This window comes from Pituophis catenifer, unplaced genomic scaffold (genome assembly GCF_029215685.1).
Source record: "Pituophis catenifer annectens isolate HBS135680 unplaced genomic scaffold, rPitCat1.0.hap2 SCAF_6, whole genome shotgun sequence".
NCBI lineage: Eukaryota > Metazoa > Chordata > Lepidosauria > Squamata > Colubridae > Pituophis > Pituophis catenifer.
The window spans coordinates 39,318,933-39,444,336 of NW_027256886.1; the positions used below are offsets into that span (position 1 = coordinate 39,318,933).

At 36.2% G+C, this 125,404-nt stretch overlaps 3 protein-coding genes and 1 long non-coding RNA gene across 12 annotated transcripts; 1 reads left to right on the top strand and 3 right to left on the bottom strand.

The window, feature by feature from the left end:
• Nucleotides 1-1,366: 1,366 nt before the first annotated feature.
• On the bottom strand, nucleotides 1,367-26,973 carry PPP2R3A (protein phosphatase 2 regulatory subunit B''alpha). 2 transcript variants are annotated; one of them, XM_070945742.1, is made up of 13 exons: nucleotides 24,970-26,973; nucleotides 20,373-20,633; nucleotides 19,048-19,151; nucleotides 14,610-14,712; nucleotides 14,162-14,236; nucleotides 11,653-11,739; nucleotides 11,176-11,332; nucleotides 9,303-9,351; nucleotides 8,897-8,986; nucleotides 8,116-8,291; nucleotides 6,019-6,137; nucleotides 3,230-3,336; nucleotides 1,367-1,735 (listed from the first exon to the last, which is right to left on the bottom strand). In XM_070945742.1, the coding sequence occupies exons 1-13, from the start codon at nucleotides 26,905-26,907 to the stop codon at nucleotides 1,639-1,641; spliced, it is 3,363 nt and encodes a 1,120-aa protein (XP_070801843.1). In that variant the 5' UTR covers nucleotides 26,908-26,973; the 3' UTR covers nucleotides 1,367-1,638. The 2 variants fall into 2 exon arrangements, with proteins under 2 accessions (XP_070801843.1, XP_070801844.1); XM_070945743.1 differs by lacking the exon at nucleotides 24,970-26,973 and adding an exon at nucleotides 22,186-22,542.
• Nucleotides 26,974-27,228: 255 nt separating this feature from the next.
• On the bottom strand, nucleotides 27,229-31,915 carry LOC139318799 (uncharacterized). Its single transcript, XR_011600531.1, has 3 exons — nucleotides 31,820-31,915; nucleotides 28,570-28,649; nucleotides 27,229-27,358 (listed from the first exon to the last, which is right to left on the bottom strand). It is a non-coding gene; the product is annotated as an uncharacterized lncRNA (long non-coding RNA).
• Nucleotides 31,916-36,635: 4,720 nt separating this feature from the next.
• ARMC8 (armadillo repeat containing 8) lies at nucleotides 36,636-92,953 on the top strand. 8 transcript variants are annotated; one of them, XM_070945193.1, is made up of 24 exons: nucleotides 36,636-36,968; nucleotides 39,425-39,501; nucleotides 43,657-43,725; nucleotides 52,184-52,255; nucleotides 66,643-66,785; nucleotides 66,869-66,966; nucleotides 69,984-70,076; nucleotides 71,858-71,917; nucleotides 75,265-75,345; nucleotides 76,256-76,331; nucleotides 76,417-76,507; nucleotides 77,355-77,415; nucleotides 77,939-78,139; nucleotides 79,875-79,970; nucleotides 80,419-80,501; nucleotides 80,751-80,832; nucleotides 81,876-81,962; nucleotides 83,186-83,278; nucleotides 83,532-83,681; nucleotides 84,124-84,219; nucleotides 86,251-86,346; nucleotides 86,914-86,986; nucleotides 90,281-90,374; nucleotides 91,544-92,953. In XM_070945193.1, exons 1-24 carry the CDS (start codon nucleotides 36,924-36,926, stop codon nucleotides 91,575-91,577), a joined length of 2,151 nt encoding a protein of 716 aa, XP_070801294.1. In that variant the 5' UTR covers nucleotides 36,636-36,923; the 3' UTR covers nucleotides 91,578-92,953. The 8 variants fall into 8 exon arrangements, with proteins under 8 accessions (XP_070801294.1, XP_070801301.1, XP_070801295.1 ...); XM_070945200.1 differs by lacking the exon at nucleotides 77,939-78,139; XM_070945194.1 differs by lacking the exon at nucleotides 71,858-71,917.
• A 4,136-nt stretch (nucleotides 92,954-97,089) lies between these two features.
• On the bottom strand, nucleotides 97,090-110,830 carry AGXT (alanine--glyoxylate aminotransferase). The gene is made up of 11 exons (XM_070945856.1): nucleotides 110,589-110,830; nucleotides 108,631-108,823; nucleotides 106,005-106,069; nucleotides 105,740-105,840; nucleotides 104,222-104,292; nucleotides 102,910-102,994; nucleotides 101,332-101,427; nucleotides 100,257-100,326; nucleotides 99,038-99,133; nucleotides 98,375-98,503; nucleotides 97,090-97,586 (listed from the first exon to the last, which is right to left on the bottom strand). Exons 1-11 carry the CDS (start codon nucleotides 110,751-110,753, stop codon nucleotides 97,479-97,481), a joined length of 1,179 nt encoding a protein of 392 aa, XP_070801957.1. The 5' UTR covers nucleotides 110,754-110,830; the 3' UTR covers nucleotides 97,090-97,478.
• Between the last annotated feature and the right edge of the window lie 14,574 nt (nucleotides 110,831-125,404).

Here is a 125,404-nt window from a genome sequence, read left to right on the forward strand (position 1 = left end):
GAGCTAGGTCTTTCAATGATGCATTTGAAATAGAATAGTTTGAACCTATTCAGCTGTGCCTCAAGTGAGAACTATGGGTTGAATTGTTTCATAATCCATTTGTTCTTTGTTTTCCTGGCTGTCCATAGTATTCTAACAAGTCTTATCCAACATAAAAGTTCAAAAGCAGCAATGCTCTTTTCTAGCCTGATTTCAAAGTACAATTTTCACTTCCAGAAAGTGTCACAGAAATACGATTGCCTGCACTATTCTGATCTTTGTAAGTATACACACATCTGAGTATCTTTTTCAAGGCCTTCACGGCTACTAAGTGTTAGTCTGTAGTATATTCCTTGATTGCTTGTTTCTTTACTGTTTGCCCTAAAAGACAGGAGCATTCTACCACTTCAATTATCTTCATTGTCACTACTAAGCAGATTGTATCTATTGTCACTATGGCATTTTTTATCACAGAATTATAAAATGAAAGCACCTCTGAATGAAAGTCCAATCTTCTACTCAGTGCTGGACTTCCCAAAACATTTTCAACAGGTGGCCATGCAGTCTTCATTTCAAGACCTTCACTGAAGGAGAACATACTGCCTCACAAGGGAGTCAATTTTATGCCACTAAGAACCATTTAAACAATTTATTGTAAATGCTTCCTTTATAAAATGGGTATTACCTGTTAGCATAGATTTTTTTAAAGAACAAGATTCAAAAGAATGGGTAAGGTAAGGTATTACCTGCATCTTCTAGGATCTATCTTGTAAATGTTATTTTTACCTGTCTTCTGTTTATTCTTGGGAGAGTTTTGATTCATTTTGTCAATTGATTCTCATTTTCTACACATCAATTTAAAACGCATCAATCTGGTGGGGCTTTCCTATCGGCTATGAATTTTAGGTCATTCATTTCTTTTAAGTTTGGAAAACATACCAATTTCTCTTTTATGGAGGGGAATTGTTGCATTTATTAAGGCATTAATGATTTTTTAAGAAGAATTTAATAAAATTACAGAATTATTATGTTTTTCTGTTAAAAGAAAAAATTCCCATGAAGAACAACCATGAAAACGAATGGGCCATCTCTTTTCTCTATTATACTTTAAACCAAAGAAACATGAACTTGACACTAGATTTAAATAAACCCTTGAAAATTCCATATTAAGTTATCATCATTCAGTATTCTATAATGCATATAAATATCTGTAGTGAGCTAGAAATAATCTAGAAAACTGACAGGTACTTCTGATACATCAAAAAACTGAACATTAGTATACAATTATGTTGTAAAACAAGAAAGAAACTGAACATAGCATCTAAATAAGAAGAGGAGGAATAATCCAAAATGGAAAAAAATCCTCAAGTATTTATTGATTGTTTTAAATTCTTTTTTTATATATAAATATGAAGCTTTTCACCTTTATCCAGTCTTTGTTGTTTCCTTACAGGTTCCGTGAATGTCTGCACAAATTCTATGCATACCCCAACAGTTAGGAAAATTATCACATTAGAGAAACAAATAATATATCTTGTATAATTATGATTTTGTTTCAGATGATGGTACTTCGTCAAATAACATTATTGTTTCTTCAAATGTAAGAACTGAAGATTCTTGTGTTTAATAATGGTAGACTTTGAGGACAAATCTCCATTCTTATGCTGAAAGATGCGAAATAACTAAATTATCTGACTTTTCTTCAATTTCAGACATAGATAAGAGTTCATCTGTTTCATAATCATCTTCAAAGGAACTACAAGAAATGAATAAAAAGATTAATACTAAAATGGTTTGACTCAATTTCTAATATTCAAATGACACTAATTTTAGAAAATATGAAGACAAATTAATATAAAATATAGCCCTATGAAACCTAAAGACAAAGCAAGTCTGAATTACTGAATAGGGTAAATACAGTTGAGTGTAAGTAAAGGATTCAGATGAAAATAGTTCAAAATAATTTATGTGATAATTTATCATAACATCCAATTGTAAAAATTGTAAATGTTTTTGTAGCTATTTTCTTCACCACTTGCCATTTTTTTCCTTATATTTTTTGTGCATGCCTTTACTTGCACTTTTATAGTGACACAATATAAATTTTGCAAAATTAAGAAGGAAAATCCTTCCCAAATGACTACTTTGGAAGGGATAGTCTGTTTGTTTGTTTGTTTGTTTGTTTGTTTGTTTATCAATCAAACTTTTTAACTGCCCATTTCCCTCGTAAGTATTGGGTTCAAAAGAGTACAGGAAGAGGCATACCGCTTTCGAAGGTAGTTTCTTTTTGCACCTGAGATAAACTAGCATCTGAGCTGAATGCTGCTTATTCATCTCACTTTTTCCAGATATGTAGGTGATCTTAGAAGTGTATGCAAGTATTATTCCTTATTGGAATAGGATTTGAGAAGGAGAATATGCAGGTTCTCAAAACACAGATTATTATTTGGTCTCTAGAATAAACAAGTGTCTAATAGGAGTGTTGGAGGAGAAAAGTACATTTGGTTAATAACAGACAGGGTGCTTCCAAAATGACTACACTACTCTGAAATACTACCTATCTTCATTCAAGCTTACCAAAATTAGTCTGTAAATAGATGGATTAAGGCTGAGCTTCCTCATGATGAGCCAGTTTCTTTTTCCAGGATGTTTTTTCAACTTTCCAGTCTAGCATTAAATTAATAAGCAGATCAAACCATGTTTAGCATTTTGAAATCAGCCAAGGTAGGCAAGACTCTACCAAACACTCATAGTACCTAGCATTCCAGGTTTAATTAAAAACAGGACAGTCCTTTCTTCTAGTGTGGATTGAGGTCAGGGCCTCTAAAATATCAAAAGTCTTTTGACCTGAGCCTCTCATTTTATCTGTTTCTTTTTTAACTTCATCAGGATTTTGTTCTTATATTTCCATCCAATTGCAAACATCAAGACGAAATTATTTATTTTGGTCATAAGGTTGGTTCAAATTTCCCACTGCATTCAGAATAACTTTCAGGGACTCCTACTGACTCTGGAATGGTAAGGATTGCAGGTGTTTTGCAAGGCCTAAGGAATAGGGTTGTGAGGTTGAGTTTCTCTTTTCATCTTACTGCTTTAGAGACCTTTAATTAGCCATTTGATTTTGATTCTTAGTAACAAAATTTTCTCTGTTTTAACATGCTTTGTCATTTTAACTTTATTTCAAAACGCTACTAGTTTCAGCAATAAGTTTCAGCACTTGGAACAGCAACTTTAAGATTATTTTTCTCACCCTTCTTGTAACTGTACACTGCCAGACTCCTCAGCTACAAGAATTTCATACTCCTCAGCAGCATATCTGTCCCAATCAGAGGGTTCTGGACTTTCATTTTCAATATCCTAAATAAATGGATTAATAAGAAACAGATAAAATCTAACAAGTCTTTTAAAGATTATGACATGCATAATTGTAAGTATCTACAATAAACAGTGTAATAAACTATTATACTATTTAAAGAAGAATCATACTTTTTTGTATGATAATTTTGTAATTATCTGTAAATGAAATATCCTGCAAATATTATGTTAAGTTATACAAAATAATTAAAAATTAACGATTGTGTTTGTATGTATCTGAATTTAGATAAGCCAATCCAGAGTGTCTTAATTCATTTAAGCTAAACAGTCAGTTCCATAGGTACAGGTAGTCCCTGGTAGTCAATTTGTTCAGTGACCAAAATTATGACGGTATTGAACAAGGGAGACCTATGATCTGTCCTTAGATTTCCAGTAGTTGTGGCATCCCCAGAGTTAAGTGATAATGATCACTTAAGCATTTCCTGATCTGTGTGCTTAATGCCAGGGTGGTGATTACATGGCAGTGAGTTGCAGTCATAGGATCACAATTTCCAAGGTTCCTTACTGGCTTTACATAAGGAGTTAACGGGGAAGCCATCACCAAGTTGGAAGTCACAGTCATGAGAAGACCTCAGTTAATAATGGCAACCAGGACTGATGTCACTAAACACATGATGACTGATGTCACATAACATCACACTTTATGACCATCTTGCTTAGTGGCAACAATGCTGGTCACAATGTAAGTTGAAGGCTACCTGTTCAAGAAAATGCAAAGTATTGAAATTATTTATATTTAAAAATATTAAGGAAAAGAGATTTTAGATTCTTCATTATTATATTTTAAAAAATTAGTTTAGTCATGATACAGAAGTTGTTTCAAAGATTTAATCTCTGATTTAAAGAAAAGGTTGCAGAGTATTTCTGACCTTGCTATCCTTTCAAATTGAAACAATTTTGAGAGTTTACATAACACATGAAAACATTATATTAGATATGCATACACCCACACAAACATACTGCTACCTTTTCACCAACATCATATGGCTCCTTAACCATATTAACTTGCCCAAAGCCAAAAGGTTATGGTTTCAGTCAACAGTAACTGAAATCCGAAACATGATTTGAGCATTGGTTTAATATTAACATATATTAACAGAAAATGGTATTGCTTGGTTCTTATTCTACTTTTCACAACAGAAAACCCTCTCATTATGATTAATGATTACATATCATACTAACTGTGTTCATTACAGGAACCTATTCTAAGAAAAAGATATATTTTAATTTTATATTCAATGTTAAAATACACTCCAAAAAAGGGAAAAATACAAGAACAAAGCAAAACTAAACAAGACATTTAAAAAGTGCAGAGAAAAAAAGTGTACACACATAGGTGTGGTTTTTTTCTACGCACTTTCTCTTTTAATGTCTTGTTAAGAGATCTAAATTTATTTATACATGTAATAAATAATTGATGTATATATGTATGCATGCATGGAACTGATATTCTGGCTTATACTTTAGGAGTTCAATGTGGTAGGTACATACTGTAAGACAGAGGAAACAAGATCTACATGTATTTCAGTAAGATATCTTGTAGTGCAGGTAAATACAGACTCTTGAAAATTAAAATGAATTTCCCAGTCTCTTATATAGTTAAGAAATATAATAAGTCAGATTTCTCACCAATTGCACTGTTGCCATTTATGAAATAAGCTACCAATTGACTCATTCAATGTGTTCTATCCCCAATCTCTCATATCTAAAGTCACTAAGAATCTTAACGAGTGTGAGAGTTGAAGATGGAGCTAACAGTTTTTGGTCTATATATGGAAATTTTGTAAATATATGATAGCTACTCAGTTTCAAGACCATCAAGCACTATTCCATGCATTTATACTACTGAGGGTATTTGTACCCTCACCGATGGCCAGCAGTGTTCGGTATGGTTCCATTCTTCATTATTGTTTGCAATAAAATTCTCCTCTAGCTGATTTGTCTGCAAAGTTTAGCCTTGGACAGAAGCTGAGTTGTGAAGCTTTGTAATTTACCACCTAGTCCTAGTAAGAGGAGGCTGACCATGAGGCATGACTAAAAGCAATAAAGATCAGACTCCAAAAGCCATTTCACAAACAATCCAAAAAGCTGCAATTGGAGCAATCAATGGTAGTTTCATCCCAAAGATTACTTTGAGAACAGACCTATCAATCGCTAAATTCACTACTTTCTCTTCCTCCATCCTACCTCTCTTCCACCAAGGAATTTAAGTGTTAAAATGAAATTTAATATCTGCCTTTTTGCAGTATGGTACAGCTCCAACATATATATCAGAGCAAAACACTGCCAAGAATTTTAAATAAAGAGCATATTAGGGGCATCTATCTCACTTCCAGTTAATAAAAACTACCCCAAATTGTCACTAATGGCAATAGGCTCAGGCTTTACCAGTAATGAGATCAAGCAATCAGGTATAATAATTTCAGCTTAGTAAGAGGTGCAGAAATGTATGCTAGGGCACAGTGCAATGGCTAATTTGCCCTGGGTCATAAGAGTATAATGCAATGTGCACTTGCCTTAATGTTCATCTACAGACACTGTCATGGAATTTATACTACTGGCCATACCTGTTCAATTATGTAAAAGTGTTCTTGTTACTTTTCTCTATAATGTTCTAGTTTTTCCTTTAAGTAATCATTACTTTGAAATAGAGCTGCTTTATACCTTTTGCACAGCAAAGGGATCCCGTTGTTCATTATCCAGATACTTTTCAAGGTTAAAGAAAGTATTATAAAATACATGAGCCATTCTACATCTCTTCAAATCTCGTAGAGTAATTCTTCCTGAAAAACCAGCATATTAACTATCAGCATATTAATTATCAGCATACTATCAAACCAACAGTTCTTAGTGGATTGGAATAAAAGAGCCCCTACTTCATGTATCCCATAACAGTGACTAAAGATTTGTCAAGGAGAGCAAGTAGTAAGAGCATATTCCAAAGCTGAATCACAGGTTCCTCAGTAGGCTTACTTCCAAAACAAATTGAGTTTGTGCATTCAGTTTGAATCAGTGGGCACCAGAAGTGGGTTTCAGCAGGTTCTGACTAGTTGTGGAGAACCAGTAGCGGAAATTTTGAGTAGTTCGGAGAACCGGTAAATACCACCTCTGACTGGCCCCGCCCCCATCTATTCTCTGCCTACCGAGTCCCAGCTGATCAGAAGGAAATGGGGATTTTGCAGTATCCACCAAGCCACACCCACCAAGCCACACTCACAGAACCAGTAGTAAAAATTTTTGAAACCCACCACTGGTGGGCATCAATCTGATCATATGAACTTGTCACAAGCCTTTTCCATTAATTTATGTAAAACATTATTATTACAGGTATTTCTTGAGATATAACTGTAATGAGCCTGCCCATTATGATTGCATGTTATGGCAGCCATTAAGTGAAGCATCTCATTAATGATTCCCCCCATCCCTGCTCTCCCCAATGAATTGTTTAAACAAATATGCAGGTTGTTAAGTGGATTAGGTGCAGGGTGGGTTCTACTTACCTTTACTACCGGTTTGCAGTAGGGCCGAGGATGTGTGCTTGCTTTGCTCGTGTGGTGCGCGCAGGCACAGAAGCGTTTTGATGATGTCGGGATAGGTGGGCGGAGCCTCCGCCGGTTTTACTACCGGTTCTGTAGAACCGGTGCGAACCAGGGACAACCCACCACTGATTAGGTGGTGCCTCAGGGGTGGGGGAGGGCCTTGGAGATCTAACATAGAAACTTATATTGGGGCACTGCTAATACCATAGTTTTTTCCAGGTAGATTGAATTGACCAGGATGATTTCAAATAACATGATTACTTGTTAGCACTGAGGACTTTTGTTTTGGATGAAGTTATTTATAGGATTAATTGTTAAGAATGAATTTAGATACGTTAACAAAAAGAACTCAGTGCATTTTGTCATATGCCTTTCAAAAATGCCCATTTGGAGAGATTTACTATTGCTTTCAATGTGATGTGTGTTGTAATTAGCACTGTGTCTCATTTGTGAGTAAATGGATGATCACCTCATATTATAGATGACATATCTGTAGGGAGTTATTATCCCATTAAAAATAACATTCATAAATGCAGCTATTAGACACTTAATCATGACATCTACTTGTAGAGGGAGTTGCAAATGTCTGAATGACTTAACTAAATTCCATATTACATATTATGGTAGATCAGGATAATTTTTGTGATTTTCACATTAATCAGAGAACAAGTTGAAGATGCAAAGCAGGGATGTCAAACTCAAGGCCCGTGGATCTGGCCTGCAGGGTGCTTAGATCTGGCTCGCGGGGATGCCCTGAAAGTAATGAAGGACCGTCCTGTGGTGCTTCTGCCAGTGAAAATGGAGCCGAGAACCACTCGCAGCCCCCCCCAGCTCTGTTTTCGCTGCAGAGTGCTGCAGAAGGCCATCACAATTGAAAATGGAGCTCGGGGAAGCCACGCGCAGCCCCTGCCCCCCGAGCTCCATTTTTGCTGCCAGAAGGCTGGAGGCAGTTGCAGCCAAAAATGGATGTTGAGCTGGCCATGCCCACCCTGGCCATGCCCACTCGGCCCCCCCAGGGTCAAACACAACCCTGATGCGGCCCTCAATGAAATCGAGTTTGACATCCCTGCTGCAAAGACTAGCAAGCTAGTGTGAAAGCTACTTTGGGGCATATTTCTATAAAGACATAAAACACTTTAAAGCATCATAAGATCAAATTTACTAAAAAAACAAAACAGAGCAAAATGACCTGGAAGAAAAATTATCATATAATAGCTCTTACCCTCATATTCTGGTTTTACTAGATCAAGCATTTGGCACAATAGGTCATGGAAGGGCAACGGTTCAATGCCCATAGATTCCATCCTTTCACACTGTTCCTCATAAAAATACTCAAGTTCATACATTGATAGTGTGCCATCCCCATCTAAATCCATGCATCGGAACCAGTACTCAATACTACAAAACAAAGAGATGAATCAACATGCATTTTTATAATATGGCAGCAGGTAACAAAAGTTTGGGTGATGACTTTCATGTACATAGTACACAATAAAGCTTTGTCTGGACTTTCCCATATGACAGGTTGCACTGGAAATGGTATCTTGAAGTTCGGACGATGAGCTAAGATACATAATACTCTCAATTGTTCAGTAGAAAATTCTGTACTCTTTTTCTATCCTATCCTAAATCTGACTTTCAATATCTTTGAAAGAGTTTTTGGATGGAAAAACATTTATTTTTAGCAGCTTGATAAAAGCTTTATATGACAAAAACAACACACAGAGAATGAGAATACATAACTTGGAAGAAGGCTCTAGTAATAAAGATAATTTTTACAATACAAGACTCTGTTATAGGTAAATTATCTCCTATTTAAAGCTCTTCTCATGTTAATTTTGTGGCTGGTAATCAGTGAAGCTGTAGGTGCATTCTGTGTTTCTTTTATCTTTTGGACCAGTTCAAGAGCAAACTCACACAATGTACAATAAACTAATTAAGAAATTAGCCACATACAGAAAATAGTTATCACATACTGTTTATATTTTAGATATTTATTATACCTTGTGAGGCATCTCTTGTCTTCTTCCGAGATCAGAAACCACACAAAGTCTGCATAGCTCATCTGGTTTTCTTTTTGTTCTTGACTTCCTCTAAAATATATAAAAATACGTAGTTAATTTCTTAATTAAAAAATAACCAGAGGCAAATTTTTAAAAATCACAGATCAATCTGAAAAAGAGAAAAGACAAAATTTCTATTCCTAAAATGTATTAAGGTTATCCATTAACTAATTCATGGAAAAGTAATGTTTTATTAAACTGAAGACAGATTTGGATTCTTATCCTAATATTACTAACACGACAACTTTGAAATCAGGATTCTGGGTTGACTTTTAGTGCAATAAATGCAATGAGAGGCGTTTACCACCAACTGTTCCCTAATTGAGGGAACAACTTTACTACTTACCTAAGAACAGCTCCAGTGAATATTCTTTCTATAATTCTGCTTGACAAAGCTGTAGATTAAAAAAACAAAAGCGTGAGGGGTAATTTGTAGGCTGATCGGGAGACAGCTATGTAAAAAATTACCTACCAAAAGCTCATATTTTATTGATAAAAGGACCTGACTGCTTGCTAGACCACAGAAAAACCATTGGAAAGGCATTACAAAAGCACCACCCAAAGGTCTTAGAAAACAAACAGATTCCTATGAAAAATAGTTCTGTTGATTCACTTCAATAAATTTTGTTTAGAAGGCTCTGTTTGAGAAACAGATTACTGTTTGAATTAACTAGAGCCTGACAAATAGTTAGGAATGTTTATCTCATTCATAAAAATAAGATATATGAAGACTAGTACACGCATACAACAACATCCAATTGTAATGCAAAGTTCAACATGAGCATTATCATTATACATTTTCCTAGATACAGGTAGTCCTCAAGCTACATCCAAAATGGAGCCTGTCAATTATCGTTGCAAGTGGTGACAACCATTAAGTGAGACAGTCTAGCTTAACAATTTACTCTCTCTGATGCACAGGTCATTAAGCATGCATGGGGTACCTCAGAGGTGGGGGGGAGACCTTGGGAGGGCCTCCACTCAGCTGGGTCCATAAAGCAGGCAGACAAGCAGCAAAAAGCTTTCCATAGCCAAAACCTATTCAATGGTGGGGAGGGAAGAAGGAGGGGGGAAAGGGCCTAGCTAGATTAAGGTCCAATGCCATGAGCCAATGCTGGAGAGGCTTCCAAACAAGCTTCTGTGCTTGGCTGATGAAGCCAAGTTGTGGGCTGGGCCTCTGCCCCAATCAGCTGGCTATCAAATAACTGCAAACCTCTTCTGGCTCTTTTTAGCTTTTGAGGAAGCCAAGAGAAGTTTGCAATCTCCTGACATCCAGCTGACTGGGGCAGAAAGCTCTGAAAGCAGCTGCCATTTCCACAAGGAAATATTTGAGTGTTGAAAATGATGGCTGCTTCCATGAGGTACAGGGAGCAGATCCAAGTGCTGTGGGGTACTATCATGGCAGGATGTTGTGGGAGAGATGCAGAGAGGCACTGCAGTGTCTCTGAAAGCGAATGACCCAGGGGGCGCTGCAGCCATTTGAAACAGAGTTGTATGTAACTTTTGGGAGAGTCTGTCATAACTTCAAACAGCCGTTAAATGACTTGTTATATCTTGAGAACTACCTGTATACTATATATATTGGTGTGTCTTTACTACACATCAATTTATTATGATTATTTTAGGTTTGAATTCCTTTCAATCATTGTTTCAATCTTTTAATGCAATAATTCTTTTTAATATGTAGAAGAGCCATTAAGATAAATCCATACAGCATGTCACTAATTTGAAATGTTCAGTCAAATATTAAAATTGTGACCATTTGCTTGCTTTCATTAACTGTAGGATAAAAACAAATTTTCCAGGTAAAAATTAGCATTATTACAGGATTTGACAATAATGAAGTTTGGATTTAGTTTCTGTTTATGATTGTTTTTATTTTCACCTATCTTCTTTTGCAACGTTATGACAAACACATAATTTCGTGTAACGATTTGCTTTGAGCTACCCTTTATATACTTCAGCAGTGACAATCCATACACCAATAACAATAAAGATTGTTTTCCTATAAGCCAGTTCTGAATGGCAGTTAATAACTAAAAAAATAGGAAGCTATATAGGAAAAGGAGTAAAAAATGGAGGAAGTTAGTTAAGTTTGATAATGAATTCCCGTAAGGATTGTGTGTCTTTGTCTAAATGTACAAACACACATACACACACATGGACAAAAGCATAGTATATTTATAATAACATGTTCTTTTGCATTTGAATTTCCTTACCTTGATCATTGTATCTAGCCAAATCACTTTGATTGATATAGAGATCATGATCAGTGTCCAATTCCCAGAATTTACAGTAAATAACATAGAAGTGCTCATAAGAAAAATAATCAGTGATTTGATTAATGTCTTCCTCTTCTTCTAAGAGAGCTAGAGTCTGAAAAGATGAGAATGGATTAATTCTACATAAAAAGATGCTACGAAAATACCAGAAACTTGGTATATTTAACAAAAGCCTACATTTTTAGATGATTATGCCGTACTAAATAGAAGAATTCTAATAATCAGTAACAGATTACTAGAATTTTCCTATCTAGTATGTCTAGTTAGATACATACCTCTAGTATTTCCCTCATATTTAAAATAAGCCTATCTTTCCAGAATGCATAACATTTTTACTGCTAATCCAACTGAATTGCAAAATACACTAAATATTTTAATTCACATTGTTCATATGGATGCAAAAAATTAACATACTTGCAGAAAGTTGCTTTTCCTCAGCTCTATTAATGATATTTTTCCAGACCACGATCTATTCACTATGTAAAATATTCTTTGAATAACCTGGAAAAAGATTAAATATACAACTCAAAACCACTGACAAATTAAAGATAAAATGCATCATCATGACAGTTGTATAGATCTATGTTCTTTTTTTGAGTTTTGTTTAATCAGAAAAATACAAAAGACTCAAAGTTGGAAAGGGCCATCAAGTCATAGAATCACAGGGCTGGAAGACACCTTGGAGATCTTCTAGTCCAGTGATGGCTAACCTTTTTGTTGTCGCGTGCCAAAAATGGGGTGAGCGCGGGGGATTTGCGGGCGGCCGTGCCCACACCCATAATCCAATGCATCCCGCACATGCGCGCGTAACCTCACTCCCCCAACTTTTGGCAAATGATGGAACAGTGGGCCCGTTTTTCACCCTCCCCAGGCTCCAGAGGCTTTCTAGGAGCCTGGGGAGGGCAAAAACTGCCTTCCCGACTCCCCTGGAGGCCCTCCGGAGGCTAGAAATAGCCTGTTTCCCGACGTCCGGTGGGCCCGGAAGGGCTGAAAAATCAGGTGGCCGGCGCACACATGCATGTTGGAGCTCAGCTAAGGCAACGCTTGTGTGCCCACAGATACGGCTCCGCGTGCCATCTGTGGCACGCGTGCCATAGGTTCACCATCACGGTTCTAGTCCAACCAGTTGTCCAAGCCAGGAGCCCTTATACCATCCCAGACAAATGGTTGTTCACTCTTTTCTTGAAAACCTCCAACAATGGAGCACCCACAATTCTGGCAGTCAAGCTGTTCCATCAATTAATCATTCTCACTGTCAGGAAATTATTCCTTATTTCCAGGTTGGATCTCCCTCTTATTTATTTATTTATTTATTTATTTAATTAAATTTCTATACCGCCCTTCTCCAAATAGGACTCAGGGCGGTGCACAGCCAAGATAAAAACAAAGCATACAAAATTTAAGAACAGTATTAAAATAATTAAATATTTTGGCCGAAATTAAGATAACCCAATTTAAAATCAATTTAAAATTTAACTCAGGCCAGCCCAGCTTGTTGAAATAAATAGGTTTTCAGGGCCCGACGAAAAATCCGGAGGTCTGTTATTATACGTAACTCTGGGGGAAGGTTGTTCCAGAGGGTGGGCGCCGTCACAGAGAAGGCTCTCCCCCTGGGGGTCGCCAGCCGACATTGTCTGGCGGACGGCACCCTGAGGAGGCCCACTCTGTGCGAGCGTACTGGCCGGTGGGAGGCTATTGGTGGCAGAAGGTGGTCTCGTAAATACCCCGGCCCTAAGCCATGGAGCGCTTTAAAGGTGGTCACCAACACCTTGAAGCGCACCCGGAAGACCACTGGGAGCCAGTGCAGCTCGCGCAGGAGAGGTGTCACATGGGAGCGCCTCGTCGCCCCCATAATCGCCCGCGCAGCCGCGTTCTGGACCAGCTGGAGCCTCCGGGTGCACCCCAGGGGGAGCCCCATGTAGAGAGCGTTGCAGTAGTCCAGGCGGGAAATGACTAGTGCCTGAGTGACTGTGCGTAGAGAGTCCCGATCTAGAAAGGGGCGCAGCTGGCGTATCAGGCGAACCTGATAAAAAGCCCCCCTGGCCACGGCCGTCAAATGATCTTCTAAAGACAGCCGTGCGTCCAGGAGGACGCCCAAGTTGCGAGCCCTCTCCGTGGGGGCGAGTGATTCGCCCCCAATAGCCAGCGATGGCGTCAGCATCTACCCATCACTTCTTGTACTGCCCTCAGGTGCCCTAAAGAATAAATCCACCCCATTTTCCCTGACAGCCCTGTCCAATACTTTGATCAATTTAGGAATCCAAATTAATACAGCTATAACAGGTCTATCCTTCATCTGAATGCACCCAGTGAAGGAAAATCCACAACCTTTCTGAGTTAACTGATTCCATATCAAACCATTAATCAGAATTTATACTACTATGAAGTCCTGCGGGAATAAAACTTTCAAATACAGTCCCATGAAATTCCCTACTAGGCCTGATCCAATCACAGTGACAAAGACAGTCCATCAGTTGTATAGGTTTAGTGATATCAGAACTTTAAAGATAAGAACTGGCTATTTGAGCACTGGCTGGGGAATTCTGGGAGTTGAAGTTCACATATCTTTAAAGTTGCCAAGGCTGAGAAACACTGCTATATTAATTGCATTCAGTTGCACTAAATTCCTTTCATAAGTAGATTGGAAAGGAAAACATGGTAAACTATTTCTATAATGTTGTAAAAAAAAACCTATATGGATATGCAGCCACAAAGAACTATTCATTTTATGAATTGATTATAATTGTGAAGAACTGAGCAAAATGTGTAAAAAAAGAAGCAAACCAGATGTGAAAGATAAGGAAGAATTAAATAGTTGAAACAAATCAATGCCAAATAGCCAACCTGAATTTCTCTTACTTCTGACACTGGTCATGTTTCAATCTCACTATGAATAATGAAACTAATAATGTAGCCAACATACCGTAGTAATGTAGCGGGAATGAAATTCTGGGGCATCCTTTAGAAATGTCAGTCCTGGATGAGTTTCAACTATATCCTGAAATACATCAGAATTATTAAGTACAAAAAAACATCATAACCATAAACTAGCATAGTACCTAAAGGGAGACTAGGGGAAAGTAAAATAAACATTTACCACACGATAAGCTATGCTAACTTCCTCTATGAAGAAACAAGAAAAGGAAGGGAAGTTGGACTTTCTTTACTTTTTTGTCACACCACGGAATCATAAAATCTTCGCACCGGAAGGGCCCAAACAGGCTATCAAACACAATTCCCTGCAGAATCCAAATGTGCAGAATCATGGACACTGTATCCTGCCTTCAGATGAATTCATCCGGTGAAGGGGAGCTATCTCAGTAATTGGTAGGAAGCTCTAGGCTGGAATTTAAAGGACTGGTCAAACATACCTGCAGTATTGGGATGAAATCTTCTTGTTCCAGATAGTTACAGTTATGTTTTGCTAAAAGGCAAATGAATTTTGATGCATCATCATGACAGTTGTGTAGAATCCTACAAAGAAGAAGTAAACTGTATAAGAGCATTCCAGTCAATCCAAAGAAGGAAAAACATTCTATGATTTCAGCTTCATTCAGCATTATTCAATCTTGGCACTTTTGAAATATGGACAGACTTGGGGAATTCTAGAACCTAGTGTCTATAAATCCAGAAGGCTCTCAAACTGAGCAAGGCTGCTATAACCTGGCATCTATAATATAGAGCCATAGCTACATGATACATTCAGCAACCTCTGCCTTTAAGTGCAGGGTTACTGTTGTTATTTCGTATATGGCAATAATAATAAGAAAATTTACATAAATAACTAAGGCCATAATAAAGTATAAATTTAGCTATATCTATATCTTTCTAAGTGCATGTATGCACGTATGTCAGCCCCACTATTTAGACCAAACCAAAAAATCAACTCAACACAAATTTGAAACTACTCTTATTAATATTGGCTATAAAAACATATCTTGGAAGTCTGACTGTACTTTCCCCCATCCTTTCCCCCAAATACTATTGTGAATTAGAAAATCTTCTACCTGAATCTTATGAACATGCCTTCTTATTTTGGACTTAAGCCATGTTTTCCCCGTTGCTTTGGTAACAGATCTGGGCTATATCCATCATCTTCCTAACTCCCTACAAAATGTGAATATGTATATGTATGGGCACAAAACTTTGGAGAATCAATAACCATGGATGTATGGGAGAAAATATGGGTTAGACATGTAAAATTTACTCAAGCCCAAAACCTGAGAGAAAATTTTTATAAAATGTTTTATAGATGGCATTTAGATCCCAAAAAGTTAGCTTGTATGTACCCAAGTTTACAATCTACGTGTTGGAGATGTAAATGTGATGATGCAACGTATTTTCATATAAGGTGGACATGTAAGAAAATTAAGGCATTATTGGATTATACAAAATATTTTTAAAAGGAAGGTAAAATTTACTCCACAACTGTTTTTATTGGGTATAACTGTAGACTGTACAGTTATAGAGACTAATCTGATTTTGAACTTAACAACTGCAGCCAGACTTTTGGTGGCGCAATATTGGAAGAAGGAAGAACTACCTACTATTGAAGAATGGACATTAAAAATAGCTAATTTGGCGGAGATGGCTAAAATCTCTGCATATTTGAAGGATCGTTCGAATGAAAGATATGTACTGGAATGGAGAAGATGGATTGACTATATACAAAACAAATATGGGACTAAAAAGTTGCAAATAGTTTATGAATGAAATATTTAGATGATTTTTTTTTTTACTTTGATATTTTGGTACCTATGGGGGAGTTAAAGAGTAAGGGGGAGTTAAGAGCTTATAGTTAGTTTGTTTATGTTAGATTATGTTTGTTAAATGCAATACCCTGTATTTTGCTCTGGGAAGTCGGGGGGGGGGGAGGAGGGAGGGAGAAGGGAATAGGTGGGGGGAGGAGGGGGGAAATTTGTTTGTAAAACATTTTAAAACTTTTCAATAAAATAAATAAATAAATAAAAGTTAAAAAAAATGTGAATATGTATAGTATGTAGTCTACCCTTTTACATTCCTTTCTTGATTCAGTAAAAAGCTACCACAGGTGGGGAATTGTTAATTGTTTCACAAGTTATGTAATTCAGGACCCACATACACACACACACATTCAATCTCATGGGGAAAAAAATAAAAAGAACTGAGCAACTTCTATTGACATAATGCCAGCTGAGGGCTAGTGCTTTATGTGGAATCTTTTTGAATGGTTTTTAAGTGGTATGTAAACAAAGATGTGTATAAATGGTTTGTAAACATTCAAAAGATGCAGTAAGAAAGAAACAAAGAAACTTTAACATCAGACAATCATGCAGAAAACAATACCTTAATCAAGAACTACCTAAAGAAAAGGTTGACTCAGCCTTCCATCCTTTCTAAGGTAGGTGAAATGAGGACCCAGTTTGTGGGGGCAATAAGCTGACTTTGTATAAAATATACAAAAGAATGAAGGCTATTGCTTAACGCATTGTAAGCCGCCCTGAGTCTCCGGAGAAGGGCGGCATATAAATCAAATTTAAAAAAAAAAAAAAATACCCCCCATGAACAGTGGCAGGGCAAGCTACTATATATAAACAGGGAGCAAACTCCACACTCACTAGCACTGGCATTGTTACATACTTGGATAATGAAATATTCATTATCATTTAATTAATTATCCATTATGAAATGTCTGCAAATAAATAAGGTTGAAGAGCACAAACAACACCACAGTTCAACTCTACAATACATATATTTTTTTCTATTGAAGTACTTTATAATTGTACAAAGATTTATTAGAAAGTACATAAATTAACAAAAGATCATGGGAATCAAAATGTATATTTTTGTCTTAAAAATGTCTAATAATATACATGTCAGCTTTGGAAGCCATATTAGGCTGGAAGCTCCAATGCTGCCACCTTCTCATGTGTGGGAAAATAGGAGGGGGGTTAGTAGACATAATAGCATTCTTCCTGTCAGTCAAGGTCAGGGCGATCCCGCATCTGGAGAAGGAGTGGTCAGGGGGCTGGATCGGGATGGAACGGACATTGATTGGGGCATGTGACCGACTTGGTGGAAAAGGGGATGGTTTTGGGAGCTTTGACTTACTGAAGGAAAACCCGGGCTTTTCAGATTCGGGTTTCCCCAGATGCGCCAGTTTGCCTATTCTAGTAAAGAGGACTTTGGAAAATGCTTGCTTCTGCGTCTTTACTTGAAGTGGGTTTTTTTCTGGAACACTGACAGTATATTTCTTTGATTCAGAAATTAATATGCTGACCTTTAAATTTGGATTTGTCAATGCAATATATAATCAAATAACTTAAAAATGATAAATTATAACACTAACTAAAATCGCTAAAAAATCTTGAAAACACTAGAACAATCATCAAAACAATAAGTTAAAAAAACCATCTAGGAATTTTCTGCTATGGAAGGATAAATCATCTATCAATAATTGTAAATGGTTGCTGTCCAAGGCAGTTGCTAAATGAAGACTACCTATAAACAGTTATGATTTCTGATATGTTAAAATCTGATTCACTTAAAAAAAGTGAAATCAGTTTTCTCTGCCCTACATGCCCTATATAGATCAAGTAATATCTCCAGGGAACAAAAACATAGCTTTCTATGTTTGATAGCTCAGTCCTTTTCTCCCCTCTAATTTCATGCTGCTTTATCTGAACTACAAGAAAACTAATGTCTTCTTTTGCAGCGAACAGCTTTACAGACGTTACATTTTGTTCTCCCACTGGTGGGAACTTTCATCTCACTATTTCAGAACCATCTCTCATTTACTAATATTACAGCTTCCTTTTAGAACAACCACTCAGATTTGCTCTGCATACAGAAAATAGATGTCATAATGTGAATCCAAAACGGAGATAGCAATTGTATTTATTTATTTGCATCCTGCCCTTATAACTCAAGGCAGCAAACATGTCCAACACATCTTCCTCCTTCTTTTTTCCTCACAGAAACAACCCTGTGAGATGAGTTGAGCTGACAGAGAGCGACTGGTCCAAAATCAACCGGCTGGCTTTCATGACTAAGGCAGGGACAATCTCCTGCTTTCTAGGCTAGTACATTAACCACTAGACCAAACTTCTTCCCCTTAATTTGTGAAGTGAGAATAAAGGACATTTTCCCCTTTGAAATGTGCAAAAGTTTGCAGCAAAGTCCTCACTGAATTGTATTTTCTTCTACAGGGATTTAGCATTATGAAATCAATGGATGTAAAATGGGGTATCTGTTGACCTTAAACCACTTTCAAGCAGCATGGAGTTGCCCTTAAAGAAGACAGTGCTGGAAAACACTGCTGCTTTCCCAGGCAGAGAAAACAACAACGAGATTAGAAACCCATGGGAAGTAGATGTTGAAAGCATAGTAAGGTAGGTGGTGGGTGAAAGGAATGTAGGTCTGGGAGAAGGAGTGGCTGGGTTGGAGAAGGTTGTTGAGAGAGTTGGGGAAAACAGTGCTGAAATGCAGAATCCCAGCAGGAGGATTGAAGAGGAAAGACTGAAGATCCCAATAGGGAAAGTGAACGAATCTCAGCATAAAGGCTGGAGGAAGTGAGGGATGTTTAGGAAATCTCTTCAGAGTAATTTAGGAAATCCTGTTAAATGAAAGCCAGATAAAACAGACTAGGAAGTAGAAAGAAAGAATACCATACACTGATAAATACATACAGAAAAGGAGCATTCTAACTGCATATAATTATCATGGCAACTAGCAGTAGTACCCTGGGCATGCCTTCAAAATTATAAATACCTAGCACACAAATAAGTTGGAGATCCCTGTTTTAAGAGAATATTTTTACACTGTGCTCACTTTCTCCACATGGCCACAAATGAATGTACAGATACAAATCCTGTCTGCTCTCCTCCAGATGCACTGAACATGGGAGCTTTCCAGTACAGGGGACAGCCACATATCTGTAAAAAGCATAAAACAAAATATTGTGAATATCCAGGAAAAGACATTATTTTGCTCAAGCCATTTTATTAAAATATGTTGGAAAATAAAACCCAGGCAAATTATATGCAGTGCATTATATGGTTAGTTGAATCTCACAGACTTATTATTTAAAAAATGGTTTTATTATTTGAATTATTATTTAAACTTTTAATGAAAATCTTATTAAAAAATCATTTAGAAATCTTTATCTATGATGAAGATGATAAATCTAGGGATGTTATCCTGTTGTTTCTTGCCCAGAATGTATAGGTCCTTTTACTATGCTACCACCCAAAAGTACCTTCTGGTTTTATCTAGAAGATTTTGCTTCCCTGATCATTCACTAGTTCTAACCTAAATCTATGATGTTCAGATTTTTCTTAGTCTAAAATAGAGGATCTTCTAGTGTTTGCTCAATGACCAACACTTCTTGTTCTGATGTGTTCTGATCAGGGGTGAAATGCTCCCGGTTCGGACAGGATCACCTGATCCGGTAGCGATGGAGACAGGTGGTTCAGAGAACCGGTAGCAAAAATCCCTGCCCCCCGCCATGCCCAGCTGAGCCGCACAATCATCAGAGGCTTTTTTTTTACTTTTAAAAGCATTTTTTCTACAACCTCTTCGGCCAAAAAAATGCTTTTAAAAGTAAAAAAAAAAGCCTCTGATGATCGCACCTCAGCTGGGATCGTCAAAGGCTTTTAAAAGAAAAAAAGCCTCTGCTGATCAGGCAACTCAGCTTGGATCGTCAGAGGCATTTAAAAGTAAAAAAGCCTCTGCTGATCAGGCAACTCAGCTTGGATCGTCAGAGGCATTTAAAAGTAAAAAAGCCTCTGCCGATCAGGCAACTCAGCTGGGATCGTCAGAGCCTTTTGAAAGCATTTTTTTATAACTTCTTCGCCGAAGAGATTGTAGAAAAAATTATTTTAATTTTTTTAAAAAAAAATTGGCCACGCCCACCGTCACATTACCTCACCACCAAGCCACGCCCATAGAACTGGTAGTAACAAATTTTAGATTTCACCACTGGTTCTGATTATTGGATACCAGAATTTGTATTCATTCATGACTTCATGCAAAACACAAAATTAAAATACGCTTCATCCAAACACTTCCTTATTCTTTAATAATTATTTTACCTATATTATAAAAGAGACTCCAGCTTTGAATAATCCATAAATTCAGAAGATAATTATGCTTACTTTTATAATTTTTCCCATTTCATTATAGGGAACTTTCTTATCTTCAAACTCTGAAAAGGCTGCTTCAACTTTGATAATAATTTCATCCTGATTATTGCAGATATTTGGAAGTCCATAGGGAAAATAGAAAGTAGGAATGTTTATGGACAAAGGAGCACCAAGAGTTTCTTTATTTGTAGACAGTAGAGACTGTGGGGTGATAGTTGAATTTGCAGGCATTAGAGATTGTGTCACCGGTTTTTTCTCTTGCTTGTTTTGTACCTAAATGTTAATAAACAAAATTACTATTTTTATGCAATAAAATTTGAACTAAGAATGTACAAAAATAGTCTTTCCAATGAACAAAACAAAGTTATAGTAAAAACAACAACAAGTTGTGTGTGTACAGAACAGTCTTATCTCTCAGAAAAGTACAACAGTTTTAAAACATTTGAAATTCTAGGAATAAACTGACAATTCATCCTATATGATTAAATACTTGAGCTGTATATACTACAACTTCTTGTAAACACTGCATTTATTGTACTACTACTGTACATTACATTTTTAAAAAGTTCTTAAAGAAGCATCTAACCAAAGCTCTCCAGGACAGAAATCAAGCATCTAAGTTCCAATAATATACCGTAACTAAAAAACAGCCACTGAGTCTTACCAATAAATTCATAAATGTATTTTGCTACCGGAAGTATTTCTTCCTTTTTAGAGCTCCCTGCTACTTATGTCTTTATGGTGTGTTTTGTCCATGCCCTTGTTTCCTTTACTTTTCCACATAAGGGGTAGTGCAAGGGGCTAGTTTTCTTTGACATTTATTTTGAAACATTTTATACTGTTTATACTATTAAATCTTTTTAGCTTTTTTAATTGAATATTATTTGGGAACAACTTCAATCTCCTTAGCCACCTTATTTTTAATAGTTAGTGTTTGTTTCCCCATACATTTGAAATGTGGTTCAAAATGTATGTTACTATCAATGTGTGAAATAAGGCATTTTATAGAAATCTATAGAGTGCCAGAAATGGGACGTCAAAGTATGAAATACTTAATATTTGTTAGGCATTTATGCAATGGCAAAAGGCAAACCAGAAAAGTATGAAAGACTCCTGCAAAAAGACAATTCTAGCCTTCCTTGTTGCAACAAGTAGGTCAATGCTGTTTTTTTTTCTCTTATATTTTTCAGTAAGAAAGTCCTGTATTGTATTTTGCATTTTTTCATTTTCATATACATCTTTTCAATAAAGAGTCAGAATTAGGGGACTAACCTTTACCTTAACTCTAACCCTTTTCATGACTCTCTTTTCATACTTTACCTAAATAGTTCTTATCATTCTGCACAATGCTTAGGTATTATATATAATGCCTAGTTAAAGTATATAGCATATTAAAATAATACAGACATTTCATATTTTGCCTAAAAATGTCACACATTTAATGGATTTCTTACACATTCTATATAATGCCAATTTGTCACACATTGCTGGTAACATACATAATACATGGAAATGCTCAGGACCATTTCTTTTTTTAAAAAACGAACAGAAGTCAATTTGTTACCATGTTCTACTAATAATATTTACTTATTTTAATATTTTCACCTTCAAGAAGAAAATACCAAAAGGAAAAATACCTGTTTCCTTTTATTTACCAACAGGTATTTATGTACTAAGCTTGGAAGACCTATTTTTAAACCAATAGGTATTTGGTGCAAATAACCTTCTGAAAATAGAGAAGCCTAAGCGAAGAAACCATTTCAACTACTCATCTAAAACAGAGATAACAAATTTCTTTACAAGAAAAAGTAAAGCACATTCAAACCTGGGCTTGCTGGAATGACTTCAACCTCTTCTTGAACCGGGATGGAAGAACAAAATCACAGCCTTTTGCAAGGAAAGCTAACTCTCCTCGTAAATCAGGGTCCCTCCGCAGAGATCTATCCTTGATCATCATTTTTGTTACTTCCTCAGAAAATTGTTCTTCCCAGCAAAGATGTAAAGTCCTTTTCAGGTATCACTTCAACTATATTCTTGATTTGTTTGTGTGAGAGGGGGCAGGAGTTCAAGAAGTTCTAAGTGAAACATACCTTGTCTTTTTATTCTCAGAAAGAATTGCCTATATCTCATCCCAAGGCCAGTGGACTCCCTTTTTTGATATTCAAAGAATCCCTGAGCACAAATGCCCTTTACCAATTATTTACCAATTATTTATCAAGAAGTATAATCTACACCAGAATCTGTCCCTGCTGGCTACATGACAGTGAGACAAGCTGTCCTTGGCTGGTAACAGAGCAGAGGTATTGTGGGAAGGGAGGCATCTACCACACTACTAGCAGTGGTGCTAAAGTTAGATTTATTGCAGAGGTAGCTAAATATATCACCTTCCAAGATACGTATTTTATGATGTTCCATGGTGAAATTTTAAGTGCAAATTTAGCTATCAATCTCAACTGAAATCAAAACCATAATCTATAGATGCCACCATAAGAGCACAGATATTTCTGATTAGAATATAATATAAAAAGGTTGAAGTCTCTTTTAGTTTTTATTTTTCATGTGGTTAAAAAAATAAAGCTTCTTACTGTCCAAAAGAGATATAATTATTATAGGGTAACTATCATGCTGTTAAATATTTTCCTTACATGTTTGGAGATAAGACAACAACACTTTAAAGTAGACCTCTTTCCTAGGATCAGAGCTTTTAAAAAATGTGCTTTTTAAATTAAATTAAGAATGGAGCTACCAAAATTGGTACAGTACTTGAAACCCAGAGAATGTATTTAATTTCATGTAGGAACAAAAAAGACCTGATTATGCAAATTGTCATCCTTGGTATCCTAAATATAAATAAAATCTTGATTTAACAGACATATCGGAGGGAGAGGTAGACATATTTGGGCTTTGGGGAAAAATATTAAAATTGATTTCAGTTCTCATGAAAAACAGGCATCTTGGAACAATTATCATTTAAAAATGGCAGGAATCCTCCTCCTCTTTTTTTTTTGAAAACTTGGATTGAAAATGGGATAATTAATAAATATTTCAACCAAGTATTATGTAAAAATGGAAAATGAATATAAGCACTTTTATTCTTAAAGTGTCATTCAAATCACTAACAGCAGGTTTACCTGTGCTTTTATTTTATTTTTAAATTTATTTAAAAATTATTTAAAGCACCGACTCAAATGGGATTATAAAATACCGTTGTGGTTGGATCTTGGCCATATCATACGGAATATAAATATAAAGTCACTCGGGGGGGGGGTTATACAAAGAAGTACTTTTTAGTGATGGGGGCAGATGGCAATTGAAGTCATTAAACACACTGTTGGAAGAAGGGATTAATCTAACTTGGTTACAGTATAATCAACTTCAACTGAGATGGAGAGAAGATCAAAAAACTGATCTAATGTTGCATGAAGAAGAATTGGTTAGACAGATAAAAGATAGAGGCCCAATGCATATCAAGAGGGTTTATAATGTTTTGTTAGAAAGAGATTCAGAAAATGAATTGGTTAAAGATTGTATGATAAAATGGGTGCAAAATTTTGGAGAACCAGTTATGATGGAAACGTGGGAAAAAATATGGGTTCAGAATGTTAAATTCACACAGTCGCAGAATTTGAGGGAAAATTTTTATAAAATGTTTTATAGGTGGCATTTGGATCCTAAGAAATTGTCATGCATGTATCCTAATGTTCAACCAAAATGCTGGAGATGTGATTGCTTAGATTCTACATATTATCATATATGGTGGACATGCAAGAAAACTAAGGCTTTCTGGATAAAAATTTAGTGGGTTATGCAAAATGTTTTGAAGAAAAAAATTCAATTTTCTCCTCAATTGTTTTTATTGGGTATAGTTAAGGGCTTTTCAATGGGTGAAACAAAATTGATACTGTACATGGTGACAGCAGCTAGGTTATTGATTGGTCAATATTGGAAAATGGATGATATGCCTACAATTCAAGAATGGACTTTGAAGATGGCCAGTTTTGCAGAAATGGCGAAGATATCAGCATATTTAAAAGACCGGACTCAGGAGACTTATGTATGGGAATGGAAGAAATGGATAGAATATGTGCAGAATAAATATCAAACTAGGAAGTACCAGATAGCTTTTAGCTGAATGTTGTGTAGAAATGTATAGTATATAGGGGGCAATATAGCTTATTGTTATGTAGAAATGTATGGTGCACAGGGGGGAGAATAGAGGGGTGGTAAAGTATGTTATAATACAATGTGGACGGATTTCACCTTGGGGAAGTCATTGGAGGAGGGGAGGGTTAGGGGGGGTTAGGGAGGGATGGGGGGGAAATGGGGAAAATTGGTATTTGTAAAACTTTTTCAATAAAAAAAATATTTAAAATTTATTTAAATGTATTGGCCTCTCAACAATGAATTCTGGGTGATTTCCACACATGACAAGCTATTTTTGTATTGTGCATAAAAAAGTTTGGACTGGTGTCCAAACTATAAATCTACTATAAAGAATGAAAAATTCAATGATATAAATAATTTTCTATGTTACAGTATTTCCACAGAGCAGTATTTTTATATGAATGGGCTCAATTGTTAAGTGAAAGAAGAAATCACGAAATCTTACCTTGATAACCTCTGGCATCTGTTGAATTAATGGTGAGGCAGGTTTTTTCTTCAGTGTATCTATGCAGCTCTGCTTGTCAACTGTGATGGAAGGCGTGGCTAAAGTTTCCTGAAGAATATGCATCACTTCTTTCTCTTTTGATAAGCTTCCTTTGCCCAATTGGAATTCTACTAGTTCTTGGGCAAAGTCTTCAATACTCTCCAAAATACGCAATAAAAGTGTTTTGTCATCTTCATCCATTTTATGACCATTGATTTCTACAAGTTTTGATAAGGAAGAAGGCACACTTTTGTCTTCAGGAAAACAATCTTTGCCTTTGTCTTCACTGGTTAAACCACTGCTTTTCAAATATCTAGAATCACTCTGCTCCACAGTAGTTTCTCTCAGTGTAATTTCCATTTTTTGTGAAAAATTCTCTAAATCCAACAAAAGTTTATCTATCTCTTCTTGATTGTTTTTTCTGAGCTCTTCTTTAGAGACCTGACCATTATAGTTAAAAGCTTGATCAATGGAATCAGCTGAAATGGAGAGGTCACCCTTTGATAGAGGCTGTGCAACAGTATGTGAAGTTTTAGGAAGTTCTAAAGAAGGATTTAGCCATTCAGCTCGCTCTTGGCTGCTCTCTGAATCTCCCCTTATTGTCCTACTCTGAACATTTGATGCAGTTCCCCTTACTTTTTCCCCATCTGATTCTTCTACAATATATAGAGATTCTGTGGGAAAAACACTGTTTGATGGATTTAGAAATTGTAACTGAGGTAGTACATGACAATCATTTCTAGAATCTATATTGTTCTGCAATGCATTTGAGGAAATATCTACACTGGGGATTTGGATAAGATTGGTTGAGGAATTTGTATTATTATTATCCTGAATTCTTTTTAAGTTAGAGGGAAATGCCTGCTTTGCCACAGATGATGCAGAAGTTACAACATCTTCATATCTTGGTGGTTGCTCATTGCCAAATATTGGGGAGAAATGAGATTGCTCTAAAGCAGACAAACTATTAATCAGTTCTACCATGTCACCAGGGTGTCTAAATTCAAAAGGCAACTGTTTAAGGTAAGAAGAAAATCTTGTCATTAAATTCATATAGATTATTTCAGAATTGGCCAAGGACTCACTATTATTTCCGCTATTGACATTTCCTGAAGATTTCTTCTTAATGCATTGCTTTATTATATCTGTACACTTCTTCAAGTCCTCTGAGCATTTTAGCAAGATATCTAAGCACATCTTAATATCTCCACTGGAAGAACCATCCAGTTTGTGCTTTTCCAAAATTTGTGTTATAAAATTGCCATCAGGAAAAGTTTCTATAGGCAAAGGAACTACAGAACTCCCACTTTCTTTAACAGAAGGGCTGTTGACATGCCATTTTTCTTCATGGGAACAATTATTTAGAACACCATTAGGAGGGGACAAAATTTCATCACTGCTGAAATGTCCACTAATCAAGTCAAAATCTAGTGATCTTCTATTGAATTGGTCTGATTTAACTTTTCTTCCTTTTCTATAGTTTGCCTGATTTGAAGAATTTCTCAGTTTTTCAAATGAGAATTCTTTTATTTTTCCACTAGCAAGATTTATGGCTTCTTCAGTGATATCTTTCAGATTTGCACTGCTTTGAACAGAAGATCCTTTTTTGAGTTTTGGATTACTAGGAAGGAGCTGATGATAATCTTCATCCCCAGGCAAAGCAATTGAATTTTCAGGCATTGAAAATCTGTGGGTCAAATCTGAATTTCTAAAATTAGGTGTAGAAACTTTAAGTAGCTTTGGACAAACACTGTGGTGGGCCACTATGCACATAATTCCTTGTTTGAATACTTGACATGTCCCTGTGCAATAATGCACAACATTTTGAAGTTGATTATCTATTATAGCACTGCTGTAACAATTCACTGTTGTTATTACTCTTTTATAGTTTGCTGCCATAATATGAATTTTAAGTTGTTGCACTCTGAAATGGCTTAAGAGAGCAATCACTTTACCCCCCTTTAAATCTCATATTGGTACATCATAAGCACTGAGGTGGTTGTGTTAAAAATGTAGCAAAACCAATGCATTGTCAAGAATCTGTATTAAAAGATTGCAGACAATAATCTATAAAAAATTAAAATGACCAGCATAATGTATAATTGTCTTTTAGATAATAGTAAATATTCCCAGACTAAAAATGTGGTAGTGATGAACAATTGTTCTCTTCTCTCAATAGCAATGTTAGAAGTAAAAATGAAAAATGTTAATCCACTTGTTGAGAAAGTTAGGAAAAAACTTTATCTTGAATATTTTGTGCAAACTTCCTCTGAACTTCAGATTTCATGGAGAAAATAAAAGCATGTAATGTGGTCAAATGATCCACCTTCTTCATTGGTGTGGAAGATGCCTGCAATAACAAATGTTGTTAGTAAACAGATTTCAAGCCTAACTTTAGATACTGCTACTAACTTTAGATAAGCATTGCAGGAGAAGGAGTAACAGAACCTGGGGACAGAGTCAACATAGGAATTAGCCTAGAATCTCTACCTAGGCACAAATATATCAAATCCAACCCCGCTTGAATTCTGTTGACCCTTATCTACTGCCAAGATAATGCTATCAATTTATATCATTAATGGGAGAAATACATGTTTAAGAAATCTTCCATGTACTAAGTATATGGAAAAAATATTCAAAAAAATATATTTTCTTTTTAATACAAATTGAAAACTACTTGCTAATGCTATCTGCTCTCCAATCAGATAACTTATGCAAAGGCAACAGATAATAACCATTAAACCATGTGGGTTACAAATAAAATAAATAGTAGATAAAACAAATTAATCAAATATACTTAAATTAGTTCAATAGCTAATGGCTATTGCTATTAAGCACATAAGAGTTGAATTAATTTTAGTTTGTTCACTAAATGAAGACATGAAAATTACTCTTGTCTAAGATCCAGATTTCATTTCCCAGTCATGACCACTATTACTACCAACATCTACAGACAACCTGCTGCCTCAATGATTCAAGGGGTAGAGAGATTAATGTCTTGCTACTCCTCACCTTTTTAAGATGGAGGCTGAAATGGCCTCTGAGCTCTTCTGAGCAGAGAAGGCAGACTGCTCCACTCACCTTATACCCAAAGGTATAGTCCCTTTCTGCCTAGAAAGCAACAAAAGAAGCTATCATTTCAGCTTCCTTCTGTACATAGAAACTATAACTGCCTTTTGTCTGCAAATAGAGAACAATTGTTCCCCAAGTTTCACTGTAGAAAGATAAAAATAAGGGGTGAGGTTTTGGGGAGAGGGAAGTATCTCATTTGAGGCACCAGACACTTCCCATAGGACTTACACATTTATTTAAGCATATATACAGACAGCCAAGACAGGAAACAGATGTCCTACAACTGCCCAGAATATCTGTAATTCTATAATTCTTTTCTCTCTAGAATATCAGATTACACTTCTAAATGCTATACTGGATTTCATATTTTCATAGATGACATTAGAATAAATCATTTAATTTAGCTTTTTCCCTAGGCTGCACTGACTAATGCAAATATCAACTTTAATCCACAGTATACTGATAAAAAATATTGCCAGAAAAACTTACCCAGCAATTTCATCAAGCTATCGGGCTGTTTTACAGATGGGAATACTAGTAATATTTCAGATCACATCTCAGTTTGAAAACTGCAGAAGGTAATAACATTGTAGTAGCAGTAAATGCTCAAGATTATCAGTGAGGTATATTTATCTGCTGATAATCTCTCACTCAGTGAAGAAGTGTACATACAACACTTTTACTTTAAACCTGCTTTCATAAAAGCCACTATCATAAGGACTTTCGCTGATAACTGCTTAGAGCAGTCTTCGTCAAAGTTTTTACCTTAAAGGATCCCTTGAAATAATTTTCAGATTTCAAGGAACCTGTGAATAAAAAATCACAAAAATTTCACACCATAATTCACTTCTAATTTATACAATCCATATTTTATACAACAACAGCAAACTGACAGGCCAGTAACTGACTTGAAGCATGTAAAAATTCACACCGCTGCAAACACTGGCATTGCATGGCCTGCAAAGTTCAAAAACTGATGTTGATTTGTTTTAATAAAGACCTTTCTCAGAAACCTCTTGCAGAACCTTAGAGTTTTGTGGAGCCCCAGTTGAGAGAGGCTGATAGCCTTTATAAGGCAAGGTATACTGTATTGTGCAATTATGATTTTAAATAAATGAGCCATCATAATACATTATTGAACATATACTTTATTGATCTAAAAATCTTCAGCATCAGAACGACATCTTACCATGCCTATTACTTACTAATTTAAGGTAAAGTTCATACTCCTATTAATTTTATAAGATTCAAGCATTAAGATTATTTATTTGTTTTATTAATATTCTGCCTTTATTATTTTTACAAGTATTTTATAAAGCAAGTCAAGTTCCTCCTTCGAATTTCCACACAACAACCCTGTAAGGTGAGGTGAGGTGAGAGAGAGTGACTGGCCTGAAGTCATACAGCTGGCTTTCATGATAAGTCAGAACTTGAACTCATAGTATTCTGGTTTCTAGCCTGCCAATTAAACACATTATTCTAATAATAGAGGAATGTTAATCTTAAATTTTAATTTATAGATTTTATTCTAATTTATTTCCAAGAATCTGGTTATGTAAACTTTTTTCTTTTTACAGATAAAGAACTTAAAGTTAATAAATAGCTTGGCCAAGAATCTAAATAGCTGTACAACTTGAACTTTCTCTCCAAGATCCAGATCTGATTTACTGTGCCATAAAAGTATGTGCTTACAGTGTTCTAACATATTTTTAGAATTTAGATTACCTTTATCCGATAGACTTCATGCATTAGGTCCTTTTTTATCTCATTTCTCACTATTCATGCATAAGATGTATTCTTACCCATTCGAATAATCTATGTTAAGTAGTAGTTGCACACATTTTTAGAAAAGCAACCTTAATGTCATCATGTTTATTTTGAAAGAAAAGCAGCCGATCAGCAGCTGTTGCTGGTAAGGCGACTTGATTAAACACAAACAATAAATAGTAACATATCCTGTCTCTACAATGCCACCAGATACTGAAAAGCAGCAAAGGGAACACTGAGCTCTGCTGTTTGGGTACAGCAAGCAAATTTGCAGCTGCTATTTTCTCCTTGTACTCATTTTCTGGAGACGGATAGGACGACTGTGCTCACAGATGAATCATCTGCAATTTCATTCATTTTCTCTTTCTCCCTGAACCTTGGATCCCTACCTCTAAAAGTGCTATCATAGCCATGAAACCATTTTCAGGGTTCTGACACTTTCTTCTTTCTGTAAGTGAAAGGACAACGTAGTTGACCTTCTTTTATGTTATAGTTATGAAGGACTAGTTAATATGACCATATAGAATCTCCTTCTGTTCTAAATCTTGCCTTAAAACCTTGACTTTAACTTTTCAGTAAGTTCTCTAGGGCAATGTTTCCTAAAGTCTAGCAAGGATCAGCAGATTGTTTCAACTGCATTGTGATTCATTGGCCTAAAAATGAAGCTGAGATGACTAGAGATTTCCATCCAAAATGAAGGGAAATGGTATATAACAACAACAGCAAAAGCTAGCACAGATTCTCTATGGCTGTGATCAAATATATCTAGCTAAGAGCTGCTTATTACTGAATTGGCTGGTTTATACTACATTATAAACCCCGAGTTACAAACAACATTAGCTGGGTTCTGACATCCTACATTTCTGGGAATTATGTCAAAGGGATCTTGGATAACCATTGGTACCACACTTCCAAACTTCTTGGATAACAGATCCTTTGCCTGCAGCACTGCCCAAACAGAATTGTCAACTAGGGAGATCAAAATGATTCCTTGTATTTTGTCTTTAAGTAACACCTGGATTCAGCAAAGCTATCTAGAAGAATTCTAGCAGAAGCAGCTAACATCTACATGATCCTATAATATTATATTCACTGCATTTGACTGTCCTTGTCTCTGTGATCTCTCCACCCAACACACACACACTTCTGTATTGTATCCTGCACAGCACCTAGCACTTCTCTATGTCACTCAGGTTCCTTACACAAAGTACATAATAGCACCCGAGGCCTGACAACCAAGTAACAGTGAAAAGTAAAAAGGCCTGGAAACCAACTATTCCAGCAAAACAATTCAACTGGTTCTGACCAGAGGATTTGCATCATTTACTGTATTCAAATCACAGGGACAGTTTGTTCAAAATAGCCCAGTAGCAGCAATGTGGGCTTCTGTTCTTTCTTTTTTCTCTCCGGAGGTTGGCACTCCACTTTTGCCTACCTTTCCGAACAGGATTTGCCCATTTCGTAACTTTGGCGACTGCAGCGATTACCTACACAACGCTCTATTGAAATTGCGACTGACGTCGAAAACGATTTCCAGAGCTCAGAAATCGTTCGGGCGTGGGACTAGTCAATTTCTTTTCCCTTACCCCTTCTCTGCAAGTTAAAAGTACTTATCTGTTCTCTTCCTGACCCTCTACTGTCACCCGTTCAGCTGAGGTCGTATGTCTCCAGTTTTCCCAAGAGCTACTCGAAATGCTGGAAATCTCCGAACTGTCTCTATTTTTTCGTCCCCGGCCGCTCCCTCTTTTCCCTTCCAGCTTTCTCCGCGCTCCGGGCCGCCCGTCCGCCCGCCCGCCCGCCAACGCCAATCCGATCCAACGCAAACCCAGCACAGTTCTAGCCAGATTCCGGACAAGAAAGGAGAGTTGGCTTTTTGGGCGCCACTTTCCTCCTGATATTTGAGAGCAACAATTACTACCCAACAGGGGACGCTGGTACTAGAGATAGCCGTGGCAGGAGCTTTCGCACCTACCCGCCGCCGAGGCGATTCCCTCGCCCATTCTAAGGCTCTCTTCAGCTTCGACCCTCCTCCTTCCTCCACCCTCTGGCCGCGAGAGGCTCGGCTTCTTTTCCCGTCCCTTCCGCACTACGAAAGGGGCGCCCACAGAGCGCACTTCAGTGGAAATGGGGAGGGGAGGAGAGGAGGCGGTGGTATTTCTCTGCCAAGAGGGCCGAGACTCATTTGAGCGCCAGCCCCCGCGGCTCCCGCCTGAGATTGTTTTTCTGCGTCCCGTCAACAGAAGCCCAAGTCTGATCTTTGCTTGTCCTGCCTGGGAACAGCCACAGACAATCGCCTCTGAGGGTCCTGGGATTTAGGCAGGGAATTCTTGTGAAGTTCGGTTTGAGGAGGTGGTTTTAAAACAAAAGACCAACGCCCTCGACATTAACAGAAACGTTGATCTCATCTTTGGCCTTGCTATTTTGCAGTGGAAAATATTAAACGTTCTTGAAAGATTAAGAAACCAGAAAGGAAAAAGAAAATAATGTCTTTATTCTCCACTTTTAAACCACATGATTGTGGTGCATTGAGCCAAGATTATGGAACCCTTAGGTCTGGCATTTCTGAAATGCCAGCTGCAGTTTCCTGTCTCTGATTCCAAAGCTCCAGGGCTCTTCCCTTACAAAGTCCTTATGTCTCACTCTCTTTGGCTCATAGTTACTTCTACCGCACCCATGTTGTGCATTCATCAGCTTCATCCCCACAGGCTGAAGTTGGCTCCTAGTTCTTTATTCCATTCAACAAAGCTATACACTAAGTTGAATAAAGAATGTGAATAATAGTATATGCAAAAATAAAATTTGGACTGGTCCATGTAATACATCCAGGCTGTCTTTTGGAGATTCCCTTATAACATGTCCGGCTAGTTTTATCAAAAGCTCTCAAGTAAATTGCTAGGATGAATCCAATTATTCAGAAGGATTTTGAGGTACAGGTATTTAACAGCCCCAAAATTTAAAACCACCATAAGACCATGTCACGGTTTCCTTCGACTGTTAGAAGCAAAGAAACTATGTCGGAGAAAAAAATGTAACTCAGGAACTCTTCCGTTTCATCCACTATTTTCTATTAACTGAGGACCTTTCACTGCTAAATGAAAGTGCTATTCACACATCTTTGAATTTACTATTCTTTGAATCTACAGAATAATAGATTATTCTGCTTCTATTGCCTCTTTCTCACTATTGAATAGTGCTGTCCCGATTCTGCATGTCCAGCAAATGATAGTGATTGGTTGGTTCCTCCTGTTTGCTATCCTTCATCTTTTGTATCCAGCTCTTTAGGGATATGGACAGAATGACAACAGTTGGGCTAATGTGGGATTTCTGTTGTCAACCCGTTTTCCCAAAAAAAATCCAGTACAAATTGTTTTCCAGATACATATATCTGGAGAGGGGTAGCATATAAATTTTAAAAATAAAAAATAAATAAATAAATAAATAAATAAATAAATAAATAAATAAATAAATAAATAAAACAAATACATTCCCCAATAACCATCAATCTTAAGAGAGTCCAGTTCATCACTTGTTGATTCTGTTCTCCAGATCTGTAGAATTAGTATCTCCTTCGCCAATGAGAAGCAGTTTCCAAACTTCAATTCCTTCTCCTTTAAATCAGCCAACAGCAATTTAGATTCCAATCCATCCAGTTGTGAGATTGATTTGGCTACAGTTGCCTGAATATTTAAAACTCTTGTTATTTAATCAATTTTTCAATTTGAACTTGTAGGTTAAAAACCATTTCCCCCCCAAAGGCTTCCCAGATGGCTTTATCTTTAAGTTAGTACACAGTTTCCATTTTTAAGATAATCCTGTAACTGGGCATTCACAACCAGACATAAACAGTTCCTTTCCAGAACAGGGGAGTTACCGACTTCCATATGGAGAAATATAGTATCTCATATACAGTATGTCCTTTTATATATCACTTACTTACCATCTGTAGGAATGAAATTTTCTTTATTGTGTCACATTGTGCCTCTTAGTGTTTAACTGATTGTAGAGATCATGTCTTGAGAAGAGGCAGTAAATCCAAGCATACACACTGCTGTATTTCTATATCTCTTTATCTGGAGCAAAGTATAGGATTAACGTAGCTTGTCAGAATAAGAATCAGAGCCTTGGCAGAACTCATATATTAAGGCTACTGTGTAGCCTTTCAAGGGATATGTGTATAATATTTTCATACCTTGAAGGATACCACTCTGCCCCCTAGAGTTATCTTGTTTCCTTATCAGTTATAAAGCAATTACCCCTATTAATGTTCACATGTTCAAACTGTCTTTGATCAACAGTCTATATAAGAGTTTGGATGGAGGTGATGCAATCATTCTGGTATTCCTTCATTTCTCACTGGCTTTTGATACCATACACCACAATATTCTTCGGTTGGGAGAATATTCTTCGGTTGGGAGTGGAAGCCACTGTGTTGTACTGTTTCACTTCCTTCCTCAGCATTTGATTTCAATTGATGTTGATAGGGGAGGGGAGAAGTTGTGCTTGTGGTCCCTTGTTTGTGGGGTGTGTCAGGAGTTGACACTCCCCTTTCCAGTTTAATATCTATATGAAACTGATGGCTAAGGGTTTTGGTATCATCAGCATATTAATGATATCAGTCTTTATAGCCCATACCCAGGCTGTGATATTAATCAGTGACTGTTCAGGTCTGGATGGGGGAGAACAGACTTCAGCTCAATCCTTTCCAAGCTGAGTGGCTGTGGTGGTTTTCAAAGAGCAAGTGTCAGCTGTGATCAAGAAGGACTTTACATAATAATTTTGTTGCATCCTTTTCTGGACCAGGAAGCCCTTCAGACAGTTTCTCAGATTCTGATCACCTTACGATTGGATCACTGCAATGTGGTCTACATGGGGCTTGAAGGCCATCCAGAAGTTACAGCTGGTACAAAATGCAGTTGCACAATTGGTAACGAGTACCTCTCAGTATACTCATGTGACACCACTGAGCTGTAACTTAGTTGTTAGATAGATTTCAGGTGCAATTCAAGGTGTTGGTCATTACCTATAAGGCTTTTATGGCATAGATACCCGACAGCCTACCTCTTTCCAACTGTTGTCTGTTGGTACATTCCATCAAAGAATATACCTAGAGTGGGTATATTCTAGATTTCTTCTATTAAATATTGTCATCCTATGGGACTTTTGTTGCCATGTATTTGACAGCAATGAATACCAGCAATGGACAATCCTGAATAGGATTTGTACCTCACACAGCATCTGTCTGAACTCACTGTATAAATGGGGCATCCTCCTCTCAGCGTGACTATGGAGTCCGTTAAACTATAGATCACATTGTGACTGACTGTAAGCTGAGGGCATATACTGGTCCAGTAGCTGATTTTTTCTCATATAAATAATGTTGCATGTCAATGTTTAGATATCCTAGATCACGGATGTCAAACTCGTGGTGTCACATTCCTGTCACGTGACATATCATGTTTTTTCCTTTCGCGGAATTGAGGTGGGTGTGGCCGGCACGTGATGCATCCGGCCTGCGGGCCTCCAGTTTGGCACACACATACATACACTGCAAGTACATACTCTAAATAAGTAAGTAAAGTGTGTCTTCTCTATCATGGTCCCTCTGGAACAGCATCCCCAGAGATATGGACATTCCTAGGATTCTAAAAAGTAGTTGAAAACTGGCTTTGCTCTCAGACCTTCAGTTGATATATTTGTATGGCCTTTATTTGGTTTAATTTGTTACTGTTTATTGTTTTAGTCTGAACTGCTTGTGGGCTTGTATGTTTTAAACTGTTTTTATTGTTTTGTATTTGTAAGCTAATCAGATTGTGGGAGTGGGAAGCTATAATAAATTAATACTTTTGTAATTTTGTATTCTTGCTCCCAAGACATTTGGATACAGCACACTAGTATAGCCTCACAGCTTTGGAAAATAAAACAATTGTTTAAACGTGTCCTGCAAACAACACATCAGAGCACCACCATTTATCACAAGCCAGAGATCAGCACATGGGGCAACTATAGGGAGCCACAAATATTATTTTGAAGAATCTATTTATAGACAATTATAACATATACAAAAAATGTTAAGAAACAGGATGTCAAGAGACTTACTCCTTCCTGCCTCTCTAGGTATAAGAGGGAGAAAAGGAAAAATGCAGCCAGACTTGCACAATTCTGTTACAACAGACAAACTCAATAAAATATTGTTCTAGTCATCTTCTGGAGTCTGTTTCCTTGATCTATCAACATTGAAGGGCTAATAACAGCACATTTTATGGTGGTATAGTTTTCTGATTAGGATGAGAGTAGAGCGCTGTAGAAAGCCCTTAATTTGTAAAGGTTTCTAGTGTAGTGTATTGAACAACCACTGCCATTGTGGGGCATTCTCTTACTGCTGTTTTGAGCACATATTTAGAAAATGGGGTTTGATACTTTCAGCCTTCTATTCCTGTGTTCCATCCCACTGCAATGCTAAACTTTGTTTCTAAATACTTTAACATAATTACACATCCGTGATGTGCAATTTTTCCTCATTCGCGTTAGAAGAGTTATGCCTCTAAAACATAATTGTCAATAGATGGCGTAACAACACTAAGCACTCGAATTCCTTATCTGTTTCTCCCGTTCACTTTGCCAAGGACAAATTCTGACAGGTGGTTTTACCGTTACGCATGCGCACGCCGCCCCCCCTTCATTGGCTCAACGCCCAAACATCCGAAAGTCGAGTTGGCGCATCCCGTTTCACGTTTCTTTTCATTCTGATGTTCTATAAACAGGTGGGAGTAAATTACCTACTTCCGGAAATAATCCCTCCCTCCCTTCAACAAGTCCTCGCCACGCATGCGTGTTGCTCGCCGCCGGAGAAACTGTGTTTTTTTTTTTCCTCCTTCCCATTCGCTATTTCAACTGACGGGATGTAGTTCCTTCCTTCCTTCCTTCCTTCCTTCCTTCCTTCCTTGTATCTCCCCCGGCGATGTGGGTGCGCTTGGAAGAGGCTGCAGCAGCAAGAACAGCACTAACAGTCATCGCAGCGGTCCTGGCACCAGCTCTTGCGTGGGGTTGAACGGCTGGTGCCGTTGGCGTGCGTCAAGATGGCGTGTGTACTGGAGACGCCACTCCGCATGAGTATCCTGTCGGTAAGTGCAGGCCCGGACCAGCAACGGCAAAGGCTGGCGCTTCTGCTTCCTGGTGAAGGAAGTCGCATTAGGGCTTCCGTTTGGCGGTCTTTTTTCTCTCTTAACTGAGCTGGGGGAAGCGGGCTTGGTCCTCTTGTGTCCGGCTGGGCGAGTGAAGGACTACTACCTTTCTTAGGTTGTTCATAGCGAGTCCCGCCCTCCTGGAAGCTTGTCTTGTTTTTTTCCTCCTTGCAGCTACGATAGGAGTAGGAGAGCCTTGGCTGCTTCTTTTCGCTTTGAGGTGGGCTTGGGGAGATTTGGGGGATGTCCAACTGCTGGGTTTTTTTTTCCTCTGGAGGAAATAAAATAAAATTAACCCCTGCTGCATTCTTTTCTGCATTAAGATGTCACGGGGATAAGAGCAGTAGCTCTCGTCTTGTATCCATAGATTTGGAGGGAATTTTTCTGTTGCGTTTGTCCTCTATTAGTTTCATGCACTAAAAAAAAAATATGCCATAGAATTTCTCCATAGAAGTTCGGACTATTTTTATTAGAGTAGCAAAAACGCGTATAAGTAATGGATTTAGTTTTACATTAAATTTTTTAAATGCCTGATTTATTTCCTAATGTTGAATCTGAACACAATTAGAGGGCATTCTGGAAAGCAGATTTCTTTTCCTTTAATAGACATTTAGAAAAAAAAGTTAACAGTTGCAAGTTCCACCTGCTGTAGTTTCCTATTTTGCTCAGCTGTCAATTGTACAGTTCTTTTTTTATAGCAGGTTAGTGAAATTGCATTGAGTCAGGTTTTTAATATGGGGAGAGAGAAAGAGACAGTATAGGCACTAAAAAGTATATTCCACTCTGAAACAAGTAGTCACATAAGTTGTCTAGCCAGTCTATTTGCATGTGTTATTGTTGGATTTCCACTTTCTGTAGGCTGTAGGTTGGGTGGGGAGGAGATGATTATGCTGTTATAGCTACTTCGGTATCACTTATAAATATGACTGTATCTGTGTAAAGAACATTTAAGGAATGTGTTCTTTTAAACATGATTTTGTTGGGATTCTGTCTTTGCAAAATCTATTATCTTGTAAGTTGGATATGTTCCAATAGTTTGGAAGGGCTATAGGAGGTATGGAAGTATTGCGTCTGTATATTTTTACATCTAACACCCATTGAAGAAAGAAAAAAAAAGTTTGTACTATGGACAATATTTCTGCAGCAAACCAGTGTTTTGTGTGTATATGTGTGTGTAGAATTGTAGAATTGTTTTTTGTGTTAAAAATTTGTAGGCAAGTTTCTAAATTTGGAATTCTAAGGAGAGCTTCATTTAATGAACTGATATCAGAAATGGGTTTTGTTCTTCTTGATCATCCATGAAACAATAGTATACTATCCATATTGAAATCATTATTTAAATCATATCATTTGCATTTTTATATTTCTACCTATACAAGCAGAATGATTAAAGTTTGATTTATCTTGTAGGATATGGATTTGACAACATCCCTATAAGAAGCTGTCTTAAATCCCTAAATAATAACATTAAGTGCTAAAATGCTAGCTTTATTATTGAAAAATTACTTCTTCTTTTTTCTTGTTTAATTTGATTTATATGCCGCCCTTCTCCGGAGACTCAGGGCGGCTTACAATGTGCTCAGCAATAGCCTTCATCCTTTTGTATATTTATACAAAGTCAGCTTATTGCCCCCACAACTGGGTCCTCAATTTACCTACCTTAGAAAGGATGGAAGGCTGAGTCAACCTTGAGCCTTGGCGAGATTCAAACCTGCAGTAATTGCAGGCAGCTGGTCTTAATAACCAGCTTAATAACAGGGTGCCTTAGACCACTGTACTACCAAGGCTCTTCAAATCTATAACGCCAGCAGTTGAATAATATTGTAATGTAGTGGATGATACACTTGACTGATATAGCATAATATGTTCAACAGCTCCCCATAATCACTTGGTTTTGGGAGTAGGTGCATTTATATATAAAAACATATTTTTATCAGGCAAAGGAAAAAACTGGCAGAAGAATCTGGTCCTGTGTTGGAGAAATAGAATTACTAATTGGAAAATTATAAATTAGCAGACTAAATTCTACCCAAACAGAGTGGCTATTGATTTGGAAGCTGATTGAGTCCAGAGATAGATGTTTGTTCGTTTTTTTATTCTGGATGAGATATATCACCAGGTGATCTACAACTTGGAGTCCTCCTAGACTCAGGAGTCCTGGTTGAATAGCAGGTAGCGGCTGTAGCCAAGATGGCCTTTGCACAATTATATATTGAATACCATATATGTTCTTTCTGGATCAGGAAGCTTTACTTTCAGTCATTCATGACCTTGTCACCTTTAGGTAGTTCACTATAATGCGCTGTTACAAATAAATATTATTGCTTTATAGTCTTGCTTTCTTGAAATTGTAAAAATGTATATCGCTGATAGACCTCAAATGTCTTTGCTTACAGGAAGTTACAGCAAGTAGTCGCCATTATGTTGACAGATTATTTGATCCTGATCCTCAAAAAGTACTTCAGGGTGTCATGTAAGTAGTACAAACTTTTTTGTTATCGTGTCTTTAAATTCTTAACTTTGTTTGAAAAATTACTTGCTTTTTATACTTCAACAAAAACTATGTATTTGAGGCATTACTAATGAAATACGCTCAGTTATTCTTTGTTAATGTATTAACATAGTATAAATCTTTCTTTCCCTGCCTGGCAGTTTCAGTATTTTTGGTTTGATTTCTAAATCATGCCTAAATCTTGTCCGCCATTCTATACATCTGATAGTAATGTATTTTTCCTGCCTGCAGAGTATTCACCTTTGCATCTGATGAGAATTCCCCAGTGTTTTGAAAGATACAAATTAAGATACTATTGCTAGATATTACAAATTTAAACTAAAAGTAATATAAATTGAATCATGAATATACAATTATGCATATATTTTGTCTTAACACTTGAAAAATGAGTATCTGATATATAAATTATTAGAATTCAGGTGTATTAAAACCATAATTCAACATGATTACAATAAAATTCATCTGTGGTTATAAGAATATTGTTGGAAGTTTCTGTTTAACCACAGTACATTATGTGTAGATTCTAATGTCATGATAATCATAACAGTGGTTACATAAATGAATTTCAGAAAGTATGGCTTGATTTTGGTTCAAGCAGTTCCAATATGTCCTACCATCTGACCTCAGCCAGTTCATTTAATCTAATATGTATTTCTGAATTGGTCTGTGTCATTGTTTTGGTAAGGTTGAACAAGCATTAATTCTGAATAGGACAAATAAAGACAGCAAGGGTAAAAAACATGTTCCAGTGTGCTTTTGTATTGTACCTGAGAGAGAAAAAAATTGGAAGATACAGATCGAGATTAATTAACTTAGAATAGAATAGAATAACAGAGTTGGAAGGGACTTCCAACATCTTCTTAAAAATTTCCAGTGTTGGAGCATTCACAACTTCTGCAGGAAAGTTGTTCCACTTATTAATTGTTCTAAATTTCTGTCAGGAAATTTCTCTTTAGTTCTAAATTACTTCTCTCCTTGATTAGTTTCCACCAGGGTGGATTTGATTTAAATTGAGTTGATTTAAATCACTAGTAAAAAGGCTTGATTTAAATCAACTCGATTTAAATCATAATTTTTAAAGAGCAACTGTCATCTCTGCTACTCCTTTGACCCACTGTTGACTCACCGATAGTCCCAGTGTTGCAGAATATATAGCCTCATGCTACATAACTAAGCTCCATTTCATGCTGAATAAACTAAATTATATATGTATCCTAAATAGAAAACTATCTTATGATAGATTTTTACCCTAAAAGTTTTTTATTAAAATAAATTTGATAAAAATCAAAAAAATCCAATTTAAATAAAAAAAATCTGATTTTTTAAAAAAAATCATTGATTTTTATCCACCCTGGTTTCCACCCATTGCTTCTTGTTCTACCCTCAGGTGTTTTGAAGAATAGTTTGACTCCCTCTTCTTTGTGGCAATCCCTGAGATATTGGAACACTGCTATCATGTCTCCCCTAGTCCTTCTCTTCATTAAACTAGATATACCCAGTTCCTGCAACCGTTCTTCATATGTTTTAGCCTCCACTCCCCTACTCATCTTTGTTGCTCTTCTCTGCACTCTTTCTAGAGTCTCAACATCTTTTTTACATCGTGGCGACCAAAACTGAATGCAATATTCCAAGTGTGGCCTTACCAAGGCAATTTAAAGTGGCATTAAGGCAAGATCACTTCATGTGATCTTGATTCTATCCCTCTGTTTATGCAGCCCAGAACAGTGTTGGCTTTTTTGGCAGCTGCTGCACACTGCTGGCTCATAGCTAAATGGTCGTCCACCAAGATTCCAAGATCCCTCTCACAGATACTACTATTGAGTAAGGTACCACATATACGGTACCTGTGCATTTTGTTTTTCTTCCCTAAATGTAGAACCTTGCTTTTTTCACTGCTGAATTTCATTTTGTTAGATAGCGCCCAGTGTTCAAGTCTGTCAAGATCCTTCTGTATCTTGAGCCTATCTTCTGGAGTGTTGGTTAAGCGATAGTTAAAAGTACAATTAAAAGAGAATTTTTACTTTGGCCCCGTTTTGTGATTAATATAGACAGGTAGATAGATTTCTATGTAAATATAAAATATGTAAACATTTATTGGCCATGTGAGAATATCTAGGATTGGTTTCTGCTGCAGTTGATAAATAGGGTATTTTGTTTGTATTTAACACATTTTCTATCAATTTTCCTTTGAAGAGGAAAATATGCTGGTTCTCTTTTTGGATAAAAATGAATATATTTTTTTCTGGAAATGAGATATTGACTTGATGTTCCAGTATTGTATAAAAATACCATTAGTTACTCCTAAAGAATTATTGGCTTCTCGTATGTGAAATAGCTACAAGAAGTCCCTTATTATACCAATGAGTTCAATATACTTTGACAGTAATTGCCTACTACAGACTCATGTTGAAAACCCTATGAATTTCTAACTAAACCATATGATATATGTTCCAATTCCCAAACTTGTATTTCTGACAATAAGAAGATTGTAACCTACCCTAATTTTGTGTTTTACAGTCTGTCTGTATGCATGGATGTGGATATGGATATATGATATAGTGATCTACGATATTAGAATTTCTCATGAGGCTATTACTTTGGAATTTCTATCTCCCAAAGAGAATTCTGGGAAAAAGAATCTCAGTAATACAAAAGTAGAAGAGGTTTTAGTTCTGAACAAGCAATTACTTCAAAGAAGACAACCTATGAGTTTCATTTCATAATACTTATGGCATAGTTGAATTGCAAAAGAACCAGCTATTTCATTTATATTGTTGTTCTGTCTAGTGTTTTTATGGTACAAAAAATGAAGCCATTCTTCTAAGGTAAAAGGAATCATTTTTTTAAAAAAATCCTTTCCTATAAAACTGTTGGAATTAGTATTGGGCTAGTTGTAGTCACGTTTAAGACTACTTTCAACTTTCATAACTTGCACTGACATATTTGCTATAGATCTCTAATTTTTTGAGTTTAACAGGTATGAATATTATATGACACTTCCCAAATTCATTTCAGAATGTATTTGAATATACACACATATACAGTGGGCAACAGGCACTATATTTTCTAACTTGGAAAATATTTTGTTTGAGAGACTGATTATGCCTGATTTATTTAAAATAATAATAACCAAATGAGTTATACATAGATGGGGAGAACTAACATGAGGAAGAGTTAATAATGGAATTATATTGGGAATGATATTTTAGCTTTATCCCAACATTCTTTCAATAAGTTAAAGGCAGTATATGTGGCTCAAAACAAAAACTTGTGAAGATAAAAAAGAAGAGTTTCTTACCTGAGGGAGCCAGCGTTGTCTGAAGACATTTCCATGTTCATGTGGCCAGCATAACTGTATGTTGAGGTGCATGGAACACATTTATTTTCCCACCAAAGTAGTACCTATTTATTCACGTTTGCGTGCTTTTGAACTACTAGGTTGCCAGGAGGTGGAGCAAGTACTTATTATTTATTAATTCAAGGTCACCCACTGAGTTTTGTGGCTATGTGGGGATTTGAATTATAAATCTCAGAATCTGGCAGATGACCTGAATGTGCTCTACTGTAGGTTTGAGAGGAAATCACTGTTAACTATTGTTACCCTCCCCATCTCAGAAACACCCAACAATAGCCAAATCTCCTGCATCTATCTCCATCCCTCTGGATGCCCCACCACTGGTGATCCTAGAAAAAAATGAATGAGATCTATTTTATGGACAAGGGATCCCCAAGGCTCCGGCCATGACCAGCTACTGATCCGTGGCTCGTTGGGAGCTGTGCTGCACAAGTGGTGGGCAAGCTTGCGAAGCATTATTTGTGCATGCAAAGGATTAGGTTGTGTGCATTCAACCATCTACCCCCCCCCCCCCCCCGATGCTGCTGCCACCAGTCACAGACCCAAAAAGGTTGGGAACCACTACTTCTCGCTTCATCTGCATCTCTAATAAATCACTAGAGATTGCTTAACGCATTGTAAGCCGCCCTGAGTCTCTGGAGAAGGGCAGCATATAAATCAAATAAATAAATAAATAAATAAATAATAATAATAATAATAATAATAATAATAATAATATTCCTTCTTGCTTCGAATGCTCTACAATCATCCTGGTTCCCAAGAAACCCTCCACCTTGGGATGACTGCAGACCGGATGCTCTGATATCTGTAGTTATGAAAACCTTTGAAAGGTTAGTGCTGGCCCACCTGAAAATCATCATAGATCCACTGTTAGACCTCTTGCAGTTTGCCTATTGTGCAAATAGATAGGCAGATGATACTGTCAATATGGCACAGCACTACATCTTGCAACATCTTATATCCCCAGGGACTATACATGGGTCCTCTTTGTAGACTTCAGCTCAGCATTCATTACTATCATTCCAGAAATTCTTCACTCTAAACTGATTCAGCTAGCTGTGCCTCCCTACTTATAGATGGATTATAAGATTTCTGACAGATAGAAACCAACAGGTGAGGCTAGGGAAAATCACATTGAATACCCAAACAATTAGCACAGGTCCCCTCAGGGCTGTGTGCTCTCTCCATTACTCTTTTCTCTATATACAAATGACTGCATCTCAAAGGATCCCTCATTTAAAGTACTGATGTTGGCAGATGGTACCACAGTCATTGGTTTCATTTGAGATGGTGATGAGTGTATATCAACAGGAGATTGAACAACTGGCCTTTTGGTACAGCCGGAACAATCTGGAGCTGAACACACTTAAAACTGTAGCGATATTAGTGGAATTTAGGAGGAGCATTCCTACTCTACTACCTTTTACTATATTGGATAACAGGATCAACAGTAGAGTCTTCAAGTTTTGGGTTGTATAATCTCCCAGGATTTTGAAATGGAAACCTAACATTAGAACTATAATTAAAAAGGCACAATAAAGAATATTCTTCCTGTGTCAACTCAGAAAGTTCAGACTGCCCCAGAAGCTGTTAATAATACAGAGGAATAATTGAGTCTGTAACTGTCTGGTTTAGTACAGCAACCGAACAGGATAGGTACAGATTTTAGTGGATAGTTAGAAATGCAGAAAAAACAATTGCAACCAGCATGCCTGCCATTGAGGACCTCTATATTACATGGGTCAGGAGGTCTGGGAAAATCTACAGACCCCCCACATCCTGGACATAAACTGTTTCAACTCCTCAGGACACTGCTACAGGGCATTGCATGCCAAAACAATTAGAGACAGAGACAGTTTTTTCCTCATGCCATCATTTGATGGACACCTAATTCCCACAGTACTGTCTTATATATATTTACACATATAGTATGGCCGTATTACTATTTTCCTTCTCATATTTTCTACTACCTTCTAATATTGGCATCATTATTGTGATTATTATTAGTCTGTTGTTTTACATGTATACTGAGAACTCCTGCACTGGAGGCAAATTCCTTGTGTGTCTAATAACATTTGGCCAAATTAAGTCTCTCCTCTCCTCTCCTCTCTTGCCATGCCCATCATTTTTGTAATCATACTGTGGTATAATTACAACATGAGATAATTTCTGTTGCTCAGTATTACTTAGCACACCCACTCTTTATTGTATATTATCTTTATAATATCTGTTTTCATTTGCAAACATGGTAGACATTGCTAATCAGCACTTATATGCAGTTGCCATTGACCCCTCTAAGTCTTTTTGAGACAATTCGTTTTGATAGAACCGTTGTTGAGAACACTGTGTAAAATAATACTCCTGTATCATCTACAAAATACAGTATTACACGTGTTTCATGTAAGGAAGAGTTCATTTAAAGATGTCCAAAATGTGTGACTTCACTTACAAAGCTATACTCTAGTACAGGTAGTTCTCAATTTATGACCACAATTGAGCCCAAAATTTCTGTTGTTAGCAAGACCATTGTTAAGAGAGTTTTGCCCCATTTTACGACCTTTTTTGCTAAATTGTTAACCAGATCCCTGCAATTGTTAGTTGAATCATGTGATCATTAAGCGAATCCAGTTTTCCCTATTGACTTTGCTTGTCAGACCCCTCGACAGTGCAACTGTCAAACACATGCCAGTTGCACACACCTGAATTTTGATCATGTAACTATGGGAATACTTCAATGGTCGTAAGTGTGAAAAACAGTCATGTCATTTTTTTCAATGCTGTTGTAACTTCAGATGGTGACTAAATGAGTGATTGTAATCAAGGACCATCTGTACTAGAAACCCACAATTTTTATGGAATCCTTTTCTATTTTGGTTTCTGTAACACACATAAGATACATGTAGTCCTCAACATTTGACCCTAATGGAGTTTATCAATTATGTGGTATGTTATGACAGTCATAAAATGGGTTGATCATGTGATTGACCTGATTTGACCTCTTTTTACCAATAAGCATTAAGTAACTGCTGGAGTTGTTAAGTGAACACTGTGGTTGTCAAATCAAGCCAGTGGTTTGCTATGGGTGTGATTTTACCAAAAACTGGAAATAAGTCCTAGTTTTCAAGAAAACCTTTGTAAAACCTGACTGCAGGATGTAGCAAATGCAGTCATGTTGCCAAGCATCAGAGGTTTGGGCATCTTCTAAGTTATGTTACATGCAATGTAACATTATTATGAAAGTGTAGATAATACGTTTAACTTTTGTTCTTAATTTTTTTCTGGAATTCTTAACATTATTTGCTTATACACTGATGATATTGGCTTCTATCGGTATCTAGTATTATGAAACCTTTCATATTTAATATTTAATATAACTGATACTTCCATAATAATACCAGTAGTCCTCAACTTACAACCATCTTCAACTTATCAGCATAATTGAGTCCAACTTTCTATTGCTAAGTGAGACATTTGTTAAGTGAGTTTTGCTCCATTTTACGAACGTTCTTGCCACGGTTATTTATTTATTTATTTATTTATTTATTTATTTATTTATTTATTTATTTATTTATTTATTTATTTATTTATTTATTGGTTCGATTTATATGCCACCCTTCTCTGGAGACTCAGGGCAGCTTACAATACGTTAAGCAATAGTCTTCATACTTTTGCATATACCTGCTTAGTAGGGCTTTCGGCAGCCCCAAGCGGTGTTCTTTTTTATACAAAGTCAGTTTATTGCCCCCACAATCCAGGTCCTCATTTTACCTACCTCGAAAGGATGGAAGGCTGAGTCAACCTTGAGCCTGGTGAGATTTGAACTTGCAGTAATTGCAGGCAGCTGGTGTTACTTAACAGCACTTTAGTCTGCTGCGCCACCAAGGCTCTGTAAGTTAAGTGAACCACTGCAGTTGCTAAATTAGTAACATGGTTATTAAAGGTATCTGGCTTCCCCATTGACTTTTTTTTTTTTAATTTGATTTATATGCCGCCCTTCTCCGGAGACTCAGGGCGGCTTACAATGCGTTAAGCAATAGCCTTCATTCTTTTGTATATTTTATACAAAGTCAGCTTATTGCCCCCACAAACTGGGTCCTCATTTCACCTACCTTAGAAAGGATGGAAGGCTGAGTCAATCTTGAGCCTTGGAGAGATTCGAACCAGCAGAAATTGCAGGCAGCTGTGTTAATAACAGGGTGCACTAAACCACTGTACTATCAAGGCTCCTGACTTTGCTTGTCAGAAGGCCGTAAAAGGTAATCCCATGACCCTGGGTCATTGCAACTGTCATAAATAAGAACCAGTTAAGTAATTTTGATCACATGACCATGGGGATGCTGCAATTGTTGTAAGTGTGAAAAACGGTCATGTCACTTTTTTCAGTACTGTTATAATTTCGAGCAGTCACTAAATGAACTTGTAAATCAAGGACTACCTGTAATTGGTCTATTTTACAAAACAAGATACGGATAATATGAGCTAAACTGTGGAATTGTAACTACAGAGAGCAAATGGAGATAAATAAAAGAGTAAAATAAGAAATCCACCTTTTACTTTCATCATAGAAATTGATATACTTTCACTTTTTCATCATGGCAGCCAGAAGAAAAGCTGCGAAATTAGAAGGACACAGAGAATCACTAGAACAATTTGCTAATAAGATTATTTCACCAGGGATCTTGCAGAAAATGTTTGAGGAATTCACTGAAAAAGAATTGTCACACTTGGGGAGAATCTTGGATAAAAATGAATTTTTTGCCATGAATGGATTTATTTCAAAGAATACCTGTTTAAATGTACCGTTTAAACAGTGTACCATTTAAACAATGGCAAAAATATATCTAAATTTTATATAGTTAGAGAAAAAAGTTAAAGTTAAATCTAAAGTGTTGCAAGGAAGAAACTGGATTTATCAGATTTGAAATTGTATTTCACTGCTTGTTGTTTGGTCTGGATGAAAGAATGGATATTGCTGAGAAACGAGACTTAGTTAGGTGACAACCTGATGTTTTGATGATATGTACCTTAATGGTATGATAAAGCTAAAATTAATGTAAATTTAAAATTGTATTAGATATGTGATATTGAGAATATGGAATAGATATAAGCTCAGTTGGTGCCCAAAAACACATTTATGGATAACCAGCTCAAGAATGATATCATAGAAGAGAATTGGCAGACCTACCTGGAAATTTAGTTGATGTATTGGGATATACTGGAAAACAATCAAAGGGAATTTAAAATCAAATCAATAGAGCAATTAATAGCAAAATGATATAGTTGTCAGTGGTTTTTCTATTTATAGCTCTCAAAAAGATTTAAAATGGATAAAAATAACATGATATGGAGGAAAATAAGACTGAATTTGAAATACAATTGTGTACTGATGAACATGTAACTGCTAAAATGTATAAACTTTGTTGTAATTTGAAACACAGGAAGAATAAGGTAAAATATATGATAAAGTAGACTAAGAATTTTGATTATAATATGCAGATGGATCAGTGGGAAAAATACATGGCTAAAATGATTGAAATTTACATTGTGTTGTGATCCCAGAGAGAAATTTTATAAAAAGAAGTATTGTTGGTACATGATGCCAAAAAATGCATAAAGATTGTATAAAGGCACTTCAAATGTATGTTGGAAATGTGAACAATAGGAAGGGACATTTTATAATGCTTGGTGGACATATAAAAGGTAAACAATTTGATTCAAATGCATATTTTGATAGAGAATTTTAAAGATCAATGTTCAATTGAAGCCAGAGTTTTTCCTTTTAGGACTAATGGATAAACAGTTAGAAAAAAACACAATATTATTTCAATATATGATTACTATGGAGAGATTACTGTATACATAAAGATGGAAAGATTCAACACTACCTATAATGGAGGAAGAATTGATGAAGTTGACAGATTTTGTTGAAATGGATAAATTGGTTTCTTTGATTATAGAAAAGATTGTATTTATTGGTGATTGGAAGCCTCTTATGGAATATTTCTGTAAATATAAAGTGTGATTTATAGACAGGATAGATTATAGAAAGAAAAGTAATATGATGTAACTTTAGAGTGAGGTTAAAATATATTAATAACTGCTGTGAAGAATATTGGAAGCCACTTCTTTGTATCTTTTTCTTTTCTATTTTTCCTTACCCTTTTTTTCTTTTTTTGCCCTTTTTATTTTGCATTTGATTTTTTCTTCCTTATTAATAGTTTTCATTACTTTTTAATTTCTTGTTTAAAAATATCAATAAAAATTACACGCACACACATACACACACACATGTCCTCTAGAGCATGAACATCATCCCAGCAGCTTAGCTAAAGCAAGCAGGCACATACACGGAGCAGCAGCAACATACTGTGTTTCCCTGAAAATAAGACCCTGTCTTATATTTTTTGAACCTCGAAATAAGCGCTTGGCCTTATTTTTGGGGGAGGTCTTATTATTTTGGGGTCTGTGGAGCAAGACAGGGATCCTCTTGCCATCTTACCTGATTTCCTTACCTCTGTCTCCCTAACCCTAACCCAAGGAAATGGCAGGGACAGTCTGCGCATGTGCTTAAATATTTTCAGCACATGCGCTTATTTTACCGCATGTGCTCAAAAGCCTGATTGGGCTTATTATCCGAGGAATAATTTTATTTTCGTATTTTTGGGGAAACAGGGTAGGAAGATGAGCAACATAGGAAGATGCTGGCAGCAGATGATCATCTAACAGTGGCAAAGGCATCAGTTCATACTGCCTAGTGAACCACACTTTATTTTTATCAAGAAAATCACATGGGTACAAAATCTAAAATGATTGACAATATAGTCCAGATGATGGCCCCATCAAGATTCCTCTTTCCAGACTGGTACAGGATTGTTGTCTTGAGTCATTCCTATTTGCTCCTGTCCAGATTTGGGGAACCCATTGCTAAAAAGCCAGCTTTGGTGGCAAAGTCAGCTGTTTGTCAATAGAAAGAAAAAAATCTCCCCACTGCTCAGCCGCCATTTTTGGAGGAACTCAATGTTAGGCATTTCTTTTTTTTTTTGTGGAGGCTGTGATGGAATGTTTCAGCAACATACCTTTTCCTTATATATGGATAGCTTGGCAGATGATACTTACGTGTGCTTTTTCTGAATAGCACATTGGTTTTGAAATTATATTCTGTTGTTTTTTATATTGGAAGATATGTAACTCGAAATAAAGAACTTACATTGCATTCTTAGCTTGTGTTCCCAGAGGATCTGAACTTCAAAAAAGGCTATCCAGCATGAGTAAGAATGAGAAGTTCAGCTGGGTCTGGAGAGGGAAGCAAGTGAAAACACTTTAATTTGAGAATGTGGTTGATTTTGTTTTGCACTTTGTGAATTGGAAATTTAGGAAGACTTCTGAAAGCAAACCAGCAATTACTCAGAAGTACTGACTCATAGGTATTAGTGAAGATGAAATGAGCTAAGCTTAATCAGCATTTTCTATAACTTAAGGAAAATAAGTATTTTTGTAACCTTATCCAACTACAGTTGGGATAGGCAATTCCTGCATTTTGGAAAACCCTAAAAATGCAAACAATGTATCAACTCAATATTCAATGCTTCATGCAAACTGCATTGTGACTGTTCATTTGCAACAGGAACACCATATTGATAAACAGTGCTTGATTACTATTTCTTAGTTATTACTGCTATTGAAGGTAGCTAAACATATTTGAAATGGTTCTGACCATGCTTTCTTTAGAATTGCATGAAAATTAATATTGGGGTTGCTTCATAAACAGTGTACTGCAACTAGTTTTGGAAAGAAAACAGCTTTCAAATTTGCAAACAATGCATGCACAGTGTGATCTCTGGCAGGAGGAGCCAAGTTGGAGTAATTGAGTCATATATAAGAATATTTCTTATTTAGGGTTATGCCTGAATTTAGTTTTTTAATACAAGTAGTCCTTGAATTATGACCACAACTGAGCCCAGTATTTATGTTGCTAAATGAGAAATTTGTTGAGGGAGTTTTGCCCCATTTGACAACTTTTCTTGCCATATTTGTTAAGCGAATCAATGCAGTTCTTAAATTAGTAACACAGTTGTTAAGTGAATCTGGCTTCCCCATTGACTTTGCTTGCCAGAAGTTCTCAAAATATGATCACATGACTCCGGGACACTACAACCATCATAAATATGAACCAGTTGTCAATCATGTGAATGTAAATCATGTGATGCTGCAATGGTCATAAATGTGAAAAATGGTCATAAATTACTTCTTTCAGTGCCATTGTAATTTCAAACGGTCACTAAATGAACTGTTGTAAGTCAAGGATTACCTGTATTATTTTTATTGCTTCAAATCTATAAACACAAGGAAAGGAGGAGCCCAAATAAAAATATTAAAAGGAAATAAAAAAGTAAGAACACATGTCAGTAACAAACCCCCAAAAATATTGGCCATAAGAGTAAAATTTAATACTACTACTAAATATTATGAAATATTAATAAAATTTCTACTACTTTGATAAATATTATGTAGGCATTAAAGTGAATGCATGTCTTCCATCCAAGGTTTTAAATCATAGCATTAGAATCTCCATTGGACTAAAACAGTCTTCTTAAAAGCAGCTGCCACATGATTAATCTCAGGTTCCAAATTTTTGAAATATAATTTAACATCACATTGATGTGTTCATTATGATAATGATTCAACATTTCTTTAAATTATTAGCTCATTGATTTCCTATTATTAGTCATTTAAAGTTGCCTGAAATATCTCCATATCAGTCTTGGTACAGCTTTTCAGTTGTATAAAACATTTAATTTTAGATTTAGGAAAACTTACTCTAAGAATAAAAATTTAGGTGTCTCAGATGTTACCAATGTAATAGGACTAAATTGTAACATCAAAAGATGTTATAATTGAATATAATGACATATGACAATGTATAGTAAACCAAATACAATTCTTATCCTTCCTTTTTAGCCTCATATTCAAATGCAGCCACTGTAAAGTAGGAATACTGGCCATATTGGGATTCTCATGTTTAATTTTTAAATTTTTACTTCTAACTCCATCCTAATTTAACACTTTGATACTGCTATCTGATTTATATGCCAGATGGCTTTATAATGAATGATCAAGTGCACACTTCTGCTGTTTGAATAGCTGGTATTAGAGAAATGTCGGATATTTATATTAATAATGGGGATGTTATTTTTTCCTGTTCAGTGCTTAGATGTAGCAACTAAATGGTGCTACATTCTGCAAAACTGAGCATAATTTACTAGGGTTTTTCTCTTTCTGGATTTACAGAGATATGAAAAATGCTGTAATTGGAAACAACAAACAAAAAGCCAACTTGATTGTTTTGGGAGCAGTTCCAAGGTATGTCCTCTGCTACTCTCATTTTCACTGATTCACAGCAGTCTCATTAAGCCATTAAGGACACTTAATTTCCTGACTGTCGCTGACTCTATATTTTTTCTATAGCTGAGATTAGTATATCAGATTCTTTGCTATAAAAATTGTTTATATGGATACATCTGTGCTAAAAAATTTGGAAAGAATGTCTGTTTCAAAGCTATGAAAATAGTTAAAAAGTCACTGCTTAATAAAACTTCTAAAATAAATGCCTAAACCTGTTTCTTCCATGTCTTACTGCATGAAGATTTCATATAAGAATTTGGGAGAAAAACACTTTTACTTAAAAAGAAAAGAAAAGAAACACTTTACTCTTCTTTTTTAAATTGTGAAGTTAACTTCCCGGCCTTCTAATTAATAATCTTCTGTAGCAAATTTCTACAGCAAATTTCTTGTTTAGTGTCTAACATGCTGTTACCAAGTTTCTCATATCAGTAGTAAAAATAAAGTATCATTGTTTCATGTAAATTTGTGGATCTACATCATTTTTTATATATTCCTAGGACCTATTGCCATAAAGGTATTTGAAAATCAATAATCTTGTGATCATTAACAAGACTCATATTCTTCAACACCATTCTAATTTTTTTATTTGTATCCTGCATCTCCATAAGTAAAAGCACTTCCAATTCCATTTTTATAATACTTTCATCCTATTGCTGTTTTTGACCTTAACTTTTTTGATGGAAGAAGCCTTTAGTTCCTTTTGTTAAAACAACGGGCTTCTGAATTATTTGTTGATCTACTGGAAAGCACTCCAAAATCAACCAGTAGAACTTGATCTCCCTCCGATCCCCCCCAGCCAAAAGTTACCCAGCTGGATTTCATATGTAAGGCAGAATTAAAACTCAAACTTCTCTGGTTTTTATTCTGGTGCTTTAACCACTAGATGACACTGGATCTCACTATTAACTACTAACATAAGATTCTTGACTATTTCCATCACAGGTAGCCCTTGTGTTTTGAACACTAATTTAGTGACCATTCACTGGTTACGATGGCACTAAACTAAGGGGACTTATGAAAGGTCCTGGAAGTTTCTGCAATCGCAGTTTCCCTGTGGTTGCATGACCAGCTTTTACATCTTCCCTGCCATCTTTCCACAAAGAAAATCAATAGTGAAGTAGATGGGAGGTTCACAAGTTGCCCCACTGCTCTTTTGCCCACCCAAAACACTCGCATAGCCACCTATACAACATAGTACTAACCCAGCTACCTGCACTCCTTCATGCATGGCCGTGGCACCTGCCCATGGAAGCTGCCAGCAGCCCCCCCCTTCCCCCCCGAATTCTCATCCACAGCACTCAGCTGTTGGCTTATTTGCCTGGGACTCACGCCTCTTCTCTTGAGGTTGTCGCTTAAAGACTTTGTGTTCCTAGGGTTACAACAGCAACTAGGGCTGTTGGAATTGCTATCACTAAGCAATGTAGTCACGTGATGTCATGCTTTATGGCCACATTTCTTGACAACGGAAATTCTGGTCCCAATTGCTGTCACAACTTGAGTGCTACCTGTAACATGGGCTTTTTCCCCTCCATTTGTACCAATATGTTTTTTGCTTTTGTCAGCAGAATTAAAATGTCAGCATTAATAATTATAACTAAAGTATATAATAGACCTGGTTTACTCATAATGTGCTCTTCAACTGTTACCTCTAGTGTTCATAGAGCCCGAAGGCAAAACAACACTATGCTGAGATTTAGGTTATGTGGTTTGACATACTTTATGGTCCCAGATAATCCACAGACCAGATGTAGCTATTGAATCATTTTTTTGTCCACTATCTAGTACTTATCTTTGTTCATGCCACAGAAATGCAATTTTATTCTGATTTTTGAGAAGAAATAATATAATTATTTGAGCCTTAAAATAGGGTTAAGATCTTAAACTTACATAAACTGCCTCATAAACTCTGAAAACTTTTTAAAAATGGTCTAATTGGCTTTTGTTTAAAATCTGCTTTGTCAGATTTTAACATTTTCATAAGCAGAGTAATGATAGGGCTACTTACCTGAATGCTTTATTCTTTTACCTAATAATTCCTAGATATGATGACCATTACATTTATGCAGTGTCTTGAGGCCAGGACCCCCTTGATTCTTGATTGATTAGAAAGGTGAAACATAAATCTAAACAAAGCCTTCTATCAGTCAAATTAGTATAACTATTTAGTGTGATACAAATGTAACACTAAAACCGTACTTCCAAGCATTTAAAAAATAAATGGGAATTAGAGTTATAAAAGCAAAAGATTTTAAGCAAACAGGAGGCAAGATAGGATATAAATGCATGTAATGTAAAAAATCAGTACTCTCTCCAGTAGGAGATGTATGTCCAGTTAATTTAGCATGAAGATAACAATGGACAAAAAATTGGTTTTAGTACTGAAAATGAAATTGCATACAGAGCCAAAAGCTAGTTATTGCGAATGAGAATATCTAATCTCCCCTCATATTTGAAAAAAAATATATGAAAGTAATAGTGCTGGAGTTCAAGCTGAGCAACATTTGTTACAATAGTATAGTACAAGGAATTATTTTTGACTGAGACAATAGTTATATAGAAATGTAACTTATATATAAACTATGTTGCTGATAAAGTAATCAAGTATCTTGGTAAAACTTTGTTAATGTGCAACATAGTCCTTTTGATAAACAATATAGGAAGATGTTAATGATTATTTTTTCCCAAAATATGCTTTATTTCCATTACTAAAGTAAACTTGTTTTGCGGTCATGAGGAAGATACTGAAATCACGTAAATAAATCAACTTTTTAATTTTTTTATATTATACAGATGAATGATGATGATGTAGTTGTAGACAAAAATGTCCTCAAAATTTAGCTATCCTTGACATTTATAAAATATCAAAGCTCTTCTGCTGTATAAATGCATTTTTATCAAGGAGTAAAACAATCCTTGGTAATGGTTTGAGGAAAACAATCAAACTCAGTAGTACTTTCTTCTACATAGACTTGAATGGGGTTGTGCTTACATATTTTATCAGGCTTATATGCCACTCTAATTATGCCTTACAAACCTCCAAAACACTAACAAGATTTAAATAGAAAAAACAGTATAATTTCCGAAGTGCCAAGGAGCTATCATAGCCCATATATAGTCATTCTTCAGGGGAACAAAAAGAATCCCTAAAACCCCTGACAACACGCTTCACCGTATCCTGTACCCTTCCGTAGTATCTGTATTTAATAATTTAAAAAAAAAGAAAGGGTCCTTTGTTCATGCTGAAATCCACCTGCAATATTCTTCATGTGTCCTTCAATACCTTGTTCCATGTTCACACATAATTCTTAATCTGGTATTCATCCATCCATCCATCCATTGTTTCAATTTGTATAGCACCTATCTCAAATATATGCTTCTGGGCAGGCACAATAATTAAAACTATATAAAAACATAATACAAAAAAATATATATAAATGAGGCAAAAAAGTATTCAACAACACAGTCAGTAGCCAAGATATAACAAGAACTGTCAATAACAATCAACGTAACCATTGTATGGATTTAACCACACACCTTGATCCCCAAACCCAGTTGCAAGTCTTTAAGGCCTTACAAGAAATCAGTAGAGTCAGGGTGAATCTAATTTTTGGAAGCTGAAATATATCTACCTTTGTAGGGGGTACCAAAAGCAATAAGCTGAGCCAATTGTCAATTATAATAACCAAAAATTGAAATATCCCACTTTTCCTGACATCATCAGTAAAGTGTTTCCTTCCTATTGTTGAAGAAAAACAACAAAGGGCAGAAGAGAATCTCTGCTTGATGTTATGAGAAAATGGAAGGCATAGCTGCTTTTTCTCCTCTCTAGCAAGCCTCCATACTTGGAGAAGAGAAGAAAAATTTAGCCACTATAACTGGAGAAGAGAGGCGGGTTTGTGGGAGGACAAGGAATGCAAAGCAGGTGTTACTGCTAGGAATAGCTACTTCAAGAAGTTTGATATTTCTCCCTAAGCCTTAAAACACACATACAACTTTGTTTGCTGGGGAGGTTTCAATTGAAATGGCCATGGAGGCATAGAGCCTTGCATTTGGATGGGAGAGGAGTATGGTATTTGGAATTCTGCATGTTATCAAATTTCTTGAGTCTTTCTTGCCATCTGAATCACAATATTTTCACAGTGTGCATTGCATTGTATTTTCCAGTGGAAAATACCACTTTTCTTTTATGTAACATAACATTGATCCAGCCTGCTTCAGCAGCAGGCTTGCACAAGATGGAGACTGTTGTAAGGACATGTCCTTAACAAATTTTGTGGATGAATCCTGAGCTGTGCTACCGTGACTCTGTTCACATTACAAAAAGCTAAATTCTTCAAGTGTGCTGCAAGGTTAAGTTGTGAATATAACCTACAGTGATGTGTTCATTTGCCTTACCTCATTTATTAGGCGCAAATGATGTTTGTCAATAGTAGATGCTAGAGCAAAAGACTTAACATGCTAATTATATTTTGTTTAAAAACTTCCCAAATTGTAACTCAGGAACTGAGGAGAAGTAGTATTTAAAGGAAACAGAAGTCATGACCGAACACTTACTATCTAGCCATCTGTTCATATAATGGTTTATAGCATGTACAATTCCCAAAAGGATGGCTAAAGTTTACATTTTTTCCCTCAACTGTACACAATCCTTTTCTTCATTTTGCTAGAAACATAATGTCAGGTTTTGCATAGTTTGGCATCTTTTATCCAATATGAAATTGTGAGTAAGGGCATGTCCCTGAGGAGCTTAAAAAAATGATCTCAAAAATGTTAATTCCTGATTATCATTAAAAGCTATGCCTTTTTCTCAGATACTTTTCAGCTGAAAAAATCTAGAAAAATAAAAGGCATAAAACGGTATTGGTCAAATTCAGTGAATGTTTTCTTAATTGATCATCTGTAGTTCAGTTGTCTCTGTTGCAGTTGGTTTGACTCCTTCCTTAGTTGTCCAGTACTTTTATGTATTAGCTGGTAGAGAAATTCTATGACATTATTATTATGCGGATACCCTTACCTAAATATTTAAATGAAATAAAGAAAGCATCTTGAGGATTAGGGTATTTTCGCTTCAGTATACAATAATTGGAAATAGGAAGAAGTATTGTTTGGTGGTTCCGGTGATTCCAGAGTGGGTAATGGTGATGCTCCAATCCACAGTGCTTTATGTAAATAAGACTTTGATGTTCATAAAAAACTATGATTAGAATGACAAATGAAATATTTATTTCATTAAGTGTATCCTGTTATGCTTGTTCTTTCTTAGCATTCAGAGGTGTGAATGCTGGCAAGTACCTAAATTATAGTATAGGGGAAAATATTGTCAAAGGTATCCTTTAGCAACTGGGAAAATATAGCTTAATTCATCTTCTCTGATGTATCTTTCTGGTCAATATGTTTATTAAACTCTGCTGCATAGAATTGGCAGAAATTGCTGATATGCTTATTTAATTATTTTCTTTAAAGAAGTGTGTGTATATATATATATATATATATATATATATATATATATATATATATATATATATATACACATACATAAATACATACATACAAATCCCTAGTGCCGTGTAACGGGGTGAGTTCCCGTTACTTGTCCCAGCTTCTGCCAACCTAGCAGTTTGAAATCGCGTAAAATATGCAAGTAGAAAAATAGGGACCACCTTTGGTGGGAAGGTAACAGCGTTCCATGCGCCTCTGGCGTTTAGTCATGCCAGCCACATGACCACGGAGATGTCTTTGGACAGCACTGGCTCTTTAGCTTTGAAACGGAGATGAGCACCGTCCCCTAGAGTTGGGAATGACTAGTATATATATGTGAGGGGAACCTTTACCTTTACCTTTTTAGTCTTTTTTTCCCCCAGCAATGATTGCTTATTTTTGGATTTTGAAAAAATTTACACTTATGTCTACGTGAACCAAAAAGATGTTGTATTAGTTCATCTTAGACAGTTTTACTATAGAACAGAACAGAACAGAACAGAACAGAACAGAACAAAACAGAACACTTTATTGGCCAAGTGTGATTGGACACACAAGGAATTTCTCTTGGTGCATATGCTCTCAATGTACATAAAAGAAAAGATATATTCGTCAAGAAACACTTACTGATAGTCATAGGGAACAGATAAGCAATCAAATCATATTAGGAAACAATCAATATAAATCGTAAGGATACCAGCAACAAGGTTACAGTCATACAGTCATAAGTGGGATGAGATGGGTGATAGGAACAATGAGAAGATTAATAGTAATGCAGACTTACTAACTAGTTTGACAGTGTTGAGGGAATTATTTGTTTAGCAGAGTGATGGTGTTTGGGAAAACGATTTATAGTTTCAGGGTTTATCTCTTTGAAGTCAATCAACCTCACAAGATAATAAACTTAATGGCGCAAAGTTCAGCATATTTGGTTTCGACTCTTATCCTTGTCCAAATTATCATTAAAAAACGTCCTGCCATTTTCTTGGCTGATTTTTTTCTGGTTATATAGCTGAGAAAGTAAGCAGTTATATAAATTGAAATAATAAATAAATAATGAATGGTATCAGACCTTGGCATCTCAATTGTTGATGCAATGCTGTGTTCTAATTTGAATTTTTATGCAATAGTTTGATGTGAGTTCTGGTTGCTTATTTTAAGAAAATGGAACTGTTAAAATTGAAAACAATAGAAGTGAAATGTTTATTTTATTCTATTATGCTAAGGAACATGATCTTGAGAAAGAATACAACAACCAAATGTTACATATATTGAACAGAAGTAGGAGTCACAGTATGAATCTGAGTTTGTATGGTACAGGAGAACAGAATGATCCATTTCAATTATTATGAACACACATATACACACGATTTCTATGTGTTTTGCCTTCTTCCTCCCTATTTGGCATGTAACAGTTGGAAGTTTCCTAGCTACTGATAAATGGATATTGATACTCAATAGATGTAGGCAATCACTATTTGCATTCTACCTGTTTTGGATTACACCTTTCATAAGGTTCATTCAGCATGGGCAGATGTTAGGGATTATTGAAGTCCAGAATATTTGGAAAACACCCGATTTTATTAAAATCAGGACAATTTAGGATTTGAAATCAGTTTTAAACTCAACCTACCTGAGTGCATGGGTTTAGTTATTCCAATCCAAAAAGTTATTTTCTAATTTAGATGTAATGAAAAACCATAGTTAGCTAATCAAAAAAATTTTATGAGATACCAAAAACATAAGAGAAAAGACAGCACAAGGATTAAACATCCTAGATTATATGATTGATAAGATGAAAAATAGTGGTATGACAGAATTACCTATTCTGTTTCTCTCCTATAGAACTGTTAACATTCCATTCTTCCTCCCATATGATCTGTCCTCTTTCCCAAACCTGTTAGTACTTCTTAGACACTGAGCATTCTCAGCATTCATTGGGCTCTAGGTGTTTTCTTGCTTTAAGAATTGAATGCATATGAATGTATACTTTGACTGTGGGAGTGTTGTGCATAGGCAATGAAATACCGATTATTATGTGTAACTATTGGTAATAATTTCGAAAACCAAAAATGAAGAAAATTAAGGGTCTTTCTGAATCCAGTCAATATAGCTATATATCTTTTAAATTAATAAGACTACAGTATATGATAATGCCAAAAAATGTTACCAATGTACAACAAATACACAATATATGTATTATAATAGTATTATCTTAGATAATTTTTGATTATATAATTAAAAAAAATTCTATTAATCACCCTTAATAGTCCTTTATATCCATAGAAGGAATTGAGTATATTTATTGTGGCATAAACTTTCATGGAATAGAGCAGGGATGAGGAATGATAGATTCCTGAATGATTTGCAGGCTATCTGCAGATGTTTCTTAACAACAATAAAACAGTTATCATTCTAAAGTTTGCTTTTAAGAATCCTTAAATTTTAGTCTAATGTAGATTTATAATTTATTTATTTATTTATTTACTTCAAATTTATATACCGCCCTTCTCCCTAGGGACTCAGGACGGTGTACAGCCAAATAAAAACACATAATAAATACATTAAGAACAGATTAAAAGGAAATATCTCAATTTGGCCCAAAATTTAAAAAGACAAACAAATTTAAAATCATTTAAAGGATTTGTTAGGCCAGCCCGGCTTGTTGGGAAAGGTAAGTTTTAAGGGCACGGCGGAAGGCACGGAGGTGATAATGATATATACAGGTAATCCCCAATGTACGGCTGTTGAGTTAGATACATGTAGTCGTCAAGTTAGACCATAATGGAGCCTGCATCATCCAAAAAGTTATTTTTTTCTAGTTTAGATGTAATGGAAAACTGTAGTTGCATAATCACAAATATTTTATTTATGGGATATCAAAAATATGAGGGAAGAGACAGTATAAGGATTAAATGTCCTAGATTATGTGATCATTAATTGTCATTAATGATTGGTCATTAAGTAAGCTAGTGGTTTGCTATGGATGTGGGTTTGCTGAAAACTGGAAGCAACTGCTGATTTTCAGCAAAACTCATACAATGCAATTGTGTAACTATGGGACTCTGCAAATGGTCGTAAATATGGCCATGTTGCTGAGTGCCCGAAGTGTAGGCATGTAACACTCCCCCACCAAGTGTGAGAAGTACTTTGAGTCTGCCATAACAGCAAATGATCACTAAGTGACACGCCGTAAATTGAGGATTACCTGTATAATTCAGCATTGTGCTATTTCCTTATTGTTTCACACTTTGTTCCCAGTTATAAACTTTAGAGTTCTGATAAAGGATATGTTATATTTTTGAAGTCTATCCATAGGTTTTATACAGTTCATCTCATTGAGGCAAAAAAAGTTCCTACAGTAGTTAAAGTAGCTACTAAGGATGTACACAAACTATTCCTATTCTTGTTATATGCGCTTAGCTGACTTGCCCTTACTCTATGTTGCTTCTGTTGAACCAAGCAGAAAACAAAAGACAAAGCAAAACAAAACAAAAGAATACATGAGCATATTTGTGAAGTAGAATACAAAAGGAGCTCAACAAGATTAGGATGCTTCCTCCTTCTGTAGTGAAGGTGCTCATGGGTCCTTGTGTTATTGTTGTAGTCAGAAAAAAGTTCAAACCAGGTTCAGGCAAAAGAAAAACATAAGAGAAAAAAAGGCTTTTTATGAAAAAAGAAAAAGAGTGTTTTCATTTAAAAAATATTATATACATTTCCACCACTTAACTAGCTCCGGCAAATGGTGGGAAAGATGGATTCAATGTTTTCTGTAATTGTCCTTTGGGAAATAGCAGGGTGGATTTGATTTAAATCGAGTTGATTTAAATCACAATTTAAATCATGATTTAAATCACTAGTGAAAAGGCTTGATTTAAATCAACTCGATTTAAATCATAATTTTTAAAGAGCAACTGTCATCTCTGCTACTCCTTTGACCCACTGTTGACTCACTGATAGTCCCAGTGTTGCAGAATATACAGCCTCATGCTACATAACTAAGCTCCATTTCATGTTGAATAAACTAAATTATTTATGTATCTTAAATAGAAAACTATCTTACGATAGATTTTTACTCCAAAAGTTTTTTATTAAAATAAATTCGATAAAAATCAAAAAAATCCGATTTAAATTAAAAAAAATCTGATTTTTTTGATTTTTTTAAAAAAAATCATTGATTTTTATTCACCTTTGGAAATAGCAGTTCAGTTTAAAAGCTTTTAATCTTATAAAATAATGACCTGAGAAAACTGATATGTATGGAATTAGCCTCTGGCGTAAAGCCTATTGATAAGCAAATATATTTGTTTGTTTGTTTGCTTACCATAAGCTTTCAAAGAGAGAGGTAGCGTCTCTATTCTAAATTTTAAACTATCATTAAAATATTTTTTTATTTCAGTACATATTGTTTATGTAATATAAAGATTAATGACTATTTAGATAGCTTAGAATCTTGAAAATAGAGAAGGGAAAAATAAATACAATAAATACTATAATAGTTAATTTTTTCTATCTGTAGATAGAAAAGTTTGGTAATTATATAGTTAAACAATTCATAGAATTCAAAGATCTAAGACTCAATTAATTAGAATGAACAGTTCTCAGCCTTTTCATAAGATAATAGTAGTCTTCGAATTATAATCATTCTTTCAGCAACCATTTGAAGATACGAAAAAGCTGAATGAAGGGTCTTTTCATCAGTCCTTAACAATCTGGCTGTTGTAGCTGCCCTATAATCACGTGACAATTTGGGTGCTTGGCAACCATCTCCCAATTTCGACCGATTGTAATATTCTGCAGTCATGTGATTGCCGTTGACCTTCTCTTCTGGCTATGATGGATTACAGTAACACAGCAGTTTCCAGCAAGGAGGGAGCGCATTCCAAGGAGGGGGCGACATGAGACAGCATAGTCTAGAGCTGGATCATTGGAGGAGGAAGAAATTTATGATAGTCAGAATCTCCCAGGGTATGTCCATTAGGTTAAGCTAGTACAGCTTTAGTCTGGCAAGATTCTGTCTATACAGTATATGCAAATAAAGAACTTAACTTTGATAAGGTTGTTTTACACCTTTTGGGGGCTGGGCCTGACACTGGCTTCCCATTGACTGCTTGTGTGAAACTGGCATGGAAGGTTGTAAATCAGGCTCTTGGGTATGTCCCCCCCATCTCCTATCAGCCTTCACAGATAAACCCAACAGGAAACAGCACTAGATGAATTAATTCAACTTTATTGTGAGGCTACAACAGAATCTTGCAAGTCTGAAGGCATAAACTTCCCATTGTCACTTTTAACTGCTTGATCCATTTAGGTGGGTCCTTAAATTTCTTTCTCTAGTTGTTAAGCCACTGGAGGCTGTTGCTACTCTTGTTCATTTTCTAATTACCATCTCCTCTTCACATATTCCATTATACCTCAGGGGCACTTCCTTTATGTGTACATGCTGTGCCTTCCCCCCTTCACTCTCATGCCATGTACATGCTGTGCCTTCTCCCCTTCACTGATAATACACTCACAGCATAGCAATAGCACTTAGATTTATATACCATTTCATAGTGCTTTTACAGCCCTCTCTAAGCGGTTTACAGAGTCAGCATATTGCCCCCAACAATCTGGGTCCTCATTTTACCCACCTCGGAAGAATGGAAGGCTGAGTCAACCTTGAGCCAGTGAGATCTGAACTTCCGAACTGCAGCTAGCAGTCAGTACTGCACTCTAACCGCTGCGCCACCTCGGCTCTTAGGCATCTCCTTTCCCACCTCACACAGATGCATGCTCCCACCAGAGCCCTTCTTCCTTGGATCTCCCTGCATTCACACATATGCATGGCATGTACCCATCAGTGTCTTTCCTAAGCCTCCAAGCATTCACAAACATGCATGCATCAACCAGTGCCCTCCTTCCCTGGGCTTTCCTACATTTGCATACACTTTCTCTCTGCACTCACACTCATGCACTCATCAGTGCCATCCTTTCCCGGTCTCCTTATACTTGCACACACTTCTTTCCAGGCCTCCCTGTAGACTCACACTGCACTTTCCAGTCCCCCAATTCACATGTCGCCTGCCCCAGTCCCAACACCACTGTCATTGAGAAATTCTACTTGAAACTCCATATCACAGGCCTTTACTGCCTCACACTGTTCTTCAAGCCATACATCCCATTCCTTCCCCAAGCCATGTGTCCCCATCTAATGATCCTTCAAAAAGCTTCTGGTCTTCCCAAGGTCTCATGAGAATGGGAATGCTGTTTGGAGAATAGCAGGAGCCCTATTTTCATGGTCCTTCAAAAGTCTTCATTCTCCAAATTGTGTGCACCATTCCTTCTCCAGATAGGAGAAGGAGATATTTCTTGCGAGACCTGGAGAAAACCAGAGCCTTTTCAATGGATCATAAGAATGGTATGTGTAGCTTGGAGAAGGAATGGGATTTGTGGCTTGAGAATAGTATGAGATAGCAAAGGCCAACAGTGTGCAGCTTGACGAGCATTTCTCAGTGGCAATGGCGATGACACTGCGCCTGAATTACAGACCTTGGGGCTGTGGCAGCTGGATGACACTGCTAGAGTTCCTGGGCCTCTACTTCAGCCCCAAGTCTTCTATTGCCTCCAACAGCTGCCATGGTGTTGAGTCACCAAAAGGGCATAAATCTGGGGGACATAAGTGAATGGGAGGATTGTAGTGCCCCTGCCGACATTAGTGCTGCTAGGCCAGGTGGGGCAGCTGAGGCTTCTGGGAGCAGTTGCAGCTTTCTTTTGTATGGCAGCACCCTACCTCAACTTGTATGCAATCTGTGCTGGACACTCCAGGGCCTCTGCCACCCTCCCTGCATCACCTGCTTAATAACTGATCTCTTTGCTTAATAATTGACAATTTTGGAGTTACTTGTCAGAAACCAGCAAAAAGGCTAGCAAATTGTGATCACGTAAGTGCAGGGTGCTGCAACCAATCTAAACCTGATTTACCTGATTGCACCTTAATTGCAATCATGTAACTATGGAAGTGTGATGCAGTGGTCATAAGTGTGAGTAAAAGTCGTAAAGCACTTTTTTCAAGACTGTAGTAACTTCAAACTGTTGTTAAACAAACATGGGTAAATTGAAAACGATCTGTAGTAGCACTTAAAAATGCATTACTTAGTGGTTCCAATCAATCAGATAAAATAAATATATGTGGAGAGTTTACAGAATAAGAAGCACAGAATATTGTTCTGAATTCATGTAAAAAAATCAGGTAGGTTCACAAGCTCCATAATAACTTGAATAACCCATGATAAAACTAAAAAAAGAAAACTCTGCTCATTATTTCTGCAGCATAGTGTGTAGGTAAGAAATTGAGAGAGAGAAAATAAATAAAGGGAATTATTTCAGTAAAAAACCTTATAAAAGAGAGCTGGTCTATGCTCAAGATTTTTTCTTTATGTATGAAAATTAATGCACGGGAAAGTATTTTACAGACTTCCATTAGAGTTTGTATATGTAGGAGTTCAGCCCACAAATGAGTTGAAGCTGATATTGCCTCATTTGTGTTGCTAACATAGCTTTCCACAGTTGGTTGCTTCTTGTTCAAAATTGCCCCCATAGGGATTAAACATTACGTTTAAAATAAACACATCCAGCTCTTTTTCCTTATATAATGCGTTCATTTAACGAATGCTTTTTCCTCTACTGTAACCACCTTTTGTATAAGCCAAATTTATGAAAGCTGAAGCAATAAAGATTTTTTAAAAAATAATATTAGGAAATTTGCATTATTGCATTAAAAATGTTTTTGATGTATGTGGAACTCTTAGAGCTGGACATGTTTATTTTTAACATACGTTTTTAATAACATGGAGATAAGGTAACTAATTCTTCACTTTTGAGTATAACATAACATGCTGAAAGTGCAGTGATGTATCATAGATACTTTCCTATTATTTGGTGTATTTTTAATTATTGTGAAGTTACGTAATGTTACTAATTATCAAAATATTTTCACCTGGTTGCTTTGCTATTATTTGGTATATTTATAATTATTGTGAAGTTATGTAATGTTACTAGATGGCAAAATGTTTTTACCTGGTTGCTTCCATGATATTTATTTCTAATTGTCAGGGATTTGATTAGGAAAAATGTGGTTTGCTTATGGCATTTTGGTATATGTGAAGCCACTCATTATGACTTAATATTATGCACAAAATCGTGACTACAATTGGAACATTTCTTCTTTCTGTAGTTTTATTTTTAAAATATTTCAGCAATTTTCTGGTATTTTCACAGTATCATTTTTCTGATTAGGCTAAATAGATCATATTTGTATTTATTTCTAATAGACATTTTAAACAGACTATAATTAGGCTTTTTCCAGGATACCTTTATAAGGCTATCTTTGACTTTTTTATTCTGTAATTGTTAACTTTTTTATTCAATGATTTTAACACATTTCTTTGAATTGTTCCAGGTTTGTACTAATAGTTAAAAGTTCTTTTCAAAATAAATTGCATCTCTTTCCGTATTTCTTTTTGTTTCTTGCTAACTTCTTTAAGATTTTCCTGCTACCCATGTTTTAAAAATATATTGCCCATTTCTTCCAGAATAGCTCTTCACTCTGACCTGGTACTGCCAGTTTAAACTGGACACAAGCTAATTAGCTTTCTATTGTAATTCCACTTTTTCAACATTGGTTTTGGATATAACGTTCACATTTTTTTTATCTACCTGATGGAATCCAGCTAGGGTTCTGTGAAAACCCCATCCATTAGCATTTTTATAATCTGCTTTTGTTTCTATAGGAGGATTCTTTATTTGAATTATTTGAATTACTTTATGTAATTATTTATTTTATGTATTTTATGTAATTATTTAAACAGTTGTATTTTTACATGTAGGTTGCTATACTTGCTTCAGCAAGAAAACTCCAGCACTGAGCTGAAAACGGAATGTGCAGTGGTTCTAGGAAGCCTTGCAATGGGTACAGAAAATAATGTTAAATCTCTACTGGACTGCCATATCATACCAGTCTTATTGCAAGGTACCTGATTTTTCATTATTCCATTGGTTTTTTGAGTACACAGTTCGTGAGAACTGAAAAAGAATCTAAACTTGTCTTTACAGGGTTACTGTCACCAGATCTTAAATTCATTGAAGCTTGCCTCAGGTGTCTTCGTACTATTTTCACCAGCCCTGTCACTCCTGAAGAATTATTGTATTCAGTAAGTTACAGGCTGTAACTGATCTTTTGTGTCTGCATAGAGCTTTATTTGATGTATGTATTGGGGAGAATTTAGAATCTTTGAAATTAGAACTATTGCCATTTATCCAAGCTAAAAACTCATTATGACTCACATGACAAACTATGTCGGTGTGAGAATTGGCTTCAGAAAATAATTGGAATTTATAGTGTTCTGGGAATCACGTGCTGCTACTATCATTTGTTATGTGAGAAGCAAACACAACTTTATTGTGTTCCCCATTTGAGATATATGTAAATAATATTCATTATATTGATTTGAGTGGGGACTAATGGTTTTAATAGTGAAATAGAATAATCCACATGTTATAAAAGTAATATTAGAATTATTTTACCTTTTATTACTACACAGGAGACTTTAATTGTCCTTACAGTATAAAGTGATCATTTTCATCAGCTTGATTAGCTGGGCCAGTGTAGGAAATTCCCCCACATGGGGCTTTCAATGCGGTCTTGCAGTCCTTTGCTATGAAATATTCCAAGTGCCTTAAATATTTAGCAGTTTATATTGCTTATTTTATACTCCAAGTATATGCTATCGTTCTTGTATTTCTTAAGAATTTCCCTTTACCTACACCTTCCCACTCTCAGCTGTTGCCAATGTTCCAAGCAGCATATCTCTACTGGCCACCCATCTCCCAATCTCCCCTGGACCTCCTATTTTTCTTTCCTCTGCCCCAATGCACTTGACTTTTCTCCTCCAATTTTCCTGGACCAAAGGATCCCTGTTTCCTTCCATGTATGGATCTGAAACTCTGTTTCCTATGCTGAGTGGTTCATGCATGGAACGGTTTACTCATCTTTTAATTACAATAGTCATTGGTGGGTTTTCTGGGTTACTGAGCATGTAACTTGAATAGATTCTGAAAAGAATCTAGTTTTGTTATTTTGTATTAAGGTTTTACAAATCCTTTGTTTTCTGAAAAGCCACCATGATAGATGAACAATGAAAAGTGAGATTAAGCTCCTAGGAGCAGAAATGTTCATTCATAATGCATTATGTATATCGATGAGGTGACATTTAATAGAAATTGTCCAGACAAGTATTAATAATATTGTCAAATACATATTTATTTTTCTTTTAAGAAATAATAGAGGCCCCTCTTTTGTTTGTTCACATCTATTTTTATTTATTTATTTATTTATTTATTTATTTATTTATTTAATCAAATTTCTATACCGCCCTACTCCCGAAGGACTCAGAACAGCCAAGATAAAATACAGATAATACAAATATTAAAAATCCCTTAAAATTATTAAATATTTTGGCCGAAACACAGATTAAAACACCCAATTTATAAAGTCACGAATTAAAAAATTTAAAAAATTTAAAAGAGGGGAGTTAGGCCAGGCCAGCTTGCTGAAATAGAAAAGTTTTGAGAGCACGGCGAAACGTGCACAGGTCCGGGATCTTCCGTATCTCTGGGGGGAGCTCGTTCCAGATGGTAGGTGCCCCCACAGAGAAGGCTTTCCCCCGGGGGCCGCCAGTCGACACTGTTTGGCCGACGGCACCCTGAGGAGCCCCTCTCTATGGGAGCGTACTGGTCGGTGAGAGGCTGTTGGTAGCAGAAGGCGGTCTCGTAAATACCCCGGTCCGATGCCATGGAGCGCTCTAAAGGTGGTAACCAAAACCTTGAAGCGCACCCGGAAGACCACCGGGAGCCAGTGCAGCTCACGCAGGAGGTGGGTCACATGGGAGCGCCACGTCGCTCCCATAACCACCCGCGTGGCTGCATTCTGGACGAGCTGGAGCCTCCGGGTGCTCCTCAAGGGGAGCCCCATGTAGAGAGCATTGCAGTAGTCCAAGCGGGAAGTAACGAGGGCATGAGTGACCGTGTTTAACGAGTCCCAATCCAGAAAGGGGCGCAACTGGCGAATTAGGCGGACCTGATAAAAAGTCCCCCTGGCCACGGCCGTCATGTGCTCTTCTAAAGACAGCCGTGAGTCCAGGAGGACACCCAAGTTGCAAACCCTCTCCGTGGGGGCCAATGACTCGCCCCCAATAGTCAGTGATGGCACCAACTGACTATATCGGGATGTCGGAAACCACAGCCACTCGGTCTTGGATGGGTTGAGCCTGAGTCTGTTTTTCCCCATCCAGATCCGCACGGCCTCCAGGCACCGGGACATCACTTCAAGGGCATCATTGGGGTGGTCTGGGGTGGAGATGTACAGCTGAGTATCATCATCGTACTGATGGTACTTCACCCCGAAACCACGGATGATCTCACCCAGCGGCTTCACATAAATGTTGAACAGAAGGGGCGAGAGGACCGACCCTTGTGACACCCCACATACAAGGGGCCTCGGGGTTGAACTCTGCCCCCCTGTCAACACAGACTGCGACTGGTCAGAGAGAGAGGAGAACCACCGTACATTTTTAACTGGTCTAGCAATTTCTGTTTCTACTTCTAAGCAATGCAGAAGGTATATAAAAATCATTCTAAAGGAGCCTTGGTAGTACAGTGGTTTAATGCACCCTGTTATTAACACAGCTGCCTGCAATTTCTGCAGGTTCGAATCTTACCAGGCTCAAGGTTGACTCAGCCTTCCATCCTTTCTAAGGTAGGTTAAATGAGGACCCAGTTTGTGGGGGCAATAAGCTGACTTTGTATAAATATACAAAAGTATGAAGGCTATTGCTTAACGCATTGTAAGCCGCCCTGAGTCTCCGGAGAAGGGCGGCATATAAATCAAATTAAAATAAAATTAAAATTAAATAAAAGAAAGTTGAAAATATCAGTACTCAAGATATCCTGTAATGCTAGTTAGATCATGTTCTTAAATTGTCAGAACTCTATAATCTTTGTAGATAAATCTTTGCTTATATTGTGTGTAAATTAAGTCAACTTTGCAGTTCTCAAACTGCTTCCTTCTGAACACAATATAGAATAAAATTTTGTGCCAAGTCCACAAAGTAGATTTATCTGTGACTTTTTTTGTATTTAAATGTTTTGTTTAACTTTTCTGACTTTCTAGGATGCTACAGTTATTCCCCACCTCATGGCGCTGCTTAGTAGGTCTCGATATACCCAAGAATATATATGTCAGATCTTCTCACATTGCTGCAAAGTAAGAAATATCATGAATGTTCTTTCCATATGCATGTGTTAGTTTGCTTCTGAAATATTGTTTTCAAGTATTTTAAACAATTTTCTCTTTGATTCATTGTGTTACTCTCAAACATGTAATCTCTAGTTGGCATGCATACGATGTACTTGAGGCTGTCCTGAATTTCTTAACTCTCAAAACATTATATATTTGTTCCCCATTCTGCTAATTTGGCATTAAATTCTTAAATATAAGCAACAACTTTTCTTTTAAAAATCTATCAAGTTTTTATAGAATAATATAATTCCCGTACAACAGAGTAAATTGCTGTATTTACCCTGATCCTTCCTCTTCCCTCCTAGAAAATTGGTGAAAGCTTTGATATGGTGTTCTGTAGATGTGGTCCATGGATGACTTTGTCAAGACTTATAGAAATGATGCTTTACAGAATTCACTTAACAGGTTCAGAAATTCAGTCTCTTGAATTGAAATCTTTTCAAATCTGCGGTCCTCTATACATCCTAGAAGAAATATTAATAGAACAACAGTTTTCAAGAAAGGCAGACAAGAATAGAGTATTCAGATAGTGGTCTCATAGCTGAAATCTTAAATGGTATAATTTAAAAGAATGTTCTATATACAGTATAGAGAGAGAATGTATACATACATAGAGGGGCCGTATCAGGTTCTTACACAATTTTTGGCATTTGGTCTCTGTACACCACCACATTGAATTTCAAATGAAACAATATGAAGTGAAGTCTTTCAACTTTAATTCAAAGGGCATGGCAAAAGTATGGCATTAACCATTGAGGTTTTGTCTTCAATAAGTGAATAGCATGCTGTATTAGGTTGAAATAGGGCAGTGATGGCTAACTTTTCTGGACCAAGTGCCTAAAGTGCACGTGGTCCCTGTATATGAGCCCCACCGCCGTGCATGCGCCCCCCCTACGTGCCCCCTCCACAAATGCATACACAGCCCGCCGCACGCGCCCCACACATGCTATACCGCCCCCCATGTGCCTCCTCCCACGCATGTGTGGCAGAGACCCAACGACCAACTGGCCGACGGGAGGCATGCGCGGCAGAGCTGAACTGGGATGATGGCTTGCATGCCCACAGAGGGCGCTGCATGCCACCTGTGGCACGTGTGCCATAGGTTCGCCATCACGGAGATAGGATAACTGACTTAGCCAGTGAAGATTATCCCATTTTTTTGCCTTGAGAAACTATTGGATTGCTTTTGCTGCATGTTTTGGCTCACTATCCATCTGCAATATAAAGTGGTGATCTATCAGTTTTGCATCATTTGACTGAATCTGAGCAGAGTATAGCCCTCTGCACTTCAGAATTCCTCCTGCTTCTTTCATCAGCAATCAGATCATCAATAAACACCCTTGATAGCCATACATACCTATGCCATAACACTGCCTCTACCATGTTTGACATATGATGCATGTTTTGGATCATGAACTGTTCTTTCCTCCCTCCCTCTCTCTTTGTTTCTGTGTGATCCACAATTTGGAAGCAAGTGAAAATAGTGGCATATGACAACAGAGCTAACTATGTATTGTCTTGTCCATAATGGCTTATATACAGATACAAATTGATATTTTAATAATACAGGTAATTGCTCAATGCACATTAGGATTTAGTACAATCTAATCTAAAGTATGAAGAACGGAAAAAGCTCTCATTGGAGGAAGGGAATAGACTACAATTTTTCAAAGCTTGAGTTTTGAAAAAGAAAGACAATATCATACTTGGCTTTAATTTTATATCTTTTAATATCTGTTCTTCAGCTCCGACACTGGCATAGCTGCGGCTTTAAATCCTCACCTCAGCCACTTCTATGTGCCAATGTAAGTTTTTTTCCCTACAATGATTGCATTTTTAAATTAAGAAATTTGTCAGTTTCAACAGTCCAAATTATTTTCAGGTGTTTTTATGCTGGTTATATGTAGCTTAATACCTTGTTTTTACTTGAAATCAGGATATATGTACACATTTTATTAGAGTGTACTAGCATTTTAGAGCACTCCTCCAATTTGAAGTTAATATAAAAATGAGAGGATTAAAGTGTACTAGCAGCAAAATTTGAAACATTGAATAATAAACTCGCGAATCTGTAGTATGAGTGTCAAAATATGCTGTACATCCCCCCCCCAAAAAAACCCCCATGGAGTTCAAACAAAGACTTTTCAATGTTCACCTTTGTACAGCTAGCCAAAATAAAAAGTTAAGAATTTTAAATTGAGCAAAGTAAATAAGGTGCTCCACATTATAATTGGTTCATAAGAAAGGTAATTTATTAAATATCATTCAGTTGAAACTGACTTCATATTAGAAGAAAAAAGAAAGCGATACCTGCTTGAGCAAAAAGACCTAAGCAGTAAACTCTGGCATGTGTTATCTCAATAAAATAGTACTAAAATGTATTAATCTTTTTTTGTTGATGTTGGTGACATTATTTAGAAACAGTGATTTGTTAGATACCGTGTTTCCCCAAAAATATAAGACTTTGTCTTATTTTTTTGGGACCCGAAATAAGTGCTTGGCCTTATTTTCGGGGAGGTCTTATTATTTTGGGGCACGTGGAGCAAGATGGGGCTCCTCTTGCCATCTTACCTGATTTCCAGCTCTTGTGTTTAAATATTTTCAGGGAGGGCTTATTTTGGGGGGGGGGGGGAAGGAGACTTATATTAGCACATGCACTCAAAAGCCCGATTGGGCTTATTATCAGGGCATGTCTTATTTTGGGGAAAACAGGGTATTTTCTGGTCTTAACATTAACAAGATGATTCTAACATCATAACTTTGATAAAAAGATGAGCATAAAGTTTTGAGTAGGTTTTATATGTTAATATTTGGCTAGCTCTAATTTGGTCCATCTAATCCTCATTTACGAACATTCATTCAATGTTTGAAGTTATGATGGTGTTGAAAAAATGAAGTATAAACAGTACTCACACTTAAAACCATCACAGTGTTCCCTCAGTTACATGATCAAAATGTTGGCGCTTGACAATCAGCTTGCAATTACAATTGCAGTGTCCCATGATCACATGATTGTCATTTGCAACTTTCTCAGAGAGCTTCCAACAAGCAAATTCAATTGGGAAAACTGGATTTACTTAACAATTATGTAATTCACTTAATGACTTTAGTGATTTCCGCAACGACCAAGGCAAAAAAGGCAAAATTGGATGTAACTCACTTAACTCACCACCCTGAGTCCTTCGGGAGTAGGGCGGTATACAAATATGAAAAATAAAATAAAATAAAAAATAAACAACTGCAATACTGGTCCCAATTGTAGTTGTCAGTTCATGACTAATAGTATAGCTTTTATTACTCATGTACAGTAGAATTTCAATAAAGTATGCATAGTTATAGGGAAAGGTTTTGTATGTGATTAGGACACAAATGTTTTTTATCCCTTCATAAACAATTAACATTCAAGTCTGATAAATTCAGCAATTTGGAGCCAAGAGCTCAAATAATGATCATCAGGAAACTCAGATGAGGAAATAGAGTAGGATGAAAAAAATGGCATCTCAGCAAAAATAATCAAAGCAACATCTTTTTTTTTTTAACTTATTGGAATTACTTTTCCTTTGGTTTATGATTTTTTATAGTTAAAGATGCAAGTACAATGAAAAAATATAGTAACAAATTAAAAATATCTAGTATCCTAAGTGTGCCATTTGGGGTTCTTTTTGCTTTTTACAGTCCTTTTGTTTTAAAACCTTTCAATATTAGCTACTTTAAGTATTTTAATGTTAATAAGGAATTTAAAAAAAAACAACCAAATATGCAACAACAAATTCTACACTTCTTATCTATCTACTTGTCATTAGATTTATCCTTTATTTATATCTTCTTCCCATTCCCCCCCCCCATGACATACATGTAAAGTGAGTTAGGTTGAGAGAGAATGACTGGCCCAATGTTTCCAGGTAGCTCCTGTGGCTCAGTTTAGACTTGAACTTGTATCAACCTAGTGCTAGTCTAATATCTTAATCATCCAACTGGCCACCAGTGATCCTGTGAACTAATCACTGGACCATCAGTTAAAAATATCTTTTCCTCAACACTCTCCAAAGTTGCTGTTGTCCAGATTGTGCATCCTTAGCCGTATGCTTTCTTTTTTTTCCAGTCAGCAGCCAAATGTTGCTGAAAATACTGTTAAAGTGTATTGAAATAAGTTTCTTCTAAGGTTGCATCAATTGTTAACCTATATGAACCTTTCTTATTGCATCTCATAGCCATGCAAGATGTTAATTTATGTTATGCAAAATGCCTAATAATGTTCTATTCAAACAGCATTGCCATTTGGTGATCATGGACAGCTGCAATTTTTCATTTGAGATTTATTTTTCATGATTCAGCTGTTCAGTGTCATTCACAGGAATTTCATTTCTATAAAAAATAGAAACTTTCACTTTAAATATTAATACTTGAGAGTTTTTGATAAATAATGTTGTTTAAAAGCACATAAAATAGCCAAAAAATAGTTACAAACACAAATACAATACAAATTTATATTGCAATTGGTATAATTCTCTCTTGAGATATATGAAACATCCTTGGATTTTTTGCTTTAAAATGGATAAATATGCTTCTCCCTTATTTCCTACTCATAAAATATATAATTTCCCCCAGAAGAAGTGGGCTTTTTTCATTTTAAAATTTGATTTTTTGACAACATACAGTTAATATTCTAAAGGTAAGGGAAACCCAGTGTTACCATTTTTTACAACATGCTGCTTGTCTTTATGTTTTTACTCCCCCCCCCCCCCGCCCACAAATAGCAACCTCTTCCCCAATGCTACAATTTTTGCAGAAAGTACTACCTGCAAGGTTGGTGATGCATCTCTTCCAAGTCCTACTTGGAGGGAAGAACTATTTTTCAATAAAATGAGGTAAAGAAAAAAGGTTAATTGACACCCCCACCTCCCATTGACTGCTGTTTTAAAAAACAAAACATGAGCAAGCAATGTAGTTCATACTTTCATAAAATTTTGTGTTCTAAAAATTGCTGGCAAGCAGTGATGGTGAAGTCACGTAATGATCCAATTCTAATATTTATTTGAAATAAATGAAATTAGACATTGAAAGCTATAAGTCTGCAATTAACTAGTATAAAGTAAAATAACTTGTTTTTATTTACTGCATGTTTAAAGAGCTGTGGTTTATTTTGTGTTAGGGTCCAGACCATCAGACAGTGCTGTTTAATCATGGAGCAGTGCAGAATATTGCTCATCTGTTAACCTCTGCATCTTATAAAGTAAGCCAATAATATAATCTGTTTTCTATAAATTAAGCTACTATTTTAAAATCTTGGCACAATATTATTGGCAGAATAATAAGTTAGCATAGTTCCTTTTTGATGAAAAAGAAAGTGCACATTTTTTCAGTTTAGTCTTGGGTGTATCTGTATAGCTGTGAAAGAGATCTTATTTCTTATAAAATAGTGTTAAAAGAGTAAATTTCATATTTTTATAAAGGATTTTTTTTCTGATGGTTATGGTGGTAGATACATATATGTAGTAAGACAACAATTATGTTTGGAAGAAAATACTATTAAGAAAATTAGATTTCTATGAAAATAGAATCTGCCAGTGAACATTTAGACATATACTTATTATATCATAATTATAGGTGTTTGATATCCAATATGCCAAAATCAAAACAAATTTAGTGCATAGGAGTAATTACACTGAAATTGAAAGTCAAGTCATTAATATATGAAGTTGAGCAAAATGACAGAATTAATATTTACAGGCTTTAATATCGTTTGGAGTATTAAAAATCTTTAGGTAAATAAAGAACTATAACTACCATATTTATCTATAATTGCAATATTTACAATATTATAATATTTAAAGAAGACAAAAAGCAAATATTTTATCACAAAATTTGTTGGGACTCAAGGAATTTGATCTGTGTACTTTTGAATAGCCGCTTTTCCCAAATTAAGATGGCATGAAAAAAAATTTCAGTCACTTTAGAAAACACACAATGATTTGGCCAATAATTCATGTCCCTTTGGAAAATTTGCTTTTGATCAGTACTCTTTAGTCTTTTGAATTATTTAAATGTTTTGATGAGTTTTAAAATGGCATTTTCACTTGACTTCTAATAGTTCTTAAAATACTTTTAATTGTAATTAATGTAAATGCTGTATATTTATTCAGGTTCGAATGCAAGCACTGAAATGTTTTGCAGTTCTAGCCTTTGAAAACCCCCAGATATCAATGACTCTTGTAAATGGTAGGTTTCTGAGGTCAGTATGAATACTCATTAAATAATTACAGTTAAACTGTTTCTTGAAACAGATTTTCTCTTTGTTTTTCAGTGTTGGTCGATGGAGAACTATTACCACAGATATTTGTGAAAATGTTACAAAGAGACAAGCCCATTGAAATGCAACTCACATCAGCCAAATGGTAAGCCTTAGGATGTACGAAACATGCTAAATGATAAAATCTGTTTTATAATATTAATGTTCCAATTTAATCAAGAGTGCATCATATCAACCCCAAGAAAATAATATCAGAATCTAATATCTCAATCACCAGCATTAATAGTAGGCAACTAATAGTATTAATGGTAAGCAATCGTTTTAGGACAACGAACACATTTGGACTTGCAGACATTTGGTAACCATTTTAGCTATGACCACTCATAAAACAGACATTTACTAGAAGGAGGACAGTATGTTTCCTCATTGTCCAGCCAATTTTTAATCAACTCCACATACGTTTGTCTTCTATTTAGGAAGGTAGTTGCATTTCAAAATAAACCACAGAACTGCAGCCAGCCACAATTTAACTGCTATTTTAATTTACTAAGAACTTTCTCTGAGTTATATGTATTTGAAGCCTTAATACTGATTTATTAAATTAGAGAAAGAATTCTGTAACTTGGCTTATAGTGCCTCATCATAACCAAGTCTAAGATGGATTAAGTAATTAAAAATTAATTAAATTTATACTGCTACATTTCCACACAAGTTTAGGTGCTGTATTTGCCTTGAATGAGGTCTATTTCTGAGAAATTGTCAAAACATATACAGTCCTAATGCTTTCCATGCTTTAGGTTTTAGATTTTAGTGTCCAAAGTTCTCATTTAAAGAATCATGAACAGAAACAGTACACAACTGGGGACAACAGATGATACTCAAGATATTTAACATATTGCTACTGTTGCCATTGGACAAATTTTAATATTGTAACAAAATCAAAATTATATATATATTCTCAGTAATCATGCTACCTTGATATTTCATTGTAGCCTTACATACATGTGCAGAGCTGGAGCAATCCGTACAGATGATATCTGCATTGTGTTAAAGGTAGGTGGGTGAAACACACTAACAGTATTTAAAACAGGTACTTCAAAAACAAATAGTGGAATGACTTTATTGCTAAAAACAGGATGTTTAGTAAAGAATCAAGAAATAATTAATACAACTGTTCCTATTTAATTTTATTAGCAACATTGTTTTTATTCTATGTTGGTATTCAGTAATACTAAATTATTCTATCTTTAAATCATGATGAAGTTATGTAAGTCTAATACATTTTGTTAAGTGAAAGTTGGACTCATGGCTTAATCTGTGCAAGTGTTACAGTTGCATATAATAGATTTGGATTTGTGATCATATAACATTGTAAATATTGATTAATAAACAAGTGTATATAAGTGCTTGTTTTAAATTTTACTTTTTATGCAAATACCAAAGAAGATTTGATGACATATTTGATTAGGAAATGCTTGTTAAAACATATATATTTAGTGACAAATTTAACAGAAATTTATATAAGAATATGTAAATAAGTAGTCAAAAAACTAATTTCAGATGTTGTAATTTCCAGACATTACCATGTTTGGCACGGATGTGTAGTAAAGAGAGACTACTAGAGGAGAGAGTAGATGGAGCAGAAACTCTGGCCTATTTGATTGAAACAGATATTGAACTACAGAGAATTGCCAGTATTACTGACCACCTTATTGCAATGCTTGCAGACTACTTCAAATACCCTAGTTCAGTGAGTGCCATCACTGATATAAAAAGGGTAGGTTTATTATGAATTAAGTAGGTATGACAAGTGTGTTTCTGTGTGCATGAGAGAGAATGAAAACTTGGGTTAATATATTTACTGTATATCTATATCTAAAATCATTGTTTGTAGATTCAAATGAAAATCTGACAGAATCTTCAGCAGAGACAATATTTAAATTAGCTTTTTAGTGGTGCCTGAAATTTCTTTGGTCCTGACTTGTATGAGTAAAACAAACTAGATGGGTTTTTAATAAGCTATACTAAATTGTTCCAAAAATTTAACATAATTGCTACAGTTTTTTGTATTTGATTCTGCCTGAAGATGGGATTGAAATTCTGTATGTGAGAGATAAGCCAAGAGATATTCGTTATGTCAACAGTTAACAATTGCTCAGCTTCATGGCAGTGACATGCAGGACAACGAGTGAAAGATGGGAAAGGCAATTGATTTGGGGATAAGGGGGAACTACATTTGCACATTTATAGAAGATAATCAAATGCATAATATGGTTTCAGTCAAGCCTGCAATAATAATTCTTTACATTATATCAGACATTTGAGTGACTTTTGCCAACTTTCAATCTAGTAGTCAGCAAACTCTGTAGTGGACAGAAATTGGAGATTTGCAGTTTAACATTGGCTCACAGAATCTGATACAGTATAAATGTCCCCATTATTAATGTTTTAGCCCATGGGTGTCAAATCTGCCACGTCATGTTGCAGTCACGTCACGTTTCATGACATTTTTCCCATTTGTGGTGGTGGGGTGGGTGTGGCCTGAGCATGATGCATCCGGCCTGTGGGCCACCAGTCTTGCACCCCTGTTTAGCCCATTTAGACTCTCTACTCCAAGATTGTTTAATGCATTTATTTTTAGTGATGAGTTAAACATTGCCAGTAATATTCTTATTTAATCTTGAATGGGATACAAATTTACAAAGCAAGGTGCTGTATAGATGTAGGAAATGTTTTTGCATGCTCTCCCAAATCATTTCCCTATCTTCCATCTCTTTTCACAAAGATGGTGAAGCGTTTCAATTTAACCATATATTCAATTTTTTATATAGCTGTAACAGTAGGAACATTTCAATATCATTGCAAACACCTTAGATTACAGCTAAACAAATTGCTTTAGGGAGTGGCTGCTGTTATGTAAAATTATGTACAATTCTGTAGTGTTTTATGCAGTCATCTTTTATGCATGTTTTATGTAATCATTTTGTCTTGCTTCATCTTGTGTCCTGTCCTTCAGAGATTCTAAGTTTGAATTGGCTCAAGTTGACTGGTTGTGAAAGTGGGCTTAACCCTGTTTAGTATTTTTCTATTATTAATAATAGAAAATCCCAGGATTGCAGTCTAAACAGCTGAAAAAAGTCCTGGATAAAAAAGGCAACAGCAAACAGTTTCTATATTTTTTCCAATAAAAAACAAACTCTTTCTATATTATTGCAAGAAAATGCAATCACTAGGATTTGAGCTCAACTTAAAGGAATTGTTAGGATCTATAAGATTTAAATTATTATAATTGAGAAGAACAGAAATGAAATTTTAAATAAGATATAGAATAAAGTGCCAGTTGGAAATTCTTAAAAGTGCTTCCTAATCTAAACTCTTCAACACTCAGATGGTATCACTGACAGTTGTGAAATATGTCTTAAAATTCCATTCAGAATTCAGAATATATACAGTTTGATCAACATCCATGTTTGCAATTTAAAAAATGATGTGAATTTGATTATCTTTAATAGCTTGACCATGACTTAAAACATGCTCATGAATTGCGCCAGGCTGCTTTCAAGCTCTATGCTGCCCTTGGAGCAAATGATGAAGATATTCGAAAGAAGGTAAGTCTAAGAATTTATCAGGTAGTTTCCAATATCTCAAAGTCAGGAACATAACCTTGTCATTGAAATATATGTTTTGCTTATCATTAGTTTCAATAAAATAATATTTTATAATGAAATAAGATATCTGGATAAAGTCTAGTTTCCTAGTTAAAAATATTATGGTTTAATTGAATTGCAGAAAATAATTTTGACAATGCCCCTTAATAGACACTGCCATTTTTCTACAAGAAATATAATGTATAAATGTAATATAACAATATGCTCCATTGTCATAATATGGCATAAGCATGACATTTCTTTTTAAAATGTGAAATTCAACTTTTTTTATCAGTTAGAATTCATACATACTGTATGCATACTATATACAGTATATGGCATTAAAATAAACATAATGCTTCATTTTGTTCTGTAAAATCCAATAACATTTTTGATGACTTTCTTTCAGATAATTGAAACTGAAAATATGATGGATCGGATTGTAAATGGCTTATCTGAGTCTAGCATCAAAGTGCGCTTAGCTGCAGTCAGGTATAAATTTATCTAGCGGGATTAATCTTACATTTCATATGTTCAGATTGACAGTTGTTCACTTCCTTTATTAGGACATACAGCGATCTTAAATTATTTGAAAATTATGAATTATCTTTAGCAGTAATTGTAGTGTGATGAAACAGAATCTGAACTCAGTTTTAGTTCAGTTTCTGAAAATGCTTACATGCAAAGCTACCTCTATGGAAAGGAAGTATTTTAGAGCTTATACCTCATTTTTCTGAGCAGATGTTTGCACAGTTTGTCAAGATCTGTACAGCAACTACGAACAAGTTTCCAAGATCATGCTGTATGGAAACCTTTAATGAAGGTAAGCACATTGGGAGATTATCTGTTGTGGTATAAAGTGCATTGACAATATTATCCAAGTAGTCCTCAATTTATGACCACAATTGTGCCCATAATTTACATTGCTAAGCAAGACAGTTGTTAAGTGAATTTTGCCACATTTTACAATCTTTCTTACCACAGTTGTTAAGTGAATCACTGCAGTTGTTAAGTTAGTAACATGGTTAAGTGAATCTGGCTTCCCCATCAACTTTGCTTTTCTGAAGGTCACAAAAGGTGACATGATCCCAGAATACTGCAACCATCATAAATACATGCCGGTTGCCAAGTATCTGAATTTTGATCACAGAATCTTGGAGATGCTGCAATGGTTGTAAGTGTGAAAAACAGTCATAAATAACTTTTTTTCAGTGCTGTTGTAACTTCAAAGGGTCACTAAATGAATGGTTGTAAGTTGAGGACTACTTGTAATACAGTTTTAAGGCTAGTTAAAGAATAATTCACTGCTACAAAATATTTAAAGTGCTATTTTGTAAAGATGTTTCAGATGGTAAATGATTTTTAAAACTCTGGTGATTTTTCCAGTTGCAATCCCTGTTCATTTATATATATTCTAAACTATTCGGAAGCACAAGGATTGTTTGCAGTATTCTCTGAAACTTCATAGAAAATAATTTTTCATTATATTTTTTCACTAGCAAAAGACAGAATAATAACTCAAGTCTTGAGTAATTTCTACCTATGCTAGATGATATCTCCTGTTATAAGAAAGGGAATATTATGTCATCAAGTGTTTTAAAGAAGGAAGACATGTTTCCTCTTTTTCTTTTTGTGGTTAAGTATAAACAGCTGGTATGTCAGTTAGAATTCTTTTGAAATTGGAAAAGATTAACTGCAAAAAACAGATGTTGGTACTATTTAATTTCCAAATGTTAATAATGGAAGCTGGAGTTCAGGTTCTGCATCTAGGTAGCAAGGCAAATGTATACGTACCAGTCCCTGAGTTATTCTAAATTCTTGAAAAGAAATGCTTATGATGAAATTACTTTTTCTTTTGTTTTTTAGGTATTACAGAATGCTCCAGATGAAATTTTAGTGGTAGCATCTTCTACTCTATGCAATCTTCTCTTAGAATTTTCTCCAAGCAAAGAGGTTGGTTGCTTGGGCTTTTAAAACCATAGAAGTAGATATTTGATTCTTTGTATCAAATATAATGTGAATATATACGGAGAACATGAGGGCGAAGTCCTGTTTCTGGTCTTTCTCAGCAGACACATAAAAACAGGTTTTTCTCTGAAAATAGGCAAATTGTCACTTTGAGTAAAGAAATCATGCTGTTAGTGTTTACTAATAAAAGCATAATCAGTTCCTTTCAAGGACAATAGAAGCAAATGTACCATAACAAAATGATCAGAGGAAAAAGTTGACATAAAATTGCCAGAATAAAAAGTAATTAAAAATGAAAGAATTTTCCCATCAGAAGTTGGAAACAAATAAGACCAGAGATTTAAAAAAAAAAATACTAATAAAAACAGAGTCCTTGTAGTAAAATCCTGTAAACATAAATCAAGTCAGATAGCTTTCATTACCTAGGTTGTATTTTCTCACTGCTGACTTCTTTATGGCAAAGGTGAAAGTAATTTAGAATTCTAAAGTAAACAGTGAGAAAATGAAATTAACTTTATGTTAAAATCCAGCAAGGAGTTATATGGGTCAGCATTCAAACAGTTGATTAATCTATAAATAAAAAGTTTTTAAAAACACATTTAAAAGGTGCAGTTAAAACCAAAGGGTGCTTAAATATAACAAACTGCTGAAAAGAAAAGATGAAAGACCCAACCCTCCAATTCTCTATTGAGAATTGCAGTCATCAAGATCCTCATCTTAGAAGGTACACAATCCTCCAGGGGTTGTCTTGAGTTGTTACTAATTGCTCCCGTTCAAATCTGGGAAGCCACCAAATAGCCAGCTTTGGTGGCATAATCAGTTGTTTTTCAGCAGGTAAGAAAAAACACCCCACTGCTCAGCACGCCATCTTGGGGGGAAAGTGTGTTTGATTATTTTCAACCATGGGATGGGACAGTTAACAGCTACCTTGGGTAGGAGAACCTGATGGAACATACTGGAAAATCAAAAGACTGAGTGAAATACTTATGGCATTTGAAGAGTATTCTACACTGTCTGAGCTTATAAAAATATAAAATGTGTAAAGAAAAAAGATGTGAAAACTTAGACGTGTATTCTAGACTTCTTTTAAAAAGTATCTTGTTTTTCGTTTAAGAGCACATTTAATGTACAGAAACAAATGAAAGAATATATGTGAAATTAGGATGTTACTGAAATTTCTTAACTGGTTTTGCTTTTGTTATATGTAGCCTATCTTAGAATCAGGAGCCATAGAACTTCTCTGTAGTTTAACTCAGAGTGACAACCTTGCCTTGCGAGTGAATGGAGTTTGGGCTTTAATGGTAAGTATCAATGTTAATCTCATAGCTTTATGTATGCATCTCCAATTTTAGATTTTATTTCTTTATTAAATTTATATACTATCAAATCATCTGAGATCTAGAATGCTTTCAAGGATGGGAAATCAAAACAAAATCTCAACTGCTAAGAAATGTTTCTTGTTATAGCAGATGATAAATAGTGTAATGGAGTTGGGTCCTTTGTGGAAAATGTTGAAATGATTCTGAATAAAGTTAATTTGGTCCTTCTTTTTAGAATATGGCATTTCAAGCAGAACAGAAGATCAAAGCAGACATTTTGCGTGGCTTGAGTACAGAGCAGTTATTCCAGTTACTCTCTGATTCTGATGTAAATGTACTAATGAAGACTTTGGGATTACTTCGGAACCTTTTGTCTACTCGCCCTGTAAGTAAAAAAAAAATGAATCTGCAGGTCTTGTTAATTTCTTACTATATATCATTACATATTGGGAGCTGGTGTTCCAGAACATCATATCAACTTCATTAAGCTGTTGCTTGTCTAATTTATAGAACAAATATTCTGTAGAAGTGACAAAGCAGATTTCTTTCTGAACCCTTGTTGGTACTTGAGAGCCTTCTATCTGAAAACCAGAACATCTATTTTTCACATTGCATAGAGCATATTGCAGATCAAGGAGTAATACAACAGTGTTTTATTTTAAAGGAAAATTAACATTTCTGTTGTGCTCTTGTATTCATATACTGTATATGATTTGTTTCCATTGGCATAGACTGTTTCCTGCTATAAGATTCTACAAAGCAAACTGTAGATTTTCTAACTTTTTAGGTGAGCTGTTTGTTAATGTTATTTTTCAAACTCTTGGCAGCATATAGATCAGATAATAAGTACTCATGGGAAACAGATCATGCAAGCAGTAACTCTCATCCTGGAAGGAGAACACAACGTGGAAGTCAAAGAACAGGTATTGTGCTTTATTGTATTAATACAGACAACAAGTTTAGACATGAAAATTGTACTTTGTGTTGAATGGACAAAACAAAAATAAAACGCCAAACTAAATTCTTCAGGAAGAAAATTCAAATACTTTTGCTAAGAGTGCACAAGGCTGTTTGTGTGCAATATTTCTTGTGCAAATATGTAAAAATGAAAGATGCAATTATGAGATTATTATTCTGATTATTTTATTTAAAAAGTTAAAAACAAGACTGCATAAAATGCAGTCTCCCAAACTGCTGGAAGTAAAACAAGGTAGAAATGGAAGTAAAAGGTAGAAATGTCAGAAACATCTCAGCTAAACAAATGCAAGTTCATAGATGAGTTCTGAAGAAAGGCAGACCATATGCTGCTTGTTTCCTTTTAAACAAGTATAACTCTTATTTTTATATCAAATTTGGAGGCCGTCCATCTCATTCATGCAGTAATTGTGTGATGCCTAAACATATTCAAGTGTTTAAAAACTTTGGACTTGGGCAATTAGATGTATAGTTTCCTGAGGGAAAGGCAAGCACCTCTGATATATGTGTGTCAATGCTGGCTTATGACTAATAAATATTTAAATGCACAAATGGAAGAAAAAAAAATTGCTGTCACCTTTGGCTGGGAATGTAGGGAAAGTAGGAGCCTGCAAGGTGTGGGGACCCAAAGGTCTGGAGACATGATGTCATCCATTGTCCCTTTAATTTCAAGGTAAGAAATCAGGATAGTATGATGAGGAAAAAAAAAACTCCACTAGTGAATTATTTACAGGATTTCGCTTTTTCTGTCTTTTCTGTTTGAATGAGAAAAGGTTTATGCCATTTTTCCCCCTCAAAATTTATGCTGAACTAGGCTGAGGTTTATTTATATTTTATACTTCTATTATAATATTTCTGTTACCTTTCTTTCTGATGGGGTGATTTACAGGTTTTCCTCAGTTTACATCCATTCATTCAACAACTGTTCAAAGTTATGGCTGCATTGGAAAAATGGACATACGACCAGTCTCCAAAGTTACAACCATTGCATCACTCCCATAATTACACAATCACAATCCAGTTACGATATGGTTATGACATCACAGGGAATCATAGTCATTGATCACCATTTGCAATTTTTCCTGCTGACTTTCCACAAGCAAAGAAAATAAGGAAGCTGGAAGGGAATATCACAAGTAGCTCCAGTAAGTGACACCCACCCATAGCACACATTCTCCATCCAGATGCAGCTTCCACTATGCCTCCCCATGCACTTCCTCAAGTCACATACAGCATGAGTTGGGTCTCCCAAGCCCCCCTCCTCCCCCCCGCCTTTTCTATCTCCTATGTCATTTCACTGCTCCTTATCTGGGACGTCAGACACATTGTCCTTAATGGCCTGCATGTCTGAGAGTTACAATGGCAAGTGGGACTGCCAAGATTGCTGCTGCTAAGTGATACAAGTGACTTCATGCTTTATGACCACATCACTTATGGGCAGCAAGCACCATACCAATTGCTATTGTAACCTGAGGGCTATCAGTGTAATCATTGTGATTACTGCTTAAATGCAGGTAGTCCCCCTCCTGAGATCCCAGCTGGGACCAGACTTCCACAGCTGAGTGAAGGGGTTGTTAATGAGTCACATCTAATTTTACAATCATTTTTGCTACAATTTTTAAGGAACCTGGCTTCTCCTATTAACTTCACTTGTCGGAACCTCCCTGGGAAGGTCACAAATGACAATCACGTGATCCTGTGACACCAAATGCCCAAACTTTGATCACATTATGGTGAGGGTACTGTGATGGTCATAAGTATGATGACCAGTCATAAGTCAGTTTTTTCAATACTGTAGAAACTTTGAACTGTTGTTAAATGAATGGTTGCAAGTTGAGGACATGTAAGTCTTCATAGTTTTATCTTCTTAACCTGTATTGCTTATGGAAGTCTACTTGTCAAGCTGCCATGAAACACTGACATTCAGAGTTAAATTTCTATTGTTATTTCCATATATTTCTCTTCCTCCTTTCCTTCAGACATTATGTATACTTGCCAACATAGCAGATGGAACGACAGCTAAAGAATTCATCATGACAAATGATGATATCTTACAAAAAATTAAGTATTACATGGTATGTAATATAAATTTTTCTATAATTAAATTTTGGAAAAAGATTATAGCCCAGGGATTTTCAGCATTTGGTAGAAATCTGTGTATTAAGTACAGTAGTTTGTTCTTGTAATTTTCTTGAATACAATAAAATATTTTTCCTTTTTAAATATTTTTTCAACTTTGCTTTCATTGAAGAAAAACCTAAGATTTTATATCATTATTGTGAGTAATAATTTGGAGGCAAGAAACCTAGATTACTTAAATGTAAATTTTTACTTGAATCAAGCTTGGTTCCTGACATATGTTTCTTGGCAACAATATGGAACTGGTTTGCCATTGACTTCTGCCAGCAGAAGTCACTGTGCTTGCTGTTAACTTTGTCTTTTTAATCAAGGCTGTAGCTTCTTTTCTAAGTATTAACTAGATCAGCCAGGGTAATAAAGAAAGGAATAGTAAACTAGATCCATACTTTTGCCAATAACATTACATGGTTCTGTGAAGTCAAAAAGAGTCAGCTTCAAAAGGATTTGATTTTACTAAGAAGTAACTTAAAATATTTCTGTCTAAATGTTTTTTGTCTGCTTAGAGCCACTCAAATGCTAAACTTCAACTGGCTGCCATGTTTTGTGTATCTAATCTTATATGGAATGAAGAAGAAGGTAAGATATACTTGGGATTTCTCTTCTGAAATGCTTAATTTAAAAATGAAATTGCATTTAGTAGTTGAGCATACGGAATGCATTTTTATCTTGGATGGGGAAAATCACTACCGTATTTTCCGGCGTATAAGACGACTTTTTAACACATGAAAATCTTCTCAAAAGTTGGGGGTCGTCTTATACGCCGGGTGTCGTTCTCCTGTAACCAGGCAGACCAGCCCGAAAGGCTCTGACGAGCCTTAAATGGCTCTGGCGATCCCAGCTCTGACAATCCCAGCTGAGTTCCCTGCAACTCAGCTGGGATCGCCAGAAACCATGTAAAAGGAAAAAAGTTTTTTCCCTTTTACTCTGACGATCCCAGCTCTGACGATCCCAGCTGAGTTCCCTGCAACTCAGCTGGGATCGCCAGAAACCATGTAAAAGGGAAAAAGTTTTCCCCCTCCAGCTTGCTTACCTCAGCTGCTAGTCGCAACGCTTGCCTTGCTTCGCTTGCCTGAATCTATTCCATCAGCAAGCAACTCCCTGCCTGCAATCAAGCAAGCAGGGAGTTGTGGACTTCAACTCCCAGAATTCCTCAGCCAGCAAAGCAAAGCTGGCTGAGGAATTCTGGGAGTTGAAGTCTACAAGTCTTAAAGTTGCCAAGGTTGGAGACCCCTGTTCTATTGGGTAAGTTTTTTTCCCCTTTGGGAGCTTTAAAAAAAATAGTCAATTGGGGTTTTTTTAGTTGTTCTTTTTTAGACCTAGCCATTTAAAGTTCAGGAAGTTTTAAATTTAGCTTTCATATAAAAATAAAAATAAAATAAAATAATATTTGTGCAGCTTTCTGAGATTTAGTGTGTTTCTGTAGTGATTCCCTCTAACTACACAAACACACAAAATCTCACAAAGCTGTATGTGGAATTTTGTGTGTGTAAAGTGTGAAAGTTGGTTTTTTGGACTTTTTGTGGCTGTGTGAGGTTCCTGCTTGTTGCAGGGGCCATTTTGGGTCTAGCACAGCTGCTTTTACATTGTGGGTGAGCCAGTTGTGTTGTGTTGTGTTGTGTGTGTTTAGAGTGTGAAAGTTTTTTGGGGGGGCTTTTTGTGGCTTTGTGAGGTTCCTGCTTGTTGCAGGGGCCATTTTGGGTCTAGCACAGCTGCTTTTACATTGTGGGTGAGCCAGTTGTGTTATGTGTGTGTAGAGTGTGAAAGTTTTTTGGGGGGCTTTTTGTGGCTGTGTGAGGTTCCTGCTTGTTGCAGGGGCCATTTTGGGACTAGCACAGCTGCTTTTACATTGTAGGTGAGCCAGTTTTTTTTTTTAATTTTTATTTGGTGTGCATTGGAAGAGGGTAGTCTTATATATGGCGAGTATAGCCCAAACCCTATATTTTAACAGGAAAAGTTGGGGGTCGTCTTATACGCCCAGTCATCTTATACGCCGGAAAATACGGTACATTAAAAGTCAGGTAAGGTGAATGTGCTATTTGATTCCCTTTGAGTGAAAAGGAAGTTACCTGGAAAAAAAATGAAAAGAGCAATTTCTAGTGGATGAAATTTGAATAGGTTGACATTTTTGTCAGGAGCTGAAATAGAAGATGACAAATTCATGACTTTCGGCAGATCAAAAAATGGAGTAGCCATAAATGTGAAAAAGCACACCATGGTAATCAGAAATACAAATTAAGGATAAGAAAGGTTGATTCATAATACTGTATTTTAGACTGAATTTAGAAATGTAACTAACTGTTGGTTCAATTCATGCTCTAATTGATAAAATTCTATAATTCCCCAATTGAATTTATAAAAATTGAACTTTAGTACATAAAAATACTTTGAAAATCAACCAGATTGTTAATTTAGCAATAATGGAAGCAATAATGAAAAGAATTATTATTTCTATTTGGGACAGAATTAAATATATGAAATTATATAACAAATAGGAATATAACCCAGAAAAAAATGAAGAATATTTGAAAAGAGTACTATCTTAAACATTTACAGAATTTTTAAAAAGTTTTTTTTTTCCAGAAGATAATAGTTGAAAAGTCAACTTATAAAATGAAATTGAGTAAAGCTCCAGGAACTGATATTTTCTGCAGTTAAATTTTTTTCAAGAAATTTTGACTAAACCATTAACTCATGTAATGAGCAAGCTTCAACCACATGAAAAGGCTTTACTTCTTTAATCTAAAAAGTAGGAAAAGATTCAACTTATCCTGAATAATCTGAACCTATATCTCTATTGAATGTAGTTTACAAGCTTTTTATGGGAATCCTTGCTATGATTAAATGGCTTTCTAGCAGATATTATATAGCCTCATCAAATGAGCTATATGATAAATAAAAATAATAATATTCATATCTTAAATGTTATTGACAAGATCAGAAAAACAAACTTTAAAAATGGCTATGATTTTTCTTGGTGTTGGAGGAATCTTTGACAATTATGTTCACAGTACTGGAAAAAAATAAGTTGTGTTCCTAATTTTTTTCATATGGATACAGTGTACTGTATCCAGAATGAAAAGCCAGAATTATGGGGAATAGGTTTTCTTTTTCATTTCTATCAAAGTCGAGCAGACCAAGTTGTCTCCTCTTTTCCTCTCTTTATTTTTATTTTTATTTTTTCTTACTTACCTTTATACCTATGGCTTAAGGGGGCGCAATGGCTCAGCAGTTAAAAACACTGTAATATCAATAATTCTCAATACACCATTAAACAGAATAGAAAATTTAATTTATCTACTGTAAATTAGAATGGCAATGCTTTTTAGTAAGATAAAAGCATAACATCTTTTGTTGGTATGCCAGTTAAAACTATCAAAAAAGTAATAGAAAATAGATTATTGACCAATAGTTCCACCACAACGTAACTTATGGATTGCTGAAGAATTGGGATTTTTTTCCTTTCATTTCTAAGGTATCAGAACTTATCTTTGATTAAAATTGATTTATCTTTGATTAAAGATAAATTGATTGGCCTTGCAGAAAAAGAGAGAATCAGCTGTTTGGTGTCTGTCCCCTCTTTAAGTCCACCTACTTCTCTAGATGTTGGATATTATAATGTTGAGTACTGATTGCTAGATCTGTTTGAAATAAGATTGTGATTCTTCACAACTTGATTATGTAGGGAAGAAAAGCAGAACTGGTATGTGTGACCAATACCTAGCAAGATGAGAAAGGCTTATCTGAAATTATCCATATACGTTTCAGGTGTTTCTGCAGGCTTTTACATTGGATTGTATATTGCCTTGCCACTATTTAATCAGTCTGACATAAAGTGCATTAAATTACCAATATGCAATTATTTTATATTAGGTTCCCAAGATCGTCAGGATAAACTCAGAGATATTGGAATAGTAGATATTCTACATAAACTGAGTCAGTCATCAGATCCGAATCTTTGTGAAAAGTAAGTAAACAGAAATTCCAAAACCAAATTGAATTGAATTTGATCACTTTGTAATTAGATTTTCTGTATACTGTATATTGATTCGAATTATATATGAGTTATGTTTCTCCTTGCATTCTGTGTTGTTGTTTTTTACCCCAGCAAACCAGAATTGTCCCAATTTTTTAGGATGGCTTAGTGTTCATGAGTGAAATTTCCTATGTTTGATTTGTTTATGTTATCCATGATTCTGGATAACTAAAGGTTAAACAAAGGCAACAATAATATAGCATAATGAATCAGTTCCAGTTTTTGTTTTTTTTAAAAAAATAGATAACAATGAAAAACTATTTCACAGGCTCATACTGACAACCTGACCCTTGTGCCTGAGAACATACCTCTGTCTTCAGGACCTTCAGGCTGGCAAGGTTAGGGCAACCTAATATCCGGGGCAAGAGTGTTCCAAAGAGCAGAACAAAAAGGCTAACATTCTGGGTCCCACAAGATGGCACATTTTAATTGAGGGAGCTCATATAATGCCTTTTCTGATGGTATGATTAGAGAAAGACAATTCTACAAATATCCTAATAAATGCCCCATGGTACGAATGGCTTTGTAGTAACCACCAGCATTTTGAATTGCACCCAGAAACATATTGATAGCCAAAGCAGCTCATGGAGGAGAAATGTAATGTACGTATATTGAGGGTTGTTCATAATTGACTGCATAAGTGCATTTTAAATAAGTTGCATCTTCTGGATGCTCTTCAAAGGCAGCCCCATGTAAAGAGCATGGCGGACTTCACTTAAAGGGCAAGCAAAAATCTACATTTGTAGAGGTATCCCACTTAATATCTTCCCAATCATTATATCTGACTGAAATACCTTTGTGTTTTCACATGCTGCTCATTTCAGTTTCAGTCCAAGATAGTTTTAAGTTCTCAAAGTTGTAAAATGCACGCACTCTTATGTAAAAGCTGCTTGAGAAATTATAAACAGAAAAGGGAATAGATTGATTCTCAGTACAAAGAACCGTGTAGTAAAATTGAGAGCAGATTCATTTTTGCATGTTCAGTTACTGAACTTCATGTACCCAGTTTTCTATGCTGTAGTTTATTCGTTGCATGATAGTATTTCTAAAATCCCCATTTATGTATATCCTCTAAAATTAAAAAATGCTTTTCATTGCAGGGCGAAAACAGCACTCCAGCAGTATCTTGCGTGATGAAAGAGAAGTCGAACTTTCATATAATCTTCAGAGCTATATACTAAGGAATAATGGGAAATAGCTGCACCTAATTTCCTTACCTTTTGCACAAGGCACCTTGGGCTGCGTTTGTCTCAGGTGCAGGGAGCTGCTTGGCAGGAGCAGTTTAAGTGATCAGGTCTCCAATGCACTTGAGGACTTTATCGAGGTAGTTCCTCTATTCAGATATCTATTCTGGGATATTTTTGTCTGAACTACCTGAACTCTACTAGAACAATCAGTAGTCTTTTTTTCTTTGGGCCTACAATATTCTGCTTATACCACAGCTGATGTAAGGCTGTGTCTGGGTGGGTGTGATACCTCAGAGCTTTTTCTTTTTCTTTTCCCTCCCTCTCTCTGTGTGTGTATGTATGTGTGATTTTTTTCTACAGATTTTCAAGGGTGAACCATTGTTTGCTGTATGAAAACTTTAAAAAATTATATACAATTTGAATTGAAATGTTATTTAATAACAGTTTTGTCCCATGAAGTTTATTTTGATCAGATGAATGTTTTTAAGTAAAATATATGCATTTGTTAAACCTCAGCTTAATGTACCTGTACTTCCTCTTTTAAAACAAAAAGATACTTACATGACAGGTAACACATTCAATGTGATTTATGCTTGCCTCTTAACCGTCACTTGTTACTAGTGACAGCTCCTTGGATTTAAGAAAGCAGAATTCCAAGATCTCCAAATGGAATATTTTTCAGTACACATAAATGATACCAAAATTCGAATTGTGGAAATTATGCCTACTGGAATTTTCCAGCAACAAAATTAGAGTTCCCCAGGCAGATACAATGCTGCTTCAGAAACTTACATTTATTATAAAACTCTGTGTTACTTTTACATAACATGAAATCGTAACAGTGAATTGATTTAAGTAAAAGAATTGACTGCTGGTTGGAGGTACGCTCTTGGAAATATGATAGGCATCCCCATAAAAAATCTGGATGTAAATCAGAGCTTAAATATTTTTTAAAATACATTATTTACCAAATATATATGGTAGAGGAATAAGTTATTCCTGGAGCAGAGAAGAACAATGTTAAGATAAGTTTTTTATATAATTTTGTAATCTCTGCCTCATATCTTGTTGTTTACCAAGTAAGTTTTCTGTGGTCTTAAGCCCACAGGTATCTCTGTCAAGGGACAAGAGCGCCAGTCAGAAATTGAGTGTCTCATTTCACTCACCAGTTTCAGTCATCCCAAACATTTATTTATAGTTAATAAATATTCTGCTGCCTAGACACTTTGCATTATATCAAAGCAACTTTTAGAGCTTGTGCCTCTGGCTGGAACTGTTAATAAGCTGGAAGGAGACTGCAAAAATAAAGCTAGAGTTTTTATATATGGTTTTCATGTTTTCTTTTACTCTGAAAGGCAAGTCATAGCAATTCAGGGAATGTAGTAGGTGAAATAATTTCTCAGTGTTATTGCTACAAGCTTGTTGGGTTTGGACTTCTGCAGGTGTGTATAATGTACTCTCCTGCTAGTTAATATTTTAGAAGTAAAGCCACAATTAATTCATCGATTTGAATTTTGTTATAGGCTTAATAATACTGAGAAAAATCACTTTCTTGACAGCATTATCTGAATTCATTCCCTGTGAGAAAGGATAGGGAGTGCTTCTTTATCTTGACCACTGCTTTTGCACTCTGAATTATTATTATTACACAGGCACTTCCAATTCTGTTGTAATGACTCCATTTACAAATATGCATATCCATTTATTTTGAGATATAGATATGCCTAAACCTGTGTTGAATATAGCTGAAATGTGCAGATTTTCAGCTATACATTTGAAGATTGCTTTTAGAGTGGCTATGTATACGGAAGGAAGATATAAACTATGCTAAGACAATCTGGATAATGGGGGTGGGCAAGGTGAATTAATGAAATATTAAGATGGTAAGTGATAACGAAGTGACATTTTGCACTTTGCATTGTGAATATTTTTGATGTTACTATAAATATGTACAAACACTGTAAATAAAAAACAAATGTCCTTTTACTGGATAATATTATTTAAAATTGCTTGGCCCTATTTATATATATATATATATATATATATATATATATATATATATATATATATATATATAAAGTATTCATTCAAAGGTTATATTGCAGGCATGGATCTATGGACAGACAGCTACATCGTTTTAGGAAGCTGACTGTTTAACAAAAATAAGGTTCATTTTTTAATTCTAATATTCTTTTTTAAAGAATATGATAAATGGACTTGTATCAAGCTCCTCCCCCTCTCATGACTTGTCAAAATTAGTCAAGAATAATAACTTTTTAGAAATTTCTCTTAATTCTTTTGTTGAGAATGGTTCAATATTGAATGAATTTAAGTTCTTGAGCATTTGCTTCTTATTTTCAGGTGTGGTAAAGTTCATTGTACTCTTTTTGTTCTGTTTTCCACACTTTATTTTTTCTATCCTCAACTCTTACTTCAATAACCTTCCTTGTTGTTTGTGTCCTCTTTATGAAATTATACTTACATTAATAAGCTATAACTCAAATACTTTAAAAAGCAGATAGATAAATGATTTATTTCAAAGAACCTGGATATAAGCCCAAAATATTCTAGTCTAGTTAATTGAAAACAAGACATATTGCAGGAATTTAAAAGCTATGAAGTTAAGGCTTGGAAATGGAAGAGGCCAAAGGCAACATCAGAATGCCACATGTAATTGAGGCTAAACAGTGATTGAGTTATTCTGCCTTGTATTTTACTCATGGTTTTCTTGATTAATTTAGTTTAGAACAAATATGTTGGACTCCAGGAGTATTAACCCGATGCAGCAGTGCCTTTCTTAATCAGTTCAGATGCTGGTATACTTCCTTCTGGCTAATTCTGAATAATTTAACAGTCATGCATAGCCATATAACGAAACATAAGATTATGTCTTTCTAGGACAATATTAAATTACATTCTTGTAATATAAATTGAAAATCATCATATATTGCTCATAATTAGGCTTTTAACTTCCTGTTCAGTGGAAAAATATTAGACATGTTCAGCCTTTTGAATACAGTGGGCAAGGGGACATGAGTCTTAAGAATGTAAAACTGTTGATTTGCACTTAATGAAATCACATTTAATTTCCTAAGGAAGATAAAGAAACAAAAAGAAAAGACGCTTCAGCCCATCTCTATTTCCTCTTCCTTGGGATTCAAGACATTTCAGGAATACCGTCTTTGGCTATGTTTATGTACAGTCAAGTTAACATCCCTCTGAAATATTTTGTAAAGAAAACAGAACCTAACTTGAATTAAGTTAAAGGCAACTCTTGATATTTTTCAACAATCAACTACATTTTTGTATTTTCTTTTACTTCTATATTGTTTTGTGCTATTTAATATGTACTGTTTTTTCAGTGCATTTTCTACGTACATTCTACAGAATTTTCTTAGCCGTTTTCATTCCAGATTTTAGCTGAATCAAAACTAGCAGGAAACCCAGGGCAAGTAGGACAATACTGATGGATGTAATAATTGCCTTCTCTCTCCTCAGTGTTCCCAGCATGATGTAGCTCACCAGCTTTTACCTCCCAAAACTTCCCTGCCTCCCTCAGCCATGGTTAATGTTCTTGGTTTCCCTCCCATTCTTCCCTTCCAAATATTACTTTGAACAGTTCTGTTTCAGTGGAACAAAAATTGCCCCGTTCCATTCTGACCCAAACATGCATGTTTCCGTGGGAAAGATAGGTACATAGAACATTTCCAGACCATTTTACACATTGCTTCTTCTTGTTGTTGAAGGATTCAAGATAGTATAACCAAGCTGTTACTGTTTGTGGCATGTGCAGTTATTTTCTGGTACATGTCAGAAAATTTTAAGAATTGTTAACAGTAAATAAATGAAAGTACAGGTACCATTGGAATTGATGTGTTTATCTTAGCAATAACACTCTAACAAGTACTGCCACTCTTTAACCCTAATGCATGCATCTTTAAACTAAGGTAAACTTCAGATTGAGATTGATTCTTGACTATTTTGTTTATTAATATGATTTTCTTGACTGCACTAGAGATGTTATTTATCAGATAGCAACACTAGCTTTGGTTAGCCATAAAAATGCTATACACCATGCATAAAATTCTAAGATGGGAATTTGAAAAGAACATCCCAGAAAAAAGTATGACAACCTGCTTCCACACTTGCAAAAAAAAACAACAACAACAACAACACCCAAATATGACTACAAACTTATTTTTTTCATGATCCATTAGCCCCACTAATTCTTCTTGAAGACTGTGCATCAAGATGGATGGTAAGTATCTTAGCTCATCTGTGTAACTGCAACCTTTGTATCTGCTTTTTGCTACTTCTACACCTAGAGAAAATGAAAGCCAAGGTTCATCAAAGAATCTTCATCACATATCAGACAGACTTGAGCGCTACAGACAATCTACAGGAATGAGTTTCTTCTTGACCTGTGGACACCCTGTTCAGTCTATCCTACTCAGCACACTACAGAGCCTTTTCTTTGGCTTGCTTCAGGGCAATATAGGATCCCAGATTTCATAAAATTTCATTCATTGAGAGAAATTGGCCCCGTGGTCAGAATGAGGTATATATTTCTTCACTGTTCTTTCTATCAACTTACATACTATTGTGTCTGTACTATCCTTTAGTAGAGATCTGTTTTCCATGAGGGAACATGGCACATTTTCTGTTCCCAGACCAGAATCCTGAGATTATGAACAGACTGCTATGTTTTTATCAGTAGCTGTTGCCATAAGAAAGGTCAAGGTGATTTAATCTTGTAATGCTGTCACTAAGAAATCTTTATGCTTGTCTTTATTTTATTTCATTTTGCTTAGTTTCTCTTTTTTGAAAATTTTAACTGGCACGTCCATTTGGTGATTTTATTGCTCTTACTGTATTTTGAGCAGGCTTCTGTGTACAGTTTGTTTTAATTTTAGTTAATTTGCTGGTCACTAATCATAAATTTCAATTTCAGTAGTTACCAAGATTTCAAGGAAAACTATGCCCTTTTATTCTTTCAAAAAATTTTGGATTTTTTTTTTTTATGTATAAGTTGATGCTGTTCAGTAAAAAACCATGTTTGATAAATGAAAAATATTCTTCGTTTGGCAGCATTTTGTTGTAATTTATATGGAATGTTATCTGATGGTAGTAAGTTTGCTGGATGCTATTTATCATAATTTTTCACCCCCAAGTTCTTTTACTTTTGAATATTTAGATACTCTTTAAAATATTTTTTTAAAAAATACTATGACAAATACCATATAGTTGTCTAGAAGAAGGAGGTGATACGGTGAATGAACTACTAAGTGATTCAGACTTAATTTGTTTTCTGAGAGTGAGTGTCTTGCTGGGCAGACAATTTCCAAGTTATCTTTTCAAGTTAATTCAATTGGTGTCACTTACTCTGTCATAATGGTGGCTTTCCATACTTATAACTTACAGCTAAAACAGGTGAATGTCAGTATTGTATGCACAACAGTTTCCAGAATTGAATAATTTACTCGAGTTTAGACGAGGCAGTGTCACAATCAGAAACAGGAAGCTATTTTAGGAAAAATAAAAGTTGGTATAGATACACCTGCATGCTATCCAAAGTGTGTATAATGTAAACTTTAGCCACTTTGCACAAGACTATACATTCGGTGAAGAAATGCAAAAGAGCAAGCCAAATCCCACGTAGTAGTTTGCATATAATTTGATTATATTAGTAAAAATTAATTGAAATGAAAACGTTTTATCTTTGTGTAAAATGTGAGCTGTGGCTACATGTATTTTTGAATTATACAATTAATAAACTTGTGCAGAAAACCTCTCCAGTACTTTGATTAATTATCTGTGCTCTCTTGAAGAATGAGAAAGTAGAAAGAACTCAGAGTTTGTTCTTGAGACAGTGCTGGAGGGCCTCTCCCATGGCATGAAGGACTCTGTCAACATTGGGTTTAGTGGAGTTGTAGCCCATCAGTCCAATGCGAAGAACCTGATGAAAAAAACCACACTGTTTCATACAGACTAAAGATTATTAGATATTTATTATTAGATAATCATCTTTGAGACTTTTTTACTTCACAGAGAAATGGTTTCAGGCAGGGGTGGGATTCAGCTGGTTTGGACCGGTTCGGGCAAACCAGATGTTAATTTTAATCTAGTTCAGTAACCCAGTTGTTGCAAGGACTGGTTGACCCCGCCTGTCCCAGGAGTCTCCATGCAGCCCATTTTGGATGCCAGGTAAGTGCAGGTCCCACACGGAGGCTCTGGGAGGGCGAAAGATGGGCCTACCCGAAGTTCAGAAACGGGCCTGTTTCCGTCCTCCAGAGGGCCTTTGGAATCGGGGGAGGCTGTTTTCGCCCTCCCGGAGCCTCAAGGAAAGCCTCCGGAGTCGGGGGAGAGCAAAAAGCTTCCCCCCCAGTGGTGCAGGGGGCTGAGTAGGTCACGCCCACCATGGCCACACCCACCCAGCAACCGGGCAGAGAACCGGTTGCTAAAATTTCTGAATCCCACCCCTGGTTTCAGGTAATATGCTTTAAGGTTCTTCATTGTTTACAGAGAAAACCTCAACTTCAGAAAGGTGGCTATATTCTAAAGAACATACCAGTTTTTCACAGACAAGATGAAATTACAGCCTTTACCCTACCATTAATGTTAAATCTTTGGGCTATATAATTCGTAATTAATTCAATCTGTTTGATACAACCTTTATTAAGCATGCTTCAAGAACCAGGAGCCACATCTATTTCACTTATTTTCTCCCCATGAGCCTGTATTTACCTTGCCTGCTGAAGGACCCAGGCCTCCAGACACCTCAATCTCATGATTTTTCATAATATATTCAGTTATTTCTTTCCAGTCATACCCCTCGGGCACAAAGATAGTGTTGACTGTTGGAAGTCTTGCATCCTTGGAAGAGAAAGAAAGCAAAAGAGCCTTTCAGGTGGTTTGGGTATTTGAATAACACTTTATCTCCATAATTTAACAGAAATTGTATAAATAGTATTAAAAGGAAATTTATTCTTTAGTTCTGGCCTTGTGCCTCTCCCACACTCATTATTTGAGAAGCCTCTTAGCAAAAGTAACCAATTATCTATTAATGAATGGATAAATTCAGAAAATTGTGTATATTTATATACTTTTGGATCAGGTTTTGCCACTATACAAAACATTATTTTCAAGATATGAAAGCAGAATAAGTATTCATACCTCCAGTATGATCTCTCCTGGCTTAAAGTCTATGTAAACAAGTGTGGGTAAAAACAGTATTGAAGGCAAGGATTTAATTCTGATTCCCTTTTTTTATTCTGTCTTTGTAGCAATCAATATTTCCTATTTGCTCAGTTATCCAAATTTACCCTAAACAGTCTTTCCCATATAAAACTTTATAATGAGTAATTAGTTTGATCCATATTCTACATTCATGATTAATTTCATTCTTACTGGTTCTTTCACAAAGAGTTTGAAACCTAACTTCTGCAGTCCTGCACAGAGGTAGAGGCTATTTTCTTTATGAAGATTCCAGGAGGTTTCTAGTCCCTGTGTAGAAAACGAAAATATTTATTTTCCTATATATAAAAAAATAAAGTTTAAGAAACCTGCAAATATATGTTATGCATTTTGTTCAGTTAAACCTCCAATCTTGGGAATGTGATGGACATAATTTTGCCTGGATTATTGTGTCATAAACAATTATAATTCTAGCCATTTTCTTTCAGAACAGCATGATTGGGAAAACAGTAGCCAAATGTGTTTTTTTGAACACATTTGTTCAAAAAAATGCAAGCACCTCTGGTCAAATTCTGTAAGTGAGCAGTAGGTAAAACAGCCTCCATAGTACAGAGTTAAGCATAACATCTTTCTACATATTTGAATACATACTTAATATTTATGTACTATTGTTTACAGACTCAAAATACCCATTCAGCCAGTACTTACCGGTAATAAAAATTTGACAGAAATAACAGCTTCCAAACATTTGCAGCATTTCCAACCCTGCCCTGATGAACCTTAACTGACCCTAAATGTTCACAAAAGAGATAGATTCTATTTTGGCAAGTCATTACCTAATATAACTGCCATATTCAGATATATAGCTTCTGGGTGTCAGTTCAAGATTTCCAGAGTCTCTCCAGCTCAACCCAGGTCGGGGATGTGAACTGGTATCACCTGCATATTTATGATACCTTATCCTGAACCAAATGATAACTTATTCCAGCAGTTTCATATAGATGTTAAATAATATGAAGGAGATGACCAAACCCTGGGGAATCCCACATTGGAACACCCAAGGGACTTGGTCACTGTGTCTTCTATAACCACCAGCTTGAACTGCCCATTTAAGTGGATTTAAGTATGTTGCTGATTTATAATGTAATACCAATGTGTGCGTGTGCGTCGGTGGGCGAACTGGTAGTGGCGGCAGCGAGAGGCTCCGCCCACCCACCTGGATGTCATCATGGATGCTCTACGCATGCATAGAAGGTTGTGCGCATGCGCAGAAGCACCGCACACGAGCAAAGCAAGCGCACATGCGTGCTCCCAATTCTGAATCGGTAGCAAAGGTAAGTGGAACCCATTACTAGTGTGTGTATAAAATAGTAAAATTTTCTTTTTTAAAACATGCTATTTTCAATATTATAAAGTGTCTGCAGCAACTAACCTTTTCTGCAAAAATTGCCAAAGCTTCTCGCAAGCAAAAGAATGTGTTAATAGGTGCAGTATGATGATATCTGTAAAAAAAAAACCCGCATATAATACATTTAGCTTATACAGAAACAAATGAACAGATTCCAGTTATAATCTTTTCTGCTGCCAGTTTTAATTTTAAAAAAAGATCAGAAATGAGAGTAGAACAATCTAAGTTAGTTAAATATATAAAGTCACAAAATATATAAAATATCAAAAACTGATATTTCCTTCTTTGTTCGTGAATTTTTTCATTAGATTTATATTCTGCCTCTCCTTCAAAATTTTGAGATTATTCACATAGCACTCTTACTTCCACTTTTCCCATGGCAATTGCCCTCTAAAGTAGGTTGGGTTGCTTGACCAAAATTCATCTTCTGTACAGAGCTTCTATAGCCATAAGAACACTCCAAGAATCATAATTTAAGAATTAAAAATTTAAAGCTGAGTCATGCAACTTGCATACTTTCAAGGCAAAACAATAAGGGAGACTGCTTTGAAAATGAGAAGAAAGGTAGGACTGAGTGATCAAAACATTTGATTGTTTACCTCTACAAAGTCATTTCCTGCATTTTCACAGATATACAAGTAGTCCTTGATTTATGACCACAATTAAGCCTAACATTTATGTTAAGCGAGACATTTGTTAAATGAGTATAGTCCCATTTTAAAACCTTTCTTGCCTTAACTGAATCTGGCTTCCCAACTGACTTTGTCAGAAGGTTGCAGAAGGTGATCACATAACCTTGGGGCACAACAATGGTCATAAATATGAACCAGTTGCGAAGCATCTGAATTTTGATCACATGATCATGGGAATGCTGCAGAGGTGATAACTGAAAAAATGGTCATAAATCACTTTTTTCACTGCCATTGTAACTGAATGATCTCTAAACGAACTATTGTAAGTCAAGGACTAACTAATCAAAATGCTGGTATTGTTTAACATTTTCTCATTTGGCAGCATAACATGAATTCCCAGACCAGTTCCAGGAAACAAGAAAGCCATTTTCTCAAGAGCGAAGTAGAAGAGTTGTATAAATGCTCACTTTCTTGGATTACCATCACAGCCCCAATATGTAGATAGCTCTTCCACATCCAAGTAAAAGGAAGTTGGCTTTGTCTTCCGAGTATGAATCTTCTTTCTGGCAAGATGAACATTTTTGATTAGCACTTCAGGAAATCCCCCTTCAAAGTGGAGCCATTGTCTATCAGTTATTTATTTTTAAATGGTTCATAGTGTATTCTTTGTGCTGAGTGGCATGGTGGCCTAGTGATGAAGATGCTCGCCTTCTGCTTGGAAGGTTGAGAGTTCAATCCTAGGTAGCGACAGATGTTTCTCTCCTAGGGCGCAAAGAAAAAATATCTGCTGCGAACTCCGCATAGGGACTTGGGCCAGTCACTATTTCTCAGCCCAGGCCACCTCCAAGGGTTGAGGTTGTGGGGAAAATAGAAGGAGAAAGGGGTGTTGGATGTGTTCAGCACCTTGAGTTATTTGTAAAAGTAATAAAGGTGGGATACAAATAAAATAAATTCTTGAGTAGACCTTGGTAATTCAGGAAGCAAAAGCTGTCTGAATATTTTAAAATGAATGAATATACTTACATCTATATGTTATGTGTGTACTTGTATGCAATACACTTTCCCAGGATGGTTTGAAGCATAGTATTATTATTCAGTGGAAGCAACCATGCAAGTTAAAGTCAGAAATTGTAGACCTGCCTGCAACTGCTAAAATGTGTGACAGTCTTGGAAACAGAATCAATGCAATCAAATAGCAGAATGTGCCTACTATACCTCCTGAGATTTTCAGATACAATATTTTGTGTACTGAGGTACTTGGTTAATTGCAATTGGTAAAATGTTTGCTTAAGGTTTACAAAAACACATGATGTTTGGACTCTCAGAGATTTAGATACTAAGACCAATGAATTTGCCATTGCCTCTTTCCTGGGGCTGAGAGACTCATGGTCTCCTAGTTTCTACCCTGATGCTGTAAACCAACCATACCCAACCCCTGAGCCGCAGACCACTACTGGACTGTTGCCTATTTGCAATTGGGCCATGTAAGTGACTGGCTGGAGTGCGTGCATGCATGTTCACAGCTCAACTTGTGCAAGCGGCAGGCCTGCAGCACTCAAGCGAGTGCCTATTGGCCCACTACTTGCACAAAGGTTGCATGTGTGTGCCAGCCTGCCACTCACATGGCCTAGTTTCCCTCTCCCCCCCCTCAGCCTGCCCGCCATGTCGCAAAGGTTGGGGAACGCTGCCTTAAACCACTACACCAAACTAGTTCTTTTTTCACAATAGGTTCTGTGTCACCATGTTGCAATAAGATATTCTGTTGTAGCATAATTCTTGTAGAATAGGTTGGACATATTGCTGTGGAAGCTGCTGATTATCTTTTATTTTTGTATTAAGCTCTGAGGAAGTTTTCTCTAGCTTTCTGCATGGTGCTGCCTTCCAGATATGTTCAGTTCTGGCATTTGTGTTTTTAATACATTTTTGTGCTCAATGGATATCAAGAAATAAATATTTTCTTGTTTCTCTTATTTAGTGTACTTATGTCTTGTCCCAGAAAGATACAGCACTTGAAAATAATATATCTCATAGACAAATCTCCTTACCTGGCTCTGTTGCTGAAAGAAATGGGAGAAGCACCAGGTGGTGCACTTAAAACTTTCTGGGAGCCAGTATACAGAATGTCAATACCTGTGCATTTAATAAGAAAATTTGTTAGGAGCTTTTTCATTTGTATCACTGTTATTAATACAGGAAATAAATTTACCATGAAAACCCTTGGTTTTTTGCTTTCTACTTTCTTTTGCCTCTACCAGCATTTTGTAGCTAATTTTAGAATTCAATGTGAAATTGATTTGTTGGAATGCTGTGTTCATTTTATATAGAGTATTATGTGGCATGCATTACTACACAAACTGGTTTAGCTATCCCATCTTTCCCACAAAGGTCTAGGAGCACTTTAAAAAATAATATAATCCCCCAGACTCTTTGAGGGGGGACACTCTTTTTGGTCTATATATGGTAGTTACTGGTATGTTTTCCCCAACCTGACAACCCTGTGTAGTATAGTCAGTAGCCATTTCGATCAATCCAGCTAGCATGATCTTTAACCATCCGTTTCCTTCACTCCCAGTGACTGAACCTCTAGGGGTTACCTGAACATTAGTTTAAGATTTACTTAGTTTTAGATTTACTTATCACTCTTTGCAAGGTATCCTGAGAAGAATCTGTATTTTGGCCCAAGGGCAACGTTTTGTTAGATTTATATCCTGCCTCTAAAAGTTCAAGGGGACTTATAGGGGGATTTTTCTTCATTTGATCCCTTTGAAGCAAATTGGCAGAAGGGAGATTGATTGCCCAGAAGTTATTCAGTAGCTAATGGTAGGTTTGTCTCTGGATCTTCCTAGTTCTATCTAGGCCAATACTTTAATAACTACATTACAGTGGTTGCAGGAAAATGCCTTATGGACCACATGATAACAGTGGGACTTCCTCATGAAGTGGACATCTTTCTCATGAAGTGGGGTTATTTGCCTTGTTAAGCAGTAGCTCCCCAATTAGAAGCAGAGGACTGGTTAGGAAATGGAAGAGCTTTGGAAACAGTTTGGGGATCTTCATGGATTTTCATATACCATCGCTATAATTTAAAATAGAATTGTCTCCTGTGATATTTCCTTTGAAACTCTTTCTGCTAGTGTTACTGCACAATTAAAAGAGTTCATGCCCAAAATATATTCTGAGCAAATTCACATTTATCCTCTAGTATGAACTTTCGCTAAAAATGATTGATCAATTAAATCTGGTTAAGAACTTTAGAAATAAAATTCAGTTCTACATTTTAGAAAAATCCAGAAATTAACGCTATAGAATAGAAACAAACGTTCATGCTGCAAGGACAGATTGCTGAATCTTGCTCACCTTGCTGATCCATAAGTATTGGAGTGCCACCTAATGATGCCACAGCATCTACCAGTAGTAAGCAATTATATCTAAAACAATGATGAAAGAATATATCAGGGATCAACTATTTTTCTACAAAGGGAGCAATATTATACGATTTTACATGATGTTGCCGGTTCCAGTTTTAAAAAATGAATTGTTTTCAATGTTTTTTAAAATGAAAGTTTGAAAACTCACAACTGAATACAGATCTGGTAGAATCTCAGCCATTTTAATTGAAAAAAAATTAAAACATTAATTTTTAGAGGCCAGCTAGTGATGCTGTAAGAGCCATATTGGTGATCTACAAATGATTATCACTGACTTTTAAATAAAAATTGGTAGAATTTAAATTATACGTTTAGCAGATTTCGTTTGGATGTGCTTCATAGTTAAATATTGGAAAGCTGTTAACTTTTGTCTCTTGAGCAATGTTGGCTGGAGGGGGCGGGGGGGCGTGTTGACTGAAACTCACTTTCCCAGGATTATTTTATTACTCATGGAAGAAAAGTTACAAGACTTCCATATTCTTCCTCCATACAGTTGAGCAACTTTGAAAAGTATACTTCTATCTGAGCAAACAGTTGCAATTTGTAACAAAAAGTAAATGGAGGAGAAAAATGAAGCATTCTCCGAATCTATCTTTCCTTGTCATAGCTTGCCTGTTTGTTGTACCATAGCTTTTGTAGTTAAAAGTAAAACTGTTCTTATTTCTATGTACTTGAGACAATCTTGTAAAAGTGAAATTTTGTCCATTTGTCATTTTGTTTACTTCCTAGAGGTACCTTTTCAGTAATAGTTTGGTAATGAAATGTCTTCAAGAAAACAACCAAGCTCAGAGAGCACCAAGGACCCCAAAACTGTCTTTCTGTGCTTTATTATTATGTTTCTCAAAGCCTTTATAATAACACAGTTATTCTTAATTAATCATATGGATGCACTATATATACAGTAAATACATCTTAAATGTCAAGCCATCTTTCCTTGTTAGGCCAGTTCACTGAAATTCAATAACAACATAAATTATCATGGTACAGGTTTTATGACCAAGAGTTTTAGAAGCTGAATTTTAAAAAGCACAAGTGCTAGCCATAAAAGAATCTGACCATTATCTCATTTGATGTATGGTTGCATTATCTTTTCTGCACATTAATATATACACTGTGTGCTGTATGTATTATTGTTTCTTTGGCTCATCTTTTTTTTTTTTTTACTATCATTTTACTATTTTACTCTCTAACTTGTAAGCTACCTTGAAGTAGCCTACAAGGCAATCAATATGCATCACTATTATACTCCTTGTAGTCCAATTTGTAGTATGATTTCTGTTTCTGTTTTATTGTCGAAGCCAAACATCTAGCTGAAATACTTTTGTTTTGAATGGCAATCATATGCAATATGTTTACAGTACCTCCCAGAATAATTTCCATCTATAGGTAGCAGCCCTATTATTTTTGTTCTAAAACCAATGGGGTTGACTTTCCTTCTTTCACTGACCTGTGACAGAGGTCTCCTAGGCCATCCAGTGGCTGAACTACTCCAGTGGATGATTCTCCATGTGTGATGAAAAATAAAAAGGGAGAATGCTGCATCAAGCCCTATGTGGCACATAAAGAGAAAAAGAAAAAAAAACATGCAAAGAAAAAAGTCAATAGCATGTTTCTGGTAAGAAGATGAATTTCTATGAGTTGTCCCTGGTACATCCAAATGGATGAATTCATTTCAATAAATAATATACTTTTGGTACTTGCCCACAACTCACCCTTTCTATTTCTTCTAAAGTAAAATATTCACCCGGAGCCTTTACCAATTGATGTACTTCAGCTCCTATAGGGAGTAAAAGATATAAGCATAATAATAATATGGAATTAAAAGCAAAGGAAGAAGCAGAAACTTTAGAAAAATATTAACGCTTAGAAAAAAAGTAAACAAAGCATGTGTTTCATATCACATAACAAAGTATTGACAAATCCCTTCATTTTATTGGAATCCATTTTATTATGAACTGAAGGAAAAAAAATTGCCTATTTATATCCCTTGAGAAATTCCAAGTTAATGAGATTGGATTTTCCTGAATAAAAAACTTTTTCTTAAACAGCGAGCTTTAGATAGGCATGCTAATGTGACAAATGAACACAAAATATTTCTTGGCAAACCTTGCAAACTTGTGCTACAATGATTTGTATGACTGGTTCAATCTACTAATTGTGTAATTCAGCCTTTGAGATTAAGAATTTGGACTGGATTAGCATTCCTGAGTAACAAGAAGACTATAATCACTTCACATTTCAGTAGAAAAGCACACCCAACTTTTAGACTCACTGTTTGCTTCGAGTCATATATTAACTTGAATACATAGCACTGGCTTGTCAAAGTCCAGCTAGATTCCATGGGACCTTTCAACATAAACTATAATTAAACATGGCATTGGGGAGGGGGAGAGCATTTAATTATTAAAATGTCTCACTGATTATTAAAAAGGCAAAAAGACTTTATTCTGAATTAAGAATAGAATAGAATTTTTTATTGGCCAAGTGTGATTGGACACACAAGGAATTTGTCTTGGTGCATATGCTCTCAGTATACATAAAGAAAAAAGGCATAGAGTCTTACAGTAATCTTAATGTTATTCCATCAAGAATTCTAATCCAATCCAAGTTCTTACTCTAAAAAATTGAATGACACAATTAGAGGATTGAATCAATAATGAAGTTTTTCAAAAATAGACTATTTCATGTGTTTCAGAGTTAAGTACTCTGATCAGCAGTTCTTCAGGGTATTAGACGGGAATCTATCTCAATTGGAATTTCACAATGATGCTTACTGGAAGCAAAGCACATATGCAGCCACTGTACCATTGAAAGTTAATAGATTTATGGTTTTCTCACTTTCTCAGATATATGGTGATAACTTAAATTTTATTACTTACTGGTATTTTATATATGAATATAATAAAATAATTGCATTGATGGATTTTATCAAATGGTATCACTGATCAAGATCCTGGCATGGAATAGGGGAGGAATTTAACTGTATGCCCTCTGCTGTGATGGTAATTCAGATTATTACATTTGTGGATCTGCATCAGAAGAAATGATCCAATTCAAGGCAATGGAAGTTTTTCTTGAACCTGTGGATTGGGCTTTTGATATGGGTCTGGACCTCCCCAAGGAACATATGATTCAGCCTATCTTTTGCATCAACATGCTGATTTGTTTGTGTTCTTTTTAAATAGCTCGTTTAAGTTGTTCATGCAAGTGGTAACTGCAAGAATGGCCTCTTGGACAGTTTGACCCTTACCTGGCCAAACCCAGTTTATTCCAAAAGAACTACAGTCTAGTTAGGGTAATACATTACAAGAAAACAATGTAATAATATACCTATTACTGATATTGTGAAGTTATTAAAATTCTCATTCTTTGTATTTCTTAAAAGTGTTATGGCTTATCCAAGTGTAATGTAAATTATATTTCATTACACTTGGATAGTTGAAATTAGATGTGAAATTTGTTTTTGCTTTATATACATACGATTTACAGTATTGCTGTTTGTGCTTCATGTGTGCCACCCTATAATCTTTAATCCCAGATTTCCCCAACTATAAAGGAGACGTAGCCCAGTGTATCTACAAGACAAAGCTGGGGAAACCTGTTTTAGTGTATGGATTTTTGTGCCACAATAAATCTCTTACGAATTACTCTGACATTGTATGGGTCCATACATACATAGTAAGCCATTATTTGTTTTAACCATGGTTTACTGAATAAGTCATTATTACCTGTTCCATTCTTAAAATAATCATAAAGTAAAAAAATAAAAGAAATAATTTAACAAATTAATAAAATAATGAATCATTTATAACTTAATCAACTAATCATGCCTTTTAATGAAGAAATGCTCAGCTCCATCCATACCTTTATGCTCCCCTTAATGTGATTTATATGGGACTAATGCAGCAACAACTTGTTGGATGTACCTTGTTTCCCTGAAAATAAGATCCTGTCTTATATTTCTTTTGAACCCTGAAATAAGTGCTTGGCCTTATTGCCACGCACTCAAAAGTCTGATTGGGTTTATTATCAGGGGTGTCTTATTTTGGGGGAAACAGGGTAGTGAGATTGTAAAAACATAAATTGACATCATGGTACACATCAGAGACACAGAAGGATTTTTCACAGAATGGCTGTGACTAGAAGTATGCTCAAAGTAAATGGGGATTTAAGATTGCAGCCTAAATTGCTGTAATGGTTGTTCTCTGAAATGCAGCCATTTGGCATCTGAGAGTAAATTATATGGTTCAATAGAAAAATGGAAAGAAATGTCAGTTTACATCTAGCAGTAAAGAAGCTGGCTATTAAATATATAACAAGAGGCTCCCAAGTTCATACCAAGTCTGCTTGCAATGTCGGTTGCTCGTTCTCCCCAAATTCCATTCACAGCTACTAAGACTTTGTCTCCCTGTTCCACCAAATTCAGGAAGGCGGCTTCCATTGCACAGTGGCCTGTGCCACTGATAGCCAGTGTGAGAGGGTTCTGTGTCTGGAATATATACTGGATTCCCACCTTGATATCATCCATTATCTGAGAGGAAAAAAAAGTAATAAGCTTTCTCCCCTCAGAGATAGTTTAATGTATTTACATCTGAGAGTAACATGCATAGGAGAAACTAACTAATATTGTTATATCAACTAAAAGGTATTTGTTTTAAACATACTTTGCTTTAAGGAAAAAAAGTCAATAGGTAGAAGAAACTGAACTGTCGTCAAAATGTCTCTGAAATTAATAATCCTACAACAACTTTCTCCATTCTAGTGCCATGTGACTCTGTGGAAAATTGAACCAATACAGCTTATTTTCTCTTTAAGATTTATACCATCTCCCATCTTAAAGCACAACTCTGGATGGCTTACAACAATTATACTGTGTTTCCAAGGAATTTTGTTAACAGTTATATTTTCCCCCTTTCCCCCTTTATCCTGACAGAACAAATAGGTTTTATGTTCAGCTGCTTTAAAACCTAAAATATTCCCTTAAGGTTAGGGTTTGTGCTCCTGTATAGCTGCAATGAAAGTGATATGACCAATGATGCAAAGATGACTCAGCCTTGTTTTACTGATACAAGTTTTTATAATTTTTCTGATCATTGATCAGATCAGACATACTGTAGAACAAAGAGGTTGAAATAATTCTGAAATTGTGCTGATAAATTTCTCTAGACTTGAGCCATTTAGCAACTAGGTTCCAGGATGAGACGGTAGAAAAAGAGGCTAGAAAAGCTGAGATACAATATAATGATGCAAGTTGCAACCAGATGTTAAGTCTTATTCTTCACTCTGTATTTCTTTTCATCAAATAGCCTATTGGTTGTTCTCTTTTTACAATAAGCAGTAATTCTGTTTTACTATGAGAGGTAATAACAAATGTTAGAATTCAATCAAAGTTGCAATTATAGTATGGAAGAAGGTGCCTGATGATTTAAGATTACATGGGATTACATTTCAGGAGACATCAATACAAAACATATCAACAACACATCATCCATAAAAAGATTATATCCAGATTATCTGAGAGATTATAGATTTTTAACTTGAATTGTACAACCCTTCCCAGGCAACAGAACTGAAAGGGATTTTTTTTTTTCACTGACATATGGAAGAATGAAGATTACAAGATCTCAGCAGCAGTTTTTGAATCTATTTAAAGAGCTGTTTTTCCTGAAGATTTGTAAACTGTTACTCAGAATATCCAAATTAAACAAAATCATATGAGGCTGTTCTCAATAAAGCTCTGAAAAATTATCAAAAATTTCATTTTAAAAACTCCACCTGTTTTATTTGCCATTAGCTGGTTTTTGGCTTAATCAATACAATAAATAAAATGTAATTTTATTTACATTTTAATTTTTAATTTAATTTACATTTTTACATACAGGGCCTGGTGGCTCAGCAGACTGATAGCATTGTGATTAACACCAGCTGTCTGCAATTACTAGAAGTTCGAATCTCACCAGGCTCAAGGTTGACTCAGCCTTCCATCCTTTCTAAGGTAAGTAAATTGAGGACCCAGTTTGTGGGGGCAATAAGCTGACTTTGTATAAATATACAAAAGTATGAAGGCTATTGCTTAATGCATTGTAAGCCGCCCTGAGTCTCCGGAGAAGGGCGGCATATAAATCAAATTTTAAAAAAATAATTAAGAGCATATGAGCTTTATTAAAATAAAAATCAATTTAATATTGAGTAAATAAACATATCTCAGTGTGGTATCTCTAGGTTACAAAGCAGTGACTAGAAATTGATGGAGGAATCCTGCTGATCTTAGGAGAAGTTGGAAGTATAGTCCTTACCTGAATCAGCTCTTTGTGTAGGTGTCCTATGAGCTGCCGGCTACCTGCAGACAAGACCCGTGGAGGAGAATTGGAAGGCCCAGGTCCTAGTAATAATCTGTCTGGGACAGACAGTGGCTGTAGTAGAGATGCAGGAGGAGACATCCAAAGTCTTTGAGAAGACATGGTACAGAATCTCTTAGTTACAACCACGGGCAGCCGAACACGACACCAACCTATTGCCTGCTGCACTAGGAACAAACTGCCCATCACTGACCTTAAATAGAAGGGTTATTAGAGTCAAGCAAAATAAACAAATCTTAGATAAATGTTGCAGCACTCCCTTTTCTCTAGTCTCCTGAAAAATCTTCCAGTACCTCAATGAGTATTGAGTCTCTTTTGTTCTGTCAGTCCTCTTCAGATTCCTGTTAATATATATAGTAAATTCAGTTCAGAAACAGCAACACATTGACAACCTACTCCTGCCCTTCTGTTTTCTCCAGACAGGTCTGTTTAGGCTTCTCTGGCCTGAGAATTCTGCACCTGTTAAGAGCTGGAAAATTAAATATCATGCAAACGTATTTCTGCTTCTGATATTTTTTGTGGTTCTTTGGGTAACATAGCAAAGAACTTATTTGTCTACCCTACTTAGACATTGCTTCCTTTACAGTCAGTGAAAGGTATAACTACTGGATCATTCTGCTGTTTCTGACTATGGTTTAAATCCCTGAACCCAAAATAAAGCCAATGGAATTTTAAATATTTTTTTTTCCTTTGGTCTCCCTTAAGGGATCTTCTGTTAATTGTTTGCCAGAAGCAGAAAGTTCTGGTTTAATAAAAAATTAACAAATAACTTTGCTTATTTGCTTTTTCTGGCCTCAGAAGGACTAGCCTAAGACATTTTTCTGCTTGAGATGAAACAGAAAATGTTGTATATATAGTCCTTGATTTGCAACCATAGTTGAGCCTGGCAATTACAGTCTTAAATCAGGACTGTTATAAATTAGGTTATAATGTGACTGGACCCAATTTTATGACATTTTTTGTGGTGGTTATTAAGCGAACCCATTGTTTGTGTGTTCATGCTGGAACCTGGAAGTAAACACTAGTTTCTGGCAACACCTTCCTAAATTATTATCCTCTTGAGCTGGGAGTTATTACAGATGGCCTCATTCAACTCTTTAATTCTATGTTGTCATATTCCGTACAAGGACACTGTGTTGATAGATGTAACTGGAATGGGACAACTCACCATGGCCAACGCAACCGGTCCATCTTGCCATGGCCAACTCGCCCTGGTCGGCTTGCTGCAGCTAACTCGCCCTGGGGCCAACTCGCCATGGACAATTCACACAGGATAACTCAAGAGGTGAACAAGTGAACTTCTGGTGCTGTATATGCTTATATGTAGCTTTGTTAGGGCTAATGCGTTTTTTGATGTGTTTAACTTACTAGTTCTCCAGAGTTGGTTGGCAAGTAGGTAGTCATATAAATAAAATCTTGTTTGTATACAATATGAATTATAGTAGCTCTGGTAATGAAATTCAGACATGCAGTATTTCAGGATGAAATATTACAAGTCAGGAAATTACTTGGGTCCTTCTATTTTTCATATTCTTTATTATTACATTTACAGTACTAGAAAGCAAGAAGGGTAAGTTTTGTCTAAAGTAGACACTGATTCAGGAATTTGTCATCTTCTATGCCATTGCCTCAATTTCTTGTCATAGCAGCTGGAGTTGTTGATTGCATTTCATTTATCCAATGGTTGAGGAAAGGGAGAGAGAACCAGGAACGTCTTCCTGCTTCTTTGATTTGTGATTACAAACTATGTTTACTCACTTGTGTTTTTGTATTTTTCATTAATTACATGTTTCCCAAACCAATTGATTAGCTTGTTTTGCTGTTACATCTAGATTTGTTCATTTTGACTGATTATTCTTGTTTCACAATCTTCTTTCCTAGTATATTATGGTAAACCAACTCTTAAGGGCATCTTTCTCTCAGGCAGAATCAGGTCTCCTTCTGCTATAGGTGCAAATTTTCCATTCAAATAAACTAGCTTGACACACATAAAAGTCACAGACACTTTCCTACATAGTTGAAACCACAAGTATGGAATCAGCTAAAAATGAAAGAAAAAAAGAGAGAAAGGGAGGAATATAGATAATAAAAAATGGAAAAGTCAAACTTCTGGGCCACATATTTCTAATCTATCTATAGAAGCTAGGTAAGATAAGGTAAACCAGGGGCTTAGCATAATGGAAAATTCCAAAGTAAGAATTTGTTGGGCTGGAAGTGAGTTTTGACTAGCTGGCTAGATTGATGGGTTGGTGAGTTTAATCCTTAATCAAAATTCTCTGTGTTTTTACACAAATATCTTTTGTCGGTGTATTCAAAGGGAATCTGACTATCCAATGACAACCAGAAAAATGCCAAACACATGTTGAAAAGTAGCCTAACAACTATTGACAGATTTGGAGTGGATTGCAATGTGAAATGACAGAGAGGATTCTGGATCCAGAAGCAGAATGAAGGGAGCCTAAGAGTATCAATTTTCTAATAAGGAGAAATTGAGAGGAAAGAAGGAGAGGAGCAAAGAGGGAGTTCCTTTCCTTTTGATATCAATAGGATAAGGGCACAAAGAGTTCCTACTCCTGTAGTTGCATCTCCAACAAGCGCCCCTCCTCTATCTACAGTACTTGTGACATGCTTGTCAAAAGGGCATAGAAGGAAGGGCCAAGGGCCATAATTATTAGAATCAATTCAGAGGCTCACAACCCCTTATTTATAATGCCCTGCACACCATTTTTAAATCACATTCCTCCATGCTATTGCCTTTGTTTCATTCCCAATCCACAGCAGAGACAGAATAAAATTGTATTTAGCTTGTCCAGTTAAAATCATATTTTTGATATACGAGTTTAGTGCTAAGAGATATTGACAGACCTTGTAGCCTTAGAACATTATTTGAGCTTTCCAAAGAGAGCCAGGTTCTGCCAGCTATATTCTACTATTACCAATGAGTGCATTACAGATTTAATCATAAGGAGTTTTTGCATGGCTGTTTATTGTTTCTATTTCCATGCTGACATAATGCCATGTTGCCTAAACTTCAATAAGCTATTTCTACTTGTCAGCAGCACTGCTATTCCCTTGCAGAATTTACTGATTACTTTGTCCATTACGTTCCACAACTGAGTGACAGGTTGCAGGCATGGGAGAAGAGTAGGGGGTGAAGCAGGAAGGAGCTACTCTGATGTTTCCCAAGCACTTTCTCTGCACCTGTCACATATCACTCAGGTTATTTCTGAACATGGGTCTATAGTTCTAGACCCTTGTTCAAAAATAGCCCAAGGAGGGTCACAAGCATGGGGCACTTCTGTGCTTGCAAGGCATCCTAGAAGGTATCAAACTCTCCATCCTAGGCACCTACCTAGCCTTGCCCTACAGTATTCTAAAGATATGGTTTATCTACCACCACCACCCAAAAGAGGAGAAGCAAAATCTTCCACTTTCCTTAACTTATCCCACAAGAAAACTGTAAGGACAGAATTGCCAACTTGAAGGGAAATAGGCACCATTGGGCTCATATGTCAATGAAGGCTAATTTAGGCTAGTGTATTTTTTGGGTGGTTCAGGGACTGGAAGATAGTTTGTTAATATGGCCATGAGGAAGAACTCAGAATGAACAATGTATAAGGATGGATAAAAGACTGTACATTTAAATATATTGATGAAAAATAAAAATATTTTTTTTTCAAAAAAAAAAGAAGGAAGAACTCAGATTGCTTGCAAGACAAATATAAATATAAATATAGAATGTCCTTAATCTTCTCTGGTGGTATTCTGAACTCTATACATATCCCAAGGAGGTTGTAACAATTTCTAGTACAGCTCAAATCTTCCTTCCTTCATAAAAAAGCTGTTGTAAAAATACTATGATTTCTAAACAATTCACTACTTAGACCAGCTGCCTCCTTACAGTCTCCTCTGTGATTAACTGCCCTTTGGCTGTTTCCATTCTTACTCTGCACTTCTTTGTTAGTGCAAAGTAAGTTCTAAGCTAAGAAAACATTTAAGTTTGGAAGAAAACAAAGAGATAATCACCGTCATGTGATAAATGGCGGTGGCTATAAGAAATACGCATGTGATTTCTAGCAAATCTAGTAAAGAAAAATGGAACTATACTTACGTACTATACTGTACATGCCCTCTTGTACAGGCATCTATTGATCTGGCTCTTGTTCTACATGAAACTAGGTAAACAGTCCCAAATAAAAAGAATGTCTAAAATCTAGTTTTTAAAAGGTTTTACAGAAGATAGCAATGTGACAATGCCTTCCGTTTTTCAAAACCAGCTAGTTTGAAATAAGATTTAGCTATTATTCTTATTATTGTGCCTTCATAAAATTGCTTTCCTTTTGGCTGATATATCCATGCTGTTGTCTTAACAGAATAATAGAGTTGGAAGGAAGGGACATTGGAGATCTTTTAGTCCAACCCCCTGCCCAGGCAGGAAACCTTATGCCATTTCAGACAAATGGTAGTCCAATCTCTTTTTTAAAATGTCCAGTGCACCCACAACTTTTGGAGGCACATTGTTCCACTGATTAATTGTTCTAACTGTCAGGAAATTTCTCCTTAGTTCTAGGTTGCTTTTCTCCTTGATTGGTTTCCATCCATTGCTTCTTGTACTGCATTTAGGTGCTTTGGAGAATAGCTTGACTCCCTCTTCTTTGTGACAACCCTTGAGATATTTGAACACTGCTATCATGTCACCCCTAGTCCTTCTTTTCATTAAACTAGACCTACCCAATTCCAGGAGCCATGGTGGCACAATGGTTGGAATGCAGTATTGCTGGCTAATTCTGCTGACTGACAGGGGTTCGATCTTCACTAGCTCAAGGTTGACTCAGCCTTTCATCCTTCCAAGGTCAGTAAAATGAGGACCTAGATTGTTGGGGGCAATATGCTGACTCTGTAAACCACTTAGAGAGGGCTGTAAAGCACTGTGAAGCAGTATATTAGTCTAAGTGCTGTTCCTAGTGCTATTTTTTATATGTTTTAGCCACCAGTCCCCTAATCATCTTTGTTGCTCTTCTCTACTTTTTTAGAGTTTCAACATCTTTTTTACATTGTGATGCCAAAACTGGATGCAGTATTCCAAGTATGGTCTTACCAAGGCATTATAGAGTGGTATTAACATTTCACGTGATCTTGATTATATCCCTCTTCTATCTGTAAGTCTTCTATTTTCTTTAGATCCCTCTTCTATCTGTAAGTCTTCTATTTTCTTGTTAGCTGGGCAATCTTGGGCCAATCACTCTCCCTCACATTTAGGAAGGAGGCAATGGCAAACCTCTTCTGAAATTTTACTAAGTAAGCTACAGGCACCTGTTTAAGCAGTTGTTAGGAGTCAATGCTCACACACATTTTCTCTCTCTCTTTCTCTCCCTCCCTCCTCCCTTGCCTCTTTCTCACACAGAGACTTATTTTATATTCACCATAAGAAAATAAGAAAAAAGATAGAAGCAGAAATGAAAAAAAAATATTACATATGGAAGATAATATCTGGACTACATGTAAAATCTGATGTGTCTGTACAGTAAAAACATTGACTGTATCCTTCTTCTGAAACCAGAAGAACGTTTCAGTGAACCCTTCAGGAGTCCAGATTTTTACCAGAAGCATACAGTTTGTACCTTGTAGTTCATTCATTGCTGCATGTAAATCATTGCAGACTCTGGTGAGAAAACTTTTCCACACCAGTGGCCATCAAGAAGCACTGAAATTGAGGCATATAAGCCATCAACCTTGGTAGGAGTACCCTGCAAGACAGGTAAGTCGAGATACAAGTGCTCAGAGTTCCCAAAATATAAAGATAATATAGAAAGCATGCTAATAAAATGAATGAGGTGGAAAAATTACTAAAATGTCTGTTTACTTCTATTATTTTGCTATGATCATAGGTGTTAGGATATGGTGTAAGCCTAATAGGTTGTTCAGGCAATATATGTGTTCTATAACTTTAAATGTATTCTGTAACTTTAAGATGTAATGCTGAGTAATTGTACTGATGAGTCATTGTAACTGACTGCTGACTGACTACTGACTGCAATTATCCTAATTGTACTGTTGAGTCATTGCACTGCTGACTCCACTTATCTTAAGTGGATAATTACTAGTGTAAACTGTATATAAGAAGGAAGCCGAGCTATAGTCATTGTTGGACCTGCTCTCATCATTGCTTGACTTGTTTGTTGGAACTGTTACTGTCGTGTGTGAAGACGTGGATGGATATGCTACCATCGTGATTTGTTACCAGTGTTGAATTGCTGTTTATTACCTACTGCTGTTTTTGTATGGTAAGAATGATTTCTGTAATTCCGGATTGATTTGAATGGCTAAAGACTTGGATTGACTAAAAGACTATGCAATTGTTTTTCACTACAAAGTAAAAGCTTTGTTAAACCAGTTTGTATGTATTGTATTCATTGCTCTCAGTACCGTTTCTCTGTGCACTTGCTCTGCTGGTTGGTTAACACAACAATATCCTTAACATTAGGCATCTGCCTACTCTGAAAACTAATCCAGTTATGAGTGGGCAAGTCCCAAAATTATCAGCCCCACAACCCGGAAAGATCGACATTATTGTCCACGCTTAGGCCAAACTTAAATTCAAATATTTTAACTTGGAACTGAGATTTGAGCACCTTATACTAATCAATATTTGAATCAGTTGGAGCATTTAAGTTGTAGTGATTTAAAGCTTCATTTTCACTCCTTAAGTTAGTAATTTTGCAGCCAGCTTTGATTAGATATGGTAACCTCACACCAGGGCTAGGCCCTAGATTCTTCATAAGAATCTAGACTCCAAACTCCTTCTACTTCATTTACCTTGATCTGGGAGAAAACTTTCATATGCATTGTAAGCCGCCCTGAGTCTCTGGAGAAGGGCGGCATATAAATCTAATTAAAATATATATACATACATATATACATATACATAAACATATACATATACATACATACATACATACATACATACATACATACATACATACATATATACACCACACAAGTAGATTACAATCTTCCTTGCCACAAGGATGAAATTTTAAACAGGACAGTTCCCATTGCAGCTCAAAGAAATCAGAGGTCTAGGGTTTGAATTCTAGCTTTTTTCCTGCTGCCCCTATAAGTTAATGGGAGGAAATAAAAACAAAGTCAACATGGCTGCTGCAACCATATAATCCAGGGATGTGAAACTGGTGGTCCGTGGACTGGATGCATCATGCGCAGGCCACACCAATCCCAGCTCCGTGAATTGGAAAAATGTCACGAAATGTCACGTGACGGCAATATGACATGGCGAGTTTAACACCCATGATATCATCAAAGCCTCATCTCTTTTTAAAATATATCCATCTGTGTAAAAAAAGAACAAAACTTTAATTTCCTGTTTATGGCCTTTTTCCTCTTGCCTTTTTTTGCCCCCTTCCTGGACATTTCTGATTAACAAAAACTTGACAAATATCTTGATGGTCTTGGGAAGCAGCTGAAATATGTTTAAATACAGTTCTTTCTAATCTGGGAAGTTTTGATTCTGGTAGTGCCAGTTTTAGTCCTTATATCCAGATGTGCCCACAGATCAATGGTTCTCCTGATCATTGAGTCCTTTTTCTTTCTTCCATGCAAGGATTATCATCTTGGTCCTCAGGCAGTCCAGTGAAGAAAGCAGCCTTTGAACACCCTGTAAAGTTTCAGAGTCTGCAAATGGATTAAGGGGTCTTTGATCTTTTAAATTGGGTTTAGAACTTATCTCAAATGCTTAGGAATTTGATGTAACTACTATGGCTTTTTTGTGAAGCTGTTAATCAGATCAAGCTAAATTAACTTTAAAACACAGGATTTTAGATACAGAAGATCAACTGGAAATTAAAGGAGGACTAGGGGCAACATGATAGCAGTGTTCCAATATCTCAGGGGCTGCCACAAAGAAGAGGGGGTCAACCTATTCTCCAAAGCACCAGAAAGCAAGACAAGAAGCAGTGGATGGAAACTAAGAAGCAACCTAAGGAGAAATTTCTTGATAGTGAGAACAATTAACTAGTGGAATTCTCATACCATATCATGCACTCATGATATGGTATGAAAAAAAGGCTAGAAAAGTATTTGGCTTACAGATAAGTAACATGAAGAACTACTTCTGAGTGATTGTGAATATGCAAATATTTTTTCCTACCCCATCAATTTTACTCAGAGTTTCAAATTAAACATTTTTTCCCCTGGCATATCTTCAAACGTACCTAAATGTTGATCTGTATAGAAGAGTTTCCATTTTAGTTTCTTTTTCTAGTACAGTACCCTTGAATGGATAGGAAATAAGCACAAATTTATTACATGCATTAAATAATGATTATAGCACAGTAGTTATAAGTGCTACTTGTTTTTGTGTGTGTGTGTGTGTGTGTGTGTGTGTGTGTGTTTGTGTTGCATTTGTTAATGATATAATATACTTTTCCTGGTAGCCATCTACTTGGAGTCCTAAAGAAAATTTTTTCTTTTTTACTTTTGGTGTGGAATTTGAAAATAATAATGCACCTTCCATCATATGAAGACATAATACTCTTATTGTACAGCAACTGATATATCCAGTAGTTGGCACTGCAGGATCACTTTAGGAATTTTATGGCACAAACATGTTTGCATTACCAGAAGATTGCTTTGGGCCAGAGTACTTTAAGTGAAAAATTCCCAAAAGATGGGTTTTGGCTATGGAAACTCCAGAGAGCTCTTCTAATAATAAGAAAGCAATAAACATGCTGGCACTGTCCCATGCACAATGAGTACAAGCTCACGCTGGAAAGATTTTCCCTTTCTGAAATTCATAAATTTCCATAAATTTCTTCTCTGCTTGCATTAGAAAACTCTTGGGGGGGGGGACACCTTAAGTATGTGCATAACATTAGCTATAGTGGAGAAAAAATGGAAGAGGTGATGTATAAGAATGTGTGCACGTACAGTTAGTCACAATCACAATTAAAGCCAGAATTTCTGTTGTTAAGCAAGGCAATTATTGAGTTGTACCCAATTTTACAACCTTTTTTTGCCATGATTGTTAAGTGAATTACTGCAGTTGTTAAGCGAATTGTGTGATCGTTAAGCAAATCCCCATTGACTTTGCTTGTTGGAAGCTGGCTGGGAAGGTCGCAAATGGCGGTCACATGATCCCGAGACACTGCAACCATTGTAAACACCTGCTAGTGGCCATTTCTGCAGGCTTACCAGATCTTGCCTGCAGAACTCCAGATCACCAATAGATGGCAGCAAATGCATAACAGAAATTGCAAATGCTTCTTCCAATAACTGGGTGTTATTGATTTTGCAGTTCAGACTGTAGTGAGTATTTTTTCTCTTCCCAAAAAGGAATCTTATCTAACAGGATCCATGAGAATGTACACAGGTCATCAAATATGCCCCTGAACTGAGCTGTCATGTGGACATGTTTGGGGAAAAGAATGATTAATGGTGTCTCTTGGTGTTTAAGAACTTGAAATCCAACAAAATACATATCTCTTCTTTTCACCAAATTGTCTTTCCAGTTTCTTGGTTTCATAATGTTTATCACACAAGTGTTTTGATTTTCTTTAGCTTTTATTGTATTGTTGAACAGAAAGAATTGATTGTGCAGAAACTAGAAATTTAACCAAAAAGTCTGATTAGCGGACTGCTGTTGAGACAAATTCATGTGAGGGGAAGAAAGAGATGAGAAGTAGAAAAGGCTTCATCACTCAGGGTGCTACAGAGATCAGAACCAGTGAGAAGCTGGTAATGTTCCAGATCAACAAAACCATCATTTTTTTTTTACTGTGTTGTTCTGATGATATAAAGAGTCTTGTAAACCATGAGAGCAATAACTCTGTCACGAAGAATGACGAAGCTACTTGTAGTATATTATATTCTTATGACCTAACATACAAATTATTTTGCTTTTTATTATTAAATACTATAAATAAATATTTCTAAATTCATGATATTTCTCAATTATTTCCTTTGGTTCAAATATTTGGGAGCTGAAAACAAGGGATTAAATCTCCAGAAATCAAAATAAGTCCTAGAGAAGCCCTGAGAAAATAAGACCTTTCAAGGTACTGCTGTTGCTTTAGCTGCCATCCTAATGTTGGAAAAAAATACATGTTTGTGGTGTCTTGATTATGTGGATGTTTTTGAGAGTAGAAATCTAGTGAGCAACAATGAGTGAAACAGGTTTATGACTTTAACAGAAAGGTTTATTTAAGGAAATCCATTGGGAGGAGGGAAACAGGAGAGTCAGCAACTGTGAGTGTGTACACATGCATACACACACACACACACACATACGCGCACGCACACACAAAAGCTCCTCTGTGCATTCATGCCTTGGAAACAAAGGCAGAAAGAAAAGCATGAGATTAGCAATCTCATAGACAAAGACCAGACACACACAGAGAGAAACAAAGAGAAAACACAGAATAAATCCCTAACTCTGTATCTATATGGACCCCTTGTGGTCAGTAGGAACTGAGGTGCTAAAAAAATCAGAACCACTGAAATCACATTTTTAATATTTGTGCTTTCTCCTTTCCCACAATTGTAAAGGAAACAAGTGAGTTAGTTACTTATCTCACAAAGGTAGCAGGTGAGCCACTCCCAAAACTGTTTGCAGTGTTGCTGACCCCAAACTTACTCTATAGAATTTCCCCCCACATTGGCTTATATAAAGAAAAGAAAATGAGATATGGTGGAGGAGCATTGTGGCTGTTGCAGACAGCACAAATCCAGCCTAGCTTCATTGTCTGCTGCTGGCACATAGTGGTGAGATCACTGGCCAAGAAAGGAAATTCATTCCAAATTTTTAAACTATGCAGCCAAAGGAATTGGGCTTAGCAGAGCTGCATAGCAGAAAAGAGGAAATGAAAAGTGAAAGTGTCCTCCACTTTTGTTCTCTCTTATTGGCTGGATGAAACATCATACTAAGACTGATTTAACCAAAGTTTCTTGAATAATTTAGAAGATCTAAACCATAAAAAAAGTGTGTATGATTTTCACTTTCATTTTTTATGGACTCTAAAGAGGCATTTTCAGAAACACATTGGTATCCCTGATAAGAAGCAGGATTTTTATATTTTTCAGATTAAGAGAGGAGTGAAATGCAAAATAGATGGCTTGGGTTTCATTGAAACTTTTAGCAGTGAATTCTAGCATCATGAATATTATAAGCTATCCAGAGTTACCCTGTGGTATGATGGATGGCCAATAAAATTTACAAATAAAATAAGTAAAATAAAATATCAAATAAAATAAAAGATCTGGGTTTGATATAAGATGGAGACAAAAAAGTGGGGCTGTGATGACACTCCTTCTGTAAATAATGATTTATAAACTATAGTGACTCAGTATAATTTTGAAGCTGGGCCAAAACCAAAGCAATAATGATGGCTAAGAGAAATGTACGAGCTTAGCCTGTTTACACAGGTAAAACGAGCGTGAGAAGGAGTAATCAGCCAAATTCAGCTGCTTGTTGGAAAAGCAAGAACATCATCTCTATCTGCTCACTTCCTTATTCATTGGTTGGTGTGGGCCAACTGGACTCCAAACCCATCACTACCGCATTCAGGGACAAAGAGGGAAGATGAGAGAAGGACAAGATGGGTGGTCTGTGATGGGTCTTTATGCTGTTTAAGTCTTTCTAAGTAACCAATTACAATTGATTAAGGGTTTCCCACAAAGGGGCTCAGTTCCAACCTCAGTTTTTTGACCAATATGGACAGACTAGGAGCATTGGGATTGGCTCTGAGGGCTCTGTCCCTCAGCAAAGGTCATGAGGCATGTTGTGCACATTTAATTACTATTACTTAGCATTTTTTCCCGGCAACATAATAGTCTTTAGCTGAATTTGATTGTCCAGTGATTCCACTGGATATTGCCAATGCTCTGAGAAAGTGAGCTACAATCACAAAAATGCTTGACAAGATGAGTTAAAGACCGACCAGTTGTGTTTGCCCAACTCTCTAACCCTGGTAATTGTGAATACAGCTTTTCATGAGATGATGGGGTGGGCTAGAATGTAGCTCATTTGGTTAGTGTCAAGATTCAATGTACTATATGCCAAAAAACTATTTTTAATCTAATTAGATTTAATAATTAGATTATTAAAATTAGAATCTTACACTGTACAACAGAAGACAAAGATTTAGGTGTGCTCAGAGCAGATGACTACAAAATGAGCAAACAGTGTGGCCAGGCAGCTGTGAAGACAGCTGTGAAGGCAAACAGAATTCTGGGATGCATCATTAGAGGGATCACCAGCAGGAAAAAGGAGGGTCTAGTCCACTAGTGGCAAACCTTTTACTCACTGTGTGCCAAACAGGTACGCACTTTGCACACTTGCGTGCTATCTGCGCTAATGCGCAGCTCCTTCCCGTGCGCTGCATGCACAACCACACCATCTGCACATGCGCGCAGCTTTTGCACAGCTCCTGTGCACTGCATGCACAATTGTACCATCTGCTCATGCATGTGCTCAATGCACGTGTACAAACACCATCTACACATGCACATACTACAGACAAGTAATCTCTCACACATGCACAAACACGCACGCATGCACAGGAGAGCTTTGAAGATCAGCTGGATCCCCTGAATTGTGCGCACACCGAACACCAGCTGGGGGGCGCCCGCATGCACAGCTGCAGGTGAGTTGGGCGACAGCTCATGTGCCCAAAAAGATGGCTCTATGTGCCACCTCGGGCATGCGTGCCATAGGTTCAACATCACAGGCCTAGTCTCTCTATATAGGCTTCAATCAGGTTCAATTTGGAATATTGTATTCAGTTCTGGAGACCTCACTTTAAAAAAGATATTGATAAGATTGAGTGAATTCAGAGATGGGCAACAAAAATGGTCTGAGGAACAAATGTATCAGGAGAGATTGAAGAAACTGAATATGTACAGCCTGGAGAACAGAAGGGATGAAGGGGGGCGGGCATGAATAAAGTTTTAGAAGGCAGTATTTTCAATATTAAGCAAAAATCAAGATCACGGGTTATAATCTCAAATAGAAAGAAGGGAAGTTCAAAAGTAATGTTAGAAAGTATTACTTCACAGAAGAGTAATGGAAGCTTGGAAACAATTTCCACTTGAGGTAATGGATCAGTCACCAGTAACTGAGTTTAAATATGCTTGAGATAAACAGATATCCATCATCCAACAAAAATAAAAAACAAATTAAACAGAAAAAACTCCCTCAAAGGGTAGACTCAATGCATCACTAGGTCTTTTTCTACCATCAGTTTTCTCTGTTTCTGTGAAAATGAGACCAATTCATTTAAGCATGTTTTGGTAATTCCAGCAAAGGGTGGAAACTACCACTGCCTTGCACGTTAACCTGTTTCTGTCAACCCAAAAGAGTCAAACTCAGAGACGGGGCAGACAAGAAAGTTCCAGGAGTGTCTTGCCCAGAAGGTCCTTTTCATTATTGTATTGGAGAAAGATTGCTACTAGCTGGGTTCATATAAATCAGGATAACTAAAACCTGTGTCATACACGTAATATTTGTGTTCATGTATCTACCTACTTTGTTGAAATAGTTAAACCATATGATGCCTGAAGGTTAAATTCCCCAGCCCATTTTAACTTAGCCTGGAACTTTGGAAGCATTCCTTCCAGATGAAAATGTAGATTGAGATTATCGGTTTTCTTCAATGAATTGCTTTTTTGTCAAGATGTATTTGACATTGTTAGATACAGACATGATTAACCTTCAGTGGTTTTGCCAAGAGAGAGTGGGGGGAGGGGAGGGAGGGAGAGGGAGAGAAACTAGAATTTAACACCCCCACCCCCACCTACCTTCAGAAATAAACTATACAGAACTGAATATATAATTCAATGCTGCATTCAGGATAAGTGCTTACACAAAAGTAGATTTCTGGAAGATTCAGTACAACAATCTGACGGCCTCCAAACATGACTATAATAGACAATTATGAGAAGATGCAGCCTGGGAGTGTTTAAGGGTGATGTGGGGTGTATTTTGAACTTTCAAGCATCATAAAACATTTTGGTGTGGTCTTTGCTAAGACAAGGCAAGAGCTGGGAATGACTCAGATACCTCCTGGGTGTATGGCGAATGCAAGAGCAATGTGATGGACTTTGAACGATTTCCCGAATGCTTTGGATAGTAGGGTACATTTGTATCCTACCGAGGGCGGAGAAAAGGGTCTCTTCCCATTCCCATCTCACTTTGCACGGCTTCTCCCCTGGGACCACACGACGCAGTTCTGCAGCAAGGGGGCCGCCCTAACCTAAGCCAAGCTCCTCCTCCTGTTGGCTGCGGTCAACAGGCTGCTCTGCTCGTTCAGCCAATCAAACGGCGGGCAGGGCTAGTGGGCGGGGCGCTCGGTGAACCTGCAGGAGTCGCGCATCCCCAGAGAGCGCAGCATCAGTACCACAAGCCAGAGAAGACCGCCGTGAGACGCCCCTCAGCTCTGCTAGCCGGTGGGAACCACAGCCGGAGCTTTGCCAATGGTAGTGCCGGCCCCAGCCTCTCCCTGTCGAGAGCGGATTGCGGAAAGCCTTTGAGGTAAGCCGCAGCCCTTCCATTGTCCCGTAGGATTGATGAGCTACCGCCCTCCTCTTTCGCAGGGCTGGCTCCTGGGGGACCGGAGCGGCGTGGGTGGGGGCGGCCCCGGAGCCGCGGATCTTAGGCGTTCTGCAGTGAATGCAGCGTCTAGTGGCGCATTGCTCTTCCTCGCCCGCTGGCTGGGTTTCAATGAAAGACAATGGGATGGAGG

Bases quoted from the DNA above. Each gene is read 5' to 3' on its own strand.
- PPP2R3A (XM_070945742.1), bottom strand. From the start codon at position 26,907: ATGGCAGCAAACTATAAAAGAGTAATAACAACAGTGAATTGTTACAGC. The intron at 20,634-24,969 runs GTAAGATTTCGT...ATTAACATTTAG, and splicing joins AGATGCCAGAGGTTATCAAG to GTACAAAACAAGCAAGAGAA. The intron at 1,736-3,229 runs GTGAGAAAAATA...CATTTCTTGTAG, and splicing joins AGTGTACAGTTACAAGAAGG to TTCCTTTGAAGATGATTATG.
- ARMC8 (XM_070945193.1), top strand. From the start codon at position 36,924: ATGGCGTGTGTACTGGAGACGCCACTCCGCATGAGTATCCTGTCG. The intron at 81,963-83,185 runs GTTGGTTGCTTG...TGTTATATGTAG, and splicing joins AATTTTCTCCAAGCAAAGAG to CCTATCTTAGAATCAGGAGC. The intron at 83,279-83,531 runs GTAAGTATCAAT...CCTTCTTTTTAG, and splicing joins ATGGAGTTTGGGCTTTAATG to AATATGGCATTTCAAGCAGA.
- AGXT (XM_070945856.1), bottom strand. From the start codon at position 110,753: ATGTCTTCTCAAAGACTTTGGATGTCTCCTCCTGCATCTCTACTACAG. The intron at 102,995-104,221 runs GTGAGCAAGATT...TTAAATGCACAG, and splicing joins AATACTTATGGATCAGCAAG to GTATTGACATTCTGTATACT. The intron at 99,134-100,256 runs GTTAGTTGCTGC...TTTTCTACACAG, and splicing joins TGGCAATTTTTGCAGAAAAG to GGACTAGAAACCTCCTGGAA.